Source organism: Labrus bergylta, chromosome 3 (assembly GCF_963930695.1).
Source record: "Labrus bergylta chromosome 3, fLabBer1.1, whole genome shotgun sequence".
Lineage (NCBI taxonomy): Eukaryota > Metazoa > Chordata > Actinopteri > Labriformes > Labridae > Labrus > Labrus bergylta.
Genome location: NC_089197.1, coordinates 32,036,321 through 32,161,375, shown reverse-complemented (window position 1 = coordinate 32,161,375; position 125,055 = coordinate 32,036,321). Strand labels below are relative to the sequence as shown.

The 125,055-nt window shown below is 39.9% G+C and overlaps 3 protein-coding genes across 4 annotated transcripts; 2 read left to right on the top strand and 1 right to left on the bottom strand.

Moving 5' to 3' along the window:
* The first annotated feature begins 3,883 nt into the window (after positions 1 to 3,883).
* LOC110000980 (leucine-rich repeat-containing protein 49) lies at positions 3,884 to 32,251 on the top strand. Its single transcript, XM_020656407.3, has 18 exons — positions 3,884 to 4,104; positions 4,235 to 4,300; positions 4,383 to 4,458; positions 4,577 to 4,816; positions 4,914 to 5,016; positions 5,485 to 5,688; positions 6,685 to 6,751; positions 10,491 to 10,634; positions 15,466 to 15,527; positions 17,639 to 17,786; positions 20,280 to 20,363; positions 21,479 to 21,654; positions 22,354 to 22,449; positions 26,638 to 26,872; positions 27,405 to 27,590; positions 28,392 to 28,501; positions 30,154 to 30,307; positions 31,359 to 32,251. The coding sequence occupies exons 1-18, from the start codon at positions 4,036 to 4,038 to the stop codon at positions 31,572 to 31,574; spliced, it is 2,436 nt and encodes an 811-aa protein (XP_020512063.2). The 5' UTR covers positions 3,884 to 4,035; the 3' UTR covers positions 31,575 to 32,251.
* Positions 32,252 to 38,013: 5,762 nt separating this feature from the next.
* LOC109999659 (thrombospondin type-1 domain-containing protein 4) lies at positions 38,014 to 88,795 on the top strand. 2 transcript variants are annotated; one of them, XM_065953151.1, is made up of 18 exons: positions 38,014 to 38,233; positions 38,921 to 38,976; positions 39,899 to 39,971; positions 41,188 to 41,504; positions 42,624 to 43,050; positions 44,701 to 44,803; positions 47,163 to 47,299; positions 77,441 to 77,645; positions 79,621 to 79,796; positions 80,304 to 80,400; positions 80,607 to 80,804; positions 81,369 to 81,498; positions 82,072 to 82,276; positions 83,614 to 83,787; positions 84,991 to 85,164; positions 85,322 to 85,501; positions 85,836 to 85,980; positions 87,272 to 88,795. In XM_065953151.1, the coding sequence occupies exons 1-18, from the start codon at positions 38,222 to 38,224 to the stop codon at positions 87,412 to 87,414; spliced, it is 2,952 nt and encodes a 983-aa protein (XP_065809223.1). In that variant the 5' UTR covers positions 38,014 to 38,221; the 3' UTR covers positions 87,415 to 88,795. The 2 variants fall into 2 exon arrangements, with proteins under 2 accessions (XP_065809223.1, XP_065809224.1); XM_065953152.1 differs by having other exon boundaries at positions 38,014 to 38,337.
* A 2,808-nt stretch (positions 88,796 to 91,603) lies between these two features.
* On the bottom strand, positions 91,604 to 108,130 carry pepd (peptidase D). The gene is made up of 15 exons (XM_020640144.3): positions 107,992 to 108,130; positions 105,936 to 106,119; positions 103,860 to 103,987; positions 103,069 to 103,132; positions 100,999 to 101,046; positions 100,672 to 100,733; positions 99,409 to 99,453; positions 98,409 to 98,484; positions 97,560 to 97,606; positions 96,143 to 96,211; positions 95,239 to 95,316; positions 94,123 to 94,271; positions 93,486 to 93,670; positions 92,523 to 92,714; positions 91,604 to 92,135 (listed from the first exon to the last, which is right to left on the bottom strand). Exons 1-15 carry the CDS (start codon positions 108,006 to 108,008, stop codon positions 92,001 to 92,003), a joined length of 1,479 nt encoding a protein of 492 aa, XP_020495800.1. The 5' UTR covers positions 108,009 to 108,130; the 3' UTR covers positions 91,604 to 92,000.
* Positions 108,131 to 125,055: the final 16,925 nt, after the last annotated feature.

The window sequence follows — 125,055 nt, the reverse complement described above, 5'->3', positions numbered from 1 at the left end:
AACACATACTGGTTCTCCCAGTTAAGTCACTATACTCAAAAGCATTCACTGATCATGAATTGAAGCATAATAAAAATGAACTCATGCTGTCATGCCTGCCCCTAAACATCTGCCAGAGTTTCTCATTCACACATGTCCCTCACACCGTGAAGTTTCCCTTTCACAGACCAACACTATGATGTCAGTTTTCCCCCCTTTACATCCTTCCTAAGTGTAATTGGATATATTTACAGTATTAACAATCGAGCAGAGAAGAACACACTGGCGAGCAAAAAAAGAGTAGGAAGCTTTATCATCTGTATAAAGATCCAGCTGAAATAAATGTCATCAACCCCGCCTGCTCGCTCGTAGTGGATTTTCCTCAATATTACCTGCTGCGTTCACACATCGGCCCAACCCAATTTCTTGCAGGAAATCTTACTAGGGAGCTGGCAGGATAAATTTGGGTGAAGCTGGGGTGTTTGCATTCACACATTTAGCTCACCCCAAAAAAGAATCAGTTTTCTTCACGTGTGAAAATACCATTACACATGCCCAGGCTCTCTGCCAGATAAATAAAGCAGTAGATCAAGTACATCAACATTGACCATAGCTTTTCTGTCATGTTATGTTTTAAACGAGAAAGCCATATCAAAAAATGTCCCTCTTTCAACATTCATATTTCTCCTATCATTCAAGTCAAGGGTCATACTGTTCTTGAATAAAAACCCTTAAATCACACTGAAATACACAACATAGATGTCTCCAAGAACACACACACAAATCAGATAAAAGGTAGCACATACATAAATGACACCTTTTAATGGTTCTGCGTCTGTGTTTCTTCAGGGAATCGCACAAGATGGATGTAGCCTTTGCAGATTGGATTGCAGATTTATAAATATTGCCTACTACTAGAATTCACGTTGTGCTTTTTCATCATATCTGTCATACAAATAGCTGAAGATCCCCTCCCATAATACAGTAAGTGTCAATCTGCTCTTCAAAAATAGACAGTCAATCTGTGGGATGTCCCTTTAATGAATCTGGACCTGTGTTCTGCGAGCAACCGCTTACTGCCAGAGTGAAAAGGCTCGAAGTACACGACAATATCTACTTGATCACATTAGAGTTCTTTTTTGTGAGTGACTGAGATTATAGGAGCAGTGTGCTAAGAGATACTGTTAATAGAGCCAGTGCCGGCTCTAGCCATTTGTCCATGTTGTGCTAGCCTATAGGCCAGAAAAGGTGGTAAATAATGAAAAAAAGGCAGGATCCTTGAAACAGCAATATTTGCTCTTTACCTTGGTTCCTTCTCTGCCTGAGTACAATCAGACGTTAATACCTGGTTACATGGCACAGACTGCTCTGTATATGAAAACATTTCAGAAGTAGTAAACAGGAGGTCAATGATAGGGCTAGGCCAGCATTAAATAGATCCAAGTTAGCTGAGAAAAGCATGTGACTCACTGGCATAGCTCGCCAACACACCTGTTTTTCTGCTGAACCATCATTAGTGTTATTTAATGCACCTGTGCCTCTTCCTGTAATGACAAATGTTTACTGGAGCAGAGGACAAGTCAGAATGTAATGGTTATGGGTGTTGGTACAAATAATAATTTGCTGCTTTGAATTGGATTCTCTTTTGGTAATGTTTAGAATTATACTTTAAAAAAAGTGGATTGAATCTTATTATTTGTCACTTTTCTGAATGTCAAATGAGAACTCTCCCCGAGTAATCTGACTGCACCAACATCTCAAAGGTCTGTGACCTTAGCATGGGCTTGTAGTGTTTGTTTAGGCCACTGTGTACATCTCTGACCATTTGTTTCCTTGTATTTACTCTGCAATAGGTGTACATTGAGAGGGCATGTGTGATTGGCTGATATTTCACCTTGACCATGTGAGTGAGAATGATCAGCACTGTGATGTTAAATGACTCAAGAGGCCTAACAAACATGGCCAGCTTAACGTGACTGTTGCCCTCGTTTAGGCCGACCCACAGCTGACCTCTGTTCTGCATACCCACTGTGGAGTATGTATTTACACTGTCAAGTGTCAAGACAGTTAGCAAGTCAAGTTTATTTATGAAGCTCATTTAAAACAACTTAGGTCAATGTTAAAAGACCTGTACAACCAAAAGAAACAATAAATTGAGATAAAATCCCAATAAAAGAGCATCCAATGAGATTATACAGAAAAATACTGCGTAAAATGAAACATGATAATAAAATGAAGAGAATAAAACTGGAGCAAAGATTTAAAAAAATAAACAAAATAATTAAAACCAATTTGCTTTACAATAAAAATAATAAATAAAAAAATTGGAGGAGTGAAGTTCAACTTGATTTGATAGCCATGAAGAAGAAATGCATCTATACAGCTGTGACTTAAAAATGTCTACTGAGCAGATCGAGGAAGACTTTTCCAAAGCTTATGGAGCCGCCACTGCAAAGGCTCGATCCCCTCTGTTTTTAAGTTTTGATCTCTGGACTTCGGAGCAGTTGGTTTGTTGATCTAAGTGGTGTAACTGGAGTATGATAGTGCAAGAGATCAACAAGATAGGAAGGTGCTTATCCATTTGAATTCTTAAAATCAACCCTATAAAACACACATGGAGCCAATAAAGCCAGGCTAAAATAGGTGTAGTGTTGTGTTATTTATTCCCCCAGTAAGCATTTAGCTTGTAGAATAAATGAAATGTATTATATCTGTAGAAAAAAAAAAACACATTCTCTCACGACAAGGCAAAGTCTGTGGTAACATAGTCAATGACAAATCTACCTAACACCTGCCACAGTTAAATGTTTGGAATGTGTGGAAATGCAATACTGTTTCTGGAAGTTTGTGTTTTTGTCTCTTTTGAATTTCATCATATAGTGATTATAAGGTTAGTATTTATGAATGAGTCGTAAGGACTCTTACTTTACCTTGTTAGTATGAGGAATCATCCAGACTTTCTTGCAGTTGATATAATTTAAAAAAGTATTCCAATATGACATTAGGCCTACATGTGGAATGGAGACAACAGAGCACATATATTTCTATTATTATTATTATTATGAGGTAGTAGTGAGAAACTGATTTTACCTACAGGTGAGTCAATTGGGTCAGACGAGGAGACTGAGATGGTAGGAATACCTCGTAAATTTCAATAGAGCAGTGGTTCCCAAACTTTTTTGGCTCGTGACCCCACTTAGACTTCAAAAAACTCTGGCAACCCAAGTAATTCAAAACAGGTTTTGACTAAAATAACTATGTTTTCAATCATGTTATATTTTTTTTCACTGTGTTGCAAGTAGGCCTAAATATTTATTTTAGACCATATTTAGGCTTTGATGACATTTGTGCACAATGGATGACAACTCTGCAAGTTATGTTTGGCATTGGCCATGGCCCACAGTTGTCTGAGTTCAATATATTTTAAAATACAATTTATTTTTTATTTATCAATAACTTAACATTGCTCCACATGGGGTTGAGACCATGGGACTCCAGGTTTGGAATCAATTCTATATAAACATAGACTGTAAATATTATATATAATATATAGCATATATATAAAGCATTAAAGTATGAAGGAATAGCGTAAAATACAATGACGAATTCTTTAGGGGTTACAGGAAAAATTATATGCAGACAAGAACTCCCTGTAAGAGAGTAAAAGTCACTCTTAATTTAACAGCTGGCTCACCAGAAGAATATGATTCTGGAAGTGAATACACATTTAAAAAAGTGATTTCCTCTTAATAGTTTTAAGACGAAGGACATTTTCCTCACGGAGAACATTTTTAGTGACACAGGAAGTGGGTGTAACCAAGTAACGCAGTTGTTGCCGTGGCAACAGTATTTGTCACAGACGGAAGATTTTATCGCCGGTTGTGAAGATTAATTCTGTTTGAATGAACTAAACTTGGCTCCAAAAAACAGCTTATATCAGCAAATGAGATTACGCATTACTTTAAAATATGCATGTTTACTCGTACCGCTGCTGAAACAGACTTCTTCTTCGGCGCTTAACTTGTTACTTGTTACTGAACTTGTTGGTTACCGCAGATGGAGCCGGAGCGATCTCAGAAACACAACAACGTCAGCAACGACAGATATGCGTTTCTTACTCCTATGGTAAATACCACTTCAACTTAACTTTTAACTTCCAGCTTAGGCCGCAGGTTCTGTTAAAATGACAAGTTATTGCCAATTTTAGAGTGTTGTTTGGATGTTTTAAAGTGAATCTGTTTCTCATTTTTTGCAGGTCAACAGCTGCAAACTGCACTTTACAACTGACAAACCAACAGTGCCAGAAAGAGCAAAGAGGAAGGTGTGTAGGCCTATAAAGGACAGGTTAATTTTTCAGACTCTACATTGTGTGCTTTCGAATAAATCATGTGTACCATTTGCAGACTGACTCTCAAGATCTTGTAAAAGAAATAAGCATGAAAACCACCCAAACAGTAAATCATTGTAACCCTGAGCAAGGTAAGCCTATAAGCCAGTTAACTTGTTCACACACTCACCCACCATTGTATTGTACATTCATGTATACCTAAAATATGTAAATAATCCAACGGTTTTACACTATTTCTTTCCTCTGTAGAAAACATGTTATATGCACATAGACAGAGAGGACTTGTCCAGACATCTTCTGTGCCCTCACTTGCCTGTGAGTCAATAGATTCCTCGGCAGATAACCCAGTTCCACTTGCGGGTTGTTCTAAAAGTGGTCTCGATGCAGACTCACATGCTGCACAAGAAACTAGGAACAAGGTTAAGAGACCAACCCACAGTGCAGGGGCCAGATCCTACTCTACTATTTTAAACCGTCATAAGCCAGCAGGTAAATATATCGACATCATCTGTCAATTAATATGCGCTTGGGAAACTATTTTTATTGTTTGTGATATTTTGTTAATTGTGTGTTATTTCTATTTCAGATGGCTCGGGGGGATGCAAGTACAGCACAGTCCCTGAATATCCTTTCACCCAGTTGCCATGTGAACATTATGAATCCACTTTTCAAAGGATTGACTTGGACAGGTACCCCTGATTTCTTTATGTTTTAATCAGATTGGGATTAGGATTTTGTGTTAATTAAATCTACATTTTATGTTGAAGCTGTACGTTCAGTGTATTTCATTTTACTTTGGCATTCCTTTGCTAGGACATTATGCTTGTTTTTTTAACCCAGTCCAGGCTGTAACAGTATCTGCAATACAATATTATAGTGCTTTCATGTGAAATTGCATGTGCTTCAGAATGCCACCAGGGAGCAGCAAAGTCCCTTGAAATATGCGCCCCTTTTACCCAAAGACTTATGCTGACATGAATACCTCACTAGTGACAGAGCGGAGTAAATAGATTTGTATAGTGAAATGATAAGCAGTTATTTTCACAACTAATTGCACAGCTTAAATTGGAATACAGTTGTTATGTCATGAAAATTCAGTGCTGAACAATGATTCAAATAAAGCCTAAATTGTTCTAAATGTGGTTTTATTTTTCCAGGCAATCTCTTGAAACATGTCCCCACCTGGGTAATACCGATGGTCTACAGTTTCTCAACCTTCAGCATAATCTAATCACAACTATCCAGCATCTTTCATATTTGCAAAAGCTAGTTTTCCTTAACTTGTATGACAATCACATCACTGAAATGACTGGCATCGAAGCTCTGAGCTCTCTGAGGATCCTGATGTTGGGGAAAAACAGGTAAATTGTAAAGATTAGATTACAAAACACAAGAATATGTTAGATTTGTCTGAAATGCCTTCGTTTCAAAGATGACATTGTCGAGTTCATATTTGTGCTAGTGGTTGTGGTTTCCATCTTCACATCCAGGTTTGAATTAATTTGCTACATCCTGATAGAAAAAACAGGAGGAAAAACAGAATCTCAGGAAAAACAGAATCTCAGGTGTTTAAACCAGATTTACTAATGCAAAGGTTTTAATAGATCATATGATGCAGACATCACAACAAGTATTAGTCGGGATGCTGAGGTTGTCTGCACACATGGAGCCAATAAAGCCTGTTTCTCACACTAAACACACTGGATTGGATTTACTCAAATTAAAGGTGTCAGAATATTCATTGCATTTCTATGCCAAGTGCTTTAAAACCTTATGCAAAACGGGAGGGTCTGACCTCCGGAAATATAGTTCTTGACTTCTAAACTTGATTTTTATTTAATTTTTTTAACTCTCCTATTTTGCACGATCATAAGCGCATCCTTCAGCCTACAATGTGCTACATCCTGATAATGCAGATTTCATAAACTAGCTGCTGTTGTACAGTAAGCTTCAGAGATGAGTGCTCTCAGCAGGTGTCCAGTGTCACTCTTAAACCATGTATCTCGATTTCATTTTGTTTTGAAATGTCAGCCAGAGGAAAGTTAATGTCATGAATCACTCACAGACAAACTCTGACATCTAGTCACTTACTCCAAGAGGAAATGTTACCGTAGATTTAGGTTTCTATCACCCTTTTTAAAGATGCTACCACCTTTTTGTCCTTAGGTGTGATCTAAATGGTGGTCCTGCACAATAAGCCATTGTACACTGTTTTTGTGAACAGTCTGTTCCCATTTTGTATATTCTTATTGGCCAGTGACAAATCCACTTTCCTCTAATTGATACCTTAACCCAGGTTAAATGTCCCATTTTATCTCACTTCTTCACTTATATATTTGTTTTTATTTATTTTTCAGAATTCTTAAGATATGCTACCTGGAAAGCCTGTCCAAGCTAAACATCCTGGATTTGCATGACAATCAGGTATTTTATCTTCACTATCCTCCCACTTAGTGCTAGAGTGTGTTTAGTCTGGTGCATTTAGTTGCCAATACTGCAACTGGAGATCACTGTCTTAAGCTGTAAAGTTCAGTAGAAGTGGATTGTCTCTTAAACCTCCCCCACATGAAGCTAACTGAGCCAGCAGTAGGCCACACGTGGAAATTCATTGCTTTAACTGTCATAATATTCCAATGACCTTTAAAATTATGTTTATGTATTATAACTAGAATGTATAGTTGTTGCTCTTTTATGCATTGAGTGTTTAAAACAGTGTTAGGAATAAATCGATAATGTCCATCATTCCTATATTGTTTGATTTTGCAGGCTTTTTGGTTGTCAGAAATAATGCTGGAGATATGATCATCCTTTCCCCTGCATACCTCAGTTTTTAGTTACTGAACTTCAGCATTTGTTTTAGTTCCCACCACTGTTAGAGTGTGAGGAATAGAAAACCATCAGAACCCACAAGCTTTTGTCAAGGGTCTACTCCCACATCAGTGTCCTCGGTGACCCCAGAATAATTTATTCAACAGGCACAACTGCTTCTATGTTTTCAGCACTAGACATTGTTTTGAGATGTAGCACATGATGCTGTTTTACGATTAATTTGGGTCAAAATCTATTATTCCCTCTGTTGGTTTAGTCTCCACATTAGAGCGCGGCTCTCTGATATTTAAAGCCTGAGAAAACAAATGATGTAAGAGTCACTGGTGAGGATTTTAACAGCTCCTGGAAAAGGAAGATAAAATAGAAAGGCTTCCCTTGGTCAAATTAGTGTTTTGCCAGCATGCCGCCCACATCTCTCCTTAGAGAGTGACTCCAGAGCCCAGCTTAGACTCCCTCTCTCTCTGATGTTGGCTGCAATTTCCATGAGAAGGCGTCCCAATTACTATTCAATGACTTCTACAGCATTATGTTATTTTTTTCCACCTAGAGTAGGCTCTGTTGCCTCAAACTCTGACTGTGTGTTGTGTTTGCTAGCAACACATGTAATGTTATAATGTTACAACTGAATGTTGAATGAATAAATTATGTGCCTTCCTTGTTTGTAGTGCAAGCACATTGCATTCAGATGAAGCTATTTGTTTGCAGGCAACCACAGTGGAGTGGATGATGAATGCATTACTCCAACCAAAAAAGATACTTTTCCTAAACTGGCTTCAAAGAGATTTGACCTAATGTGTATCTCCCAACCTATCTTTTTACCATTTTGTTTATCTAACAGGGACACAGTTTCCTTTACAGTGAGTTGGAGGAGACATTCTCTTTGGTAGAGTGCAATATAACTCACTTGTAGTCTCAGAGATTAAGTGTTGGAGTTACAATGTGACCTGACATCTGATGTAAATACTCCGAGAGGACAGTGGAGAATGCCCCACAGTGTCTGTAAAACAAAGCCAAAGTATTGGAGAGTAATACATGTTGGTTCATCTCTTGTCCATGATAGAAATAAATATTTTTATGAGGTGTGACCACATCTGTCATGTGTGATAAGCATACTGTATACAGTACAGTATACTGTGATAAAGTGAAGGTGGGACAGAGACATCCCACTAGGAGGAGGATTTAGGCTTTGCTGTCTTTATTTCATAATGACACAGTAACACAAGGTTATCTGTGTTTGTGCCCTTTTCTCTCACCACTTAAGGCCATTAAGATTAAGATGAAGATTGCCGCATTGTTTAAAAGGAACATGTTGGAACTTGATGTGACTATAGTATCTCCTCTACTTGGCATGTTCCTCTTAACCATTGCTCTCAACTCCCAAGACAAGAACAGGCCTCTGTCCTGCCTGCTAAGAAGTATTTCTTTGTCCATCTTTAAAGTTCATGTCTTCTACTTTTGTTGAACAAGAATCAGACAAAACACTGCAGAAATCTTCAATATATTCATTTCCATGTTCCGATTACAAATGTAACGTTTAGTTCCCCTTCCCCTGTGTGTACATGGAACACACATTATTTATGGTGTGTAACACAAGATGCTCAAATGTTTAAAAAATCCAAATCTGCCCCTGAGTGTGTTGAGATAATGAGCATGTATTGATGCCTAAGTCAGGGCCTGACATAATGTGACTCATTTGAGGTTGTTTCTTCCTGTTTTGCAATGAGGGGTTTTTGCCTCCTCTGGCTGCTTTTTGTTCATACATTTTCCTTTTTGACACAACTTCTAACCTCTTATGTGCCATTGGTCCTGTCAGTGATGATTGTGTGTTGACATGAGAGTATTCATGTCAGCTGAGAGCCCATAATATTGCTTTTGTGAAGGCCTTTAAATGCAGCAAGATGATCTAACTGTGAACTTATCAACCCTTGTACAGATGGTGTTCTGGGTGGATGCACTCAGTTTGTGATTTTCATTTAACAATGCCTCCACCTGTTAATGCACACTTCATGTGGTGCACTTGGAAAACCCAGAGTCAACACTCCATGACAACTTTATTGATATATCTGGTTACTGTTTTGTTTTTTACTAGCATCACACCCACAATCATGTAAATGCACTCCCTCCCTCTCTCGCCCATCTAGTCCCTAAGGCAGAGGTAAAAACAAACAAAAGAAGAATAAAGATGCATAAACCATTACATAGAATAAATGAAATACATGGAATAAACACATGAAATTCATGTTACAATTTGCCTTCTGTGTAGATTTGTGTAGAACATTAACCTCATTAGAAAATGCTCAAATTGATAGCAAGTCTGTTGCGTAGCAGATAAGACCTGAACCCTGGTAACCAGGAGGTACTTCACAAAGCAGGGTGCTTATGTTGGTGAGTTACACGACAGCACATGAACAAGCTGTCATGGAAGAATAAAGCATTCAAACTCATACAATGCACCAAAGTCCTTCCATTTTGATATCTCAGGGTTTGTGCATATGTGCACAACTTTTTGTCGAACTTTCTTTTAGCATTAGTTATCTTATCCTTTGAAAAGAGTTAAGGTCTGGTCAAGGGCCCTAAAAGGGTGTTCATTTGTTTTAAAAGTTTCTCTGTAAATCATTAAGGGAAATCTTTGATCCAACTCTTGTGAATGGGGGGAGTACAGTAGTCTTATCGCTTCAAATTTGAGCTGCAGTGATCATTAAGTTTTGTATTGTGACAGAATCTTTGAACCCCTGCTACCCCTTGAACCCTATCCTCCCTGTACAGTGTGCACTTTAGGGGTCAAACACATCACTGTCAGGGTAACAGCCATCAGGAATTCCGCTGAAGTATTTAAAGTGTAATAATGACAGGGGCCCCTAAGTATCCTATGCCAGAGTGAGGAGGGGAGAGGACTGGGTATCATTTCACCATTGACTGACCCTCTACTTTTTATTTGTTGTGATGATTTAGTGGTAAATCAGGGGTCACTGCTTTATGTGCCTGGGTGCATATTAGTCATTCAAGATGTTAAATGTGAAATGGTATAACAGAGAAGTTTGATTGTCATAGTATTATAATTATTTGACATTTAGCAGAAGGTGTAGCCTCTTTTTGCAACCCAAGAAACATTTAGCTGTGTGTAGCCTGATATAATCTTAAATACATATGAACCATGCAGTCATCTTTAAAAACATTGATTTGAATTTGAGGACTGAGAACTCAATGTGTATATGCTATATACTGCCTGTCCTGCTTCCCTCTGTGTATTCTGTTTACAATATGATTATCCAGAATGCTGTTTAATATAATTTGATGTTGTGCACTGACTTTGTCTTTCTGTGCTTTCATTCAGATCTCCAGAATAGAAAACCTATCTCATCTAAGCGAGCTGCAAGTCTTGAACCTGACAGGAAACAATATCTCCAGAGTTGAGAACCTGCAGGGCCTGAACAGATTGACTGAACTCAACCTGCGCCACAACTGCATCTCTGTCTTGGTGAGGGGCTTTCCTATTTAGTGTCTGTTTAAAGAAATGTCTTCGCAGCTTGTTCACTGTTCTGCTTCACATAAATGTGAGGAAACTAACTGTTCACAGTGAACACAACCTTTACCAGGACATAAGTTGTTTTCATTTGAGAGGCTTCTATTCTTCACATGTTTCTTTGAAAGGAAGAAAACAATTAATAGTAGTAAAAGCGAGTTAGAGTGCTTTGATTACATTTTTATTTGCACCTTTTGATCTGATGAAGTTCTCTGTCTGGTCCTAGACTGTAAACACTGCAGCTGTATCACAGAAGGTCTTCAGCTTAGGTGATACATTCCTTATTTTGATGAAAAAATAAACACACTCATTAAGTCTGGCAACTGTTCCCTCAGAAAATGTTTGTCATGGGATAAAGAACGTGGTTGCATGCTTTATCTTTCATCTTCGTGTCTATCCTCTGGACCAGATCCTGTGGATAGATACAGTTTCCTCTCTTATGGGATCACATTTAACAGGTTTGACCGTCACAAAATAACAAACAGAAAATGACATCATAAACTCTCTGTAAGACAGTATGTGGTGTTACCCAGGGAGAGGAAGCTCATTATTCACAACCTCCCAACAACTTTGTGTTGCAGTGAAAGAGAAATTTGATATTCTAAACACGCAAATTCACTCCTCTTGGTTTCTATACTTTAAATCTGATAAACAGAACAGTGCATGCCAAAACAGGCCCCTTCATTTGTATGCAAATCCCCAAAGCCCTTTCCTGCTTCTTGGGGTAGAAAATACGTAATCCAACATTGTTTTGTAAAAATAAAAAAAAACTCTTCCTGTCACTCATCGTGTCTTCTGCCTGCAAGTTCTGATCCTGAACCACTTCCAGTGGTAATTATCGGATGTTGTGTTTTATTTGAGAGGAGAGGAAAAATGCTACCCCTCAGCAGATTCTAGTCTCTGTCATTAGTGGTGTTTGCTGCCAAGTGCTTTTATCACACTCAAAGTAAATAAGCATCCTCAAGGTGTCCAGGTTTTCCCTTTTATTCAAGGAGACTGAAATTCTGGACTGGAAGAAAGGCTATAATAAGGATTTTTAAGACTTATATGTAAGAAGCAGTCATTTCAGACATCAAGTTAAATCCTTATATATTGTTACATGTGCGCGTATACGTTGTCTTAAGGTTGAATGTTTTGGGAAAAGGTAATGCTTAGTTTCAACATGGTGGACATGTAAAGACAGTAAGTATGTACATATTTAGGATGTAGATGGACTAAATGGTGAATGGACTTGAACATTTCTGGTCTTCTGACTACTCAAAGTGCTTTTAATGTGTAGGTCAGACCTACACATTCACACACTGATGGCAGAGGCTGCTATGTAAAGTGTCCATCAGAAGTAACTAATCCAATTCATACACATTCACTCTCTGCTGACGAGGCAGTGGGAGTAACTTGGGGTAAAGTGTCTTGCCCAAGGACACATCTAGCATGTGGCTGCAGGAGCTGGGGATCGAACCCCCCGACGAGAGAAGACCGACTCAGTACCAACTGAGTCAGAGCACTCAGAGCAAGTGTAATTTGTTTTCCAATTCTCAGTAAACTCTGGTGAAGTCTATTTGCACACTGAATATTGTAATCCACATTTTTCTTAGGTCAAGCAATAGATTAGACTCAAATCAATTATATTTTCTTTTAAGTTACAGCTCATGAACACCTGCAACAATAATAACTGATTATTATGACTATGTTGCTGTGTTCTGCTGTTTGGTGTTTACTCTTTCTATAAAATGGGTCTTTCCATTGGAAAGTCCTGGGGCAGTAAGTGATGCATTTTACATTTTGGCAGCAGGAACACTGATTTGTTTGGAAGAACTCTAAAGTCAGCATTTGCACTGATAAAACAAACAAAGCAAAAAGGAATCACCCAGAGGCATCCAGGCTGAATAGATTAGACAGATTATTTCCAATGCGCCTTTCTTCTTGTGGGGTCAGTAGTGAGCTGGTTCACTGCTAGATCTGCTATGGATTCGTTAGCTCTTGTCTTTGTGTGTGTTGGGGTCATAAATTCATCACATCTCTCATGAATTCATAATTTACCCTCTGCTTTTATTGTGTGGCGGCTTGTTCAACCTTTTAGAAGCTTTAAACACTTGCAACTGAGTGCAAAAACAACACGGCAGAGAGCATGTAACATCAGTTTGCAGTCACAATGTGTCCACCCACATAATGAACTGCATATGCAATTATGGCACACAATACCTGAGGCCAGATGCGTGCCAGCCAGGCTTACCCCTCAGATTTAGCTATTCAAAGAGTAACCGCAAAACACCAACTGCTTCTAATCCTTGACACCCCTCTCAGCATCCACATATACCTGTGTGTTTATTTGGGCAGCTTGTGTGCTCTTTTGTGGTGTGTTTGTGCATGAAACAGAGATCGGCTGTGATGAGAGGTAGTTCTGTTTCTGTGGAGAAATGTCTCTGTCAGAGGGTGTGAAAGAAGAAGACACGCAAACTGTCAGTAATAGAAGGGTGGAGCCATGACAGAGAGGTGAAGACGTGGGCACACAGAAACACACACACACACACACACACACACACACACACACACACACACACACACACACACACACACGTAGCCACAAAGCTATAACCGACCCCACAACAAACAACAACAAATCCTGTCAGCTCATTGGTTCTGATCAATCTGGTTTTAGAAAAAGATCTCACATTGGTTGCCGATTGTTATGCAGCACATCAGCTCAGTGATGACATCATTGTGTCTGAGAAAAAGCTGCTATATTTAGTCTCAGACAGCGTGCAATGGCTGCTGCTTCACCAGCATCCATAGACAGAGGCAGTGGAGATGTGTAGGAGGGTCAGATTAAGCTAGCACTGGTTAGCATGACTTGCACTTTTTAAAATAGTAAAAGAAAACAAATATCTGTATTGCTGAAGTGCACAGTAGTGAAGTAACAGAAATCCCTATACATTCCTCATAAAATGAAAGTAATATATGAATTGAATATGTACCAGATTTTGTTGTCATAAGATTCAGAATGATCTCCCCTTATAAGCAGAAATAAAAAGCTGTCCTACAACCAAGATACCTTTTTAGCAATATCACTTATTATGTGCAAATCACAACTCTCTTAGTCTAATTTTGGTGTCTGAAAATGTTGAGAAAGGAAAGCAGAGCAGATCTAGTCAACAAGCATAGATGTGGGTCTAGCATCACAGTTAATTCTGTGTGTTCTTTTTTCCCCCGTCAAATTATATTTCTTGCCTGCTGTCAGAATCACATTGTGAAGATGTTAAACAACCATTTAGGCTGGACTGTTAAAACCAAATATATGAGGTGTGAGTGAGTAGTACTATTGATGGTAGGATCTCACCATAAACGTTTGTTACGAGTCTGTTACCTGAGGCATATGCAGTCTATCTTTCCATTGTGATTGGCTATTTCTGAGAGTTTAGTTTTGTCCTTTAATATGGGCCTCACTTTATAATCTATATGCTTACAAAAGTATTAAAAGTCCAATGCTCCTAATCTACACTGGACAGTCACATATTAAACATGATCATAACAGTGTTGTGCTTACTGTTGTTAGTTGTGTTCTGAGCCTGGCCAAAAGACAGTGTGAAAAGTGGAGTATCTCTCATTGTCTGTTATACATTGTATGTATGAGTCCCACGACTCATTAGATGACAGTTGAATACTGTGGACTTCATTTCAATCAAGGTGCACATGTAAAATGATTTCAGTATATTACATTTGTAGATTCTGCATTCTACAAACAGAAAAAGGCTCTATGTAGCATTGCTGCTGATGTTTCATACTGTACTACAGTGAGCAGTTTGGCTGTGGGGATAGATGAAACAAGAATGAGTAAGTGTGTACTATATTTATCTGCTTGTGTGGACAGGGTGTGTGGGAATGTTCAGAGTCTGCGCTGCAGTGTTTGTACTTTTTCTCTGCAGAGCAGCTAGCATAGCCTCAGTGCTGGTCTGATCACTCCTTTGAATGGAAACTGGCAACAGTCTTGGAGGAGGTTGCGAGGCGGTGGCTGCAACAGGGGCGGACGCTGATGCAGCTCATTCAGACTGCTGCTGGGAGTGTCCTCTTTGCTGTCGGCATGTAAAGCCTTGACCATCTGCACGCACGCACGCGCACACGCACACGCACACACACAGCACATTTTTACACACAGTACAAACTGATTAGCTGAAGTCATGATTGGTTGTGATAGTGCATATACGTCCCTGTGTATCATCTTCACTTTGCCAGCAAGCCAGCTGCTGTTCCTCACCCCTCCTCACCCCTCCCTCTCACGAAACTCTGCATTGATCTTTCCGGATGAAGAATTCTTTCCCCCTCCAAGTCAGTTTTCATTGAATGAGTCGTAGCTATTATTCTTGCTTGAGGAGGTACAGTATCTAGTTGCTCAGAGTGTGCGCCTGGATGTATATCTGTTTGAGTTAGCTTCCTGCAGCAGGGGATCTCTGCATTAACGCAGCACACAGGCGTTCTCTCCCCTCCCCCTTTCCTCCTCTTGTCTCCCTCTCTCTCTCTGTCTCTCTCCAGCCCCTCCTCTCCATGTGCAGACGAGGCAGCATGCTAGTATATGTGTGTGCGCGTGTGTGTGTGTGTGTGTGTGTGTGTGCATGCGCAGGGTGGATGGGGATGCTGTATGCTGAGACTGAGAGCTGCAAGGTGACTGAGGGAATGGAGAGGGATACAGTGCTCTAACAGCAGTGACGATGCAGTGCCCTCTTCCTGAGCACCTTCTCTTCTTCTCATCCCTTCATCTCTCTCTCTTCCCTCTCCCTCTTTCTCTTTCTAGACTGAGGTGGACCGCCTGCCCTGCTTGCAGCGCTTCTTTCTCGGCTGCAACAACATCACCAGGTAAGAGCTAATACCGCTTAACTCCCTCCTCCCCAAATAGCAGGGACAAGGATAGCGGCAGGACATCTCCATGCCCACTCCCTTGGCTCTTGGCATGGGTCCGGCTCACAAGCTGCAGGCAGAATATACACACAGATATGCACAGCCACAGACAGACAAAAAACACACACAGGTTTGCTGTGGTGGGTAGGTTTTGTAACCTAGAAAAGAACAACCAGGATGTGTCTTTAGCATGTTGTCACCAGAGAGAGGGAGGGGGGGGGGATAAATTAAAGTTATTCACACAGCAGAGATAAAAATTGACTTCCGCATAAAGTAATACCAGATTTGTAGTTGGATTGAATTGGGAGCAGCATTCATAGGTGAAAGTGTGTAGGTGTATTTTGTTACTTAGTGCAAATGTCGGCCAGCTTAAAGCTCTGTTCTGTTTTTTATCTGTCAATTTGTTCCCTCTGCTTCTCCCTCTCTTAGTCAGCGATCAAGATTCCATAGAGTTAGCTAGTTGAAGCAGCACACTCTTCTCTCTGAATAAGGCTGCTTTACAAATGCTTTGTGCCTGCCTGGAGGAGGGGCCTGTGTGTAGGATACAGGGTGGGCCTGTATTCATTAGCCTGCTTTACAGTCACCTTGTGATGTGATAGATCTGACCTGACATCCCAAGTCAGCCCTGTTCTAGTGTCTGTGCGATTCTGTGTCTGTGTTCTTTCACATAGAATCCTTAAAAAGTCATTTGAACCAAATGATAAGTTTGAATTCTTAAACTTAGTATTAAATGATCAATAATTTTAAATGCATTGTGGTTATTCAACTATTTACTTCACATTGTTATGATTTACCTTTGCTTTTTGTTAGTAGTATTTTAAATTGTCTTTTGAATGGACACTATATTAGTGTTTAAACCTGATGTGTGTAACTTTTGTAACTGGTAATTGCTGATAGGAGAACCGTTGAGCTCTGTTGCTAGGTCGAGGGGCAGAACACACTTTCCATCATGGTGCAGTCCGTTGGCCCTGGGACAGGATGTTGGAGCAAAAAACACCTCATAATGTCTTAAATTGTGATTTCACTAATTGTTACCCTGAGTTTCTGTCTTAACCTGCTAGAATAATGAATCTGAAGCGAGGCAGATTCTAGCATTGGATTGATTTAGAAGTTATACAGTTTAAAACCACACAGCTCACTCCCAGCATACAACTACTTTTTAATCGGACCTTGGACAACACACAGGGACAGTTGTATGTCGTCTATTCACTGCTGACACTATTATGAACTGATTTCATCACAGTAACAATACCCAGGAAGGCTTTTTTCAAAAGGATTGTGAATGCACAGTTATGCAAAATGTATGAGATGTGGTCAAGCACCAGTGATGTACTCTCGAGTCACTTCTCATTATCACTGTGAAAATCACCCTTTTCATTATTGGTAGCATCTAACTGTCTCGATTACAAGTAATTATGTAAAAATGACACACAGTTTCATAAAGAAGTGGGAATTAAAAACACAGAAATGCCCAGTATACTAGTTACTGCATTGATAAGTGTCTCTGAATATTATTAACTCCATTTTATTTGACCATTTCCTTAACTGTGAAATTTTGTTATGCGCTAGCAGAACTTTCTTTAATAGTAAACCAGAGGTTTATCTTGTGACCTTAATCTGCATACAATAACCTCCGGCTGGGATCAGGCATAGTGCAGTGTGGGAGGTTCATAAGCAGTTCCAGGCAAATGATTCATCAAGGTTATTATTACAAATTAGTAATGATAGAACCCCCACTGCTTACATAACATGACTGTGCTTTTTCATGTCTCCCTTAGCCACAGGCTGATATCAACAGAGTAGCCAATTTTTCTCTCATAATTTTCCCCCAAGTCATCTCATGCTACCAGTTTTCCTGCTAATTCACCAGTTGGTCATGTTTTGTGTATCTTGTTTGAACATAAAACATTTTTTATGCTTGATTTACCTTGTGACTTAGGTTGCCCAATGAGTTTGGTCGTCCTTCCTCTATGATTGTAAAACTGTCGGAGTATATTGTATTGTATTGAAAATAATAATGTGTAGCTATAACGCTTGAGTTAACTCAATTTCTTCCTCCCTGTGTCTAGTTTTGATCAGCTAGCCTGTCTCGGAGAGTCACGCTCCCTTTCTGAACTCACCCTGGATGGGAATCCTGTAGCCCTGGAGACATGGTACAAGCAGGCCGTCCTGCGCTGTGTGCTTCACCTGAAACAGCTGGACATGAAGCGCATCACAGTAAGGCCAAACTCTTTAACTCTTTCTGTTTGTGTGATTACAAGAGGAAACTGGTCACTGGCCAAATCTTGCACATCACAACAGATTCTGAGTTTGTTTACTTTTAGTTCATTGTCCTTTCAGGTTTTCTTTCATTATTACTTTACATTAAAGACATTTACTCACATGACCACAATGGGAGACCTTCATATGGCAGTAAATACCAAGCTATACTGCTTATTGAACATTTTAAAAAGAACAGGGACGAACTCATGTGGAGTTTTGACAAACATATATCTTTAAACTGTTCTCTATTCTAAATTCATTAAAGCCTGAATAATTAAGCTTATTGCCCGAACCTGATGACACTGGACATGCTGATTCCTTTGTGCCGCTTAACACAAATGTATTATTTTAAGTGATTAAACTGTGAGCTAAAAATGTACAATACCAATAATATAAATCTGCTAACAAAACAATAATTATCCTCAAGCAATTTACATGAAGTCATCGAATTAATATAGCATGCCAGCAAAGTGCTACAGTGAAATATCAGCCTTTTAAAGGCTGTCAAGCAGGAGCACCCAGGTCTGAGCTTGTACTCTCAAGGAATCTGTGAGTACCACACACCTTGCCCTCAAAACATACTGCTACTTTGGAAAAAAGAAACTCGTAGCTCCATTTTCAACTTTTTTCATGTTTTCACTTGAATTTCAAAGCATACATGGTCTTGAACTGGTTTTGCAAGTTTCATGATCTGCTACTGTCAGTATCTGTCATATCTGAAAACAGAGATAATATCTCATTACCAAAAGGTTTAATTTTAGCAGTACATATTATAACAGGGTTAGGTTAGGACTGAAGTTTCAATTTATTTAAACAGTGTGGTGATGTTGCTGAGAGTAGACTTCATAATCTCTGAAGATAAAGATTTTCTTCTCCAAGTGATCTGGAAAACTTGACCCCAGTGCACGATGCTGTCAGTAGAAGGGAGATCAGATCTTGTGAGATACTATCTATGCCTGGCAGGTTGTTGGCAGATTGTCCATTATCTATGAATGAGATGAGTCTTAATACTGCAAATTAGATAAAATGCTACTGTTCTTTTATGATGGAACAGTTTTGACTATAAGGGTAAAAAAGGGAAAGTTCAGAAACATAGACACACAACAGGCTGGACACGTCTCTTACTAAAGGTATTAATCAATCAATCAGTCTTTATTTGTATAGTGCCAATTCCTTACAAATGTTATCTTAAGACTCTCTACAAAAAGAGCAGACTAGACCGTACTCTTGCTTATATTATTTGCAAAGACCCTACATTAATCCTTGATGAGCACAGCACTAAGCAACATTTAGCAAAGTTACAGTGGTGAGGAAAAACTGCCTTTAAACGGCAGATACCTCGAAGAGAACCAGCCGCATGTTGAACAGCCACCTGCTGTGAATGTGTTGGGGTTGCAGGATTACAATCTATGACTGCCAGTGCAGTGGGACATTAATACATGTATTTGATATAATGAGGTCCATGTACCAATTTTCAGCTATACTTTTTCTGTTTCATAAGCTGCTGTCAGACTGGAATCTCTGACTCAGAATCTCAGTAAAGGAAAAGAAGGGATTGGCGTAAATCGGGCACAAGTTTAAAGTAAATATAGAACTATTTTAAAAACAAATCCAAAGCCGCTTCAGGAGTTGATTAACAGTCCTTGACTAAAAAATATACATTTATAGTCTTTAATATTATAAAAAGAAAAAAGAAATATAAATAGATGTTCTACATCAAATACAACTGCAATGTTTTGGGGAATATACCATTTTATTCATTTCATTTCAATTTTTACAATGTTTTATTTTTTTGTATTCAACTTTAAATTTTATTGTTGGCTGAAACAACAGCCAACTAACCCGTCCTAGTATAGATTGTTTGAGGGCTGAACAAAGGCTTTGTTTATGCTGATAAATAACAGCCTTTGCAATCATTACAATATTGATCCCTTTCAGCAAACAGCAAACACACTTTGGTCATTTTTCCCATTGGATGTTCTTTTCCTCTCACAGAATTAGGTAATAATAGTGACATGCAGAACTGGCATTACATCTTAAAAGTGTCTCTACTGGCTGACATCACTGTCTCGACTCCAGTGAAATTAACATTTGCCTCTATTGATCAGACTGAAGCATCGACTCTGCTACTCCGTCACAGACAGCTACACTAAATATTCCCAGCTCCCAGCTGAGCTGCACCACTCAGATTGTGTTGGCAGCATTGCATTCTGGGAGTTTTGGCTTTCCCCAACAGCTGGGCATAGTTGATCCGGGACTGAAAATCAGACAGATAATCCTGTGATGCAGCCGGCTGGTGTGAGAATCTCTCCCATCCTCCACAGTGGTCCACTTCTGGTGTAGAGGACAGTCTCCCTGGCGGCATCTTTTGTGGTTCCCCCTCTCTCTTGAATAATTCAGAACTCATGAATGGAGCGACAACCTCATTGCACTAGCTCTCTCTTTCAGGACGAGGAGCGGCGCATGGCTGGTGTACAGGCTCGAAAAGAAGAGGAGAAGAAGAAGGAGAGTCACAAGCAGACAATTCATAAGGTACCACTTCGTCTGATTTGTTCGTTTGTTTTTGGCTTTGTGGATTTAGAGTTTAGAGCAAATACACTTGACAGGGTCTCAAAGAATAGATTAACAAGTGTCCTCTGAACCAATGATGCCTTTTTTTGTAAGAGTTATCTATAGCTAGATTTCCCCATTCACCACCATTTGATCCTTTATTTATCCTTTGTTATTCTTATCTACGTATGTGTTGTGATGGTTGAAGCTGGGTTTTAGTGGACCAGTAAATACACTTTTTTTGGATGCTACTTAACTTATCAAATGTTAACATACACAGCAGCATGATACAATACAGATACCCTTAGGAAACATATCCAATTTACGGGAGAGGTAATTTGTTTACAGTGGTATTGTATTTGTAAATTTGATATTTCTTTGAATTATCAAAGATGTTTTTCTTGCACATGAAACTGTTGTTCTGTGTCTGTATATATGAGTATGGTATTTGTGGATGTGCTAGAGTACTGCTGTGTCTACGCTGCAGTGGTTACTCATGTTGAAAGATGGTCTCTGTGTGGTACCATTGTATATCCGTAACCTGACTCTTGCTAATCCTTGGTGTTGTGTATTGAATTCACAGCCAAGTTAGAGCGAAGGATTCAATATGAATTGATACTGACTCAGCCATGAATCAGGGAGTGGCACATTCCTTGCCAAGCATATCGAAACTACAGCTCAGCCAGGACAGAACAAGTGAAAGAAAGCAGAGCAGCAGGAATCTTCTGTCTTGCAGGGGAGGGGCTTCACTTTTACTGCTATAGGAGCAGACTGCACTTAAACAAAATGCTGCAGTAAATAAGGCCAAAACATTGGACCAACACATTCATATACAATTTTCAATTTAAGCTTGGGGCTGGATGATTTTTGCTAGCAGCAAGTAAACCTCTTATAAAGTCTAATACAACATATCTCAGGGACAATCAAGGCAGGAGGTATTAGTTTGCCTGCAATTATGTCAGGATAGACAGAGAGGTTAAATTATCTGCATCCATGCCCTCTGAATGCTACTCAAGAGAACTGTCACTTGAAACCATCTCTGTCCTCTGTGTGTGTGTGTGTGTGTGTGCGTGCGTGTGTGTGTTCTGATCATCCAGGAGAAGCGGCGTCTGGCTATCCGTAATGCAGCACAGCAGTGGGAGGGGGTTAAGACCTGTCTGGAGCTGCCCCCAACAAATGGAGCTAAAGATGAAGTCAGTCCGGAAAACAGCCCTGCCCACTGCCCCGCCCAGACCAATGGCCTCGGACAGGAGCCTTCTCCAGAAGAACCCAGGTACACAAAAAAACAGTGGAAGACTAGGTCACTTATCAATGCTTAAAGAGTTTACTGGCTGGAAAAAAAAATCAGTGTTATGCCGGAATTGTGCTTCTGTTGGGTCTGAAGTGTATAGTGCTTCCAGTAATGTAACACTTGTTTGTTTTGTTTAATTCTGCTAAAAGTAACACATTTATGGTCATTTATAAAACACAAGGTACATTCACCTGCAGGACTCAAATTAACCACACTGATCTTTAGGCTTTATATGTTGTCAGCTGCACTGCATGTCTGGCTAACATACATGTATATCTCAACAACTATTAGATGGATGCATTTGGTTTTTTGAGACATTCATGGTGCCCAGATAATGAAGCCTCCTGGCTCTAGAGATCCACACGTTTTAACGGAAGTAGTATTAGTTGGTTGAGGTTATTGTTTTTTCGTGAAACGTTTCAAAAATCCTCCTTCTATAGGATGAATTGTAACATCTTCAGTTGTCCTAAGTACTTCATGTTTTGTGCTCACGAGTACATTTTAGCATGCTAAACTGAGGTAGTGTTGGCAAGGCAGTAAATTATGTTGCTCATATTGGAATTTATAATCACGATCTATCTTACACTTGGTGTAGATTGATAGGACTTGATATACAGGAGGTTTTCTCCCCTAACAGTTGAGGCAAAATCTGCAATTTTCCTTTTTTTCTTCTTAAATCAGACGGGTAAGCCCAGGTTCAGGACCAGAGCGACCATCAGGGGGAACGGAGAACAGACTCCGCACCAACAGTCGTCCAAACAGCCCACGAGATCCAAAGTAAGAGAAACATGCATGTTTGTGTACACCCACCCTGCCGGGCACCTTGAGCTCTGTTGGGCTCCATGATGATGTAAAGACTGACAGAGTAAAGGATCAGTTACCAAAAAGCACAATAAAACACATCTTCCCTTGAGGCATCTAGCTTTGCTGATAGTAATTGTTCTTTTTACAATTACTGTTCTGTGTTCTTTTTATTATAACTTCAGCCATGTGGTTTAACAGGTTCTGTCAATGAGCAGGACTCACGCGATTCAGTCTAATACACTCTGAGTTGAGTGTTGTATTACTTCTACTAGTATTAAATTACAGAATGACAAGGGCCTTTACAAACCTGGCACCACCAATTACTTACAAAAAGAAAGATTTTTACACAAAACAAAATGCAAGCCATTGAGAAATGTATGCAGCACAATAATCCATATTATCTCGGATTATCTTTCATAATCACTTGGAACCAAAATATCCATAAAAAATCATATCTGATCAGGAATGCTGATAGCCTAGTGGTTATGTCACGCTCCCCATGTACAGAGGCTATAGTCCTCGTCAGCGTTAGATATCATCCCCCACTCTCACCTCCCAACATTTCCTGTCTCTCTTCAACTGTCCTATCCAATAAAGGCAAAAAGCCCCCCCCCCCCCAAAAAAAAAACCAAAAAAAAAAAAAAACAATCTGATCACCCAATAATGCTTTTTTTTATCTTAAACTTTTGTTTAGTATTATTGCTGTAACCTTTGACTCTCCACCTCTGCTAGATGGGAATTGTATGTGAACATTTTGGAATTCTGAAAATTACAAATTTAAAGAATGGAAAATGACAGGAAAATGTAAAGATGTTAAAAAAACAACAATGAAAAAATGTACGCACTCAAAAATAAAAATATTTGTGATCAATCACTATGATTAAGAATAGTTATATGTGCATAACAAACATCAACATGCCCACAAAACATAATTATATGTGTAAAAAGAAGAGCATGATGTCATCGCTGGCTGTCGTCAGCAGCACCAGTTTGGAGACATGAATGTTGACAGCACACGAAGCATGATTGTGCCAAATAGTTGCTATGAAACGTTTGAGACAAAAGTCTGGTTCAATGCCAAAGTTTTACAGTGGCAAAGGCCCATCTTTATTCCTTTGCAAACAATGTAAGATTTATTTGACTTTATTTCCCGTAGGAGAGGGGAGCAGAGATGAATGGAGGCGTTATGTTAAAGAGTTATTACTCAAAACTAAGGCCTTTTACTATTCATACACTAGATTAATCAGAATGGTGCAGAGATCTTGATCAGGTGGTCTTTCAGGCACATAAATCAACGGTTTATTTTCACAACGATGCGAAAGAATTTCTGCAGACTTCTCCAATGGAACCTGAAATCTAAAACAAAACACTTTTGAATCACCCTGTCTGCTTCACTCAGCACCCAACAAGCCTATCATCTGCACCACTTAGTGCCACTTGAACCATATGTTTTCACTTTTTGACAGAGTGACATGATATATTGCTCTCTTGATATGGCAGCCTAGAGAGCAATGTTTCATACATGTCACTTCCACACAGTATTTTGGCAACTGGAGACGTGTGTGTGTGCAGTATGTATGTGTGTTACAAGCCATGTCTTTGGGGGGATTAAGTTCTTGAGAGATGACAGATGTCCTTTTTAAAACTCCTGTAGGATTAAGTGAGATAGCTCTAATTGAATTAGATTCAGAGTCTAATAAGCCAGAGCAGTACCCATGTAATTGTGACAGATTTTTTCTTCCCCGCCTTGTTCCATTCTTCACTCTGTGTTAGTCGCTGGGTTCATGTCAGAGGGGATTCAGGGCCACCTGGCTGCCTTTCGGGTATGATTGAAGGGGAACAATATGTGGCACAGTGTAGGCTGTGTTGATGGCACACTTCCAGAAGTTGAGGAGTACTAATTCTTACCAATACTTATCTACATGTTACGCTTCATCTCTTTCACCAGCCCCTCCAGATTTGCTGCCTTTGGCACTCTGACATCTCAGATGAATGGCATGTCCTGACAATTAAAATGCTGTAGAAAGGTCTGGCCCCTCCCCATCTATAGCTGAGAAGTCCAATGTATCTGTCAATACATTCATTACATCAGAACTCAGCAGGACTTTGTACGTTTAGTATTTTTACTACCAGATCTGTTATTTATACTTTAAACATTACAACTGCACTGTGTCAATGCTCTTTCTATTAAATACTTATTGAAATATCTGGAAGAGGAAGTCATGTGTTAATACCTATGTTTGTATACCTGCTTTTTGTAGCTGCAAACAATACAAGGGAGATTCTACTCTTCAGAGGCCTTGTCATAACTCTCAATGCCAGTGTCAAATTGAGAAGATAAGTGGACCTGTGTTCTCGAAGGTCTCCACTTTTACAGATGTGTATTTTGTTTTTACGGTCATTGGGTAATACATCTTTCTATGCCTTCAGTGGATTTTTAGTTGACGGCAATTATGACTCTGCCATAGCAACTCCAAACAATCTCCCTTTACCACCCCTTGATGTTTGACTGAGACTTGCTTTCATTAAGCGAGCCTTATTTGGGGTATCATGTTAAAGTATTGTGCCGGGATACAAGTATACAAGATTGTGTGGGTTAATCCCTGTCAGTTATTGGTTTATTGGTGTTTATCAAGCTGCAGAACACGATTAATCCTGTTGTTGTTTATGTTTGCTTTGTAATTTGTGCCTTTTTTTTTGTTCAACTGTAGTTCTCCCAAAAGGTATTAAACCTAACTGAACTTATTAAAACGGACTGAACTCAAAGGCTAACTATGGCCTCAAAGACAGTGTATTCTTTAATGAACACAAGCATGCAAAACATGAACTGCACTTTGCATTTCCTGAGGCACATAACCATTCACCTGTCTTTTTGCCAAAGTAGCATGAATCAGGACGTGAAGTCTATTTTGTGTCATGTTCCTCCTCCAACAGTTTACACATATTTAATGGATTTAAGGCAATGATTATTGTTTGTTGACCAAATACTAACAATCCACACTGCCCTCTCTCTTCCCTACAATATAAATCCCTTAATTGAGTTTGTTTCTAAATTAGAATGATTCCTCCTTTTCTTTCTTCTTTGATATGAGATAGACTATATTTGTTGTTAAAGACTTTAGAACAACAGTTAGCAACATTAGCTCTATAGGAATCTATTATAAACAGCAGTTTGCTCTGATCAACAGCATGTTACAATGATGCAATCAGTTTTCAATGGGGTTGCCTTCTCTAAAGTATGTGATGTGGGAATGAAAAGAAAAACATCTTATTTACAATTTTATTCTCACATTTTTACAAAGGCAGTTTTAGTTAATGCTGAGAAGTGTATCAATGCATCGCTCACTCCTCTCCTTTTCATGCAGTTTAATTATTAGTTAAATTCTACAAAATGACCCCCTCCCTCCGGTTCACTGAATAGTAAGTAGAGAAAATGTTCCCTTCTCCTTTGATCAGAGAGGAGTCAGCTCCTGGGGGATCAGTCTTACTGTGTCTCTAACAAAGGTGGCTAGAGCTTCTGTTACTGTTCAGCTTCAAGTTGCATGTACCTCTCTGTCTGCTGTATGATTGTTGTCCCTTTTCATCTCTCTTTCTTTTTCTGTCCCTCAACACTAACTTTCTAAAAATGGGTCTCAACAAGAATCTTGGATTTAAGTCCTGCAATCAAAAGGATTAGTCTTCAAACCATTTTGCCGCTCTGTTGCAGCAAGATTGGGAGGGTGTGAAATATGAATAGGGGTGATTAGCTGTTGGCGGGCGGAATCCAAATTGATCAGTGTTGAGTACCGGGCAGCCAGTAGCCATCTGATGCCCTGCTATGCTGACATTCCCCTGATTCTTGGCTGAAGCAGAGGGCTGAGGACGTGAACTCGAACAGGCAGAGAGATAAGGTCTCCTTGTGATTCCCCCAGATTCTCCACTCTCACGACTCTCTTATCCTGGAAGGGCACTTCTACTGCAAAGCAATTAGACAAGACAAACAGGACATTGACTAGACTTCTCATGTTCTGCTCTGATGTTGCATTTACCTTTTTTGTAGTACAATGACTGCTTTTTCACACAAATTGCACTTTGGCCCAAAGAGTGCCTTCAGGTTTCAAAAGGCAACAAATTCTGTGCATTCAGCATATAAAGACTGTTTTTGTCCGTCTGTTTATGCAGGCTTGTGGAGCCGGGCAGCGGCAGTGTTCAGAGCTTGTCCCTCTCTGACAGTCACCTGGCGGAGCTTGATGGAGACACTCTGCGGTTGTTCGGACTGGGAGCCCTGGAGGCCCTGGAGAGGGGCTGGGGAGTCCAGACTGCTGGTGCTGTCACTGTCATAACCTTTCGCTACATCAACTTTGACGCCATTGTACCAACACTGCCGAGAACAAGGGTCAAGTTCCCCAATCTGTCGGTAAGGTCACAAGCCGCATACCAAAATGAACCATGGGATGATGTCGACATAAGTTTCCTCAAGAAGAAGCAGACACAGATGAGGTTAAGGTTAAAGTTTAGCATAATCCACAACCAAACTGCAATGACACTAGACAAAGAGTAAAGATTTTGCTCAAGATACTCCAACATAATCTCACTTAAAGAGAGAAAGGTGCCCGATGTACAGTTGTGTTGGTACCCAACCAACAATAAAAACTTTAATTGCCACCATGTGGGAGGTTTTGTGGCAGAACTAGTGGAAAAAAATAAAAATTTAAAGGGAAAGAAAGTACTGCATTAGCAGTAAATGACAAAACTAAATCTAGGTCTAACAATAGATAGATTAATAGAAACAGTTTCTGCTCCTGGCATCAGAATGTCTTGATGATGATCAAGATGTATATTTTTTACTAATGAAACGCACAGTATGTAAAATCCACCGCCAGGGGGCTCTCAATCAAAACAACTGGTCTTGTTTCAAAGTTTATATGTTTTCATAACATTTTCTGCAGCATCTGATCTTCTTGGAAACCAACATTAGCCGGCTGCCACAGCTGGCGGCCCTGGCTCAGGTGAGGCGTCTGGACCAGCTGACAATCCACCCAGAGGGCAACCCAGTGGTCAGTCTGGCTCTGTGGCGCTCCTTCATCATCTACCGCCTCAACCACTTCAACCTTCAGAGGATCAATGGCCAGGAGGTGAGGACCAGCTCACTTTTAAAGCAGTCCTCCTTCTGTCTGAAGGTGGCATCTTCTGTCCCCTTTGCGAGACACAAATGTAGTTACCTAACCAATGACAATTTGAACTTCTTCTTATGAGGTATTAAGTCAAATTGTTACTATGTAAAACAAGATATCATTTGTTAAATGTTGTTTGGATGTTTTAGATCTGAAATATATCTGAAGAAATGTAAAGTAATAGTTGAAATCTTTTTGAGAAGAAACCTGGCTTTCTCGTGAAGAGCTGAGAAGATTAATACTTTACTACTTCTAAGAGAATCCATTAAATGTGAGGTTACTTTAAACTGCTGATTGGCTTCAATCAGCACAGTCACTGGAAGCGATGTGACCAGCTAGCCTGGGCCAGTACAGAACCTCTAAAGGACTTTAACTAACATGTAATACCGTGCTTAGTTGGATAAAATGGTAAAGTCTTCTTTTCAAACTGACCGTCAGAAAGAAAGAAAAAGTCAGATTATAACGCTCCTGTTCCCTGCTTTAAATTATTGTACTATGTTTTCTAGAATTATCTACCTCATGATTTAACCCAAATATAGCCCCCTTTAAGACTGTAAAGGATACATGATCTACAACTGCCACTTTTACTTGTTTTTAAGTTTTTTAAATTTTTAAATTTAGTTTTTGTTGCCTCAGCTGTTCATTTTATGTCCTATCATTAATCGCTTCTGTAAAAAGTACTCAGATAAAACATTACAGAGTTTTCTTTTTCCCAAGGCTATAACTTCCAGGTTCAAGTTTTTGTTCATTTGTCTCCCTTAGGTGACCATGAATGATGTGATCGCTGCAGAGCGTGTGTTTGGTACACTGGGTCATATAGCAGCCACCGAAACTCCACGCTGCCGTCTCCTCCTGCTGCTCGAGGAGTCCAGGTGATAACTTGATCCCAAACACAACCCAACATTAACAGTTTGATGACAGGTGTGTTTCTGTCCTGGGCAGTGTGTGCTGTTCCTTTAAATATGTCAAGAATGTTGGGATTCTTCGATGTGTATATGAGTTACAGCTTACAGCTTGTAAGTGTGTACTGTAGGCTACTGTACTTGTATGTGCATGCCTGTGTGTGGTGTTATTGCGTGTATATATTTTTAGGTCTGTGTATTCACATTTGTGTGAGACAGTGAGATGAAGCCTGGCACCAAGGAGCCAGGGGAATTAGACTATGAGTCTCAGGGTAAGGGTGGGTACTTGGCACTTTGACACAAACATTCCTCTCTCTCCTCAGCAGAAAGCTCTTGAGTTCTGTCACTCTTGGTTAATGAACAACATCCTTGCAAAAAGAAGCCAAATTCTGCCAACACAACACACAAGCGCGTGCGCACACACACACACACACACACACACACACACACACACACACACACACACACACACACACACACACACACACACACACACACACACACACCACAAACACACAAACACACAAACACACACACACACACACACACACACACACACACACACACACACACACACACACACACACACAACAATTGATCTTATTTTATATCATCTGTAGATTGAGGGCAGGCTCAGTTGTGAAAGTTCACAAGCAAAGCTGCACACAGTATTCCTGCTCATTTAAAGGTGGTAAATTTGCCCGGTGAATTCATCTGACTTGTTATTGTAGTACATGTAGGTCTAAATAGCCTCAATTTTTGTGGACAGAAGAGAAATTGATAAAAACATTATCGGTTATTCAGTTGTGCTGTAGATGCTGTGTTTTTTATTGGAGCATTTTTATCTGAAAAAAATATGCTTGCACTTTGCCGGTGATTTCTTTCCCATCCTGTCTGCATGGATAATCGTACATGTACAGTTTGACCGAGTTGGAATAAGTTCCAATATGATATCAACTGATTTTCTCTCAATGGATTTTTTGCTCTCAATTACACAAACAGAATTTATTTCAAACCTGATAGACACACACACACTTACCCACACACACACACACATTTCCTTAAACTTGTCTTACCTTGTTAGTCAGCGTGATGTGTGACTGATCTACACAGTAATTCACAAAGAACTTCTATTTGGCATACACCGACAAACTCAAACCCACTTTGCAAACTCTGTTATCCCATATGGAATGTTTGCCTGCAGCTTCATCTAGAAATAATGTTTCATCCTGGCACTGACCTGTGGGACATGTTGGTGCAGTGATGTTTGACATGAGATTTCATACTAATAGATAGCAACATTGGATGACGTTTACATCACTTTTAAAGTCTTCTACTTATTTTGTAAGTGTGCACATCATGCTGCTGCAAGATAGAAGTGAAATTGAAACCCTCCCACTGACAAAACTGGCTATGCTCTTTCTATTTAATTTTGATTGATTTGTGAAGAAAGTCAGTTTTTGTTTTTTTCTAAAACGTTTTTGGACAGTTCTATAGGATTGAGTGATATATGAAGGAACATGAACACACTTTTAATATGGTTGGTGTTCTGGCATTTGTTCACCCAAGGGTTCTGTGTGCTATCTTTACTCTGTATCTAATTCCCTCTCTTCTCCCTGAAGGAAACGCCAGCTGCAGTTCTTATTGGAGGGGCGTGGCCGGCGGGCAGGGCTCAGTCCGGAGGAGCTGCGAGACAATGGGAAGCTCCTGGGAGAAGGCCTGAGCAGAGCGCTGTTCAACTACCCGAGCAGAGACTGCAGTGCAGAGAGCCCTGAGGTCAGCTCGTTGTTGTTTTGTTTTTTTAAACATTGTAATGAGATTGACTGACAGCTCAGTCAACCCACTGAACCACTAAAGAGATGTTGCTTTTAAAAAGAAAATTCTACTTCATCAGATGGTAAACAAAACATTGAAAATGTAAAATGTTTCTTTCATGCAAGTGCATTAAAACTTATGTTTACATACATTATGTATCTAGTTCTCCATCAGAAAGGAATTGACACTCACCATCCACTTTGTAGTAGCGATGTGTTTGTGTTGAGTGTGCTAAAGTCACAAGAGTTACAATGTGGGCAGCTAGCTACCATCACAGATATTTCAACACTATCATCTGATAGTAGTACACCAATGTTGTGCTCAACAATACATTCTAAGTCATTAAATAAGTATATTACAGCAGTTTAACTACAATGGCCTCAATTATTTTCTGCTAAAAGGACAAACCTTTTTTCAGGAGGTCCTGCAATGAACTGTGTTTTTCAATATCAGAACTTTAGAGGCAATATGGGTCCATGTTTCAACATCAGTATGACATTCTTGCTTTTCACATCCTATTCAGATCCAACATTGTCAACAAGTTTCCATCTTGTTCCTCTTTTCATCAGTTGTAAGGACATTTCAAAGTAACTTTGATTTTTCCTTTTATGCATTCACTGGTTAAATCAACATCATTTTAGATTTTATCACTTATGGGAGGGATTTTAGCTTCTAATAATCACTGATGCCTCATATCATTTACACATAAAAGGACAAGATATATTCAATCATTGTCATGTAGATGGTAAGTCAGTTTATTATTTAATAGAAAAAAACTTGTACTGACCATGTACTTTGGGGATTATGGGGCTGGAAAATACATTATTTATCTTAAGTGATGTAGGTCATCACACATGGCCAGAAATAGACAAAATCTTATTTAAAAAGGATATTTTGGCTTAAGTTAAGAAATATATACTCTACATTCAAGATAATAGTTAAGCATTCATGTTAAATACCTGTTCTGTGATACCGTATCAGTGTGACTGACATTATCTTGTTTTACTCATAGGAGGGTAGTGTAGAGTTGTCGGAGCGTTCTGCCATGGTAGAGCAGTACCTCCAGGAGTTGGTCCAAAGGGCATCAGACACCTACCTGAAAGGTGAGGCTCTGCACAAGCTCTGGCCCTCCGTGTTTGCTGAGATGGTGAGGGACTGTGTGTCGGAGATGAAAGACCGAGCCGCCTTCCGCCAAGCCAGCCTTGCAAAGATCTCTGAGACCAAGTGAAGAGGACCACCCCCCCCCCCCCCCCCCACACACACACACACACACACACACACACACACACACACACACACACACACACACACACACACACACACACACACACACACACACTCACACACACACTCACACGCACAGCTCTCCTGATGCCATGTCAAACTCCATCTTCAACATCACTGAGAGACACTGTTACTGACTGTCAGTTAATACAATCTTTGGAAACTGAAGGATGTATTTCCCAAGTGTGTGGGAACCCTTTCTTAGCATGGATGTAGACTGTTTTAAAGTCTGAAGAAATAAACATGACGTTAATTGAATGTACATTTTCACTGATAACACACTGTTTGATTCTTCAGCGCTTGGAGCAGTAACATACTTGAAGAAGGTTAAAGGGACTAGTTGACTCATTGCATTGTGGTCCATACCGAGCATCCTCTGCACTTTAAAGCCTTCTGAATGAGCCCTCTCTACCATTACCATCATCAGCTGAAAATGACCTGTGTCTCTTTTGTTGAGACTAGAATGATTTTTCTGTGTCTTAAATCTTCTTTCATTGCACCACTCTCACACAATGTCTTCTTTTTGCATAAATAGGACACAAGTAAGGACATGGACCTTTGTTTGTTTACCACTGATTTTCTGTATGATTCTTAGTATTAAAGATTATGTATTAACACCCAGTTTGTGTACAAGGTTTGTGTTTATTGTTTTTTTCCTAGAAATCAGTGTCGAGGTCCGAAGAAACCACGTGAAGTCATATCAAGTGAACTTTAATTAACCAGGCAAATAACAGAAGTCACTCTGCAGCAAACAGTCACAATAGACATTTGTTTACTTTTAGATGCAAGTGCATGCAAGCCACCTCTTTACTATGTTAATACTCAAATTGATCTTCCCTGGTGCCTCTTACGAAGTTTAATATTAATCATCAACATGCATAATAAACAACTCGTAACCTGCGTTTATTTTTGTGTCTGTGTGTGTGTGTGTTTTCCTGTGTACGTGTGTGTGTGTGTGTGTGTGTGTGTGTGTGTGTGTGTGTGTGTGTGTGTGTGTGTGTGTGTTCCTGTGTGCGTGGGTGTGTGCCATAACGCCCAACAACCATTAAGTGTCCTCTAGGCAGTGGCAACTCAAGCTGGAATGTCCCTGAAGGCAGACAGACTTCATCAGTTTCTCACCACCTGCTTGTGCTCCCCTCACCTAAACTATCCTGTACAGACTTTTTAACCCTTATTAATGAGGCATGTAGGTGGAGAGCACACCAACGACCTGGAGGAGTAACTGCAGGGTCGATGGAGTGTCAAACATATCCACACACACACCAAGGACTTGACAGGTTGCTGTCCCAGCATCATCAGCTCGACAGGAGATGAATGCTTAGCTCACAGTATTTGACTTGAAGGTGAGAATCACTTCAGGATGTAATGCGTTAAAAACGGTTTGTCATTTCTCAGTGTCGGGTTGCTTTGTGCTGGTTTTCAGGGGTATTGGTGAGTATTGCTAGTTTTCAGGTTTTGTAATGTCTTTCTGTGAATGTTCCTCTCAACCTCCCAGGTTGTTCACTGTTTCTGGAAAAGTGGACTCTTATTAACATATAAAAGCTTGAGACTGTTGAGGTGGGGCACAGAAGTGCATTTAACCTGCATTCTTTCTAATAGCCAGCAGGGGTTTACTCAGTCTGATTGAATAATACAGAATCAGAAAATAACGTCCTTAGTTGATTTAAAAAAAACAAAACAGACTTGCACAATTATCCCATTGAGTGTACAGTCTTCTTCAATACACACAATGTTAATTTTATAAATAATAAAACATTTTGAGCAAAAATGACAGGATGCTGTGGTGGTACGTAAACACTGTTCACCTCTGGTGGAGTTTATGATCATAAAATGCCGACCTTTCTATCTATCGAGGGAATTTACAGTGGTTCAGTTGTTTGCTGTTTATATCCACCCCCCACATCCAACAGTACAGACCGAAATGATGAACGTGAAATGTATGGCCATTAGTGAGGACCAAACAGCACACCCAGAAGATTTCACACTAACTCCCATCCCCATGAAGTGCTTTGCAGTACTATCTCACTGAGCACAGCCCCCCCCCCCCCCCCCCCCCCCCCCGAGAATGTGTGCTCACTCAGTCCCCTGCTCTTCGCCTTGCTGACCCATAACTTCAAACCAACCTTCAGCACCAATCACATTGTAAAGTTTGCAGAGGATACAACTGTAGTGGGTCTTTATCTCCAACAACGATGAGACAAAACTACAGGAAGGAGTTCAGCCGTCTGACCACATGGTGCAGAAATAACAATGTCCTAGTAAATATAGGAAAGACCAAGGAGTTTGTTATCGACTTCCTGAGAGGCCACACTCAGAATCCCACACTCAACATCAATGGTTCTGCTGTGGAGAGAGTGAGCATCCCAACATTTCTAGGGGTGTACATCAGCGAGGACATCTACTGGACAAGAAACACTGCATCACTGGTCAAGAAAAGGACAGCATCGTCTCTACTTTCTCCCAAACTGAAGAAGGCAACAGGCATCCCCACACCATCATGTGCTCCTTCTACAGAGGCATCATTGAGATTGTCCTGACCAGCTGCATCACTATGTGGTAGAGCAGGAACCGCACGACCCTGCAACGCATAATGAATACGGCAGGAAAGATCATCGACCTCTCTATCTGCTCCCTTCTGGAACATCGATAACACCCGCCTCACCCCGCAAAGCATCCAGCATCGTGTGCGACCTGCAGCCACATGTCACACTGACTCTTCAGCCTCCTGCCATCTGGAGGAGACGGTACCGGAGCCTCCTAGCTCGCTCCACCAGACTCATGAACAGCTTCATCCACCAGGCTGTCTGGAAGCTGTTCTCTCTCCCATCTCCTCCACCTCTCCCCTCTTCATCCCACAACTCTGGACTTTAATGCTCCACTACTCAATGATGAGCAGCACTCTCTCTCTCTGCCCCCCCCCCCCAAACATGTCAAACCAATACTACAAAACAGTCATCTAGCAGCCAATGGGATGACTCCATTTTGGCTGTGTCCTCTTATACAATCTGTGATCACAAGCAGACTCCTACACAGTCATGTGTGAGGCCTCTTTATTTTAGTCAGTTCTTAGTCAGGACAAATACATTAAAACAAATGTTTTTATAGTGGCTTGATTAATATCAGAACTTCATTGATCCATCAGCCTAAGATGTTCCAGCCCTTTTTCTCATTTGACTTGTTTCCATACTTCCCTCTAATAGCAGAATAAAGAGTATAGCCTATCGTCCAATAGATCGGTCTGAATAAGAAGACAAATACATAAACATGTTTTATGGGAATTGTGATTGCATGTTTTGATTCTTTTTGGCAGCAGTCCCCCAAAGTTCTCATATGAACATGGGACATCAATTCTGTGTGTCTGCTTTGAAAGGAAACGCCTGATATCATAAAGCTGCAGTAAGCTTGTTTTGAACAGCTCTGATAAACAGCGTTGTTTTGTGCTGACACACATTTTGTCTTTTCATGGGACTATGGCTGTCAGCATCTTGAGAGATGAGAGGATTGACAGAACTCTGTGACTCATGGCAGTGTGCAGTACGCAGAGGGGAGACGATGTTTCTAACGAGACTTGTGCAGAGGTCCAGGAAGGGCAGTGTCTTCTTGAGCCTTAACACATTCACATTAAAGTCTATACTCTCTGTGAGTAATGGCCTACAATCAATCCTTAATTCAAATCAAATGCAGCTCTTTGATAGTTTCCAGAGCTGTAAGTTGGCATTCATCTTTTATATTTTTGGCAGAGAGTGAAGGCAGTAGTCCAGGCCTTGATGACTGTCAGAGTATGATAACAACTGTAAATTTAACAAATGTTTGTGCTGCATGAGGTGCAGCCTAAGGTTTATGATACTCATCCATTTATGCACTCAACTTCTTTTTACTGAAAAAGAAAACTGGATAAGGCTTCCCCTACTACTGTCCTTATAGATATAGATAGATCCTTTTTTAAAAGAAATACATTCCTGATTTAATGCCAAAACTAAGGAAAAGAAATGCCTGTTTTTCGTAGAACCAGAGAAATCATCAGTTAGTTTATAAAAATAATGTGCAATTAAGAGGTGGTGGTAAACATTTGATTTAATTATCTGCAAACTATTTTTGTCTGTTAATACGATATGATACATCTTATTGTCCTCTGGGGAAATTGAAAGGTGATGCAAACATTCACCTGATGTGAGTTTTTTTTAAGGCTCATTAAAATGGCTTTCATCTAAGTTGGTAACCTAACTCTTTGGCCACACAGAGGAGGTTAATAACAGAAAGAGAAAGTGAATAGACAGCACTGTTGTTCTATTATGGATGTAACAGAAGACTACATTCAGGCAATTTTATCCTCACAATTTGTGTTTGGGTGACTGACAAGCAATAAAGCTCGGCACGAGTTTGGAGGCTGCGTTGTTGAAGTGCTCAACCCTCTGATAGACTTTTGTCACGGTCTGGAGACATGGCTGCCAATTTGTTCCACCTCACAGGACCAACTATTAGATCTCCTGGGATGAACCGAGTGCATTGTTTATTCAGAGCATTGCACTGTAAAGAAAATGACCATCTGCATACGTTGTTTCAGTTCATTGAGAGGTCAAATACCAGATTTTTGCTGAGTGCAACTTAAAATCTGAAACCAACAAACAACTGTATGCACTTTGAAATTGAATCATCTTTAATCCTTTTAAAAAGAAATCAACTTATCTCATTTATTTTTGCACATTCTGTAGTTATGATATACAACATGTATTAATTCTAAAGAATTTACCCTCAGTGTGATGAGTGTCTATTGGCAGGTTCAATTCATATTTTCATCCAGTGTCAAACAACAAGGGCTCCTCTTTCCGGATTTTGTCTGGAAAGGCCTCTGTTGGGTCATCCGGAACAGTAGTTCATTAACGATGCTTTAATTGGAGCCTTGTTTTCCTGTGAGGCGTTTGGAAACATTGGGGTTAAAGGCAAATTCCTGAGCAGCATCAACATCCACGCACCAGTGCGGCCGGTCGGAGGGGCCAATCATAGAAGCAGCTCCCCTGCAGATACACACAAAGACATGTACACTTCTACATACTGTGCAGAGGTGCATGAAGGGAGTGTTCTCACTGTAGCTACACACTTTCACAGACACACTTATAGATGTCATAGTATTTACAGATCACAGTATGTTTGGCTACATAATGAAGGCATTGTGAAGCCAGTGTGTTTCAAGACAATGGCTGTAATGAGCTGCATGATGTATGTGGCATAGCGTGCTGTAAACCACTGAAGAGTAAAGCTCTTTTTTCTGCCATATTAAAGCTCCTGTGAGGAGTTTTAACTAGTTATAAAACAGACTGGAATGAATACTGATGCCCCCTCAAAGCTACCAAAGCAAAGGGTTCGATCCGCCGCTGGGCAACATGTCCGATGTGTCCTTGGGCAAGACACTAAACCCTGAATTGCTTCTGCTCCCAAGACGGCGGTGTATGAATGGGATTAGTTACTTCTGATGGATGATACTACATAGTGATCACTACCATCAGTGTGTGAATGTGTAGGTGTGACATGATGTGTAAAAACGCTTTGAGTAGTCGGGAGACTAGGAAAGCGCTATATAAACTCAAGTCCATTTACCATATTTATTTACAGTTTTTTTTAAATATCTGAAATCCTGCCACCGAGTAGGTGTTAGACAAAGTGATTAAATGATTAATTGCATGCATCCTTTTTAACATTTTCCATGGCAAAGTTTCTAACTTAGTGATACATTTCACTGTTAAAGAAGGCACAAGGAGATTTAAAAAGAAAAAAACGACTTACACATTTACAGGCAGAAGTCCTGTAAATGTGTAAGTCGTTTTTTTCACACAACACAGGCACAACATTTATAGCACATTTAAAAACAACTGGAGTTGAACCAAAGTGCTTTACAGCAGGTGTTGTACAAGACACAATAATAAAACAACATTGTATTACCTCCCTCCCCCCCAAAAAAGAATGAATTGTCAATGAAAAGTGCCAGACTGCCCCTGCACGTTAACTGAAGTGAACTGATGTCACCTTCAGGGATTGATGGGTCCTGCAAATGGTAAGAAGTCACTTTTACCCCTTTTGTGTCCACCATGGGAGTTTCCAGGTGCAGTTTTGGAGCGTTGGCTTCACAGCAGTCGCTAAATTAGATCATTTACGAGCCTGTGGCTCTACTGTGGACATGTCAGTGTGAGAGAGAGCTGAGTGTCAGAGGCACTGAGGCTGAGCAATTGAAAAAATAACTTCCTCTCCACACACTTCTGAGCGCGCCACTCAAACAGTGGGAAATGAGAAAGGAGGAGACACACACACACACACACACACCTGCATATTTATGACACACGCAGACAAAGATAGTGTGGTTTTCGCGGCAGGGGGCGCAGCAGAGGTTGTTTTCTGATCCACTGTGTCAGTTTCCACTTTTTGTCATTCCGTGTCTTCGTGCGTAAAGGCAGAACCGCGGGGACCATGATGACCCAGGTCTGGAGTTTCTACCGCGCCAGGACTTGATTCATAACCCTGGATACGGATATACTTTTGTTTCATGGCTAAGTCTCTGGAGGGAAAGCCTACATTTCTACCTGGATTAATGTCTCGACCATGAGGATACAGGTCTGCGCTTGGAAATGGATCTGTAAACGCTACAGTGTTGGATACTCTGTGAAACTACAGCGGGGTTGCTAAAACTTTACCATACCCGCATCAGTTACCTGCACGTACGTCTGATAATGGTTGTTAATGTGCTGTTAAAGTAACAATAGGTAAACGTTGAAGTAACTCAACATTTCTGTAGTATCCAGGACTTTGTGACCACCCTGTCTGCTTCAATGAACTGTATATCGACAAGGTGCAAAGCCGGGCTGAGTTATAAGGTCTGAGGGTGAGAGGTGAAAGTCTCTCCCTCACTGTGGACCTCAGACCTGCTGTCTAATGGGGGTAGCAGTTTTCAGCAGGGGGGCTCCCTCATTAGGAGCCACAGGTCAGAGAGGTCAACTCACATGGTCAAGTGGGGAGAAGTGGTTTTCTTTATCCCTGAGTCAGTCTGTTGAGGCACTGTCAGGCAGGGTGTTCACATTTGTGGTATAGCTATGGCGCAAAGGCACATCTGTCAGCATTGTAATCACTAATTGTAGTTCTGGGAAAGTGTTGTTTTTATTCTTCAGGTAGATTGTGGTTAGGCATTAGGGTTGCATTGGGGCTTGACCCTCCAGTGCCTGAATCCATACAGACAGCCTTTGTGTTTCAAATGTCAGCCCCACTCAGATGTACACTAATGTAAACTTCACTTGTTCCATTCAGGTCTCAACCTTAAGGAATCCAGGAGCTATGCAGGGAGCCTGTGTCTGGATGCTCAGGTATGTGTACCTGTCCAATGTGTTAATATGACTGAATGGTTTTAATTGTAATACTTTAAGTTTGCTGTGTCTAGACAGCTTTGTTGTTTCAGATCAGAACATGTGAGTCAGACTGTTTTTCCTTTATTTCTTCTTCCTCGGGCTGTGTACACCCTTCAGCCCTGCCTTCTTTTACTTTGCCTCCGTCACCTGACATGAAATAATCGTGTTTCTTCCACATATGTCAAAGTGATTGTTTTGAACATTAATATCAAATTTCTCAAAACCCTGTGTAATGATTTGTATTTAAATTAGAGATGCACCGATGTATCTGTTGAACATTGGTATGGGCTGATATCACTGATCTCAGTAGCTGTTTTTTTTCTGTTGTGTTGCATCAAATATTGCTGGCAAGCTTGTAGAGCGAACTGCTGGGTCTGGGAGGAGGCTTTTATTGGACACAAGAAGTCACCTGTTGGGACAAACTCTGCTTTCATGGTCAAGTGTCACAGAATCAGAACCATCTCTGGGAAAGATCAGAGACGTGCAGTTTGTAAGACGGGTTCCCGTGAAATTTTTAAGAGGAGGGACTACTAGAACAATTTAAATACATCAATCTGTAAGCTCGTTTGGAAACAGACGCCCAAGAAATATGCAATGAATTAAGTGAAAAAAAACAACAACAACCTTGGTATAGGATGCAGCAGTCGGCTCAACTGTTAATAAAAACATCTGTATTTTCACAATCAGTGCCCTCTTAACTAAAATGCAGATGCATGTATTTTGTCCATCCTTTAAAGTAAATGTAATTTTCTTTTTCTCCACGTTTTTCTGAATTTAGCATTATTATTATTATTTTTTAAATTCCATTGCCCATTCCCTTTATAGTTTTGGTCTGAGCCGATAAGGTATCACCAGAAACGACTTCTTTTTCTCTGTGTAGAGTTTCTCTTCTTCTGCTGTTACTCTGGCCGGACCCCCTGCACAGCCAGCACACCGCAGACCACAAGTTAGAGGTGAGTGCCAGTTGTGTAGCAGGTGGTGCTACTGGAAAAAGAATGTGTCCTAACATGAGTGATCTGTTTGAAACTAACATACACAGGACGGTAAGCCTCCCTTGAAAGGGATTTTATTTGTTTTATATAGCAGTTTAATTACATGTTTGGCACATGCTATTGGAGTGCTCTTCAAGTGGAGAGTAGCCTGCATGATCAAACGCCACTCTTAAGTTTTAGGCTTTTATTCTTGCCTCCTATGTCCCAGTGGGGGTAAATAGAGAGAGCTTCCTCAGGGGGAAACCTGACCTGAGTGCTAATCTGTTAACTTGAGAGCATGAGTGAATTGTCGTGAAACAGGGAGGGTTTATGTCAGCTGTCAGCCAATCACCCTTTGACCTGTGGAGCCACAAGACCTACATGGAAGAAAGAAACCTGTGGATGTACCTGATGAGACGACTGACACTCGCTTGTCAGGTTAGAGGAGGTTGATCCCGAGTCAGCTCCATGTGTTTCCACCAGGGGTTTAGCTCTGTGACCTACAGCTGACCCGGGAGATGACTGTAGTGTTGAGTTACAAAGGCTGAGGCAGGGGAGAAAATGGGGGCCAAGGGGGGGAGGGGGTTGAGATCTCTCTGAATAGCTGCATGGGCTGATTGACAAGAGAGGAACTTCCTGCCAACTCTCCCCGCTGCTTCTGTATTCTCTTTCCGTCCCCTAAAAGTCAAAGGCAGCTGAGCTTTTACTACAGCCATGTGTTTGCCCAGAGAGGTCGCCTGAATGGAGACAAAGTGCTCCTTAAAGGGCAGGGTTTCCACGGGGGCTCCGCAGATAAAGCCGACTTGGCACGGGGCTTCTCCTGGCGGGTTCCTCAAAAAGAAGAGTGCAGCGATCGTTGCTAATACGGCATAGCCAAAGTTGCACAGAGAGAAAGAGTCAACAAGGAGAAAAATGCAGGTAGCCAATAGAGGACAGGCCACTAACAGACACCCACTAATCAGGCAAATCAGCTCTTTATAGCGTCAAACAGAGTTCTGCTTCATGGACAGGAGGTGGGAGGCAGAGGGGATCGCGACAGTGATGAGGTCACTGGATTGAATCTTTAGAAAAATAAATAATCTGGGAAGATTCAGTTTTCCTTGAGGTAGGGTTCTTGGCATAACATTTACAATGCACTGTCCTGCATCTTTTCTGTTAGCAGTGTTGCTTATCATGTTTTTTTTTTATCACCATACAGGCACCTCAAAGCGCAGCGACCCAACAGGAGTTCAGGGCAGAGCATGGAGAGATCCAGGGCTCCTGGGGAACCTGGGGGTCCTGGTCGACATGCTCTCGGACCTGTGGAAGAGGAGTTCAGGAGCAGAAGAGACCCTGCCTGCCTGTTTACACTCCATCCAGAAGAGCCGGTGTTCCCCTGCAGCAGCCCGGTCGTATCATTTCAGCCCTGCGGCCAACAGTCCCTCTACAGCACCACCACCACACAGGCAGGGCATCTAACATCAGCAGGCACGGAGAGGTGAGGGAGCGGACACAGACCCGGCCTGGTGGACACAGGTACTGTATTTTCTTGGGGAGGGGGGATTAGATTAAGTTTAGTTAAATTGAGGTGTTGATACTTCTGTTAGAAAATGTTCAGGGCTGTTTGAGCCACATTCTTTAAAAAGGAGTGAAGGAAGAATTGTTAAAGGCAGTACTGTGACATATACCTTCACATAAAATACAGAAAGGTAGAAACTTCCAGACAGGTCACAGAGGATCAATACAATATGGAATGAGTACCAAACCAGGTGGCACCCTTTGGTGTTGAAAAATGAAACCACTTTATAATTAGCCCAAAAAAACTGTAGTTCCTCGAGAGCCCACTTGAGGCTGGCTGCAAAAAAACCTGATTAGGTGTCAATGGCTTATATATTTATTGGTAAACACTGTATGTGGGTCGTTTCTTTGGAACTCACCCGTCTTGATTATTTTAAAGCTAATAGTTATGCATAATTAGTGCTGTAACATGACAGGTGGGTGCTTTGTAGGTTTTCCAGGAGGCCTCCCCCAGCACCATCAACATCAAATGAGGGAAAATGTTTTGGTAGTAATTTGAGTGCCATGGTTGTCAATGGTTGAACTTTTTTCCATTTTCTTTGGCGAGATCCACAAGTTCCAAAGACCCCTCTGCTGCGTGCTGAGAAGCCCGGTCTAAAAGTGACCACCCTTCACTGGAAAGCTCGTCTTTTATGGATGGAGTCAAAAGCTTGGCTTGTGTTTGGCAGCCTTGTAACCTCCTTCCTGTCATGCCTAGCTTTGAACAAATAGCACAGACAGTGGAGTAATGGTGGAGGGGGGGGGGGGAGGATGGCGCTGTTTGAGTTGGAATCTACGGAGCCAAATAACAACAAAGGCTCCCAGAATTCTGCTGAGGGGATCTGGACGCTTCTCAAAAGTCTGAGCTGGATGAAGGGCCATGAAAAAAGAATTTAGCTCAATTATAGTTGATAGAGAAAGATGCCGATCCAAATATTCTGGATGACCTGTTTTGTACACTGTGGTTGCTTTTTAGAAGGTGGGTTGAACAAATTCTGAGCTAGTCTTTCTTTCAGGATGTGCAGTTGTAGACAGGGAGGTGACAGATGGTACTCAGTCATTTGTCGATTGTTCTTCTCTTAATATGTGTGTCTCCAGGAGGGTTTCTGACATTGTCCCAGGGAGGTACGGCTATGGGAGAGCTCCTTATGTTGCTCCAGTGGCGACAGATACAGGCCAGAGCTCCGGTTCACTTCATCCTCGCAGACAGAGACGCTCTGCTGCACCTGATGGCAACCACTACACCTCTAGAGGCCACGGTGGGCAAAGGTCAAACAACCTGGACCCCTCCAACAACCTCCGTCCCTACAGCAGACCTCACTCGCAGCCAAGGCCGGAGCAGCAAAATAGTAACCAAGTCTGGGCCCCTCTCTACCAGCCCGGTTCGGCCAACCAGGCTGAGACTCAGCAGGAGTCAGACGGCCAAACTTCTGGACCCCAGCAGCACCAGGAGAGACCCTACGATCCCCTGCCTGCTTCCTTCTGCACAGGGGAGCACACACACTACAGGATCTGCGACAATAATGTATGCAAATCTCAGTCTTCTTAATATAATATCATGTTAACAATGTTTTAACATAATTAATTTAGCAGCTTAATTAACAGCTCAAATTGGCGTCATTATTTTATTCTATGCAATGCACTCTCTACATTGCTCAAATGCATTTGCATCCTTCCACTACCAAAGTCTTGTGCAGGAGTTTGCTTGCAAATTTAGTAATTAAGAATAAGACTTTTTCAATTTTGGATGCAGAGGACTTTTATATTTGTTGCTGAGGTATCCAAACATCAATATTGTTTGATTTGTACTAATATCGTATTAAACTTTAGAACTCCGGAATGATAACCATACAGAGGTGTCAAAAGTATTCACATTCATTACTCAGGTAGAAGTATAGATACAGACAGGGTTTAAAAAGACTTCTGTAGAAGTATCAACTCAAGCTTTTTACTAAAGTTAAAGTGTAAAAGTACTGGTTTCAAAACTACTTAAAGTATAAAAGTAAAAGTAATGTAAGGGGAAAAAATGCCATTAAGGACAAAAACTTATGCCGCGCCACAGCGTGTCGGAATGGTACCCTATGTTTATACTTCTCATACTTCTCATCCAACCACAATCAAATTCACTCTATCCGGATGGTGCGTTTTATCTGGATAGGATTTTTTTTTTCTTTTTTGTGTTTTTTGTGTTTTTTGTGTTTTTTTGAATGATGACAAGCCGGAATGAAAACAAGCCAAAATGAAATAGGAGTAACGAGGCTATTTTTTAAAATGTAAGGAGTAGAAAGTACAAATAATTGCGTGAAAATGTAAGAAGTAGAAGTAAAAAGTCGGCTGAAAAATAATTACTCCAGTAAAGTATAGATACCCAAAATGTTCTACTTAAGTAAGATAATGAAGTATTTGTACTTAGTTACTTGACACCTCTGTAACCATAATGCATTCATTTTGAGTTTTATGTTATTATATACTAGGATCATTTATTGCTCTGTTGCATGGAGCCCTATTGTTTCTCTAAGAAACACATCGACGAGCCACAACGTTTCACAAATGTGACATGTTTCTTTAATATCAAACTCAACTGGATTCAAATAGTAACATGTTCTGCTTCATTTTTGGAGTGAACCATTTACTACACTTCCAGGCTTTTTAATACTAATACTAAATATTTTCCACTAACCCAAGTAGAAAAACACACACAAAAAACTGTATTGTCTTAGGAACGCCTTGGATTTGAATCTGAACTGAACAAAAGTGGACGGGTTTACTCATCTGAGCAAAGGTTTTGTATTCCGTCCTTTGCATTGAACTAAATTTAAACAGTGTCACTTTTTGTATATAGTCCCGAGTGTGTGCTGAGCAAAGTAAAGCAGACCAGGGTATTGTTTAGACACAGGAGATATGGAGATGTCAGGGAGGTTGAGTTAGTTGGGTGCCTCTATATAAATACCTGATTCTCACTGATTTTGGCAAGAAAGCCTCAAACACAAGCACATGTTTAGAACAGAGAGGGGAGGGTCGACTGTATCAGTCAATAACCTGCTATAGAGTGTGAAAATGAGGAAATGTATACTCTCTGCAGTCAAATGATGATTGACCTGTTGGACTCTGTATGTGGAACATAAATGAATGTGTGTGAATGTTAATGCGTTAATGTGTGTTGGTCCGTCTACAGGCCTGTCATCCATCCAGCAGACACATCCGAGCTGTTCAGTGTTCTTCATACAACAACCAGCCTTTCATGGGCAGACTGTACGAGTGGGAACCTTTCAACGAGGGTATGTTGTATTTATGCATCTATTTATGAACAGTCTGTTCATATATAAATGTTTAGAACATTATGTTGACTTTTGTTTGGACTAAATTACAGAACAGACAGTTGTAATTCCAGACAAAGAAGGGTGTTGTACTGGTGAAAGCTGAAGAGGGAAAAAGAAAATGAACAACCACAGAATTTATTTTGGAAATAAGAAATAAAATAAAAAAAACAACAAGGCTAATTTACAGCCATGCTTCACCTTTATGAGGCTGTAATTATAGACAGAAGGTCTTTGAACTAGCAACACATACTAATATAAGCGTGCTAACTATGAAAATAAACTTCTATCGAGACCTTCTGTCTGTCCGTCTGTCTGTTTAGTTTAGTTTTAGTTTAGTTGTACATGTTTTGACAGAAGAGTCAAACAGAAAATTAAAACAAATTAAAAATAAAACCCATGTGCAGGTGAGGTAGAAACCCATGAGGGCTTATCTCAAAACCTCACCTTGAGAGATTAAACAAAGTTAAAAGAAAATACAGTAAAAACAACAAAGTAAGAATATTTACTATCACAAATAAAATGTACCCAATTGAAAATGACATACAAACATTGAAAATATAAAAATAGAGCAGAACAGGACATACAGTATGAAGACAATATAACAGTCTGTCTCTCCTTCCATCTATCAGGAACATAAATGTCAATACAAAACGTCACGGAAACCCAAAAGATATTTCCCTCAACCACAAACATAAACCTTTTGGTAGCACTATAGTTCAGTTCAGGGATAGTATTGGATTGACATAATCTAATGGCATGCTTGTAAAAGTTTGACTAGTTGACCAACCCTCAGACAGACATTGACATCCCTACAGGACCGCCACTGACCAACCTTAAACATGAGTCTAAAGGAGGGTCAGAAGAAAATGGAAATAAATACATCTAACAACAAACTACCAAACTATACATGTCTTTAAAAATGTGTTGGAGTTTTGACACAAACTGTTTCATGTTGAGATGTCGGAGAAACTCTAAACCTTATAAGTACTTCACTCAAACTTAAGGTCTCCCATTTCAAATGTAAAGCTGTCACCTTCAGCTGCCTGACCTATATGTGCTAAGGCGTGTTGTGATGTAAGCGCTGCAGTATTTTACCTTTCTGTAGGATTACTGATGAATGTTCATTCACACAGACTCTGTGACTGCGCTCACCTGAAGTAACCAGGCAACAGTCAAAACACCTCCTGAAATGTCATTTCTCTACGAACACTAATGGAAGCAACAGCCTCCAGTTTAATATCCTGTCAAACAGATGTCGTCTCTGTGCCGCAGCCTTGACTGACGCGCTATGCAGACGCTCAGATTTAATAACCTCAGCTACATGACGGAGGTAAAATCAGGATTATACGACATGTATCTTGAACCGTGCTTAAACATACATTGGTTTAAGTAATACCTTTCTTTTAGCTTCATTGAGTATCTTATTTATAAAGAACCTGAAAAAAAAGTTTATAGCGGTCCTTTGTAATCTCTCTCTGCTGATTTTGAACCATCACATGAAAAAAAGATGATCTTATGTCAAAGTTACACATTTTCAAGGAAACGTTTGATTTTGCCATCCAACTTTTGTGACTGAATGTGATGCTCTTTAAAATGCGATATAATAATGGGTAGACCGCAACTGATGAGGGATTTATGAGACTTTAAATTGATAAATATTGCTCATATTATTGCTGACTTGATTGGTATTTTGAAGTCAATTAAAGAAAAAAAAGACCCTCCCTACGTGTATTGAGACCTGAATTTGCAACAACATTACTAATTCTTACTCATTCTACTCAAAAGACTGCTTTATCTGTAATTTATCAAAGATGAGGAAGACTGCTCAGCTGTTATGCAACTACTCAAAACAGGGCTGAGATTTTCGAAAACAGTGACATTTTTCAAACTTTGAAACTTTCCAATACCTGATGTCTTAAAAAAAAACACAATTTGAGTTATTTTGGTGATTGATTGTATTAAAAGGTACCAAAGTAGTACCAAAAGGATAAAAAACTTAAGCTTTTGTTTTGTTTTTTTAACCAAAAGCTGCCGCACACGGATGAAAGAGAGCTCTGTCTAAAGAAATAAAAACACATTTTCAATGTATTTGAGCAATGATGAAACCATTTCTGAAACACAATATCATTGTTTGCCTGCAGTATGTCATGTGTAAAAACAAGATCTTGTCTGCTGAAGACAAAAACAATGCTGATGTATCTGTGGCAAGCATATAGACTGTGGTTGAATATGATACACATTTGTAAGTAGTAGATGTTGTCCCTTGTAAGTCCCAAGTTTCTGGTTGTTTGTCAAAACGTCTTAAATCTCCTTTCAGTTTCTGAGGCTCAGCATTGTGAACTGAACTGCCGGGCCATAGGGTTCAGATTCTACGTGCAACTGTCAGACAGGGTGATCGATGGGACGCCATGCGGGAAGAATGACACCTCTCTCTGTGTGGCAGCAAGGTGTATGGTAGGTAGGCCACTCCTTTTGTATTCTAAAAGGAAATGATCCGGTCGAATATTTAGTCTTACAGTACTTAGTCATTCTGACATTTTTGCTCTCTGCCACGACAGGCTTCCTCAAGGCTGTTCATGTGTGAAAATGTATTAGTTTGACTGAGCAACCCTTTGATCACTTCCTGTGTAGGAACCACATCCATCACTAAACATGAGCAAAAAACAAGACATTCAAATACTTAAGTAGATTCCGAAAAAAAGATGCAACATTTACAAATGATAAATAAAAGACATACAAAAAGTTAGATAAATCAACCAAATAGTGGGAATCAGTCGTGGATAAATGATATGACTGTTGAGAAAAAACAAAACAACGTACAAATAGTTTGATCAAACTTCAATTGGATAGTCAACGTTACAGTCTTTGATTCATGTTTCAACTTGATAAACCATGACTGTTCCCTTCAATAACCTCAAACAGTGGTTCTGCTGTAGTAACAAGTTTGACCAGCAGAGGGCAGCAAAACATCAGTGTGACTGCCCTTTGAATATGATCTGAGGGAGTGAAAGGGAGGTCAGGGTGACCTCCCTTTCACTCACAGGAGATCTGGGATCTCAATAGAGGAAATATTTGCACTTCTGACCCCGTATTTAATACACATGATGAAAGCACACCTGTGAGCCCTGAGCAGGAGAGAGAGAGAGAGAGAGAGAGAGAGACAGAGAGAGAGTTGTGTGTGGGCCTGATTATGCCTGTGTATTCAATGGCAGGATTCACTGTAAAATGATTTTGTTTCGGGTTTAACTTGAAGGAATATGTTGGAGAAAGAGCTCATTTCCAGCTGGTCATGCTGACCTCACTTTTTTTTAACCCTGTGTGTTTCCCATGGACTCTTATCCAGAGGCTGTCTTTCCAATATCAAGATTTGATCAAGATATAAAGCTAGAGTAGTGAGGATTCAAAGTCATCATCAGCCTCTCAGGGAGAAGAGAATTTTTCTCTTCCCATTGAGATTTTCTCAGCTGGTTCAATCATTTGAAGAGGAGATCCCCTCCAGCTGCACGCCAAGAGATAATGTAAAAACATCTGGATTATTAAATTTAATTCAGAACCGCTCTTCTCACTGAAGTGAAGCATTATCGTGAGAACTGTTTTTGGAAAACCTTTGAAGTTGTTGCTGCAAAGTGGGTTAAGAGCACCAGCAGATACAAACACATGGTATAATCACACATAATGTTTTAACAAGATATTTCATTGTAAGGATTATTTATTTAAAAAAAAGAACTATAACAGGGGGATGTTGGCCTGGTAAAGGGAGTTAGCAGCACGGCTATTCATCAGCGGCAGTAACAGCAGCATGGAGCAGGAAGGAGCCGCAGGGAGGAACGGGGAGTTGGCAGCTCCAACAGGTTGTTTGAAGTGTCGGTCATCGTTGGTGCCTGTTTGGATCAGCAGACAGTCAGCTGGTTTGGTGAACTCTGCTCGACCCAACATGATACCTCATAACTAGCCAAAATACACTAAGGCGTGATGGATCAAAAAAAAAAATCAACATTTTTGAGTCTAACATGAATCAATAACATGAGATTCAACATTTATTTTCATTGTCTTTAGTTGTAAAGGGACCATGTTCAATATTAAAAACAAATTGTCATTTCATGCATTGTACCAGAGTTTAGCTGAGGGATCGTTTACATCTTAAGTCCATTGGCCTACCTTCATAAGGCTTGTACTCGTCTCTAGACATCCAAACATCTCTTTGGATAGTGTCGTTCAGCAGTCGTCCAGTACCATTACAACATCTAAATGTATAAATATATTCATCTGTAGAAAATGACACCTATTGATCTTGGTGTTTCATAGAGAAATATACTGCCACCTGTTGGACAGAACGTTGTGCATTCCCCAGATTATTCAAAGTTGATAAATTCTGAAAATTAGAGGATCCATTTAAAAAAAACTATTCTGATATTTCACCAGCAGGAAAAAGTACCCAATGTAAAAAAAACATGTGGTTTACAACCACCTCCAGAAAAAAAACCAAGTTACCCACCAGCTATACTTGTATACCAATAAGTGTATGCTCCACTTATTGGTAGATTTGAACATGCTGACGTGCTATACTGAGATAATGAACAAGTGTATATCACCTTCTAAACATCACCATGCTGAAGGCTACAGACTGTTAACTAAACTATACTATAAATCTGTAATGCTTTGCTAATACTGACTTCTGTAGTAATATTTAATCAAAAGAGTCAAAAGCAATGATACTAATGTAGATCTCTCATCAAAAACTTCAACCACTCATTTATGATTGGCAGTCTGAGAATGATTTACATTTGACAGCTTTGATTACATTTTAGTCCCATTCTAAATGATATTGCATCACACTCAGTAAACTTGTAACTGGCTGAAGTGTCGGCTGTGGTTTCTGTGGCTGCTTCATGTGAAATAAGGACACTTTTTTAATGTGGCCCTGGGAGCGTCCAGCTCTCTGACCAGCTGTTGGGCTTAGTGGTTTGGAGAAAAGCAAAGTCTATGTGTTAGTCATTTTCTGTTTGAGGATCTCAAGTATCAGAATTGCATCACATCCTTGTTTGTTTTTTTTTCTTAAATGGTGTGAAAACACTCTGCTGTGAGTGAACACTTTTGCCATATTTTCTGTGAAACTCAAGCTGCATCATTTAATAAATACCAGATTGTATTTCACAACATGTTTCACACATTCCTTACATAAGAGTGTGTGTGTGTTTTTTTTTTCAGATGTTCTCTATGATAGGCCTACATGTTATGGAAACCAGACTGTTTAATCCTTGTCTGCCCTTAAGAACAAGAATGACAGACATGGATGGATATTAAACGGTCATGTAAAAGTCATGAGGTTTACTCTCTTTGTGTGGTTGGAGGAAAAAAATCCCTTCAAAAGACAAATGTTGTCTGTGCTTGAACTGTTTTTATTGGCCATTTTCCAAACTAGGAGCAACAACAAGGTCTAAAGTGCAATAAACCAAATATTGCTCCTTTAAAGTCCGAACTAACAGCTCTACCATAAAGATCATATGATATAGGATATATGTCACACTAAGCGTTCTGCAAACTGATGAAGAGTCTATAAGGCACTAAGAAGTGATCTACTACAACATACAAGCTACTGTTATGGCTCTGTTTGAAATCAGAGCCAAAACATAACATCATTTATTTCTAATTATTCATACAGAGGAGATTCCTCAGGTCGGAGCGTGCCGTAACGTTGCACAAATTCCTGGAAACCCAAAAAACACATTAATGATGCTGTCAAGGAACACTACGTTTCCTAACCGTGTATATATTTCAAAAAGACAAAAATCATTACGGTGAAATTTTGTCATTCAGATCACTTTAGCTACACATTATCACATCATACACAAATCTAGATGTAATCTCCGACTTGTTCCCAGTGATTGAAAGCATCCATACAAAACACATATTGAGCCTTTTTAGAGGATATATTTCAACTTGGCTTGAATTTAATACTCCACTTGATATAGCAATACTCTTTTATAGTTGTGTACTGTAATTATAAAACATTTTCTACTTTATACGTGACTTTAAAAACTGAAAGAGCGAGAGAGAGAGAGGGATACACGAGTTAGAGAGAATAGGACAAATTCAATGAGCTAATCTACAGTTTAGCAGCCCACACTGTCCTTTTAGACTTCTTTGACTTTGCAGAAGTGTCTGGAGATCATTTTAGTTTTGGCTTTCATACCAGTTCCATTTCATATCCCTGGAGCAGTAAAACATTTTAAGATTCTTAATCATAATAATGAAACGATTACTCAGAACATTTGGACCGTTCAGTTATTGGTTTGAGAGGGAAATGTAGCCTGATTATGCTGTAGTTTTAGCTTACAGTTCAAACCAAACCGCAGAGTTGGTGTGCTTTGTGTGGTCCCCTGCCACCTCTCACACTGCATGAATAACAACCCACCTCTGCCCACTTCACCTTTGTCCCCAAGTGTCACTGCAGGAGTCCCTCTCATGTTTCTGTATCTGACGCAGTGACACCCTCAAATTGGCCCGCTAAAGAGACCCACGTCTCTATCAGGTTTTACAACCAAAATTAATGAGGCAAATCAAGTTCTTTCAAGGTTGTTCCCTGCAGTTCTGGACTCAAGTAGTTCTTCAGTCTTTGTCTGAAGGAGCACTGGTGTGATTCCATCCTTTTTTCTTACTGCCTGTCTGGATTGTGGCCCAGCCTTAATTGTCTGCTGTATTGGCAGCTCAATGCTTGTCTTTCACTGTGGTATGGAGCGAGGGTTCGATGATGAATGCAACCAGTTTGAGCAGCCCATAATGAAGGTTTCAGTGTTTTTTCTATTAAAAAGGTCTGGGACCGAACAAGAACATGGTTAACGTCAAGTTTTTAGTACAGAATGGAAGCATGTCAACGTTTTCTTTTTTCTTTTTTCTTCTTTTGCTAAATTCAGCCTACATCCTGAATTAAAGAGGCTGCAGGCAAGCTAGCCGCTCAGTGTTCTGGACACTCGGCTCTCTTTGTGTCTGCAGCTGGAGCTTCTCTTTATGATTTGTCCTGCCTGTGATGGCTGCGGGGAGCAGCTTCCAAATTACTGAGCTGTTTTCACACAAGCAGGAGTGCATGTGTGGGGGGCCAATAGTCCGACAGAGAGATATTTCTTCAGAGAGTTATTTGTCACAGGTTTTAAGACTCATTGGGGATATTCTAAACGTTGGACAGTTTAATTATAGTATCCTCATTGCCTTCATACCCTTAACCCTAGAAGTGACTTTCTGATCAGTGGTCTTAGTTTCATGATCATTGGTAAACTCATAAGGGGAAAAGAGGATTTTCTGGCACAAACTTCACCAACTAACAAAGTGCCTGAAGAGTGAAAGGCTTAGAAGAGGTCAAAATGCTCCAGCAACACTTGTAGTAAGAAGATCAACTTTATTAACAATTTAGACCGACACGTTTCAGCTCGTGGCCTTGATGACCCTGATGAAGACCACGAGCCGGTCTAAATTGTTAATAAAGTTGATCTTCTTACTACAAGTGTTGCTGGAGCATTTTAAACTCATAAGAGGAACAGTCTTCAGCCTTGCTACTTTGTGAAGCAACCCAGGTACCTAGGTTGTTGTGAGCACGTCTGTATCTTGTATACAGTCTATGGATGGAACACTTATCATGAAAATCTGCCTCAGGAATATATCCCTGTAAAGTAGTGACTGAGCTTTTTTGGTTCTTCCTCAAAAACCCACAGTGCCAGGGAAGGACCAACATGACATGATGTGTCTGAATCATACAGTATGTAATGGATATTCCCCAAACAATTTTATTTTTACTACATTACATCATTTCTTGTGTGTTAACTCAGCAGGAAAGTGCAATGTCATTTTAAAGATATTATTTGACCATGATTTTGGAGGTTTATGTTGATCTCCTGAGATGACCATCTGATGTTTTTTCAAGTGCTGAACATTTCTCATTTCACACGCTGAAAGCCGAGGCACTGAAAACCCCTTTGAATGTGGTCACTCATTTCAGACGAACAGCAAAAGAAAGATCCCTTTATGGTGGGACTTCCATTCAGCTGAGACTTCCCTCTCTTTAGACTGAGGAAGGGCATTTGAGAAGGGCGTGTGTGTATTTTTAAAGGGCGATCACTGACCACACACTTCTCTGCAGGCAGTGGTGGGCCCATCTGAGGGTAAAAAGCTACCTGGCCTGCACTATCATAGACCAAGCAGTGGATTTGCAGGATTTCCTACTTGTAGGTCTGATGTGCCAAAAACTCAAATGAACCTGAATGATTTAAACCAGAATCTGATTTACTCTTATTGATGAGCAGTGCAACATTAAAGTGACATATTTCTGCGTGTATTTGGACATATATACTTATCTTTAGGAGAGATGTCACATAAAATAAGAACGCATCAGACTCCGGTCTTCCTCCCTAACTGGCACATTTCCCAGCACCCTGAGCACAGCCGAGGCCTCCACTCATCAGACTCAACATCCCAGGCCCCCTCCTCACCTCTCGTCTCTTCTCTGACAGCTGCATCTGTTTAATGCATTCCCTGCTGTGGTGGACAGGCAGACTTGTTAAAAAGGGGATGAGTGCTCTGATATACTGCCTGCTTGGTGAAGACTGGTGGAGATACCTCAATCACATCCATGACAAGCCAAGCTCCAGCTGTATGCTCAGAGGGTGTTCCCCACCATTACCCACTGCAGATGGTTATGGATTCATGTCAGCGCAGCCTGTCTTCAGGGATTGGACAGATAGAACAACAGTTATGATAGGTTTATGGGTCTTTTTATATCAGCCAAGGCATCTTAAACGTATGCTGCGTGAATTTCTAGATGTATGTTTTTGTTGGCCATGCTTTCAACATTGCTCTGCAGATGACAGGTGTCTATTAATTTAGATTGAAACATCTCTACATCCATCACATTGATTTACATGAAAGTGTGTGTGTATGTGTGTGTGTGTGTGTGTGTGTGTGTGTATATATATATATATATATATATATATTCACAAGTCCCAAGTATTCAGAAGATGTATCTGGAAGTCTTTATCTCTTGATATTTGTTCTAGCTCCACTGTGATGTTAACATCTGTGGCATCTTGGAATGGATTACCACTTAATTTGATACAGACATTCATGTTTTACTCGGGATGGATTAGAAATACTTTTTTTGTCGCCTTTCTACTAGCAACAACATTTGAATGATATTTTTGAACTACTTGCAAGTGCCAGTGATTCTTTTTAGAGAGTAAGTGTTTAGCATTAGCGGCCCCATTGCTAGCATAGATTGGCTCAGTAATGGTGCATGTAAGGGCACATGAATGAGAATTCCAGTTGGAAGATGGTTGAGACAGACGGTGGCTGGGAAGTTAAGATGTGAAGGAGATGACAGGTTGATGGCTTAGTTTGGCCTAAATGTCCTGGATCTTGATGGGCCTTGCTGTCCCACCTTCTCGCTCTCATTGGCCCACATCAACTTTAACTAGCTCTGTGTGATCCGTGAACAAGTCAGACACTTTGCTCTGCAATGCCACATGTCTGCTGGGCTCTGTCACAGCTCATGAAGTCTTTCTCCTGAAGAGAGGTTTGAATGTTTAACACTCAGAGTGGAGCCGCCCTTCAAGCTGTTAAAAAGCTAAATGTCTTCATCCAATGAGATCTACATGTGTTTTCAACACTGCGGTGGTAATTTTTGCTCATATCATATGTTTTTCATTTCGTGTGATACCTTCAATATTTATCACATTTTCTTTTCTTTCTTCTTTCTTTCTTTCTTTTTGCCGTCCTTACGTTACCCTTGTTCCTGTTCTCTGAAGTAAAACAGTTTAAAGCTTTTTGTTCATTGACGGTGTGATATTTTTATTGAAGAATAAAAGTCAACTATCATCCTAATTGAACTTCCATTCCCTGTTCAGCAAACTGAAGGCTGGGCCAGCCCCCTTCAAATGTTTGAGTCAGCAGTTACAAAGACAATTTGAACATAATAAAAAGTCATACACCTTTCCTATTTATTCTTTCTCGTGATCAAGATCTACCTAACGTTTTAAGGCCGACTGGGGCAACATGAGATCATTGCAAAGCAGATTTTTTGAATGTACTTCAATCAACTATGTTGTTATGACCATGTTCTGTATAAAAAGATGGACAATACAACTGCTCCTTGAAAGTGAAGCCAATGCAGAGGGGTAGTTTAAGGGCACTTGGAGCCAAGCCTCAAGCGGACCCTTGACGAACCGCAGGATTTTGCACATTGGATTCATTTTTCAACACTGGAGGTTGTTGCTTGGTGTTGGGCTATGTATCATGTAGCCCCCCTACTCGCTGTATTCCCTCCCCTACTAGCTGTAATCATTATGTGTCTGCCTCAGAGCATGCTAACTCATGATATCATTCCAGACACATGTTCAACAGAAGTGATTGATATGTGTGGAGACTCATAAGCCTTTGAAACTGGATGGATAGACGGCTGTTTAGACATATATTGTAGACATGTAATATAGACATATTAAGATAGTTGACAGCTGATGTACTGTGAGTGATGTGTCTTATAGCACAACAGGTTGAGCTCTGAAGTGTATGTAGTTATAAGGGCAGAGAGCATTGATTTCGGTCACTGAGGCAGATTTACGAGGGTATACTATAAGGAAACGGGGTTGTATTTTTAGCCCTCAGTGGTCACACAGGTCTTCCTCGAACGGACGGCTGTTGACAGTGATTGGCTGCTATCTGGGTGGCTGTCAATTGAAGAGACAGTTGAGCACATTTTATGGCTCATCGGTTTGTTTGGAATGTCAGAGATCTGCAGCTCTCAATGTGTGGTCAGCACTCACCGGGAATTCACGGCCACTTGAGAATAAGATAAGAGTCGAGGTGTGAGTAGAGAATCATCCACACGTGTGTTTATAATTACAGGTGTTTTATACACAATACTATATAGCTGTTTATCTGCACAGTGTTCATTAATAAGCGGTTCCTATTTTTACATTTCTTAGATGGTGTGTGTGTGTGCGTATGTGTTATTCAGAGTGAGTGTGCCGTAGGTTCCAGGTGCTCAGGGTCAAACTTCTTTAACAGACTCTTATCTGATGTCATCTAACAGCTTAATTAGCAAAGGGCCTCCAGCAGGTGTATAAACACATTAAACACAGTAATAAAGAGATGACACTAAACTAATCTGCTCTGTTTGTTTATTATCTTGTCACTCAGTCACAATTTCATGCCTCATAAAAAGGCTTCTTGTTGTGGCCAAGGATTTAAATCTCCTATTTTACTCTGCTGAGAAATGACCCCATTTAAAGAGCATAGACACTGAAACAGACAAAAGACAAATACATTTTCCAAAATATCAATTTTTACTAGAGATGTACTAATTGCTATTTATTTGGCCAATTCAGATTTCTTTTTTTTTTCTTTTTTTTCTGAGTGACACTTGATGAGTATCTATAGATGGTCAACATGTGTGTCATTGGCCTTGAAGTGGGATTCAGTGTTAGCTGCACATTCATGCCTTTTCTGCTTCTAAAAAGCTGGAAACATGCAGGAAGAACAGTCTTTGACTACAGATTGGGACATCATAATACAGTTAAAGTGAAAGTGATATGGATAGACTGTTAAATGAAACATTGCTTAAACTGTATTTTCTGTTGCAGCATCCAAATGTACCTTTGGTGGAATAAAGTGATGTAAGAGAATTTGAGAAAAACATCTTCTGAAATTGAATGCTGCTTGATTTGGCATGACGAATCATAGTTTGTGCTGCAGGTTTTTAGACTAGTATGTTTGATTTATGTGCCACAAATAAACATCTGTGTGTTTTTATTGCATTCAACCAGCTCGGGTAGAGATGGAGAACTAATTACTGATATCAGCTGCTGTAGTATTTGGCTGAAATGAAACTCACTCTACAGATCCACTGTAGACTCAGGATGGCACATGGCATGAGACCTCTGATGTACAGCAGATATCATTACAACATGACGTGATCCACTGTCAGCTGTTTTTCTGATGGGAGGTATAAAGAAACAGCAGCCTCTGTCAGCCACACCTGTAGCCCCTCCCAGACCGAATCCCCTCTCGACCTGCTTTATTCATTAACCCTCCCTCCTACACTCCACTTTTTAGTCAAATACATTGCTCAAAGGAAACAATCATGGGACCTACATGCCTGGCCATGCTTACTAATATATACCCCAGATGCACAAAAAATGTGTGTTTTCTCTTCCTTCTTTCTAATTTTTACTGCTCCAGGTTACAGAAATACATGGTCGAGTCTTCAGAAGAGGTTGAATGAATGAATATCTTTGAATATAAAGAAAAGCAAAAGATACTTTAAAAGAATTTATGAATGCTGTAAATGTATGTTTACACAGCGTTTTCTTTCTTTCCGGATACCGAGCATTAAATATTGGCAGATACTGAGCATTTCTCCAATGCATTATCATAAAAAGATGAACAGAAAAATCCCTGATTGTTGACATTTTGCTAGCCTTGAGTTGTGGTACACTGTATGCCAGCACTACGCATCTTTTGTGACATTACGAATGGCCTTAAATCAGTTCCCCCCCCTAAATTTTTTTTTTTCAATATTCTGCTTCTTCCTGAAGTTGAAACTGTAAGATCTTTTCACTGTTGATGATTCAAGTCATTTTTAACAAATAAAGAAATGAGTTCTCTTGGGCACTTATAACATCTAATGCTCTTTTTTTGCTGCAACAGCATTTATCAATCTTGAGAATACATTTACATAATCTTAATGAGGCTTTTATTTATATATTTAATTATATATATTTAAAATGTTAATATTAAAAAATAAACATTGACTGGAACATTTCAGGAGGTATCAGAGGCATGTTCAATTTATCGATATTGGTTTTTGGAACAACTCTGTTTTACATCTCAGGGGTCTTGCATCATCCTGTTGTCTCCCCCTCAGTGTGAGCATGTATGAAGCATGATGTAACGCTGATAAATGACAAAGTTAAAACAGCTGCCAGGTAGCGTGTTTCCCACTGAGGCAACACCTGCTTAAAATGTTAGCAGCCATGGTTTCTGCTAATGAGCTACCGATATAAACATCCTCTAAAGTAGTCCCAGGACACACTGAAAGCCTAACAGAGAATTAGCACAGGAGCTGACTGCAGCTTTTGCCAGGAGCATGGGTCTGGCGCTACAGTGTGCAGTAATATCGAGCCCTCCTGCTGTAGATCGCAACTCTGACGTGTGCGGAGGAATCAGACGCCTGGAGTCAAGGTTGCTTCAGTGCTGACCTTCTTGCTGAAGGAAACACAGGGTCTGAGGTGTACTGCAGAGTCAGTCTGGCCCTGTCCGACCTCTCGGTGCTATGACTCCATAATGAGGTCTGTCCGGATCAGAGGCGGATCAGGGCAGCAGGATGATGACTGTAGGTTCATTGTGACAGATGAGCTGCTGAATGAAGCCTCCTACATGTCTGCAGCTGTGCTGGCTGCAGGGATTGTTATCACATACTACACATGCTGCTTCAAGGTGTGTGTGTGTGTGTGTGTGTGTGTGTGTGTGTGTGTGTGTGTGTGTGTGTGTGTGTGTGTGTGTGTGTGTGTGTGTGTGTGTGTGTGTGTGTGTGTGTGTGTGTGTGTGTGTGTGTGTGTGTGTGTGTGTGTAGCTGGTGAAGTGAGCCATTCACAATTTCAGTGTGCTACTATTTTCTTGCAAATATTCATGCTACTAGCAGGATGAAATGGGCCAGATTGGATTTGTGTGTGTGTGTGTGTGTGTGTGTGTGTGTGTGTGTGTGTGTGTGTGTGTGTGTGTGTGTGTGTGTGTGTGTGTGTGTGTGTGTGTGTGTGTGTGTGTGTGTGTGTGTGTGTGTTTGTGTGTGTAAACTGACACTGTTCCAACATAAGCAAGGCCAGTTGCAGGTGTGGAGATGTGTTTTTCTTGCTACTCTTGGGTGCACTCGTTGCCTCTGCTTGCGCTGTGAAACAGCTTCACAGGCTAAGGTGGCAGGGTGTGAGTGATTCAATATAGTGCCAACATCCACATCATTACCAAGCAAATATTTGGCAATCTGTTCAGTTCACTTACTTTATGTGTGAGTGCACACATAAATCGGAAGGCCTTCGGTTGTAAATTTGAATGGCATAGATTAGTTGGCTGGTGTTTAAACATGGCCAATCTAATCTATTGGATCCTCTCTTAAGGATTGTTCTGTAGCTAAACATTTTAACAGACTGCGCCTGTCTTTGATTGATTATGATTTAAGTTCATCATGTCTTATAATCTTTGTTTCTTTGAATTATGATAAAGGAACTACCACCTGCTAATATTTCCATCTGCAGCTCACAGTCAATTAAAGTTAAGTTGGCCAAACTTTTTTTCTTACTCATTTTAACTCATGATTTTATATGAATATAACTAAGTAATGTCAGCTATACTGTTGATGATATATCTGACCAAATGTGAGCTATTGTTGATAGGACAGAGCATAGTGTAAAAAACCAAGGAGAAAGAGAGCGGGGATAACATGGAGACCCAAGTCAAACTCCAACGGTTGGAGGACTATAGCTGCCATACATGATGGGTTAGCTGCTAGGCCATCTGTGCTGCATTTTGGTCAATTTTTTTTTTTTAAATGAAATCAAGTGTTCCTGTTTCCCTCTGATTGTAAAATGATCTATCAATCTAGAGATGCACCACTCAGGAGACAGGAGGCAAATATAAACTCTGTTAAATGGCCATCAAGGTCAGTACAATGAAATCCCAAAGAATCTGTGTTCGTCTCAGTACAACACAGAATGGGATGTACTTGAGACTTGAGAGGACCGAGTAGGCTGAAAAATCAATTCATTCTGTCACCAGCCGGTCGATCAGTTCTCCTCTTGTCCAATTTTCTTAAGTTTGCGTGTGAAACTGTCCTAAAGCAAGATGCTTAACCACAAACCCCCAGAGCTAAGCCATATTGGAGTTGACTTTGCAGAGATTTTTTATGGGTGAAAGCCCAACTCTGTTATTGGTTTTGTAAAAGTTTAAAGACATGTTTCATAGATTCTTTAGCTAGTTGGTGTTCATGTATAAATCATGGGAACCCAGTTGTGAGTAGTTCTACACATTGTTTCTCTTAGTCCACTGCACAGCTCCTACATTGTACCTTTTGTACATTTTGTGTTTTTTATCTTTATTTTTTACATGTTACATTTTTAAATACTATTTTATATATTGTAATATCTTCTTATACTGTTTTATTTAAGTTGTTGCTAGTTTTGCTTTATTTCCTTGTTAATTGTTTAGCACCAATACACCAAGTCAAATTCCTTGCATGTGTAAATGTACTTGGCAATAAACCCTAAATTCTGATTCTGATTCTGATTCTGATTCTGATTTGAGACACTGCTCATATCAGACATTAAATGATATCTCAGAAATATTTATATTGGGAGGTACTGCTGTAAGTTTGCAACCATACTTATATATAGTATACACTACTTCACAGTTTAACAGCTTCACAAAATAATGTGTGTGATGTTGATTCCAAATCTTGCAGTAAAAGTACTTTAGCAGTTTTTCTTCATCTGTCTCTGTTATGATCTTGAAGATTCATCCATTCGTCTCCTTGGTCTTATCTGTGGTGATTTGTCCCTCCATGTGTGCCCTGCTGCTCAAACATCTGAGACTCAGCCTCTCAGTGTGCACAGCAGACGGAGCAGCGTCCTGTTGTGGTCTCTGTGTGCCACTTCAAAACAGGTACGCTTTCAATTAACTTATGTTACTTCCAGGCCTGAGCTTGCAAAAGTCTCTTTGTGTTAAAAAAAAGTTCCGTCAAAACTTCCCCCAAAGAGTCGTCTGTCTACATCGTTTCCTTGAGAAAAAAAAAGACATGCTGATGAAGCATGTGTTTCCTCAGTGTGTCTTGCTGATTTTTGGGTTTAATTTTGTGGAAACAATGGTTGCAAGATAGGAAAACCATATGATGGTTTAGATCTCTTTGGCTGCAACAGATGCGCTTCGATTTTTGCGACTTGTGAATTTTAGTTAAATATTTTTTGGGGTGGGCTCAAATGGTCCTAGGTGATCCTCTTGTGTTTGAGCTGTTACTGTATCTTTTGAGTGACCAAAATAAACCATGAAAATGTGTTTTTAACTTTTGGTTTTTCGACCCAAAAATGGGTTGTACAAGCTTTTTGGGGTAAATGTTTTGTTGTTGTTGTGTCATTAAGAGCACAAGTATGTACATCTTAATTCCTATTTGCCGGCATACCTATAAGAAGAAATCCCCACCTGCCAATTACGACCGTACTCTTTTAAACCGGAGTGGTTTTGCTTCCATATTCATTTCAGCCCTGCAAGAGTTCCCTCCCTCTCTTACTTTTTTGTCTCATTGAAAATATTCCCCCAAAACTTCCTCTGTGGCTTCCAATTCACTGTCAGCAGTAGCTACAACACTCCTCTCTGCCTCGCTTTCCCCCCGCCTCTCTCTCTCTCTCCTATTCATTTTCTACCTCTAACTCTACCTCCTCTAAAAAAGCCCCTTACCTCCCCCAGCAGCACCTCCCCCAGCTCAGTTTACAAGAGGAGCTCGTAGAGATCAGCCCCGTAGCAAGAGGTTTTTTTTGGCATTCTCAGAGCGTCAGAGGCGAGGAAGAGGCTGACAAGGAGCAGCCACCGGACTTTGAGAGGAAGCCTGAGTGACTGGTCAGACATTTCTGTGGCCACATGAGAGAATGCTGTCAGGACTGGCTCTGCTGCTGCTCGTCTGCCTCCACATGCGTGTGCAGGGGAAGCCACGGTCACAGGTAGGACTGGCTGCATCTCTTTTGGGCCCTGGAGGAACCTGGGAGAGAGAGGGAATTCAGATTGATGCTTAAACTATAGCTGTCAGGGTTTCATCGCATGATGCACTGCTCAGGCTTAGTTTATTTTGGACTCTGTGTTTGCAGAGTGTTTGAATGCATGACATGAGAATTTCTGTGCATTAATTTGACCTGGTGATTAGATTGGCTCCTATTAAGACATCTACATTGATAGTTATAGATGCAAGTAAGCCTGGTACTCATTTCCATAAAGTTTAGAGGTCTTGCAGGCATCACAAAGAAGTGTCAAACCATAACATTGACCATCATAATCCTGCGGTCCATTTACTGAGTGGTAGTATTTACAGTATGGCTGTTTTTACTGGGGCTCTGCTTGGCCTCTGAGTGGTTTATTTTTCCACAGCACATTCACAGGGCACTTGTGGGATTAGATTTCCCTCCTAGTAGAAGCGTCGGAGAGTCAGGCCTGTCCTGGGACTATAAAGATGTACTTGGAACTCTATTAGGGATTGACTGCAGGCCTGAATTAGCCTGTCGCTGACTGTGGCTCTGCTCGGATAGTTTAAGCTCACCTGTGTTTGCTGATGATTAATGAGGCGGCTGCGAGGTGCCTCAGGTTGTAAATGCAAACCTTGTGGAGTGCCAAGCTCTTGATAGTGATGTCGGTGCCAATTTTATATAACTTTAAACTACATAGCAATTTTTTTCAAGCCACTAAATGTCGGTTGTGTTCATCTTTTGTTATATTGTGTGAGCACCTTGTAGGATGTTTGAAAATATAAAGCAGATTGAATACTCTTAGGAGAAGAAGTTGGCAGAGGCCTCATGAATGTTTTTAGACTTTGATTAAAGTTATTGCTACTTTCAGATATCCAGACAATGATAGACCTGCATCCTATACTCAACGACAAAACTCACCATCAGTCTCAACTATTACAGACGGAAGACATACCACCATGTATCAGAGTTACTTGTTATTAATGTGGACCTAAGGGTTATCTTTCTGTAGAGATCTTGCTGGTATTTTTGTCTTACTTTTTCAATATATTAGGTCTCTCAGGTCCTAAAAATGAAATATTTGCGACCCTTCAGTTTTCTCCTCTGAGTCTGCATATTTATTGAGGAAGACAAAAAAAGAAATGCAGAGTATGTCTTCATTAAGAAAGGGCTTCTTGTGTTTGGGATCAGTTAGACCTGATGATGAGACCTCCTGGGCAAGTTATGGTGAAACTTCGTAAACTGAAATTAAAATATATCCATGTCTTAAAAAAAGAAGAAGAGATTTTCCAGGTGTGAATTGAACTGCCCACCTTGCAGTATCACAGCACGGCAGAGTTATTCTCTTCCCAAATCTGTCAGTCCAAATCAGAGCAGTGATGTCAGGACAGGAGACACCCTATGCGTCTTTATGGCTGAAGATTCACCAGGCTCAATGCTATTTCTGAGTGTTTTACAAGCATGGGAGCCTTTTTAACGAAGACACCCCTGGCCCTCTCCCCAGGTTGTGGGGTGCGTGAGGCCCCTTTTTTTTACTGTTGGGATCAAAAGGTCTCCCCACTCATGCCTATGTCTCTTCTGCACCACACAGCTGCAAATGCTAATTCCTGCAGCTTGTAGGATTTCCTGTACATTTATTAGCCTGATAATTAACTTTGTGACTTAAAGCCTGTCAAAATTATACGCGACATATCAAAGAACTTTTGAAGCCGTACAACACCAGCTGGACTCAGAGGTCTTCTGATCAGGGTCCTCTGGTTGTTCCTCGCAGTAGACTTGAAAATAAAGGAGACTGTGCTTTTTGGGTTGTTGCTCCTAAACTTTGGAAATGTCTCCCTCCCTGAGAACTGTGAACTCTGTGGACACTTTTAAATGCAGTTGTAGATCCATTGGTTTAGACTTGCCTTTTTTTTTTAACTGTCTTACTGTTATCACATAATTATCTGTATTTAATGTCTTTTTTATTCATCTTATATTGTGAAGCACTTTGTTATGTCTGCTCTTGGAAGGTGCTCTGAAGAAAAAAATTAAAAATGTTTACTTACTTACTTACATGCATACAAGACATTAACCTGTTTTTTTGTTTACCAGTCTAAAAATGCTCAGACTTGAATATAATATAATTTTAAATTGGTTGGAACCATCACAACCCCCAATGGTTGAGTCCTCGTCCTTTCCTTTGTTACAGTAAATAACCACAGTTTGACTGTGTTCCCATTTTGGTTTGACACATGTTGCTATGATTTCATGAAACCCTCTGTTGTGGAGAGTGGAAAACTGAGTGATTACTATCCAAAACATGAGAACTTGTGTTTCTATTTGTGGTTATAAAAGCCCTTTATGTCTAGTTTTTTATTCCAATGATAACAGAGTCTGAACTGTAATTGAAGGAGAGTAACAAACTGAATAACCCTGCTAGTTTCTAACTGTTGGTCACATCTTACATCCACTAAAAAAAACTGAGTCCCCTTTGTGCCGTCTGCTTTATAGACACAGTCCAATGAACACTATTGTATGTTGTACTGGTACATTTTATTTAAGGATATGGCAAAAGCTATAAAAAAGCTATAAAAGCTAGTTAGTTCTGCTGAATCACATTTCTCAACGCCTTTTGATGAAAGAATTAAAACATAGAACATTTACATCAATGACACATCTCTCATATTTTACAAATTGATGTAAGTTATACTAATGACTATTTCCTACTCCCTGTTCTTTGTGTTAGTGCTTTTGGGTAGCTGTATTCAAAAGTAGATCTCTCAAAGTGTTGATCCCTGAAAAAAGCTCCAGACTTAAAGGTCAATTGACATGGTGAACAATCTGTGTTGATACGACTTCTGGGTCAATAACATGATGCACACTGGTCCAAAAGAGAGATTGTTTTCAAATCTGTACATTTTTTTTATTTTAACCAAATCCAGAGTTAGATAAAAAGCAGTAAGTGTAACAGTTTCAAAATAATCAAACAGCCAAACTATGGGACGAAAGGTGAAATGGAACACATATCATCTTTCTTTCTGGGTTTTGTGCACAATTCGGACGCAATTTTAGGGAATTTGGTGATTTTTTTTTTTTTTTAATGCTTTATTGTTAATGGGTGTTATCAGGCAGGTTAGCTTAGCCAAAGCTAGCTCCATTTCAAGCTTTCATACAGTATTGCTTGTTTTTTTTAAGACAAACTCTAGTTGGGTCCACAGTTTTAATTCAGCGTTCCTGTTTAAAATGCTCACTTATCTGCCAAATTTTTCAGTTAAGCATGATCACTCACTGAATTTTACATCAAATTAACTGATTATCTCTGCCTGTAAAGAGTATCAAATGTCCGATGAGTCATCCGGCATCCAGGGGAATTTACTGATTTTGAGCCAATTAAAAAGCTTTGTCAAAGATAATGATCCAATCAAATTCATCCCAACTTTATGTCCCGCCTTCCATTTTGAGATGACATCCTGTTTCGGTAGGAAATGTGTCACAACACAGCAGTTAGATACAGTAGATACTCTCCAAGTTCGATTTCATGGGGACTATAATGTGTACTTAATAATGCACATGATATTGTGATGAAAGACCCGGCCCACAATGCTGCATGTCCCGGGAAAAGAAAAGAATCATAGACATAGACATAAAGAAAAAAAAACGTTTTATCTAAGTGTAAAGTCCTTCTGGTATTACACTTAGATATAGATAATAAGATCCCTTTATTCTGAATGTGTTTATCTTACATCAGAGCTGCTAACAGTGCCTCAACTCTTACAGGATCCAGAAGCAGTATCAGCATTAATGGGATATACTAACCAGTGCACTTTAACTGTAGTATGAATAAGGCAAGGTGAGTTTATCTATAGCACATATCAGGGGAATCAAAGTGCTTTACACAAGACATTAAAGGCGTCATGACGAATTTATGACATTATTTTAATAACAGGCGGCTGTAAACAGGTAAGTCTTCAACTTTGAATTCAAAGAACGGACCGTCTAAGCCAACCTGTAGTTTTAGGAGTTTGTTTCAGATACTGTTCCAGCATTAAAACTGAATGAAGCTGGTTCTTGTTCTTGGAAGTAACACTGTGTAGCTACTATTAAGTTAGCTAATGGTTGTAATTTAACACAGAGAAGACATTCCTTTAATGTTTGCCCTTGGTGTTTGGTTTTTGAAAGAATAAAACAACATTTTCGCCCTACCTCTTCAAATTCAGATTATTTCTCTCACTGCAGGTCCATGCACATCACCTCAACATGTAGAGGAACCCGCAATGCTAAGTAACAAGTTTTATGATTGAACGATCAGTATTTAATGAAGGATTCACAAAGCTAAAACCTCAGTTGTGTTAGATATAAAAAGTCAACTTATTAAAGCCACAAAACATTCCTTTAATGTTTGCATTCAAGATTCTGAAAATCAATACCAGTAATAGTTGTGATCCCAGTCATATCCTGTGTAATCCAAGAGGAAATGGCTCTCATATTTTGAATTTAACAGGATGTATAGTCAGCGGTTGAGTCAGTTTATTAGTAAGAAAGTCCTACGTGAACTTGATGGCAGTGTGGCGTTCACAGATACAGATGTGTTTGAAGTGCTGACTGAAGTAAAAGCAGCTTCGTCTGCCCCCGCTCATTAAAACCAGTTCATGATCCTCGGCATCCCAGCATGTGGGAGGCAGATGCCGGTCCTGCCATAATCTCATTTCATCCTGGGCTAAACCTTATTAAGTCTGTAATTAATTCAAATCTTACTTTATTTTTTTGTCTTATGGATGTTTATAAGATTTCAGTTATGCCATTTCCAAACGCATCATGATATGAGGTCACTTCCACTATAAATTCTTTGTCATTGGGCAGAGGTTGCCTCGATATTCTTCACCTGGAAGCCAAACTATGGCTAATTATGTTTCCAGGTGAGCTGCTGTGTCACAGCTGACTAAGTCATAATAACTTTTTCAGGTTTTTGCCTAAGAACATTAAAAACCTTTTCACGTGTAAATAGCTGCAGAAATCCCTAATGTATTCAACAAACAGCCCCCCTCTAACCCCACACTCATAAATATGTTTTAAGATATGGTGCTACTTCTATCCTGGGATACATTTTTACAGTAGGAGTGTAGATCATCTAATACCTTTATTCCCACAGGTTTATCACGAGGTGTTGCTCTAATGACCCACACAGGGAAAAAAAACACCGTCTGGTGGCATGAGTGAGATGACAACCCACAGAATTTAAATGGAAATTATATACACTTTTTTTTTAAATACACAAGTCTTAATAGTAAAGTACCTTTCAAAAAAGTCCATGTCTCACAGTTTTTTTTATGTTTTCTATTCGCGGTCAGCATTAAACCTCTAGGACACAGGTTAGGTTTGGGTTGGATGAGAACCTCAGCCAACGTGGGGTTCATGTGGATTCAGTCTTAGAGGAGGGCTCAACCACTGCACAGTCTCCAGACTAAGAAAACATCCCTTCATCCATTTAAAAAAAAACCCTTTCTACTCTTAATCTCCTCCTGTATTTTATGGAGACTTTGCACAACAGCTTGTAGACGAAAAATTTTAATTTTTTACTCCTAACTACGATCAAAAGCTGCTTTTATACAGACGGAAATGCCCAAAGTTATGTTGATAATGTAAGTAACCGTCTGGAGTTTGGAGCAGCTTTGGTATCGACTTTGTTCCAACTTGAGGACAGAGTGAAGCCGGGCTTGTTGCTCTGTTTAATGGGAATTGACAGCCAGCATTTAGCTGCGTCTGTCAGGATACGTTGATCTTTGATGTGATGTTTGTTGTCTGAATGTTTTTGTCAGACATATTGAGCTGGCTGTTATGCCTGTTATGGTGAGTGAAAAGGGAAAAGAATGGGCATTGTCCAAAATGTTTTAAATTAGGGAAAACATGCAGCGAATTCAGAAGTGATGCACTAGATAATACATGCATAAATTCAAAACAAATGCAACTAGGGGAACACACTGCAAATAAAAAAAACGTGTGACGCAAAAGGCAAACATCTGCATTAACTGCAAGTGCAGTTCCATTACATTTATAGTGTGAAATTAAAAACACACATATTCAGGAAAAGACTAAAAAAGCTGCAAAGGAAACTTCAAGGGAAGTGCTACAGGCCTAAAGGGGCTCTCACTGAAACAGTTTAGAAAGTGCTAGGGATACAGGGAAGTGAATTTAATTATAAGATCACAGAATGATAAACGCCACCGGAGAAGAGTCTCTCCGGGCCATGCCTCACAGTCGACTGTGCAGAATACAAACATGTTCAAAACTCTACAAATCTTAAATGAAGAAATAGTTTCAAATGTATAGCTCTGCTAAAGTACCCACTGCTAGGTGTAGCTTAAGTCAGTTGCGCATATAGGACCACCTGCCTAACATTTCACAGCTCCTGTGCTAGTTGCGAGTTGTAATCAGTTATATCCCCTGTGTTTGAAGCCATACACCGGAGAGAGAGTAAGAAAGATGATGTTACTGGGATGTGTCAATTCTGTGAGCAACGGACAGTTAGCCAGACAGCTAGCGGTTTGATTGGCTGTACTACCCAGCTTCAGGCTCTGAGTATGGGGGCTAAGTTAGCAGCTAGCTAGCGCTGGCTCAAGGCATCCCGGGGCTGGTCTGAAAGAACGCCCACTCTGCTCCCTCATCCCTGTGTCAGAGTGACACTCGGCCGGCAAACTTTGCCACTTTCAAATCTAACCTCACTTACTTGTCTCCCTCACGCTCTCTTTCCAATAACATAAATGTTCCACTGACCAAGTTTTCAAATTAGCATCTTTCCTGAATTTGCTGCATGGTTTTACTAATGCAAATCGCTTTGGCCGTTGTGGATTGTTTGCCCTTGTTTGCAATCCAACAATCAGATAAAGTCTGATGACAATCAATGACAATTATCTTAATCTTTAAAAAGTAAGCTTCACACTGGCCAGGATAACAATCCAGAAGATGATGTCCTCTCTACTCTAACTTAGTTTCATTTCAGCTTCATGTTGCTACTCAGACTGTTAACAATAGCCAGTGCACGAGAGAAAATCTTGCCTCTTATTTAATGTTTTCAATGTTTCCATGTTTTAATTTTGTCATGTTGCCTCGCTGCTATGTTATCTGTGTAAAAAATGTTGCATCTACTTTGTCTCAGTTGTTTGAATGTTAGTTTATTACCAGCTGTTAAAAATATCTATTAGATCTCTAAAATGTCATTTTAAATGTGATGTATAACCAGACCAGTGAAGTTTAAGCCTAAAACTAAAGATACATCCAGCATACAGCTTGATACATAATTGCTTGTGTTCTGATGTATTTTGTGTAAATTGCCTAAAACAGCTGGTCACATTCAGATAGTGAGGCCTAATACTTCACCTGGTGGAGACACAAATAATCCCTGATAAAACCCAGGGTTGGGAAGTAACGGATTACATGTAACGGCGTTACGTATTTAAAATACGAAATAAGAGTAACTGTATTCCGTTATAGTTACAGTTTAAATTGGTGTATTCTGAATTCAGTTACTTTCTCAAAAAAAGGATTACTTGTAGGGATTACTTTACGGAACTACACGCAGGTTGCACTGTGCGGATGCAGAAGCAGGTGGCATTATGTGCGCAGGTACGCTGCAAGTCAATGCGCGAGAGCACTTTCCACACAACCGAGAATGAGAAAAACGACCAGGAGGAGGACAAAAATGCATTTTTGGCATGGAAATTCAGAGAACATTTTACCTACAAACCTGGTCAAGAAGGCCGCAACATCACAGTGTTTACATGTTTCAAATGTCAGTAAAATAAATGGCATGCCTTTATTTTTTTATTTGATTCAATATTCTAATTGTTAAGGAAGAGTAACACCATGATTAAACTACAGGCGATTGTTGCTATATAGCCAAAGAAAACTGAACATTCACAGCCTCTGCATTGTATAGAATTTCATTATGGACATTTATGTCTTACTATTTCCCTCTTTTCGCCAACATTACATTTTAAACTGGGGATTTCCTTTTTCTCAGGTTGCGCGTCTCTCCCCCAGCTCGTCCCCTCTGGTGCACTCCTCTCCATAATGCGCGCATCACCTCCCTCTAAAGCCCGCTGCTGCTACTCAGTAGGACGCTTGGATTGGGGTACCTCATCACTGTTTGTACCCCGTCTTCGATACCTCTTTCCAGGGCATTTATGTCCGATCAGACACAACGCTAGCCAGCTGTCTGGTGCACATCAACGGTGAGTGTAGAGCGCCCGTACCACATAGGACACAGCTCAGACCTCCTGCGCGATGTATGACTCTTTATTCTTAAGATTAAGGGAAGAAAAGAGAGGCCCTGTTTAATGCCAAGGTTTTCTTGTAACCAAAATTTTCTTGGTAATATTGGGATTTATCTCCTATAACTCGAAAATATTGTGCGTTTATTTGCCTCTCTCACTGATACCTATTTTGCGCTTGCAGTCATCCTGCTTTCTGTCCAAACTCTCCGTGATGTAAACCAGTAGAACACGCAAAAGCCTAACTTAAATATTACCGCCTACACAAGGTTTGCATCTGGTGTCATTCACACAAATGTTCTTAGTAGATCACCCGCAAAACACCCACCAACCAAACATACTAACTTTTGGAGTGAACACGCAATTTAGTACTCTTTACTTGGGAGCTTAGTAAATCTCGCCCTTAGAGTATAACAAGTGGCAAAATGAATAATGAAGGAAAGCACATTTGGCAGAATTAAAAACAATCCACTAGTGGTGGAACTCTTCTGTTGTACATGCCAGCAGCCTACCATTTAGTCCATAAATGTATTGGCACCACTAGGTTGCAGGACAAAATTTACCACATTTGTGTTTTGTGTACTTGCATAACTTTTTCTCTGAAGACAGTAATTAGATCGTTCTCTAAAGCATGTGGTAACTAAATTCACTGTTCCAGATAAACACACTCAGCTAGACGATTTTGAAGTAAGCTAAAAGTAATCCACAAGTATTTATAATAACATTACTTTACTTGAGTAATCCAAGGGAATACATTACAGATTATATTTTAGGACATGTAATCAGTAATCTGTAGGGGAATACATTTTAAAATTAACCCTCCCAACACTGATAAAACCTCACACAACATTTGAACCTCTGGCTTAATATGTGACTTAAATGTAATATAAATCAAGTATATTGTATAGTATAAGTTATACAGAAAATAACTCTGAGTCATGACTGTCTACAATGGGTGTAACACCCGAGTCCCACTGTCTGTGATGTTTTCTGAGCTTTCCTAGCCGTAGCTTCACTTTGTTTACATCGCCAGGACAGCCGGCCACGTATAAAAGTTGTTTAATTGAGGGACTAGAGAAAAGAAGAATAACATACTGTACTCAGCGCTTAACTGTGTTTCTAGATCACGCTCATTTCAGGTAAATTTACTTGCAGTGTGAAGATACGAGCATAATAAAGATCGCTAGCATTAGCATGCTAACACAACAATGCACCACGAGTTGTTTTGGTTTCATGCTGGTGCTCAAGGGCGACATCTGCTGGATCAAAAAATCACATATTAAGCCTTTAAACCAACAGAGTTCATGTACAGTACACAAACACAGTTATACTCTCTTCTGCTCTGAGACATTCCAGCTTCATGTTGAGCCTTGTTTTCCACCACATTTCAAACTTAATTTACCAGAGAAGAGTGAAAGCCTGCATGTTGTGTTTACCACTGCTGTGAATTTTAACCATGATATCATTCTGAGCATTAGCTTTAATTCAGAGTAGCATCAGAGGAAAGAGTCTGAAGCCATGAACCTCCTACATGGATGAAAGCACTTCTATTGCAAAGCAATTGTAACATAATGCCAGAGTTGTCTGGAAGGGATGTGGTGCCTGTGCAACTGTAGATCGTAACAACAAGAAATGATACAAATGTCTGATATTAGCCAAGGCTTCCCACAACTCTCTGATATAAATTTAGATTATTAGTTACTGTCTTCCTCTTCATCTTCTGTTGAAGAGAGACGTCTGTGTACACATGCCAGTGGAACAACAGTATAGGAAAAATGTGTACTAATACTCTTGACAGAGAGATCAAGATCTGGCCTGAAGTATGAAATTCCATATTTAGTTTGTGGCCTTTTTCAGAATCTGGTTGCTCTAAATGGTGACAGTTGTCTCAATGTGTTTTATGTGCATTATGGGATTTTGTAAAGACATGCATGCTTTTGTTGTATGTTGTCTGTTAACATAACCAACCGTTTTGATTGGCTTATCAGTTTATCCCCTTAGAAGTTGCATAAATCCATGAAATAATAAATCATTTTGTTAGATATGGTGCTCATAGTGGAAAACACACAAAGATTTGAACTTTGGAGTTCACCACAGCACTATAGAGAATTTTAGTCAACCAATCAGTCTATCAATCAGTTTTTATTTGGGTAGCACTAACGTTTTACTGTCCCATAGCTCATTGTTTCCGTTTTACATTCTGCAGCGTTAACATTATGGCTGATACAAACCAGGTTTTCAGTAACAGGCAGTCAATTTCAGCAAAAAATAGTTGCACAGTAAGGGACCAGCTGGTCAAACCCATTGGCTATTGTCTGACGAGGTCATGATGATACAGCTCCTGGGAGCTAGTTTTTTTGGGTTTCAGTTTTAGCAACTGGTAATGCTGGGCAAAGACTTCTTGGCCATTCACTGTTCATTTTTAGCAGTTTGAGACGGCTATGGCTGCACTGGAAGTCTGTTTATCAAGATCAATAAAAGATGACTGCTGTTGGGTTTTATGATTGCATTATAACCAATGTGCCAGCCTCCTCTGCTCTCCACATGGACGGTATTTCCTGCATATAACCAATGCTCACTTAAACACCAGTCAACAGTACTTCTCGGACTACAAAATGGAAACCAGACCTTTTCCAATACCAAACATTTTGTCCCTCTCCGACATATTCGGCTTCCAAAAGCATAAATCTAGGAATAGAGACTACTATCAGGTGAACAAAGTTCAGCGGCAGAGGAGTCAGGTATTTGTGGATGTGGAGATGACAACATGAGAGTTTAATGTCTTCAAGATGTGTTTATAGCTTGTTCACTGTAACCAGGGGGCCCGAACCAAGTGGTCTCAAATGTTGCTTCATAATCATAAATAATGCTTCATAATCTAACTGTTATTTTTAAAGATCGTGAAGGATTGTTTCTGCAGTGAACTCTAAAGGAAAAACAAGTGAACATCTTCTACTCAGTAATAAATATATCCCCACAGTAACATGAATATGAGATGACGGTCGATAACTCATTTTATCTCTCATTTTCTAACTTATTATCTTCATCTCATTATTGTGACATTTGATCACATCATTCTGACTTTCTTTGACTTTGTGTTTTTCAGTTGAATTATATTTAAATTTTGTACTGAAATAACATATTTTTATCTCATCATAATCACCTATTTTGGTCACAGTTAAGACTAATCATCTGATATCACTGAAAGAGTCATTCATCTTTTTTAGTACCACACTTTTGCACATTTTCGTACGACCTCCCCTGAAAATAACTCTTTCTTAAACTTACAGTGGCCGTGCCAAAAGCCTTGTGACAGAGGAAGTGGAAGACTTAGGAGGTTAAGTAAAATAGTTTGACGCTAAATCCTTCTATTTTTACGGTCCCTGAATTCACATGACCCCAGATATTAGTTAAAATGACTTGCTTTTTTTCCCCTGTAAGATCAAGCATGCTCGTTTTCTGTGTCAACATTTGGTTTATGGCTAAAAATCAAAACTCTGACTTCTGTGAATCGTCATTTCTGAAGAGTCTTTGCCCTAATTTAATGTCAGTATTTAAGAATTAAAACTGCCATGGTGACCTTAGGTGTTGACATGACTGAACTATGGCCTGGGGAACACTAAAACTCACCTCTCAGGGTGTATTATTCTAATTATCTTGTTGTTTCTGTGGGAGAAGAATAGATCCCTGGTGACTTTGTCTCTGTGTTGAGTTCAGTTTGTAAGAAAAACTTTGCATGACTTTAACCCAGCTGCTCTGACTAACTTTAGATGACGTTGTTTTTCAGTGTTCGCAGGTTGACTGGAAATCGATTCCAACGTCCTGACACTAGTAACCATTTCCAGATGAAGCCACTTTTTCAAAATCCTGCCATAATTCCACTGAAAACAGGGTGATTTCCCGCACCAGATGGCACAAACCACCCACAGAGAGAAGTGGGAGAAACTCTCAGTAATAAGTCTTACATTTCAGGACCGACCCCTCTTTTATCAACCACAATCAGATTTGTGTTTTATCCCCTATGGTGACGATATAGGGAGTCTTTTTGTGTCATCATGCCAACAACACCTCAGTTTGAAGAGTTCACAGTTAAGGTCACATTTGTCAGAGTGAGCCTGGAGGGCAGATGTGACACTTTGTGGGATTTTTCAGAGGCACATTATGATGTTAGTTTATGTGCAGCATGCTACTGCAAGGCAGAAAGTTACTCTTGACAGTTTTTGTGATTTAAATTGTACAACTGTCCAAATCACTTTACATCAAATCATCTCTTAACCCTCTAATGCTGCCAGCATGCTTCAGAATCTGGGTGGACTGTTTGTCTGTTTGGTTATTGCTGTGGAGAAATCGCAAACTAAAAATTTGAAATGTCTAAATATTTTTTTTAATCATTTTTTCTGTTTTTTTTTGTGTGTGCATATGATCTTGCATCTAATGACCACATCTGGAAGATTTGCAGTGGTATGTATGCTTCTGTGTCCTTGATGCAGTTTAGGAAAAAAAAGCTGCGAGTGTTGTAGGTTAAAGAATCTCTTAGCGTTCACCTGTCTGTGAAGAATGAAGAACCTTTTGTGTTTTTACATCCACGGTCAGATGTTATTAGTTTGAAAATTCAGATAAGGGACGATACATTTCTTGCTTACTCTCCACTTCTACATTGAAATGTGTTCATTCAGACATTTCCCCATGCCAAATGGACACAGATAACCTCTCATCATGTCAGCATCTGTTTTACGAGAGGAACATTTTTCCCTTTTTCAGGCAAAGGCTATCAAGCTGTATAATGGTGTTGTTTTAGTTTGAAGGGGTTTATGGTGAAAATGGAGACGTGGAGGAGATATTCATTGGTAGTCATGTCATTAATTCTTCCCGTCGACTGAATTTTGGTTTGTTTTCCACGGTGGACTTTATTCGGCATGTCAAAACATCCTTAAATGTGTTTTAGAATGCATTAATGTAGTGTTCACAGTTGGATTCACTATTTGCTGGTCTGTAAAGTGAGTTATTAAAACTCAGCCTTGAATGTTATTGTGTTACATTTGGTGATTTTTACCCTGACTTAATCCAGCCCAATGCTGCCCTGCAACACTCCCTGACTGCACAAGCAGTTTTTTTTTTTCAGCTCTCTTATAGCTTGCTGCTCTTCACGCTCATCACTTATTTCCTGTGTGGAAGCAGCCACTTCATGTTTGTTTTGGCTCTGAATTGAACGAGCTGCTACGGGTGGGAGAGAGCCAGACTCTACTCTTGAGTTTTCCCCAAGTGCTTTTTTCCCCCTCCTTCCCTTTCAGCACTACCTCCATCTATTCCACTTTTCATCCCTTCGAAACTGTAAGTCTGCTGCAGGTACAGGCAACCCATAGAGATGACCATTTTACCTTCCTGTGACTGTGTTTATGTCATTTATCTTTAGAGAAAGGTTTGGCACCTCTGGGCCATGTGTAGAGCTAAAAGCCAGTCCATGTGTTATCTCTGTGGGAAATATGTTTGCATCACAAGAGGAATATGTCAGATTCAGTCCGGGAATCCACATGCAACCAAGCAGGAGGCGAGGCATACTGGCATACATAATCCCCCCCTATGATGTTGGTTTACTCGTTGGCAGCTGTGGTCTGTTCGGGACATACTCTGGCACTCCAGTCATCACAGCCCAGTATGTATGAGTATGTGGTACCTCAGTGGGACCAGTTTTGGCTTCTCAACCACCTGTTTGCACAGTGAGTTGCTTTTACTGCTGGTTTGAGTGTCTTTATGGACTGCTGATTTGAACTGTTCTATTTTTACTGTGCCCGGGTTTCCTGTTATTCATTGCCACCAGTGTGGTATAGAAAACTCACAGCCTAGAGTGTTAGGAAGGAAATTACGTTCAGTTTAAAGTCACCCCAAAAGAATGCCTCTGGAATGAAACATGTTACGCATATAAGCTATTCTATTATTGTAGTTCATGGTTTGTGTTTATGAAGTTCTTTTTACACATACAACTTGGCTTAGCTGAGTAAATATAATCTTTTAAGCCTAATTAGCCCAGTCTATAAACCTGCACACATCAAGTCAACCGTGTGAATACTTCCTTCTTCAGCTACAATGTGCACTCTGACAAAACACCACACTTCTTAATTTATTTTTAAGTTATATTTTTTGGGACATTTTGCCTTTATTTGATAGGATAACTGATGGGTTATAGTGCTACTGCGACTAGCACAATAACCCATGACACGGGAGGCACAACATACTGTAACCGCGAGACTATACAGTGCCTCAACACTTCTTTTACTCTTTGAAACCTCTGTAGCAACATTGTATGATTTAACAGCTTCTTGTTTACCTCACCTGGTTTCTGTGAAAACACTTAGTTCAGGCTCTCTTTGACTCAGGTGATTAGAATCTCTTTAAGGCCCCCTCCTTAGAAACCCACTTTCATCTGATTAGCCAGCTGTCCTGAACCATGGGAACTTAGTTTTTCTGACTTCAGTGTGTTCATGTGATTACAGTTCGGAAAGTCAGAATGTTGTAACAACAGCAAAACACAGTGATGATGCTACAAAGAAGATCTGTGGAATGCAACTGTTACAAGTTATACTTTGGAAAAAAAGTTGATGTGCAATACGTGAATTAAAGGGATACTTCACCCATTTGCGTTAAGCATTGCATCATTAGAAACCTGGTAGTAGTTTTGAATGGTCGTGCATCCAGCCCTAATTTCCCCGAGACAGGAAATCTTTGTATTTCTGAGTCTGAAAAGGAGCTTCCAGTGGAAGCTGTTGCGGTTAGTGGGGTGAAACTACAATGCTAGTTCCTCATATTTTCGACCACTGAAGCTACAGACCAATCACAGATCAGTGGGTGGGAACTCACTCCCAGAATCGAAACTTAACGTCCGCCATATTGCTTGTAACGGTCGAATTTCCCTCTGGTATTAATAAAGTATTTCTGATTCTGATTCTGAAATCGAGGACCTTAGTGGGAGTGGCCTGCGGTACTGTGCATTCTGGGATTTGGTGTCTTTCATCCACATGAGCCAAAAAGATACTTTCTGCCTTTTCTCAGCCAAGAAGGCACCAACTTCAAAATGTATTTCACATTTCTACATATATGACCCAATGTCAACACAGATTCATGTTTCAGAGGGTGAAGTATCCCTTTAATAAAAAGTATGTTTACATTGACAAAACATATTTTGCCCCCCATTTGATGATGATTCTGACGTCAAGGCGGGAAGTCAGACGCCTAATTATTTTCCGATTTTCCCAGTTGTTGTTCCGACTTGAGCATGTGTTCATTTTACAACTCGGAAACTAGTTTTTCCGATGTGTCCGACACCACATGAATGCATCATTATTTTGCCTGGCATATGACCATATTAGGAATTCTGTGACTCTGTGATGACACAAAATCACCATGGTAGAAAAAACCTGCCTCCAACCAGAGCAACCTGCAGACTGAGCTCTGAAGACAGACACATTTACCTGCTGATTTAAAACTTTGCCCACATTTTAGTTTGAATATCCAACATTCTAACAATAATTAACTCCTGAAAATCAACACATTATAACACCCACCCTTTAATGTTGTGTTTTCTCTTCTGTTTCCAGAGTCTAGGCTGCGATGAGTATCTCGGTTCAGGAAAGGTGATGGACAAGTGTGGCGTGTGTGGAGGCGACAACTCAACCTGCAGGCTGGTCTCTGGAGTGTTCAAACACAGTTTAACCAAGATCGGCTACCACAAGATAGTAGAGATCCCAGAGGGAGCCACCAAGATCAACGTCACAGAAATGGTGAAGAGCAGGAACTACTTAGGTGGGGGAAAAAACACTTTTATGTTTAATCTGTGCTCAACAGTACCAGTTCTGTTTTCAGATAGACTTGTAGATTCACAAAGATTCACAAAGAGAAAGTGAGGCTGGTTCGAGCTGTGGTCGTCTGTTTTCTTGCCAAGGATTGGTTTTATGGTTTCTGTCTTTGTTTCTGTTTCAAATCTGGGTGAACGATTCAAGACACAATTACCAAAAGAACAAAACTAAATGTGACCATGATTGAAAGTTTTTATTTTGTTAGTGAACTCAAGATTGTGAAACTCTGCTCATCCAACAAAAAGTGATGTGAAGTGCAGCATCTGTATGAAATCATCAAACACTAATACTTATTTGGCATCGATTAGTTTGAGAGGACAGGCCTTTTTTTTAAATACGTCAGTTGTTAAATGGTTTGAACAGACAGCAGTGCTTCAAAATGGAAAACATCTCCTTTTGTTTTTCTGCTGAAAATATCGTTTCATTTGAGGCTTTGCAGCGTTTGCTGGATAATGTGTGTCCTGTTACAGCTAATTTAGCTTTCTCTTGGCAAACTGAGAGTTCCTGTTTTCATCCAACTCTTCAGTGTCATCAATTGCAGTCCACTGCAGATCTCTGCTTCATACTGCTCATAACACATATAGAAGAAACAATCATCTCTGTGCACTTCCTGTATTATTACATTACAAATCTAAAGTCTTGACATCAGTGAAAAGAAGGGTCATGGAAGATAAGGATCAAAATGATAAGATGATAAATAGGATTGTCGTTTGGTACATGGACATATGACAGGTCTTCTACTTCTAGCTGTGTTGCAGCAGCTGCTTTGTCTAAAAAGGCAGATGGACCAGCGGGTGGTGTCACTTTTTCAGGGTCTCTCCAGTGGGTAGCATATATTACCACCCAGCAGTGAGCAGCAGCCTTTCACCGGAGCTTCTGAGTGTAACGCATCAGCCAGATAATTGCCAACTTAATAGAGTTGCGACAGTGGGACACGGTGGTGGATTATTTTCAGAAGCGGCTGCTGGAATGTCACACATTGTTTAATGAGAGCCATGCGGTAGGTTTAGAAGACCAGGGTATTGGCCCTGATTTCCCCCCACTGTCTCTCCCCTCAAGGGAAAGTGCATAAACACACTTTCATTAGAGGATCTTACCCCTAAAGCCTTGCCAGCCTTTTTAATTAAGGTGAGGAATTTCAGCACTGTGTGGAAAATTAACAACACCAAGGATGGATTCAGAACCTTTCAAATACAAGGTACTTGGTTTTCAAGTATGTCCCGCTTTCTTTCATGAGCCCACCATTTATATACAGACAAGTACACTGAGCTGTGTAAAGACGTCCTCTCTTTCAGTAAACATTTATATACTTGTACTATAGACATCATTTTGACAGTGGAAGTAAATCACGCATAAACAATTACTCCCCTCATGCAAGAGAACGTCAAACAGCCTTGATAGTAAAATAAACAGTCATCTTAAAACTATTTTTTCAATTCATTGGAAAGGTACAAAATTCCAAGCATAGTTTAAAAGTATTTTTAAATGTGAACAAAAATATGAAACAAAAAATGTGAATCCAGCAGGAGCCACCTTCTGTATCCTCACCACATCTTGGATTTTCTCTCAATAGCCCTCTGTTCTACGCTGTGCATGACTAATGTGCTTTAGTAGTCCAAACGCTCTTTTACAACCCCATCTAATGTTACACTTCTAATGCTTTTCTAATGGCCTCTTGTACTTAATCCATGAAATCAGTGGAAAACATCTTTGGAGGATGTGTTACAGCATTTGCATGAAAGATTTGTCAGCACAATCAGATCCTGTGCTTTGTGATTTACCTTTTAGGGTAAGCAGCTGTCATTATGCCTAATTGATATCACATTAAGCAATAAATGGAAGAGGTTTGGTAGTTATGTTTCTTTTTGTCTGAGCCCAAACTTTGGAGATGTTTGTATGGTTATTCGCTCTGTATCCTCCAGCTCTCCGGAGTCGATCAGGCAGATCCATCATTAATGGAAACTGGGCGATAGACCGACCAGGGATGTACGAGGGAGTGGGGACCATGTTCACCTACCGACGGCCTAATGAAATCCGGAGCACAGCTGGGGAGTCCTTTCTAGCTGAGGGTCCCACCAATGAGATCCTGGATGTTTATGTAAGTAGAAGAATGGACTCGGACCACCAGATACTAACAGCAGTCACTCTCCTTCTTGTTTAGTCATGCTTTGTAGAGTTTGTTCAAGTCAGGTCGAGTCATAGACAGTACATAGGAAGTAGATGTAGCCACTGTGACTGACCTCCTCCATTGGTTTGGTTATCCAAATTCCAACACTTGATTTTGACTTCAGGGTTGTTGCCATCTGCTTTCTGAACTAGAAGTGGCCGTATTAGAATGACAGGGTGTTAAAGCCTTATATTTGTTTAAAGGACGCCATATACAACAATTTTGTACTTACAGGCAGTCATGTTCTAAGGAATATCTTACTGTGTTGTTGATTTGACACTAAAAAGGCCATGAATTAATAAACATCATAAGATGGTAGTGAAGACTCAAACAAGTCATTGAGTCCTAAACTCATTCAAAAAATGTTTACGACGATTGTCGTTTCAGAATTTAAAACTTTTAAGAAAGTATTATTTTAATATTTTTACTCTACCTCAGATGATCTTCCAGCAGCCAAACCCGGGTATTCACTATGAATACGTTCTACCCTCTGAGACACCAGTCGACCCTCAGCAGCCAAATCACAGACATGAAGGTAACAAGGCCCACTGTACTTCCCCTTTAAATAATTTCTTACATCAGATTAACCTTATTATTAATCATTCATAGATGTAAGATTGATGAAGAAAATAACTAGCAGATATACAGTTATCCAACCAACCTGGTATCTTTTCATCCCTACTGATCTAGTATTATAGCTATGTTTCTTAGTGTGTCTAATCTCACATCTCCATGGTTTAGGGAATGCTGTAAAAGTACAAGCTGAATACGACCATCACCCCAACCCTCGCCAGGAAAATTTAACTCCTGCAGGTGGGGGGAGGGTTCCTCCTAGTCTTCCTGACAACCACGTTCCCGTCGTACAGCCTCCCAGACGTGTGCGAGAGTACAACTGGAAACAGGCTGGAACCACAGAGTGCAGCGCCTCATGTGGGAAAGGTAAGTCGTTCAGTTTGTGAACTACTAGTTGCAGATTATCTACAGTAAAGTAAGCATACATTTTTACCCCATACACATTGAAAGCAAACCATAAGGCCTGTTGGTTAAAATCCTATAATGTCACTAAATGTGTTGATTAATCCTACATTCATAAAACACATTTGTTTTTATACAAATACATTTTTTGTGTTTCAGTTTTAGGACTTTGTGCTTGAATTTGAAGCTGTTCATTAAACAGACTGAAGGGAATACTAATGTCTCTATGTGACCTACAAAGGCAAACAAGATAATCATGACAATAATCAAGACAGACTATTTTTATTTTGTTATATAAATACCTGTAACAACTGTCATATTGTACATTGTACAACAAATATACACAATGATTGATACATTTGACTGATAAAAGAAAGAAAAATCAGACATTTGTCAGAAATACTATCAGTATATACAGGACGAGATCAGTGAAGAGATAAGGTACTGCTTTGTCCACAGGGGGTGCCAAATAGACACCAATTTAAAGTTCATTACAGTAGCTTAAAATCTACTTTGTATGCTTCTCAGGGTTCAGATACTCCATCTTTCAATGTGTCTCCCGGGTAAACCACGTCCAGGTATCAGAGACTCTGTGTGACAGCAGCAGCAGACCGACTCCTCAGGAAGAGGCCTGCAACCTGCAGCCCTGCCCTGCCTTGTGAGAAACATCACTCTTCTGATCTCACACAAGAGCACACTTCTGAATGCTGCTACATTAAGTATACACATCATTATCGTTAAAGCATTAACATATCGTCCTATAAGATCAGGATATGTATTATATGTGCTGTAAATGCAGCTTCGTCTTAGCTTAGGGTCAGACATGGGAGTTGCTACTTAGAGCTCAGATGGTGGATACTTTTCACATTAGAGACTGTCATAATGTCATCTGCCCTCACAGGTTTAAAAAGCAACAGCAGAGCTGGGAGGTCAGGGCCCCTAAGTGATTGGCCTGGAGGGCCAATTTGAATCCAAAATGTTGATGTACCTTAGACTGACTAACTTTGAGATTCTGCAGCGTATGTAACATTTGCCTTGTGTTCATGGGTTAGGAAAGCAAGATATGTGAACACAACATTTGCAATTTAATGTTGACATATGATGGAAAACACATTTATACAAACAAATGACTATTAAAACAAAACATATACTACCTATTTAAATACATAAATCAATAAATGTGCACTGCCAAAGATACCTTTCTAACATCAAGCCTTTTCCCCCTGAGCAGCTGGGACATTGGAGAGTGGTCAGAGTGCAGTAAAACCTGCGGCCTGGGGATGCAGCACCGCCAGGTCCTTTGTCGGCAGATTTATGCCAACCGCACTCTCAACGTCCACACGAGCCACTGTCGACACTTAGAGCGTCCCGAAATCACCAGTACATGCCAGCTGAAGATCTGCAGTGAGTGGCAGATCCGCTCCGATTGGACCGCTGTGAGTGACAGCTGTTAGTCACAATGTGACTGCATTGATCTCTCTGCCCTTTAGTTAATATAGTTTAAGGTCACATATTATCCTCCTTTTCAACAAGTTTAAATAAGTCTCAGAGCTCCCAAAAACCTGTCTATGAAGTTTCTTGTTCTAAATCCACTCTGATCCTGTAATTGATCATGCCTATAAACCCCTCTATTTCAGCCCTGCTCAGAACAGGCTGTTTCTGTGTCTGCTCACACACCTCTGGAATTGTTTACGTGAGAAGGCAGACTCAGAGGGCAGAACAAACACCTAGCCAGAGTGTCACCCACCTGGGGGAGGGGCTACTGCCCTTTGTGATGTCATGAAGGAAACATTTTCCAAACGGCCTGTTTGAGCACACATTTTCTGAAAAGTGGAGCAGGCAAAATATGGAGAGGATGAACGTTTCTCATTATTGGGGGTTTGTAGAAAGACTAAGGACACTTATTAGTTTTAGAGAAACATGGTTAAGTGTATTTTTGCATAATATGTGACCTTAAATAGATGAGATGTATCAGATAGTTCTGTACATGCATGAAATGTTATCCCAGATGTCAGTATCATATTTTTTCTTTTATTCTTGTATCAACCTCTTTAAAGGAATCGTTCTTGAATAACACACCTACTGTGATACTGGATCTGTTGTAAAAAAAAATCATGCCAGAGACAATAAGCTTTGTTTACAGTGGAAAATGTAAGTCAGTGTTTTTGTGTCTATATTACATCTTTGTGTTGTGTTAATTAAAATGAGCTTTATATTTAAAAAATAATAATGTAGGAAAAGGCAATGTGAAAGAGGTCACTTGAAGTGAGGATCCTTGAGAATCTGCTTATTCTGCAGCTCCCCTTGGCCTTACAAAGCTCTACAGTCACTTTCAGCACATCTTTCATCCGTCTGGGTGCAGCCTTACTTTTCTGGTTCGGTCTAACTATTCTCATTGTGCAGCTCTGGAGAGTCATGACGGATTTATCAAAAATATTCTTGATATATGTTTTTGAAATATGAAATATCTGGTGACAGAGTAAGCAGTCAGACTCTGAGTAGATGCATAGGCACAGCAGGAGTGCACATTATATGTCCTCTATGAGCTCAGCAGGATGCAAAGAAAACATACAGAAATTCAAAACTTGACACCTGGAATAAGAAGCTTACCTTGGAAAACCATAGACAGAATCCACTTTTTTTTTAACAGATACATTAATGTACTTGATAAATAAAGCTTAAAACCAATGTAATGAAAAACATAATCAATCATTCTGGCTCCCCTGCAGTGTGTACTTCTACTGTGCTAACCATATGGCCTGTGTCTCTGTAGTGCTCGGTGCCATGTGGGCTGGGTCAGAGATCACGGGAGGTTCGCTGTGTCAGCAACGTGGGCGACTTTGTTCCAGACGATGAGTGCAACATGAATCTGCGGCCCAATGACGTGGAGAACTGTGACATGGGAGCTTGTGCCAAGAGCTGGTTCTACACAGAGTGGGGCAACAGGGTAGGTGTTACAGTTAAATGGAGGCATAGAGATTTCCATTCATTTCTAATAACAGTGGTAGTCATTGTATAGGTCTATCTTTAAGCATTCAGATAATGTTAAGATCTTTAAAATAGAATGTGACATTTGGAAACATAGCTTGGATACAATGTTAGGTCTAATGTTAAGGTCAGATCTATATTTAATCATCTGTGGCTCACATGATCATAAATGAACAACGTCTGACTAGATTCTGTGATAAGGCTGATTGATCTACTCAATGTCCTTCAATGCCAATTACCACAACCAGAGTGTTGAGTGTCTTTTTTGGATCCACCAATCACAGCTTTTTGAAAGAATGTGTCATACCTAGCCTCCTCTCCAGTACGATAAACGTTTGTGTCCCCTCCCTATATACTCTGATAACGTTCCCGACTAATCAATAAGCTAGATCTTTTAAAGCTTTCGTGAGGAGCTCTTACGGAGTATTGTCAGAATGTTTGTGAATATTGGCTCAGATTATTTTTTACGTTTTTTATGTAGCCTGAAAATGCAGCGGTAGAGTGTCATTATAACAGTTAAAAAGATTTTCTCTTAGCTTAGATTTAGTGGCTGTAGACAGGAATAATTCAGACTGGGAGACAAAACCACCAGTAAATTACACTAACAGGAGCAGGGACATCTTATTTGACAAGCTCCTGTTTAACTTAAGTAAGGGACAATGCCTGAGGAGATGTAGGCCTATATTTTCAAGGATTCATGGACAAGTGGAGGCCAGAACAGAACTCCATATCTTCCTGCATGGGCACATCAGGGAATTATCCTGCTTGTGAAGTGGTCACTTGAAACATAATCCTTAATTTAGAATATAAAGTTTCACTATAAAGCAAACTTCTTCCTCCTGTGGATTTGTCCAAGAGCTGGAAAATCATCAGTTTATAAAGTTCTTATGCAATAACAATGTTGTTGTATTAGATATACAATGTATCTTTGATAGGATTTGACAACTGGGCATATTTCTTGGCTGTTAAAACTTACAGTATAGAACCTTTTGACTAAGCTATCAGCAAGAGAGCTAAGGATATGCGAGCAAGATTCAAAAGTTAGTGCACAGTCATTCAGTTTTTTTATCAAATAAAATCCGTCACTAGCGTATGTAAAGAGAAGAGAAATATGTTTTTTTGCAGGTTCATGAATTTCATTACCAGTGTTTCTACTCCACAGTGTTCTGCTGAATGTGGGATGGGAGTACGATCCAGAGGAATCCTCTGCCTGACCAACCACATCAGTAGTCTTCCTCTGGCGGGTTGCGGCAGTGAGCGGCCCGCCGACTCTCAGGTCTGCAACAACGGCCCGTGTGAGAACCGCATCGAGTGGTTCACAGGCCCGTGGAGCCAGGTATGAGGATTGACTGAAGGTCAGGCAGGGCTTATGAGGAGGTTGTCTGGAGTAGCTAATTATATGGGATTTAAGTTGATTTTACAGTGACATGCATTTCTTCTGTCTCAGTTTGTATGTAATTGAATCCATATGTTGTCCTGTTACATGTGAGCAGTGCTCTGCAGAGTGTGGTGCAGGCAGTCAGCAGAGGTCAGTGGTGTGCCTAGTAAAATCAGATGAAGGATTCACCGTCATGCCACCGTACGAGTGCTCATCTTTGGATCGGCCCCTCGGCCAGCAAAGCTGCCACCTGAAGGCATGTGGAGCAAAGTGGTACCACACCGACTGGAGCTCCGTGAGTAGGATAAAAAAACTGTTTCCATTTGGCTGTTTAGATGCCCTTAAGCAACATGTCTACTCCCTATTACGCCTACTAGCTGGGTAATGGCCAACAGGGCCATTTTGGAGTCACAACACAGCACAGATGTTTCATTTAGACCACAGGGGACTGTTTTAAAAGGTGGAAAAGGTGGAAAAGGGGTATAATATGTCCTCTTTAAAGTAGGTTGATCCTCTAGACATTGAAAGTGAATGTTAGCGAAGTCACTGAAGTGCCACCAGTAGACACACTGTTGGTGGAGTTTGATTCATCTACTTCTGGCTGATCTCACTGACTCCTGTCCTTCCAGTGTTCAAAAACATGTGAGAGAGGTTTCCGTGTTCGGGAGGTGCGCTGCCTGTCTGATGACATGCTCTCCAGCGAGGGCTGTGACGAGAAGCTGAAACCAGCAGACAAGGAGGACTGCAACCCAGAGCCCTGCATACCTCAAATAGGTCAGTCATATCATTATATTACAACATTATTATTAGATTAGGTATTATGGTATTATTAGGCTAGATGTACCATTAGCTAACATGCCTCTTTGGTGCTTATGGCCAAGCAAAATCCCTTTTGTCGTCTTTTGTATATTTGAGTATCATCTGTATAACAATGACTACTTATGGAGTGCTTCCTGATGGTATTACTCAAAGGCAGCACATATTAAGTGAAAAGAATCAGTCAAAAAAAAAGATCTTATGAAGCAGCAGACATGGAAACAACAAGATGGAGCCGTCGCCCTGTAAGGCAAGGCAAGTTTATTTATATAGCACCTTTCAGACACCAGGCGATTCAAAGTGCTTTACACAGGCACAAAAAGCATTTCAAACATTTCACAAGATAATAATAAAACAATAAACACAGAAGAAGGCAATATAAGTTGAGGTAAAAATAAGATTTAGATACAAATAAGTTTAATAAAAAGTAATTGATCAAAAGAAAACAGTAAAAACGTATTGTCAATACACACATACACATATCTGTGAGTAAAACAAAGCAAAGTAGGTAAATGTCTCTAATAACTGACATGGTGGTTTACTCAAATGCCACATTGAACAGAAATGTTTTGAGCCCTGATTTAAATGTGTCAACTGTTTTAGCACACCTCAGACTCTCTGGCCATTTGTTCCAGAGGTGGGGGGCATACAAACCAAAAGCCCCCTCAGTCTGCTTTGTTCTTATTCTGGGCACAGTGAGGAGGCCTGCCCCAGAAGATCTGAGCGGTCTGGGTGCCTCACACGGTGTAAGTAGGTCTGAGAGGTATTCAGGGCAGAGACCACCAGCAGGGAGAGGCATGGGGGTTTGGTGCATGCCAAGCCAGGGTGGCAGGCATAGGTGGATTGCCTTAGCATGCTAATCCCTGGCAGCGCAGGAACGTCACCTTTCTGGTGGGGGAAGTAGCTGGTGCTGGAGGTGGAGCGCTACCAGCTAGATATAGTTGGGCTCACCTCAACAGACAGCACCGGTTCTGCAACCAAACTCCTGGAGAGGGGCTGGACTCTCTCCTTTTCTTGCGTTGCCCAGGGTGAGAGGCGCCGGGCAGGTGTGGGGGATACTCATATGCCCCCTGCTCAATGCCGCTGTGTTGGGAGTTTTCCCCGGGGCTATGTGGGGAAAAAGCAAGGCATTGGATTTGAAACTTCAACAGAAGTAGTTTCAGCAGCATTTAGGGGCTATAAATGTTTAAAACTCTGTAGGATTTACTCAATCTTCATAATAAGAAAAAACTTTTTTTTTCCCTTTCAGATGAGAATTGCAGAGACAAATACTTTAACTGCAACGTGGTGGTTCAGGCTCGCCTCTGTGTGTATGATTACTACAAGATGACATGCTGTGCCTCATGTTCTCGGGTGGCCCACAGACAGTCCATCAAGCGGGTTCGCAGCTAGCACTCTCTACCGAAAGCCCAACATTGGGAAGAACTCAAAAACCGTTGCAGGCACTCTTCCTCCCTTGGCCTGCCCAGGGAGAGGATTGACAGGACCTTGGCGTAAATGGGCGCCAAGGACTGAAGCTGAAGAAGGAACACTTCAGTTGAGTCGTTTGGAAACAGCTAAAGGGAAAAAGGAATATCTAAGAATTGTTGAGGCAAGGAATCCACTCACTGCATAAACAGAGCGCTGGTTTGGTGAGAGATATCAGAAGCAAACCACAAACATACAAAAAATGGATTTTACACAGCATTTCAAATTAAGGATCCACCTTGTTTTCAAACAGAGCAGTTTTCAGCCTCCTACTGCAAATAACAGCTCTTGATGTATTACAGGAGATTGAAGAGAAGAGTTCCTGAAAATGTTTTAGGAAGACTTTATATAAGAAAGTATATGAACTCTTTTGTTTTTTTACACTATGATGCTCAGATTTTTGCTCAGATTTCATTTGGTGTTTCACTTATTATCAACTATTTAACATCCACTTTGTTGACCAAAGATATGTAACGTTTTCAAGCTGAAGACAATGACATTTTTTTTTATTTTTTTTTAACAAATATTGTGTATCTAAGCCTAGATGGTGCTAAAGGTACATCCATAACACAGCATAGAATCACAAGCAGAATCTCTGAATGTCAACTCTTTGTGCCACAGATGAGGTTTTTCTGATCATCTTAACCAGTAAAACCAGTTTTATTTTCAATCATGGATAACCATGAGGTTTAAATGCAGCCTATGTAACATGGATGTACATATGTATGTATGACAGAGTGAATGATAAAGATCTTTTTTAAGGGTTCTCAAACGGTCCTTCCAGTAACTGGAGAGAAAATAGCCCTCTTTATTTATTTATGTGGCTCCCCAGGGGAGGACGCTGGTTTTATCGGCCACCAGTGGCCCCTGTCTGTCTGGCTGTGGGGATAAAAAGCCCCTGCCATGTCTCCACCAATCACAGCCTCTGAACTGACTGTAGGCATTCCACACCTGGATGGTAGAAGCAGATGGTGAAAAAACTCACATATTTGGTAGAAATTAAATAAAAATTGCGTGTGTATTGTCTTTGGGAGACGATCATTCCACGATTCTTGTTAAATCACCAATAATAAATACATTGAATTATTCATATTGTTAATATCTGATTGTATAGATGAATCATGACAGTATTTTTGATTATTTATCTGGTACAGTTTATATGTGGTTTACATTTATAGTACACCATATACCCCTTCTTTCATTTTCATACAAAACCTACACACTGTACCTCTTGATTGTTCAATTGTTTTTGTATAACATGTTATCAGTACCCTCCACGCACAATAAACATACCTCTGATCTGTAAGTACTGCAGTGCATCAGTTTTTAAGTTCACCATGACTCGTGTGCATTTTTAACCTTTAAAAAAAAACTTTGTAACAAAATAATCCAGACTTATTGCTTTAGAATACCCAAATTCTTCATAATTTAACAATTGACACATAGGAAAATTAATTTATTGTTTTTTTTAAATATTTGACAGTCATGGAGTCTTCTTGAGAATTCTTCAAAACAAACTGAAATAAACAAATTACAAATAACTGTTACAATGAAAAGCAAACTTTACACTAAATGATTCTGCTTGAAGTATGTTATTCAAGTCGTCCATCTAGAGGACAAACGTGGTATTACAACAACAGATCAGGAGAATCGTTACACCTAGTAAATGGACGCTACTTTATTTTCAAGATGAAACTTGTCTCATTTTATCAAAGATTTTCTCAAGGGATTTAAAAACAGTGGATCTTTACTGCTCTATTTCACATATAGATATTTTGTCCAAGTTTGTCCTTTACACTACGGATATATCTAAAAAAAAAAAAAAAAAAAGTTTTTTGTGAATTACTTTTTGCCAAGGACAATAATATATATTTTTTTTATATTAAAATTCACGTTTGATAATGCTTTTTTTTATCTGTCTCTTGGAAGCATCTTAATGGGAAAAAATAATATAATAATAATAATAATAGATTCAAATGTCTTACTTCTTTTAACAGACTGCCATACCATGATTTAAGAGGCCTTGGAAGACCAGTTATTCCTATTTCATGGGTTGTTGTTTATCATTTCATAACTTTTCCCATAAAATGAAATGTTTAATCACTAGATGTAGCCTGTTTATTAAAACTAAATTGTTCACAGTGGCCTGTACCATTCTCAAAGCAGCTGACATCCTGTGTTGTGGTGAGTGTGACTCAAATGTGGAGGGGAAACATCAATCTGTTTTCTCTTCTTTAATATCAAGAAGCTACTGATACTTTGATATCGGGCATCAGATGACCTGACATTAACAGCCCGGATCTCCTCGATGTGTTTTCTGAGCAGAGTTTATTTTTTCAGTGGAAGACTGATGAGCGTTGCCTCCACCTCTGACAACATCCACTAGGTCTGGAAACCCTGAACAGTCTTTCCCTACGGCTGACTTATGGACGTATTCTGCCTTTTTTAGATTGAACATGGCTGCAGCGCTGAATTCTTTAACAGCATGTCATAGTTGATCACTGTGTAACTCTAGTTTACACTGTAAACTGTCTCTGTAGGAGGCAGACGTACGCATAGATTTTTTTCTATTGAATGACAGCGGCCTCTGGTGGCTAATTCTTGCTAGTGTTCTTATGCGTCTAGACAATACTCCCTCCTTTAAAAAGTGTTATTGATGTGTTACGTCCTCACAGCTTTTACAAAAATGTATATGTATCACAAACATAAGGCATTCAGTCAACCATGGATGCTAACAGAGCAGCTGCTTTAGTGAAAAAAGGGAAATAATACCTTAAAAGGCGATGGTAGCACAGACTGTGAGGACTCGCTATGTTGGTATGGACCAACTATGAAATTGGGACTGGTTGCTGTGGAGGCACTGTTCACTTCCTGGGCACTGTCGATGTGCCCTTGAGCAAAGCACCATCATTTTAACTGCTCATGGGTGTGCAGCCCCCTCACTCTGACATCTCTCAATAAATAACATTGTGTACAGTCATACACCGATTTTTAAACAAATATTTATTGCAATCCCATTTAAACCAAACTGGCAAGGTTCTCCATAACAGTTGACTTCTTTACGTGAATCCAACAGGTATTTGACATAACAATGCCCTGTAGGCTTTCATCATATTTGACCCAATGAAAAAGTTACCACTAACGCAGGTTTATGAACCTGTTTTTTAAATTCTTTTTTATTTCCCGATTCAGACCTTAACGACACAAGTTTAGCTGTTTTAGATGAATGTTTTAACCCCCTTTAAAGCAGTATACACACACTTCTGATCCATGCATTTTTCTGATGTTATCTTGTTTAAGTTCAAGATGACAAACATATACAACGATTCAACCTATAAGGGAAATAACTGTTCTGGGTATGCCAACCTAAAGGCCTGAGTGCTGCATTCCCAACAGGATGTTCAAGAGAAGCAAAAACTACAGTATGTAGAATACAGAAATGACCTCTAATGAAAGTTTCTTATTGAAGTCATCCATCTAGAGAACAGTGGCTGTCTTATAGAAAACACTTATTATAATTCAATTTTAAATAATTCTGCTCCATCTTGTTATGGACGGGTTTCTCTGCTCATCAAGAGCGACTGACTGCACCTGTGATGCTCTCCCTCACCTGATGGCTGATGACAATCATCTGGGCTGGGAGGTGGAAGTTTCTTTTCTCAGATGGCTGTGTGCATCCAGAGAGTTAACACCATCAGTTGGCGTTCTGTGCTTTTGTTTTTGAATGGAGATCTTAGTTGTGTTTGTGTTTTGAAAATCTATTTGTGACTCCTTCCATTACCCCCCCTGTTCTTTGACTCCCACTTATCTTTTGATTTGGACTCGAATTGTATTTTTGTCAGTTTTGATGGAATCAGTGGGTGGTTTTGAAGGTGCTATGTTTTCCTTCCACCTTCAAGAAACCCAAGGCCCACTTATGTGGTACCTTTTTGTAAAACGTAGTGTGTTGTTTGTTTCCAAACTCGCGACCTCTGTCAGTCAGATTTTGTTTACTGGGGGGAACGTTACAATCTTTAAATGGAAGAGTGAGAAAATCTTTCTGTCCAATAACATGAAGAGTGACTACTCATTGACATTTGACTGATAAATAAAAAGAGAAAAAAAACTGCTATCAAAAGGTTGAAATGTTGAGACTTTAATTGAAATCAAAAGCATTTTGTGAATCAATGTTTACAAAGAGGAACACAGAAGAATACAAATTTCATAATAAAATAAAAAATAATTTGTGTTTCTCTAAGAGGCACATACATGAACACTTGACATGTGTTCAGGTGGAGTTTTTCCCTTTAAGTGACCGCTGCACAATTTTCAAAACATTGTGACAGCTTCGTAAAGTTTTGAAAAACATGTTTTTGATTCTATGACTCAATAATCATCTTGATTGTGTATTCTGTTGTACAGGTGAGATATAAGAGTAAGAACTTCCATTTTTTACCAAAGAATAATCTTTGTTCTTCATTTAAAGTAAGGAATGAAATCACAATGTTTTCATCTTAACTGTGAGACGTCAATCAGACGCTGACGAGAGGGCTGAAAGGTTTCGCAGTTTCAGCCATGAAAGCCTCGATCTCCTCCACGGTGCGGGGGACGCAGGTCAGCAGCTCGATGCCGTCATGTGTGACTGCAATGTCATCTTCAATGCGGACCTGCACACAGGAGAGACACAGCAGTCAGTCAAACACAGCAGAGAAGGTAAAAGGCAAACTCAGCACAAAGAAGGAGAATACGAGTTACCAGAAATAACGTAAAAATCCATATTCATTCGGCCGAAGTTCTAAACAAAGGTCCTATACAAGTTTTAATTTGATACATTTTTAAACATTCCCATAGTATTAAAAATGCCATTAAGCCATCTGCAGATAAAGATCAATGAAATGTTTTCATCCTGAGGATTAAGTATAATGTTCTCAGTGCTTTGTCTGTGTGGTGAGTACATTTCAGTAGAAGTGGAAAATGTAACTTTAACATGTGATTGCTCTTTTGTTTAATAAGGTCAATGAAACAACTAAATAACCCTGCGTAGGCAGACTGACCCCTCCGAAGCCTCTGAAGCGAGCCAGCACTTGGTTATTGATGAAGCAGCTCTGTGCGGGGTTGGCCAAGGCCTCGTCCAGCAGGTGGTTGATGAAGTAAATGCCCGGCTCCACCGTGAGCACCATCCTCTCCTGAACCAGACGGCCCATCCGGAGACTCTTCAGTCCAGGCTCGTTGATACGCTCAAGCCCCTGGACAACAACACAGATTATTAACATCAATATCAACATACTTCAGCTAGTAGGAGTTAAGGTAAACTGCAGCAGAGCATTAAGGCTACTACTTGAGGTGATGCTTTTGATACTTGAGGCCGGCATCATTTAGTTAAAAAAATGATTATCTATGATGAATAGATTGTTTTAAACTAACAAAATAAACTAAATTTGATAGGAAAAAAATTAGATGCCCTCTGTTTAACCTTGCTGGACTGATTATGCGAACTCGAGCACGCCTCTCTGACATTGTCTGAATTTGGGTTTAGCTTCACTTCATGAAGTCATTTCACTGTATGCAATCTGTCTAACTATATCTAACAAACACATCAGTTCGTCATGCATCCACAGAGGACTGAGCACTGTATTCATATTATAAAACATGCTTCCCACGCTGACACCGTCTGTGTGAAGAGTCAGCTCTTCCTCTGGGGTTTCTGTGGGTTAACTGTCAACTGTGTTCATTTGTCTTTTTCAGCTGAACTGTCAAAATCCTCCACCACAACCTGAGAGCATCTGTGTTCAGAGTTTAAGCTGTCATGTCGCCTTCCTCTCCCTGACCTCAGCCTGAACTTGTTCCTCCAGTGTGTCCACTTGTTATTTTCCTGCGCATTCTTTTCACAAACTGTCTCTCTATTATTGATGACACATCAATATTGGAAGAACAGAGGAGTGTGTTCTTCTTCTTTTACCGTCTGGTGACTTTGTTACAACTGGAACTACTGGTTGTTTTGTGTCTCCTGCTCTCACCTCAGGGTATCCCCCCACATCGTGCACATCAATGCCCAGCAGGTGTCCAAGGCCGTGGGGCATGAAGACGGAGCCCAGGTGGACCTTCAACATGTCCTCCACGCTGCCGGTCACGATGCCGATCTTTACCAGCTCCTCCAGGTGAACCCTGTCAGCCAGGCGGTGCATGTCAGTCCACTTAACACCTTAAACAAAACAGTATTGTTATTGAATAAAACAGGATTGGTTTAATGAAGCCTCTCAAAACAAAGGTTAAGTCCAAGACCAGGTTAAAATTGTGTCAAAAGTGAAAACTGAGTCAATCAGTACAATAACTGCTACACAAAAAAAGATGCCTGAAAAAGACAACAATAAGCATTTAGCCCTGTTAGCATCATGGCTTATCATCGCTCTTTAAGGTAAGGGTTTACAAAAGGTAGAGTCGCAGGTTATACCATGGGGAAAAAATCAAAGTCTAAAAGATCCAAAGTAATAACAGCACATAGAAAAATTAACTTTCAGGAACTAAATTAAGAGCATTATTTATTTTGAACACACTATTGTATCATAGCTAGAACTTGTGTTAGGGCACAAGGTTAGACTGTGAATTAATCTATATTGGTTAGTATGTTTACTTGATAGGCAGAATGATAATAACCTGGTTTGATTGCAGCCATGACATCTCGGGAGGATTTGAGGACAGCCTCATAGATGGCCCTCTGGTCTGCAGTGAACTTTCCGTTGGCCGGGAAGGAGCAGGTGATGTCTGAGGAGTAACAATAGTACTCTCCACCCATGTCGAACAGACTGCAGGAGATAAATCATCACATGATCACGTCATTATTGTCTCTACACGTCTTTTAGTGTATTAAGTCAAAAGCTAAATGCTGTCTTCTCTATGACATTCTTTTTCATGTGTATAATGGTAGTGGGAGTTCTTTAACTTATTTTTTACATAAAGATTAGGGATGTTCATCATGAGTCACTTAAATATTAAATGTTGTCAGCCTCTCTAGTTGGCATCATAACTCCTAGTCTGTTATAAAAGTAGGCCCACATCTACGGTTAACAGTTGTGTCTAAGCTGTAATGCAGCCACACACAACTAGGTGGGGCTGTAGCTCCAGTTAATGAGCAAAGTGGACTAATGGCATCTCGTAGGAGCACAAAGGTAAACCGGCATACAATCACTTAACTGTCATCAAAATCACCCAATATATAACCAGATTCAGGACAGGCAGGTGGACATTAACCTGCAAGTATCTTGAAAGCTGGTGGTGCTACCACTGCTAAAGCTAGCCGCACACGGCACACTAGTTGAACATTGGTTACCCGCAGAGTAATGCACGTTCAAAATGACACACATTTCAATTAAATAGCCATCAATTTCCTTATTGAAGAATATGACAAACTTTTTAAAATGTTTCAAATTTCTGTTAAATCAACCGAGAAATACGTCCCTAAAACATCCCTACTAAGGTTATATAGCACAAAGAAGTTCTGCAGGTGAGTATGATGGGCGGGGAGGGCTAGCATGCAGCAGGTGGCTCTGAGAAATCAGAGCTAACTGGAGAGCATTCCCGAGGTGTCCTGGGCCTAACTTTACATAACACCGGTGAAGGGAGGTGATGGGTTGGCTCTCGCTGCACATCTGGTTTCAGGGTTGGGTTGTGGGAGCTTTTAGGGGTCATGAGTATCGATGTTGTCACTATCTGGATGAATGACGCCTGGGTTCTTGTCATGAGTGCAGAAGGATCTTCAAATCAAAAACGTACCACATGTCTCCATCTGCAATCGTCTTGTCATTTGGAGCCCCAACATGGCCGTAATGAAGGATGGAGGAGTTGTGTCCCCTGTTAAAAAGGAATAAAAATACACAAATCTAATTCAATTATAGTGTTCTGATGCGTCATCTAATATATTTTTCCTTGTGACTATTAAAGCCAGACACAGTGCGTCTCTGTAGGAACACTGTGGAGATCATTTACTCATTTCTGAAGTCTAATTTTAACCAGGACGGTCACTTGCATCCACTGGCCACTAATCCTCAGGAAGAACTCATTACACGTGACCTTTAATACAAAAGGCTAAAGGGTTATAAAATGTTTGAAAATCCTTCAGACATAATTGAGGCTGCTACCTTACAGTAACCGAGCAACCAGGAACCCTTGGATGTTGTATTTTCTAGCTGCCTGGTTTGGAGCAGATAAAAAATATTTACTGTAGCATCAATTCATGGTCTAAAGATTGAAACTGACAACTGTTTTTTGTTTTTTTTACCTCCAAGCTAACCTTTTTACTATTCAAGACGATATCCTTATTTTTTATTTTTTTATCAGGAATGGAACTAGTCAAAAAACGGAGTCATTTTTAACCTTGGGAAGTGAGTTAGAGAGTAAGTACACTCCTTCAGGAGACATCGCATAAAGACATTATATGTCTGTATGTGATTAAGTTGTTTTTTTTCTACATCAGCTCTTCAGATCTTAACAATCAACCAATCAGCTTGTCTTGACATGCAGGTCTGCTCAACACACTTTCATGGATGTTTGGGTGGTGTGTGCATCTCTTCTTCTCAAAGCCTCTCTCACACAACACATCCATATGTTGTGAGCATAAATCTCTGAAGAAGCATCAGCCCCGATCACAAACAGTTAGACACTTTCTGTGAAGCCTTACGTTCCACAGATACAGGTGTAGGATGTGTGACGCATCCCTCCTTTGTTGTAGCAGTAGTGCTGGAAGAGGCTGCAGAGGAAAATAAAGGCAGTAAGAAAAACAAACTCAAACATTTGAAACAACAGACACCACAGAAGGCACTCATTAACTGACAGACTTTCTCTGCCCTCGTCATGACTCCGTGCTTTTTTTATAATTCATTCAGTGACTCTTTAATCATCACACAGTCCAACACATCAAACGCTGTGAAAGATGACGAGCTCATGTTTCCTGGATCTTTTAAGACACCGAAAGGCTCATCAGAACGAGTGACAGCTGCTCTGACATAAAATTATGTTTTAAATATAATGGTTCTGCTGTGAAACATTTTTAAACACGAGGAATACTAAATTGGGATTTTGTGGGCTTATCTTCAATTGAATAATAACCCTGTGCTGGTAATGACCCGCACATTATTTCAACTAATGTAAAGAACATTTGAATTTTGTTTTTAAAAACCAAAACAATCAGCAAAGGGCTACACATCTGAGCTGAATATAAGAAACTTAATCTTACATCTCAACACCTCTATTCATAATGGATTAACTTTACTGTTTCATATTTCACATTTTAATGACTTCATAAATGTTCTTCCTGTACGTCTGTACGGTGGTGCTGTGGTTAGCGCTGTTGCCTCACAGAGAGAAGGTCTTGGTTTTGAATCCTTGTAGGACAGGAGCTTCTCTGTGTGGGCTTAACATGTTCTCCCTGTGCATGGTGTGTTCTCTCCAGGTACTCCGGCCTTCTCCCACAGTCCAAAGACATGCTCGTTAGGTTAAATGGTGACTCTGAATTGCCTGTAGGTGTGATTGTGAGTGTGGCTGGTTGTCTGTCTCTACATGTCAGCCCTGTGATTGACTAGCGATCGGTCCTGGGTGTAACCTGCCTCTCGCCCAATCACAGCTGGGATTGGCTCCAGCGCCCCAACGACCCCAAACAGGAAAAAGCGATATAGATAAGGGATGGATGGATGGATGGGTTTATTATTATTTTTTAAATATATATTTTTAATGCTTTTATGCTGCAGCCTGGGATTCAAAACCCAGGCTGCAGGCTTGGAGGACTATAGCCTCTGTACACTAACCACTAGGCCACTGGCACCCCCAGGTTTTGGGTCTTTTCACTTTAATCACTTATTTATCCCCTCCATTAGAAAAAAAATAGGATTCTAAAGAATTAAGCCTTTTTATTTCTTTGTATTGTATTTCCTCTTTGCATTTCATGCTATGTGTCAATGTCAAAGAGGGCAGCCCTAAATGATCTCTGGAGTCTATAAAACGGGGTTAAAAAAGTGATTGTGTTAGCATGATTTCTCTTACAAACTGTAACACATTCATAAATATACATCATACATCAATGAGAAACATGCAATGTTTACCTCTCCATTTCATATTCTTTCTGGCCAGGTCTGACATGCTTCATGATCTTCAGAGAAAGAAGAGAAATAATATGCAGTTAGGACACTTTCAAACCTCAAGTTAATATTCACTAAATGCACAAAAACCAAACCTTCATAACTGTTGTCAGTGGGTACTTGACGGTAGAGTCCAATGAAATGTTGATACATTATGCCTTTTTTCTCCTTTGTATGTGATGCTTATACTGTCTCATTTTATCACAGTAAAAATATTTTGTGGATTAACCCTTAGAAAGAATAGACTGAAGGAAAAAAGCAGGAAAAAAAGAGTTTAAAAAAGTCTGAGTGCCCTCTGGCCCCTGCTGATTTGTGGGAGCATCTCCTGTTTTTACCACACAACTATTGGAAAAGTTGGATCTTTACTTTGGGGACACATCATGAGTATAAGCATTCCTCTTGAAGGTCTTTTCACTGCACTTGTAAAAGAAACGATATTGACCACTCATGGTCAGGGATTTTAGAGGAGAGATCAATGTGAGAGGTTAACAGCAGCTCAACCCCTAAAGATGTTATTCATAGTGATAAAGTGAAATCCTGTGCAGAAGTTAAATATTGCTTTAATGGTACAGCTTATTGGTCAGAGGCTATCTCACTGCCAGCCTCCGAGCTACTGGCTGAAGTTTAAGTCGATAGTGTTTAAACAGTTTATAGCCCTAGAGGATGCTGACATCTTGATTCCTTTGGGCGAGTCTTAAACTCAATAAGCGGCTTGATACGTTGGGTGTTTTATTTCATTCTGTGACCTTCTCTTTTTATTCCTTTTTTTTATTGTTTGAAATTGTGAGATATACCCTTGCACACTGATCTTACCATTTTATGAGCCTCGCTGGAAATCCTGTTGGTGTAGCGCAGGACCTCCAGCTCCATGTCGGTCTTAGTCAGACGGCTGCACACACAGAAATAAACCAGGAGTTAGAGATTGTCAATGCCTATGATGAAGCCACAAATAATATAAAATAATGGCTGCCAAAGAAGCATTTTTGTTGTAAATCATTTTTCTGTATTAACCTGATGTTTCAGTATCTAATGTGGAGAACATGTCTCTCAGATAGTGCGCCATCATTTCCAGGATCTCCATAGACAGATTGAACCTGTCATGTTTTGATATTCCAGTGGAAAACTCTTGTAATCTTCTGCTATAGATCTGCTAAAAATGATTTCAAACTACATTAAAATGTATTACAGTCTTTGATTAAAATCTGAGCTGGTTCTGACGGTAACAGAACTGAAAGTTTTCTGCCCGCTCATCTTACATTTCTCATTCTGCACCGGACGTGGCTAGATACTGGAGAGTGTTAATGATTCCTACAATAATAGAAGCAGATAAATAATCCAAGCAGTGGTAACCAATAGTAACGGGAATGAAAAAAAAAAAGAAACAGCCCATTAAAAGAGAGCAGTGCGAGCTTTGCAGAGAAGAGGGGGCAGAGGGGTTCAATCAGGTCCGTCTCCCCAGGAGGTGTGCCTGAGAAGCATTCCTCCTTATTTGAGAAAATGTCAATTCATCTAGAGGGTGCAAACTCTAATGCCACGGACAACCAGGCGAGCACGAAGTCCATTACACCCGTGCGGACGAGCTACTGAGTCTAAGAGGGGAAAAACAAGCCGGAGAAAAAAGCTGCTGTTTCTGATTGCACACACACAATTACCTGACCGGAGGTTTTAATTGTTAAGGTCTGTGAGTGTAAAAAAGAAGCAGGATCGGACTAAAGAAACTTTCAGGTAATTAAGAGAGAGAGTAAAGTTCTTATTCTCTCGTCTACAGTATGCTCACTGAATTCTATATACTAAAGATATGTGAGGTACTCACCACTCCACAATGACAGGGTGTAAGAAAGTGTTGTTGACTGTGAAGCTGTAACAAAGAAATAAGAATCGTTAACAACAATTGACATAAATTTAAAGTTTGTTTGAGAGTTCAATAAGATCTCCTGTCTCGTATCTTTGATTTTCAATTCCTGTCTAGAAAATTGAATGCGAGTCACTGTACTGCTGTGTACCGAGCAATGGAGGTATTGAATGCTTTGCCATTAGACAAAAGTAAAAGTTTGAATATCAGAATATCAGTCCCTCTCTAATCCGACATTTTGGCTTTATAATATGTGACTCATTATAGAACGACTGACAAACTAATTATTTGTCTTTTTTTTTTGTAGTTGACACGATATTTGTGTTTTGATGTCACAAATGACGTACTACATTTTAATCTTTCTTTTCAGTTGCCTTGGCTCTTTAACAATATAACTGTTGTACATTTTCACGTTTATATGTGTGAACATGTCTGATAGAATCCTGACTTTCACCACTCGAATGCAGAAGCAGAACAATACTTTGCACATCTATTTCACAGGACAGGAGAGGAAAGAGACCATCTGGAATTGCATATAGTTTTTCACCTTCATCAGTTCCCACCCCCGGAAAACCCCCCCAAACATCCATAAATGTATTTTTTTGCAAGATAGACGGTGTGAAGGAGTTTGCTTGCAACAACTCTGCTTCAACAAATTTAACCCACCCCACCACCAACCCCCCCATCCTTCAGCATGTCCACCACCTGCATCTAGACTCTGGGGGATCCTGCAAACATTTTCTATCTTCATGTATTTCAACCGTTAATTAACATGCTAATCAAGAACAACAACAAAAATCTTTAAATTCCCTGCATACATTTTTTTTATAATAGGCTTCCAATTAAACTCCCCTTATTGAAATACAATTGAATGCAAATGTATTTCTAAGCCTTGAAATACGTGTATAAGACTTTTTTCAAAGCAGTAAGGTTCAGAGTAAAGAAAAGCTCAAAAGTTAAGTATGCATCTGAAGAAAGAACAAAGCCCAGCGCTAAGGCCAACAGAAACATTCCCATTAGTTGATAACTAACAAGCAAAAGCACTGTTGTTTTCTCAATTCAATTGTATTCAGAATGAGGTTAATCAGCTATAATCAGTATGCATGAGAGTCTGTTGTATCCTTGGTTAAAAAGAAATAAAGAAAGATAAAAAAAAAAACAATAACCTCCCAAACACACAAACAAATAATTATGTAAATGCAAAGTGATGCCAATTGAACATACCGGCTAATTCCTTCAAAGGAGGCTTCACGGCAGATGCTCCCGCTATCTGTATTCTGTCCTCGCTGCATAGAAAACACAAACACATGCAAAACAAGTGAAATGACATCACTAACAAGTCCTTTCAAATGTCAAAACTATTCATTGAATTGGTTTATACCCCAGCACACACTGTGTGGACTAATGAAACATGAAAGTCTTCTAAGTCAGACTTTAGATGATCAAAATTGACTTTCATAGAAATAAGAATTTAATTAGCCCCAATCAGAGGGACCTACAGTGCAGTGCAGGGCAACAGTGGTTTTTAATTCAGGGAGGGAAATAGCGTACCAGTGTGAGGAGAACTTCAGGGCTCATGTGGGACAGAACATCAGCAATCTGTAGGAGGCAGACAGGGAGTAATTAGAAGACAACACGCACAGGTTGTTTTTCTTCTTCTGCTCTCGGGCTGCAGGATAAAAGGTCACTCTGGCAGACACTGGTGTTGTGGCTACGCAGCCTGTCTGCTGCTCAGCGGCACACTGAACGACACACCTCAAGCGACTTTATTACTCCTCTGCCAACAGCCTAAATGTCAGACAGCGGATACACCACTTAGTGTTCACAGAGAGGTGAGCTCTTCTTGTATTAATAAAAACACATCCTGAAGCATTCATTGAATGTCACAAAATAAACTTTCCCAAAACCTAAAATCTTCATTGCAATTTCATTTAGATACATAGAAATATTTGCTTTCATGCTGATTATTTTTGGGACTACAGACTTATTCAAAAAGTGATGTAAATAAGTAGCTGCAACGATAACTTCAACCTGCCTATAGAGGGAAAAAACTGGCCTTCACCATTTGATCAGTTAAAAAACTGGCTCCATTTAATTGTTAGAAAAAAGACTGAATATGTTGAATGAATGAGATACTGCATGTTCATGTGTGCAGGAGTTTTTAAAACACTGCAGCAAACATACGTGTCAGTCAAGTAAAGTACGACTGAACAACGTTTGAATTTCCAGAGTGTTGAGGGTTTTTCTGCAACATAATCCATCCATCCATAATCTATACCTCTTATTTCCCGTTAAGGGCCGTGGGGGGGCTGGAGCAGATCCCAGCTGTGATTGGGCGAGAGGCGGGGTAAACCCTGGACTGGTCGCCAGTCAATCACAGAGACATATAGAGACAGACAACCAGCCACACTCAATCACACCTACGAGCAATTAAGAGTCACCATTTAACCTAACGAGCATGTCTTTGGACTGTGGGAGGATGCAGGAGTACTTGGAGGTATCCCACACATGCACAGGGAGAACATGCAAACTCCACACAGAGAGGCTCCTGTCAGGCGGGGATTCTAAAAAGGGACCTTCTCGCTGTGAGGCAACAGCGCTAACCACTCACCACTGTGCAGCCTTGCAACATAATCAAGCTTGGAAAATCAGTGGCAATGTGAACACACCTGGGCTTCTCAATTTAAAGAGCAAAAGTTTGGTAAGAGAAGTGTGACTCAGATACATACTTTCTTTAAATATCATCCCAGACTCAAAGGGCGTGAGTAATGAAAACTCTGCCAACTGTTAATAATGAAGGTAAACACCAGCTGGATACTTGAAACAAAAATCAAAAATACATGAACAAAGTCCTGATTTTACGTGTTCGCATGTAAGCAGGGCTCTGCCAAGGAAAGAGTGTGTGTGTGTGTGTGCGTTAGAAAAATAGAAAAGTGCTCAAACATTCATGACCTAGTTTAGATAAAAAGGAAATATTGTTCTCTTTTAGATCCTCCTGCAGGCAGCATCGCCGGCTGAATGCTGACTTCTTTGTCTAATAACACTATAAATTAAACAAATTCAGAGGCAGTTGTTACAGGATTATATACTTTGTTTGACACTGCAGTGTGGGGCTGAGATTACTTTATTGAAGAAGTGCCTGTTGACAGAAGTGATAATTTGAATCTCAACCTGTGACTAATTAGGAAATCTAACACCTCAGGCAGGTGTGCAGATGTGGAAAAAATACCAGAAATAACATCAGCAAGATGAGTCATCAGGAGGTCATGGTGTAAAAAAATAAATAAATAAAGAACTGTGTGAGATCATTACAAATGCAAACTTCTGCAGTGAGTGTTTGCATTTAAAATGATCACACACAGTTGTATGTCCACTTCTGGATGGTCAAAGCTATTACATTTTCATGTTGAGAACTGATGGGACTGATTTCTTATCTAGCGGTTTCCAAAATAGGATGATGACTTCACCTTTAAAACAATCTATAGAGGTAGTAGTGTCCTTTATTGTAACTTGATAGCTCAGTGATTCAAACATCAAGGTTCACTTGCTGCACAGAAAAAAGGTCACACTCGCGCACACACACACAAACGCACAAAAAACAGCACAAACATACAAACTTACATCGCAGGCGTAGTGCACCTCATCCACAGCATACTTTGTCTTAAAGTGTTCTTTAGAATGGATCCTGTGAACACAAAGAAAAGTGCAATTAATAAAAACAACACACACACTCATTGACAATTTGAAGAAATGAAACAGAAAGCTTGAAGAGCCTGATGGCTTTGTAAACACTTATTTCTTGCAGCCATAATTGTATTTTTGGAACATGAAGATAGCATATTTGAAAAAAATGGACTGACACATATTTTTTTGTGTCTCCACTGGTTGATATAACACACTGAATTAAAACACAATCTGACTGCTTTTTGCAAACAGTGGAGTCAGGACAAAAAGTTAAGAGGAAGAGCAAAACTTAAGATGAGCCCAACACAAATGCTGATGAAGTAACTTCTCAGTTTTGTACATGACAGATGATTAAAAAGATACTCTGTGGTTTATAGATAAGGAAATAGCAAACGTGTGACATGGTCATGGACCTGCATGTTATTTCCAGTTGATTACGTGCAGTGGTTTGTTTCACTGAACATCTTACACAGAAACACTATGGAGTGTGTAGAAGCTGTCCAAATAAAAATAAAATGTTTTGCCTATCTTTGCCTGTTTTGCCTTCCTTTTGAAGTTATACTCAAACATCCCGGTGTCACTAACAATAAATACACATAATAAAACAGTCAACTGTAACTGTATATGATGTCGTCAACCCTTCGTTCAGGTTGCAGCCCTCAGCAAAACACCAGCTGGTTCTGATTGTCGGACGTGTACAGCGCTCTTTGAAGATTAGTGTAACTCACTCTCCCATCCAAGTAGCATAGCTCTCAGGCAGCTTGGGAACAAAAAGGATGGATTTTCCTGACTCCACGTCAATGGCTCCATAACAATCAGCCTCGGTTACTCCGAAAGCCCAGTGGAAGAAAGACTCCTGTAGAATGGTGAGAATCAGCAGGAGCATTAGCGAGGAGATTATAACAGGCAACTAATTACACGAGAAGTTATGTCTGATTAGGAGGGAAGAGAAAACACATGTGGATCCAGAGCTCAGGATATAACACTTATAAAATACGTTCAGTTTCCTCATTAAAACATTGAGATCATAGACAAAAGTGATGTTTCTTCTGAGTGGCTGACCTATATTTGTTGACAGAGTGAAGTGTGAACAGTACAAAAAAAGACTCTGAACTTTGCCGCAGGAGAAGCCTGATTAGGTATTTTAGTACCCAGACTGAATACACTATGGGGTGCTTTTGGGAACAACCAATTTAAATTTGTTCAGACTTCAGGCAAATCAGATTTGCACTGTCAGTTTCAAGTGATCAGATGTGCTATTCGTTTCCAGGTACCAACAACATATCTACATAGGTTGCAGAGGTAATCACACAGGCTTCAGTGACTTTAACAAATTGGGGATTTGAAGTAGACAAATGAAAAATTGACATCTGTCACCTCGGTTTTCAAACTTTCCAACTGACTGTTGTCTGTGTCGTCCTTCACACAGCTCTGCTAGCAGCAGCATAGATTCTGCTCAGCTACTCTGATTCACTTCTGTCTCTCTGGATTACATGCTATGTTTTTGTAACGCATTGCAAGTGATGCAAAATACACTTTAAATCTAATTTGAGAGTCTGCAGCTTGCAGGATGGGACACATTTAAAGAAATCTGATTAGAATGGAATTTTAAACCACCTCCAATCAACCAGCATTAAAATCAACCAGGCCACTGGGAGTCTTTGGCTTGCTGCTGTTGTCTGTGGCTGTTTTTTGAAACTGAATCTCTGAGTCCCTGATTCTTTGGCTCTGGTCAGAATCCATCACCTGACAAAGACTGTTATCTTTTCTGTTTAGTAGATACAGGGAACTGGTTTATTGTAAATAAAACCTTTAAAACTACCAGCTCATCTCGTGTCCCTACTTTGTCACAATCTATGAGTCGGGTTGTGACAATATGCCAAAAAATAATTCTGCAGGCAGTCTGAACAAGTTCAGAGGGGACATTGAATCAGACTGACACTGACTTAAATGAACAGCTACAGTGCCTTGAATTTTTCATTTTACACAGTTTTCAAACAGGTACAACATGTTTATTTTTACCATTGTTTAACAAAAAGTGCCGTCCAGAGGCCAATCATCTGTTAGATATACAAGAAAACCTAAATGGAAGTGGTTGCCCCTGATCTTAGTGAGGGGCATTTCATTTCAATTATTTATTTAAAGGACAGTGCACATTAATCAACATTTCTGTAAATGTGCCAAACAGATAACAACAGTATAACATGATGCCAATATACTCGCTCCATTAAAACATATGACCATACAGCCATTCATACAAACCACCATGGGTTAGACAGCACAGCTACAACAATACATAGCAACAGACAAACATGCACTCAGATTAAATACTATAAAAGGTGTTCACACTTTTGATTGCTTAAAAGCCAGTCCTTAAAACAGTGGGTGAATGTACGGTGGGAGGTGCAATTTCTAATCACCACTGGCAATTGGTTCCATAATTTAGAGGCTCTCACAGAGAAACACATCACAGCAAATCACTGAAAGCCTTCATCATTTTATTTCTAAAAAAAAAAGGGCTGAACAGTGTGCCAGCCTTTGCAGTTAGTACATTTTTTTGTCCTGCACCTGTATGCACTTTGCCTGGATGTGCGCACATTATTTTTCTCCTTTTGAAAGTTTTTGAACACCATTTAATCCACCCTTTAAAATCAGAATTAAATATTACTTGTTATATCCAACCCCAATAAATCTATTTCCTTTGCAATTGTGATATGAAATCAACGCAAAAGTTTAAGGAATGACCTTGTCCCCACCTCAGACACCAGATTTGTACAAGTCCTAGAATCATAGGGACCACCTACCTGTCTGAAGAGCAGGTCTGTGTCCGTGCAGTACCTCTGCGTCTGCTCTCCACCTTGCAGCACCACCATCGACTGCGGCACCAACCCATCTTTGGCCTTCAGCCCACTGCACAGACGTTGGCGATTCTCTGCAAACAGGGCAGCAGACACCCTCAGGGTTTCGTTCCCCAGCCAGTAGACAGGTCTGGGAAAACAGAAATATACAAAATAGTTTGGCCGATTGTGGAGTTCGGGTTTAAGAGACTAGCCCTCAATTAAATATCTCTTAGACTGGGTTAAGATTGGTGAACAAATTTGAGGACAGAAAGTAATATGGCCACACTGTCCATAATTCTAATAATCCTCTTGTATTGTGGTTGTTATTAACAACGTGTACAAATAGTAAGATAAACTCCATCCCCCACAGCCCAGCCTGCCTTGACTAAGGGTTAAGACAATGATTTAGACAGAATTTCATCTTTTTTTCTGATAAGTCTAGTGATAAATCTTGATCACTGGCCATAGCTTTCTTGATAAGATAACAAAAGGCACATTTCAGGTTCCCCCTGGTCTTTACTAAAGGTTAATCCATAATAACTTCACAGTATGTCTGGATCAAGGATTTCTGTATCATTCACTGGTGGATGAGTTGCAGAGGTTTAACTTTATGTGAGGACAGATAAGATCCAGTGAGGTGTGAAACCATGTTCTTATAGCAGACGGTCCACACAATCAACAAAGCTAGCAAAAGGCAGGAATAGAAGAAAAAAAAACTTCAACATGTATAAGGTCCAGTTTTCTAAAGAATATATTACCGATACTTCATGAAAACAAGATAAATGCCTTTTTTTTTTTTTCAAGCAGACTAAATGGTCTCAAACTGTATAACATAATCTAAAGGGTGTGCCTGGTGTTTGTTCCGACCTCTGGCACAAGTCCCCTCATGTCTGCTGATTGCTGACAACTTTATGATTACCACAGCAGATTCTTCTGGTTTTATCAGATGATCGCAAGAAAGCGGCCTGGGTTGTGATTTGATAACAGAAAAATATTGCTCTATGTAGATCATTAGATTTTTATTTCATGAAACACATTATGAAGAACCAAGTTCCATTGACACAAAGAAAAGTGTATTTTATGTTCACCCCACAATGTCTTATCAATTTAGATTCAGTTGCAATTCACAACTTTTAAAATACATTTAGCAGAAACACACTCAAAATGTTAGATTACAATACAATTTCTTAAAATGCAATTCTGATTTTTTTTCTCCAGGTAACTTCACTTTAGCTAAATCGTGTATACATCAATGAACCTCTGGATAATTTAGATAAGAGCACACTACACTTTTCAAACAAAACAAATGTCCTCATCACTTTTTAAAACACTAACAGGAAGTAACTACTATGAACATGCACTGTGTGGAATAAGTAATAATGGTGGAAACTGTAGTCTTAATACGAGTGGCGCAGTTTTTTTTCTCATGTACATACATTTAAGATGTTCATGTAATAAACCTCGGAGGTCCCTTTTTCGTAGTTATGATAGGCCTGCTTCAGTTTTAATCTTAACAGATCAAAAGTAGCGAAAGTAAGATTTAACAGTGTAATTACGCTTACGTTTAAAATGACGTAATTGCATTTCTGTCAAATTGTTATTATAATAACTAAATGTATGCTATATTTTCACTAAATGACTTATGTCATTTTAGTTATTTTTGATTAAATGAGATTGAAAGTGCTTTCTCTTTTGCCTTCAGTGAAACCGTGTTTTTATTAATTTTATAAAATAGTTCGTGATATGAAATATATCTCTCCAAATATAATTACGTGCATTATAGAACATCTCAACGAACCTGAACTTCTTTTTCTTTTTCTTGTTATTAGTTTAAAAATTGAGAAAGCTTCACTCTGCAGCTTTAAACGAGCTCTTGAGCTTTGTGAAGTAACATTTTATTTTACTGCGCTGATTAAAAACAAACAAGACTTTGTTAACAGCCTGCATTCTGTATATAAATATACATATATATATATATATATATATATTTTATAGTCACTTTAGAGAAAAATCCACTCACTGTTGTGCTGCAGCCATGTTGACGTGCTGGTCCAGACTGTCACATGAGTTCAGTCAGCTGACGTGGCACTGTGCTACGTTCATGTCTGTAGGAAAAACTAACTTTACGGAGGTTCCTTAATGACGTTATCCTCTCATCATCGCTTGTGTCCAGTGTTGCAATCACTGGGAGGAAATACCATCGAATAAATGTATTAAGCATCGTGAAAAACATCTTTTAGAAGAAAGAGAGTCGAAATCGCGCAGCCCTGTGAGCTTCTTTGAATATGTTCATGCAATTTCCTATTTCAATAAATGTCACATAATGTCATTTTATGAAGCTGAAGCCAACAATCAATACGAACAGTATCCTTTTTAGCTCAATAACTAAATCATTTGAAAATAGTAAAGTAAATGCAGAAAAGCAAATAACCGTACAATGGACAAGGCCTAAAAGAGCTATAAAAATAAACAATGTGGAGTATGCACTAATTAGGCTAATATGTTTGGTTAATTAGCTATTAGGCCTAGGCTGCATAGCCTACTGATGAACATGAGACTGTTAAAATCTTCACATATGATTTTTTCAATGTTAATACTAATGATCAAAGACATGTTACTATTTAAGAAGAAAAAATTGTTTTGTTTTAATATGTTTCCTGTACAATCTTAGACAATGCACACATGAAATAAACACACCTCTAACTGTCCAACATAATAGTCATGTCATTCATTGCTCTTCTGAACACAGAACACAAGTGTTCAAGTTTAAGAGTTATTATTTTCAGTGATGTTTTCTGTCTCTGTCAGCACAGTAAAATATCTTGAATTTTAGATATGATACTTGTTAAGGAAGGAAGCATTGGTAAAGAAAATGATCACTTTATGGACATTAAGTCAGATAAACAAGAGCCATCACACTTTTATGAACGTACATTTCTGGTGGAATAAAAGCCTCCTGTTACAGGATTATTTGACACATGCATATGTAGTCTATGGTGGTAGTCTAGCATGTTTTTAAATGCACCTCATTATATGAAATATTTCAAGTTTAGAGGTCTTAAAGAGCTGAGGGTCTTAATGTCTCCAATAACTACACTGTAAAAAAACAAAACCCTAGTTGTTATAACTTAAAAAAGTTAGTGTCCGGGTGCCTTAAAATTGTAAATTAACTGAACTTAAAAATTTGAGATAATTATTCCAAAGAAATACAATTTTCTAGTCAAATAAACTTCAAATCAGAGATAAACATCAATCAGAAAGTCAAAATATTGAGTTAAATGAATTCATTAATTTCAGTTGAATATATAAACTCCTCAAAAAAAGTTTGGAAACATTCTTTTGGTCAATTATTGGGTCCCTTTAATAATACTAATTGGTGTTGTATTTTATATCGTTGGGAAGCCTGAATAGTCACCTTTACAACGAGGTATAATTTGTAAGTATCGTGCATTCGTGGAATGTACAACACAGCTAACATGTGGGTAGCGCCCCCAAAAAATGTGCCAAAATCCCTTGCAATGTTCTTCTGTTGGTTTTCACTCCTGTTTTGAGTTGCTAGGTGGAATGGATGATTGCACTCTCCCACAGTGATAAGGAAAAAAACAACACATATTGGCCATTTTTACATTATTAATTTTATACTGTCAGGGACCTTAGTGGCGTGTGGAAGATCCATACACAGCCACAACAGCTTGGCACCTCCTCCTCCTGCTGGTCACCAGCCTGGTCCCATTTCTGAATGGGATTGCATCCCATTCCTTAACCAGGAGTTGTTGAAGGTCAACCAGCGTGGTTGTGTTGGTCACTCTGGCATGAACAGCATGCCCAAGATGATCCCACAAGTTCCAAATCCTTAAGAAACTTGGGCCAACATACCAGGTATCAACACCAGGGCACTCACGCTCCAGTAGGGTACTACACATAAATATCTTAAAAGAGGTGCTGCAGCGACCTGAAAGAAAAACAAAAGTGATGCTAATAAGTAGTGTGCAAGATGAAGAAGTGGATGAACAATACTTACCTCTCTAGTGACCTGGTAGACTATGATCTCAGTAACCTCTCAGACGGCCAAAGGCTTCAGGTGAGATCTATCTGTAATTCAGAAGTTTTCCAGGAGAATCCTGGGAGAATGAATATTGTTGAACATGATATTGTTGTTAGAGAAGGTGCTTCTGTGAGAAGATTAAGTTCCAGGTCTGTTGGCCTCACTGAGGAGGGAGGTTGACCTGATGCTGTCACTGGGGATCATCGAGTGGTGTAAGCCAGTGATGCTCGTACCAAAGAAGGATGAAAGCATAAGGATCTGCATTGATTTCAGGTACCTGAATTTGATTTCTTATTATTGAGAAGAAGTAGGCCAGCAGCTCCAGGTGGGAGGAGACAAACTGCGATGGTAAGCGTCTTCCTGCAGGTCACACCAACTGAAAACATCAGGCAGCAGCTCTTGTTCTATTTTCAGAGATGTTATCTTCATCTCTGTGATCATTAGCTCGGCTGGAGAGCGAGGAGGCAGAGGAGAACAAAAGAGATCAAACTCACCGGCTCAAACTGCCTCTTGATGGCCAGCGCTCCATCTGGAGGTCGGGACCCGGCTGAGTGTTTGGTGTATGGCCCTTCATCTGAAACACAAACAAACAACAAACACATCAGTGTGACTTCCTTTAAGCCCGGCATGCTTTTTGTACGATTGCAGAAAAGCTGTGATGGAACGACTGAATCACTTACAACGCACAACCAAATTCACAAAATATCAGCTCATAATGACTTGACCGTCGAGGTCACGCCGAACGACTAGACCGTCGAGGTCACGCCGAACGACTCGACCGTCGAGGTCACTCGAGGTCATACCTGTTCCTCTTCTGTTACTGGTCTAAAAACTCCACCGGCTGCTTTTACTGGTTTAGAAAGTCAACCAGTGTCTCTCTGTCGCCTCCAACCTCAATCAGTTCCTTTAACTGGTTCTCAAGCTTTTCAACAAATCCTCAGTTTTGAGTTTTTGAAACCAAACATCTACTCTTTCACTCACTGACAGTCTCCCATAATGCATCAGTACTCACCGTGGATGGACCAATCACGTACACTAACCTATGGACCAATCACATACACTAACCTATGGACCAATCACAGTACACTAACCTATGGACCAATCACCATACACTGACCTATGGACCAATCACATACACTAACCTATGGACCAATCACAGTACACTAACCTATGGACCAATTACAGTACACTGACCTATGGACCAATCACCGTACACTAACCTATGGACCAATCACCGTACACTGACCTATGGACCAATCACCGTACACTGACCTATGGACCAATCACAGTACACTAACCTATGGACCAATCACCATACACTAACCTATGGACCAATAACAGTACACTAACCTATGGACCAATCACAGTACACTAACCTATGGATCAATCACAGTACACTAACCTATGGACCAATCACCATACACCAACCTATGGACCAATCACCATACACTAACCTATGGACCAATCACCATACACTAACCTATGGACCAATCACAGTACACTAACCTATGGACCAATCACCATACACTAACCTATGGACCAATCACCATACACTAACCTATGGACCAATCACCATAAACTAACCTATGGACCAATCACCGTACACTGACCTATGGACCAATCACCGTACACTGACCTATGGACCAATCACCATACACTAACCTATGGACCAATCACAGTACACTAACCTATGGACCAATCACAGTACACTAACCTATGGACCAATCACAGTACACTAACCTATGGACCAATCACCGTACACTGACCTATGGACCAATCACAGTACACTGACCTATGGACCAATCACCGTACACTGACCTATGGACCAATCACAGTACACTGACCTATGGACCAATCACAGTACACTAACCTATGGACCAATCACAGTACACTGACCTATGGACCAATCACAGTACACTGACCTATGGACCAATCACCGTACACTAACCTATGGACCAATCACAGTACACTGACCTATGGACCAATCACGTACACTAACCTATGGACCAATCACAGTACACTAACCTATGGACCAATGACCGTACACTGACCTATGGACCAATCACAGTACACTGACCTATGGACCAATCACCGTACACTGACCTATGGACCAATCACAGTACACTGACCTATGGACCAATCACAGTACACTAACCTATGGACCAATCACAGTACACTGACCTATGGACCAATCACAGTACACTGACCTATGGACCAATCACCGTACACTAACCTATGGACCAATCACCGTACACTGACCTATGGACCAATCACGTACACTAACCTATGGACCAATCACAGTACACTAACCTATGGACCAATCACAGTACACTGACCTATGGACCAATCACCATACACTAACCTATGGACCAATCACCATAAACTAACCTATGGACCAATCACCATAAACTAACCTATGGACCAATCACCGTACACTAACCTATGGACCAATCACAGTACACTAACCTATGGACCAATCACCGTACACTGACCTATGGACCAATCACCATACACTGACCTATGGACCAATCACCATACACTAACCTATGGACCAATCACAGTACACTAACCTATGGACCAATCACAGTACACTGACCTATGGACCAATCACCATACACTGACCTATGGACCAATCACCATACACTAACCTATGAACCAATAACAGTACACTGACCTGTGGACCAATCACCATACACTAACCTATGGACCAATCACCATACACTAACCTATGGACCAATAACAGTACACTAACCTATGAACCAATCACAGTACACTAACCTATGGACCTTCAGACTCTTAATGTGAAGGACAGCAAGTGGTGATGTGTCATTTCTCTCTTTGTTATATTATAGATATATAGATATAGATATAGATATATGGATATATAGCCATAGATATTATAGATACATAGATATAGATATTCCTGAAGGCTTGATAGAGAAGTGTACAGAGTGTGGCGTTCTTCATGCTGGACAAAAAAAATGGATTCAGAGCTGAGTATCCTGACTCGTGACAAGCTCCTTCTACAGCATATCAAGGTAAAACAACACCACTGCTGGAACTTAACCCTTGTGCCCTTCTAAAATGTATTTATATTTTTCTGCTGCATTAGTTAAAGTTAAACAACTTTCGACTTGCTCAAAACATTCAATTATTTTCAGGATTGTAACCATTTAAATGCAAGGTTATTAGTTAAATGGTGATTAGAGTCTTTGGTATGTCAAAGACGAACAACAAAATGTATTTGATTGCATTATTCTTTTTCATGGACACCTTGGCCAACATGTACACTCAAAATGTGCAATGAAATCATACATTTTTTATTTTGTATAATTTGCTGTTTTCCTGCTTTCTTTTCTGCTCTTTTTACGGCTTTTGACTGTAGGAAAGAGGGACCTGGTAGACTATGATCTGAGTAACCTCTCAGACGGCCAAAGGCTTCTGGTGAGATCAATCTGTAATTCAGAAGTTTTCCAGGAGAATCCTGGGAGAACAAATATTGTTGAACATGACATTGTTGATAGAGAAGGTCCTTCTGTGAGAAGATTAAGTTACAGGATCCCTGAGGGCCTGTTGGCCTCACTGAGGAGGCAGGTTGGCCTGATGCTGCCCCTGGGGATCATCGAGTGGTGTAACCCAGGGATGCTCGTACCAAAGAAGGATGAAAGCACAAGGAGCTGCATTGATTTCAGGTACCTGAATTTGATTTCTTAATTTGATTCCTATCCAACACCAAGAGTTGATGAACTGCTTGAAAGCCTTCAGGACACCATGGGGCCCTTTCCAGTTCACAGTAATGCCATTGGGGTTGCATAGCGCTCCAGCAACTTTCCAGAGACCGGGTACTTTGTGATTTCTCTGGTTTTGCTGCATCATATCTGGAATAAATTGCATCTTTGCTGCTGCAGAGACAGAGTACCTGGGCGACGTCATTGGCAATGGGGTTGTACGGCCTCAGGTCAACAAAACACAGGCCATAGAGTCCTGTCCCCTGCCACAAACAAGGAAGCAGCTCCGATCCTTTTTGGGCTATCCAGCTTCTATCACTGCTTCATACCCCATTTCTCCAACAGGGCAGCTCTTCTCATAAACTTGACTAGATCCCGGAGTCCCAATCAGATCCAGTGGACAGAGGAAGCAGTGCCAGCTTACGGTGATATCCAGCAATCACTAAGTAAGCAACCTCTTCTGTACAGCCCAAACTTTGACGAACATCTTCTTCTGCAAACTGATGCTTCTGACAGGAGTTTGGGAGCTGTGTTACTCCAGGGACCTCAGGATGATCGACATCCAGTCGCCTATATCAGCTGGAAACTGTTCCCCAGAGAGGTTCGGTACTCAACGGTGGAGAAGGAGGCACTGGCTATCAAGTGGGCTCTTGATTCCTTCTGACACTACCTTCTTGGTCGAGAGTTCACTTTGGAGACGGATCACATTCCCCGTTTGGTTTGTAAACTTGGTTTTCTATTTTTGGGTAAAATAAAAACTCAACTTTTCTTTAAACTTACTCCTGTGTCTCATGCCTTACTGCATGGTCCCTAACAATCCCCCACAAGAGAATCCTTCTCACCAGGGTAAGAGTGTTTATAAGGCACACTACAAGTGAAGACTGTGTCTGGCCATGAAATGTTTATCTGATTTTACCTATGGCTTTCATGATGTCACCAGTTGTAATAATTCCATGGATATCATTACCTACATTAAGATGTGAGTTCTTCTTTTTTAGGCTTTGGTAGAGAAACCATCCAGTGGTGACAAGAAAACAAACCACTATCTCCTCACACAGAAATACGAGGGTTCTGAAGGTCAACTTTTTACATGATTTTGAGAAAACTCTGTACCAATAAAAAACCATGCAATGTAACGGGGGAATTAAGAATCTCATCCGTCTGTGTTTCTGGATTATTCTCTGAATCGTTGCTCTGCATGGTTTTGTCGGTGTGACGTAATGGTAATACTGTATTTGTTATATTTTTATCAACAGGGATAAACAATGCGTTTCTACTCATAAAGGACAGGTTTTTCCACATTTTAAATCCTTGCATTGGCAAAGGTCGAGACAGGTATCAAAGAGATTTTTGATTTTTGTCGCAGCCTCATTGTTGACCAAATTAAACATTAATTCCTCTTTTTGTCTTGTCTAATCCATCTGGATTCTGTTTAACAATCCACCCAGAACATCTTCCCAAGGATTTAGGCTTACAGTTTGCTCCGTCTGTGTGGCGTCACAGCTCACAGGCTGGCCCAGAAGTCTGAACATTTTTCAATCTGCATTATAATAAGTGTACCAAAGTTAATTTGATTAGAATTTAGGAATGAGGAATCATTCTTCTATTGGCTTTTTCAGATAAGTGGCTGATGTGAATAAGGTTTTGCCTTTAACAGCATCGAGATTCAACACTCAGTTCAGTCCAGAGAGTGCAAACAAACCCTGTTAATACAAAAGAAGGCTTCTCCGTATTTAAACCTTGAAATCTTTTTGACTTGAGACACTCAGAAGGAAAAGTTAATAACACATCTGTTAATAACACATCTGTTCTGTCTGCTATGATTAGATACTGCAGTGTTGCTTTACAGTAAAACAGTAGGGGGAGATGCAACTCTCTCGCAGGGAGGGTTTGAGAAATAATTTTATTATTATCAGTGAGTGCAGATACATGGCGCAGGTAGCTCTAAATAATGTGTCATAAACGACAGCATCCAGGAAGAGGTGACAAACTGTCAACAGAGTTGACACGCAATGGCAAAGAAACAGGAACAGATTTCACTTCACTGACAGGTCGATGTATACGCTAACAAGACATGTTGACACCTGTCTGTTTTTCTGCAAAAATAAATTGTCTAATGGTGTGTTCAACTACTGGAATATGGTTGGATAGAAGTTCAAAAAAGTTTATATCAAACCACTCTGTTAACCACTAACTATCAAAACTTCTGGACATAAAGCACAAGTGTATAATGTTATTGCATAAGTCATTAGTCCTGTCTATGCTCTTTAAAAGTGTGCACTCATTATTTGGACCATATATTTAGTGGGAAATTGAACAGTGAAAACTTGTTAGAATGTCCAGAGATTATTAATAAGTCTTCTAACATTTCCACCAACCTTTCTGCAAGTGACAGTCTCATTTAAATGAGGCCAATGCTCTCTTTACGGCAGCCTTAATTTAAACTAGAGCCAGTTTTACCTAGAGCTCATTATTTTCATCTACATTTTTTTGGGCCATTTTTGAAAAGGCCAAAGTAGAATACATTTATAATCATGCTTGATATTTTTTGCAAAATGCAACAAAACTTACAGGAAATTCAAATGAGTTCAAATTCATTGCTTGTTTCAGACTTCTTCCAGACTCACCACAACTCTATATTCAAACATTACACACTTTTAATGTAGTTGTTCCCCCTCAGTGGCCCCTTGGCATGGAGAAAGTGTCCCTGCTGGAAGAACAAAGAGAGACTCTGGGACACCAGGCGTCAAGCCACCACTGTCACTGTAGACCGGCTGCCAATTCCCCCGCATCCTAAGTTTTATCTCTGCTGCCAGCTTTAAGTTGTTCTGATACAGTTGAGCTGCTCAGCTTTGAACCCCTGACTTTATTCCTCCGGGGGGGTTGGACATTTCAAATGGAAGGAGGAGCATCTTCAAAGACACAGAGGCTTTCAGGACGGAAAGAAGGGGATAAAAAAATTACATGTGTATGTAAGCAAAAGAGGAGGGTGGCAGGGAACACACATTGGCACAACACTCTTGTGAAGATGTTTCAAAGAGTGGAAGAGCAGAAAAAGGTTTACGGAGGAGTTTTGTGACTAAAAAGTTGATTATGTCTGACAATTTGTTGATTACCCTGCATGAGCAAGGCACTTAACCCTTTACAAAGAAGACAATTGTAACAGTCAGCCCCCTTATGAAAAACACTTGCACATACTATCGCTTTAAGGTGAAACTGTTTCTATCTAAAAATGAATGTTGGATCACAGTGGTGGTAGGAAGGAAGTACTTCTATGAAGTACGAGAAAACATTGAAATGTAACTTTTAACATATGGGTGGAGTTGAAAGTAGTGATGATTATAATGCATGGGTAATTTGAGTAAGTTCTGTCATTTTAATCCACAGATTGTATCCACTTCAAGGTCCTTGTAACGTCACAACTCCATTTTTGTCAATTACAAATCCATGTTTTGTTTATAAGCCAACAGGAAGATGAATACACTCAAAAAGATATGATCACTTTAGGTTTCCATCAAAAAGTAACCCAACCCCTGTCCTACCAAAATGCTCCGCAGTCCATTAGGCAGATAGTGGAGAGTGGTGAGAAGCTCAATTGACTCAGGTTATTTACTCTTCTCAGATGACCAGATGAGGCTTTAATTAAAACACAAAAAGCTGCCCCAGGCAGGTGCTCTATGCTGAGTGGGTTTCTAATTGATAAATTCAGGCAAGCATGAGACACCAGTCTGTGACAGAAGTGGGTTAAACATGGCATCACACCAACATAAAACCTTAACTATTATTCATTTATATTTCATAGAGCATTTGTTGTCACGGTTAAGTCATTTTACTGCAGATAGCTTAACAATTTCAAAATAAAAGCATGCACACAGGGACTCAGAAAAACTGAACTGCTGTTTTTTGTAATTGCCTTATCATTTTAATGTAGCTCTATTTTAAACTGTACCGCTATATAGTTCACCTAAACATAGACTAATTATGTTCCTCTCAGAGACAGAGAGGGAAATAAGTTCATGTGCTTAACTCAGCAGCTCCTTTTAACTTTGACTTCCATCAAATGTATTACAAGCAGAAGAGTAAAGTGAATGTTGAAAGTAAATGATGTTTCAAAACATAGAACCAAAAATGAATAAAATCCTTTCAAAAAGTCTCTGTCACTCTTTACGGAGATATTGTGATTCTGAGAAGTAATCTTTAAGCTTTTGAATATAAAAATGGTGCTTCTGATTTAACTTTCTGGCTGAACCTTGTTTATATTATTAAAATCGCTTTTTAAATGTTTTCATGATTTTCATAATAAAGCTTTATGTTGTGAACATGATCACTTGTTAGCTTATTGCTAATTCGCCACCACTCGTGTTCTGTAAGCATCTGATTTGCTTGGCAAAGGTGGTGGTGGCTGGTTTGACTGAAATCACTCCTCGATTATAAAAGGTACAACAAGTGACCAACGAGCCTGGGTGGGTGAAAGTAAGCCACGGTAAGCCTGTAAGTCTCAGTGGCTTGCATTTGTGGATCTTACACAGCAAAAGTGTTGCAGAAGTCATATGTAAACAGACAGCCAATTGACTGGCCCAGCTCAGCTGTAACTGGGGACTTGAATATTTTTAGCTCTTAGATTAAAACCAGTGAGATTTAAGTCATTAGCAAGATTTACACATTTACAAATTCATATTTGTAGATCTCTGTACACATTTGTACATCTATTTAATCATTTGTGCCTATCTGTGTAAACATTTATTTATGAATTTGTAAATAGTTTTGCATCAATAATAGCTCCATAGATTTGCGCGGTACCTTTGCATTGCATGTCTGGTTCTGTATCAAATTCTTCTACCAATTTCTGGCAAAAGCTGTGTCTATCAATTTGTCTTTATCAAGTTTTTTTCCGATACTTATCAAGTCATACAACCCAGGAATATAAATATGGTTTCACATCATTAGGGATAGCATATTGTAGGTCAAGACTAATTATTAAGATTAATTGATAAAGCTGTCCATAGAGTGTTATTTTTTTCACTGATCTAAGAATAAGAGTTGGTACACAGTAGGAACAAGAAGTCTGAATAGTTTGCTTTATAATGCCTAGATCCTACCTGCGTGGAAACCCTAATCACTGAGAAACCTAACAAGAGTTTGCAGAAGAATGGAAATTGTTGCTAAGGCTCCCTCAGCAGGGGGCCTGTTTGAGGTAGAGTTAAGCTGATTAGTAGCTCTTGAGTGAATGAGCAGTAGGCTAATTACTACAATACTCTCCACTGCAGTGAGAAATAAAACCTAATTTAGCTAAAAAACAACAAGTTATACGAAAAAGGCACAGAGACAATCACACTTTTACTGAGCGTGAAGGGGGTGTAGTGTTTATGTTAAAATGGTACAGATTTCATGTTCTCTGATCTTAGTAGTATTAGGGGACCACTTTTGTTTTATTTGAACACACATGTAAATGTGATAGAAGTAAAATTCAAAATAATAATTATTTTTATCTTTTTTGGGATACTTTATTGAAATGTATTTGGTTAAACCATGAAGCAACTAGTCAAAATTGCTCTATGGCTCTTCAGGCTTTCTTTCTTGATTAATTTAAAGTTTCTGAAGGATGGGAAACAATATTTGTGGCCACATGTGGGACACAAATAACTCTTGGCTGGTAGAATCCAGCCACTACACTGCTTCAAGGTCTTTCATTTTAGGGAAACTGTTCATGCAGACCATTGGCTCATGTCCTGTCCAGATAACATGACACAATCCTTTAGGATATCATCTTATTGATTTCCTTACATTTTTTTATTATCAAAATAAAAATGGATATAAATGACTTTATAAGCCACGGGGACACATTTTTTATTGGCACACAAAAGCCAATTTCTTTCGACATTTATAGTACAGTAATTTATTACTATTCATGAGGTAACCTTGACGATTGGCAGAAAAAAACAACACCACAAACACTAACTCATTAGAGTTTACTGACATAAAAATTCAATACATTTTGTCTTGTATAAGGGTGAAAACAATTCAGTGTTGTCTCCACTTTAATATGACATCTATCCTTCAAAGTTTGACAGTCACAACGTTTGCATCCCCAGTGGTGCAATGCTGGTGGCACAAGTATGATGTGCCAATTCCTTTCCATCTGCCGAGGTGCCAGAGCCAAAGATGGATGGTCCAGGAGAGTCAGCTCTGTTTGTTTCCATCTTGTTAATATGCCTCTGAGAGGCCCGCTGTAGTCAGGAGGCTCACTAGAGACCGATCTCCTGAGAGCTGCACAAGATAAACATGGCAATGGTAGTCAGTGGAGACCTTCAGTGCTACATAAATAACCTTGTATCGTTAAGAGGACAAGTTGTTCTGTTGTGCTCTTTCTGCACAGAAGGAGCTAGAGCTGCAATAAAAGCTCAAAGTCATGAAGGAGTCTAAAGTGAGCCAATCAAGTTTTATAGCCATTGTGTTAGAGTACAATTGGCAAGTTAAGAATTCATCAGTTAAAGAGCAAGACTGTATGAGCAGTCCTGAGTTAAAAAGTAGAATTTCATGGCTCTTTAAGTTCCTTGTTCATTTTATATCATATATGTTGTAAAGAAATGGGTTTGTGTAAAGTTTTGGATGAGAAAAGCTGTCCACAATTTTCTTTGAACCAGGATGTGTGTTTGACTTAACCTGATGATAAGCTACAAGTGATTTTAAATGCATGGAGGAGCCTCCTGTTCTTGTACTTCTCAGATGGATCAGGAGCCAGAAAATCTTTTGGGCCAACCAACAGTCATTTTCCATAGCCTCCCCGAACTCCTCCCACACCTGGGTTTTTGCTTCTGCAACTACCAAAGCCACAGCCCTCCAAGTCACCCGATACCTGTCAGCTGCTTCCAGAGACCCCTGGGCAAGCCAAGCCTGAAACCTAAAGTGATCGAATTCGTCGGCAGGTTGCCCGCACCACACGTTTCGGTTTATCAGGTATGTCCTCCAGTCTCTGCCATCAAGGTGACATTCCTCGTGCCAAGCACCAGTCTCAATGCTGGGGATCAGCACACCAATGCGTTCTGCCTGGTCTACACTGCACCCAACCCACATGCCCATCCTTCCAGGTGTTTGGCCCACAGGGTGGTGGCTCCATGATGTCTCAGCCTACCTGGGACAATTTTATTCCAGGGTGCTGGAAAAGAGGCTCCAGCTGATTGTCCAACCTTGCATAAAAAAGGAACAATGTGGATTCTGTCTTGGCTTTGGGATAGTGGACCAGCGCGTTACGCTAGCAGGGCATTGGAGTTTGGTTATCCAGTCCACATGTGTATTGTAGACCCAGAGAAGGCTTATTATCCTTTCCATCGGGTGTTCATGTTGGGAGTACTGCGGGAATATGGGGTTGCGGGCCAGGGCTGTCCCTTGTCTTCAATTCTATTTGTGATTTTCATGGACAGGATCTCAAGTCGCAGCTGGAGGGAGGATGGTTTCCAGTTTAGGGACCTCAGAATCTCTGCTCTTTGCAGATGATGTTGTTCTGTTGGCTTCTGGGACTTACAGAAGGCATTGGTGTGGTTTGCAGCCAATTGCGAAGGCGTCGGGATGAGGGTCAGCTGTTCCAATGATTCTCTGCCAGAAAACTGTGGATTGGTCCCTCTGGGTGGGGAGTGAGTCCCTGCCTCGAGCGAAGGAGTACAAATATCTCAGGGTCTTGTTCACAAGCCCGGGTAAAATGGATTGCGGGATTGACAGACTTTGATACGACATTTTGCAGTTGAAGTGCTTCTGGCATCTTGTTAGGATGCCTCCTGGTTGCCCTCCTCTGGAGGTCTTCATGGCACGTACAACTTACAAGAGACCCAGGGGTATACCCAGAGCTCACTGGATAGATTATAAAGCCATTCTGACCTGGGAACGCTTTAGGATCCCCCAGGAGGAGCTGGAAAACTTTGCTGGGGAGAGGGAAGTCTTGGTTGACTTCACTGCCCTTGCTGCCACAGCGACCCGAGCTTGAATAAGCGAAAGAAAATGGATGGATGGAAGGACAATAATGAAATACTACTTTAATTTTGTACTAAGATCAATTACTGTTCATGTTACTTATCTTTTACAAATTCCATCCACTAGTTAATAAATCAGAAAATGAAAACTGTCTGTACCTGATGTCAGCATCTTATATTCATGAGTTCTGTCAAAAAGTCATAGAGACGATGTGGGAACACAAAAGGTAATCCTTTGGGAGAGATGCAGAGTTCAAGCTGGAAGCTTTTACTTTAATGGCAGAATTATTTGAGCTGAATATAAAAAAGAGGAAAGTTAAAATAAGAATGCATTAGAAGACATTTGTAGCAGTTTAGATGGGAATATAAACAGCAGAATACTGCTCATATTCTTAATTTGGTCTGCGTGTTAATTCAAACCACAGGGTCTTCAGGGTAAAAACCTTGACCTTGACATTTTGTGAACAATGTGCTATACCAACACAATTAGCTCAAACAACACAACTCTGTCCCCTGCATATTGTACAAACTGGCATCCATTACACCAGCCTGTAACTCACTAAAGAAAGGTGAAGTCTGCGGTTGCACTCAGCAGCACCAAGCCAACATGGGAAAGTGAGAATACACCCCATGTGTGCATGCTCAGTGAAGTGAGCCTTAAGCAAAGCTTACAGAACAAATAAAGGCTCATCAAGGAATAGAACCTCTTTCAGATGCTGTTTAGTTTCCCAAAACAAGAGCAAAAAAAGTATGACAGATGGCGGGGAAACGGGATCAGGTTATGGCAGGCAGAGCCAAATCCAGACGAAAGGCTGCTCTCTCTGCAGGTTAAGCAACAGTCACATCCATAACCCGGGACAGCTGTTTATGATTGGAGAGGATTAGGGACAGCACACATATTTCATCAGGATTTATCCACATCAAATTCTAAAACTGGATTGCTCTAAAGCCCCTCACTTTAGCTAGTAAATAATTTTAATTATTATGCAACTTCTCTTCCAGTGGAGGTCAGCTGTGTCTGTGTGGCAGGCATCCGGCAGATCAGTCTTTATTACCCTCAAACGCCCTTCAGGTGTAACAGTGGAAAGAAAAGGTACCATCTGTTTTCATTTAGAATGACACAAATGCTCCTCTCAGACAGACAGTCAATCAAAATCAAAATACAAGGACTTAGAGGAGTTCTCTTGGAAAGCTGTGACCCAGAGTCTGTTTTGGACTCAAAAACATGCAGTTTTTTTTGTGCATAGTTTTCTGTGAAAGACATTTCATTAGGCTGAGAGAGCCGATTAGGGCCAACAGGTTGAGGTTATTTAAATGCAGCTTTTATCAACCAATAAAATCATGTACTCTGAATAATAGAGCATTATTTAAATCAAAATGAACACTCCTGTTATTGTGTTATTAAAGTACAAATGAAGAAATACAAAATAATGTTCTGTATTAAATGAAACACACAATCTTTAAATGACATTTCCAAAATGCGAGGTAAAATTGCAAAAAGTACAGAATGAGAAAGCTTTAAATGATTAGAAAATAATCAATCTTTTTTCAAATGTCCTTACCACTCTCCAAAATCTTGTCATCCTGTTTTTCATTTTTAAGTTCCTTGTTCATGCAGAGAAGTGACCATGAACCAACATTTACAAAAGTAGACTGAATTGGCCGGAGACAGTGCAGAGCAGAAACAGTTTGTCTTGGCATGGCGTAATGTTATATGAACACAGTTTCTCTGCAAACCTGCTTTACTTCTTTTTCTCTTTGGCGTGCTACATTCCTCCTCCATATTTCAAACTCTTCCTCTGACATGATGCAGAATGTAACAGAATATACAAATGTATTTAGATCAACTTTCAGAGAATGATCTATTAGCTCTTGTTGATGGAACACAAATGTGTGACATATACCTGAAGCTGTCAAACTATAAAAACTACTGTTGCATTGTTCCTGAAATACCCATGACCTTTATTTTATTTATAGTTTTTAGTCTTTATCCAGACTGTAGCCTGTAAATAATACCTTTTATATATAATATAAAATATTTTTACACTCTATGATCCTGACAACCTTCAGCACAGTTCTTTTAGTCAAGACTTTTATCTCTCTTATCACTTAAATCTCTCTTATCACTTAAACAACATTGGTCATTAGATCCTGGCATGGAATGACCTGACGTACATGGACGAACAGCTCCATGTTTCCTGGTGCAACAAAACAACAGTAAGTCTTTTCCCGTCTTTTGTCTTCATTTGGTCTCTGACCCATTTTTCTCCTCCCTCCCCAAGCTTTAAAATGAACAAACTAGAGGCCATACAGGACTTTAATCTGCACCTCTCCTTGCCCTATATATAAATTATATGAATATGAAGCTGTCCTCAAGGCTAGTTGTGTCTTTATAGACCAAAAAAAAGGACAAATATAACATTAAATGAGCAGTATTGTTAATGTTCTACTTGGTTTAGTTTAGTGGTTGAAAAGCTGTGTTTGATGTGGTATGCTGGAGAGAAAATTATAGTAATTTAGATCAATTAACTGTACGTAGTGAACACAGTGTCAAAACAAATTAAAGATGTTTGGAGGGGAAGAAGACTACGAATGAGTTGCGATCGGCTTTTATATCATCCTTTTTGGACACCCATTGTGTGATAAGTTTCAGAGTAATAACAAAATCCTATGAAGTTTTTGAAATACACATTATAATCTGTGTGTCCCTTTAGTCTGCAAATGTGTGTTTTACATACATTTTCTATACTGTTTTAAACTTTGGCATCAGTAAAATTGCCCTTAATATAGAATGTATTGTATATGTAGTTTCTGATATCACAGCACATATAGTAGGTCATAAATATTGAAGAAAATGAGAGTTGGGAAAGTGGTAGATTAATGAGAATAAAGCAGCCTGTGTCTGTGTGTCATTGTAATGAGCTGATAATATGTGCACCCTGCAGAACAAGCTCACACCATGCAACATAAATGTTATGTAGGCTTTGCAGCGGAATGAAGGGGAGAAGTTAATTGTGAGTATTTGGGGGCTTTATATTCACACAGCGATGCCCCCTGTCCTCAGTGCTGTGCTGTGTCAACTGCTTATTCATTTAGCTGTGACACGCCATAACCACAAAAATAATTGCCTTTCCTGCCAGAGATGGTATAAGATTAAAATATTAATATAATTTAGCCTGATAATAAATGCAAACTTTTTTTTTACCATGATAAAGTGTCAAGGGAAGATATTTTTAGCTGTGCCATCTGCAGCCAAACCAAGAGTTCCTCCCTCCCTCTTCCTCCTCCTCCTCCTCCTCAAACATTGAAAATGAATTGAAAACATTTTTAACCTGGTTTGGGTTCAA

What these genes read in the sequence shown, in the direction of transcription:
- LOC110000980 (XM_020656407.3), top strand. Translation starts at nt 4,036, where the DNA reads ATGGAGCCGGAGCGATCTCAGAAACACAACAACGTCAGCAACGACAGA. An exon ending in ACAACTGCATCTCTGTCTTG is followed by an intron (nt 10,635 to 15,465) that starts GTGAGGGGCTTT and finishes TTCTCTTTCTAG; the next exon opens with ACTGAGGTGGACCGCCTGCC. An exon ending in AACAGCCCACGAGATCCAAA is followed by an intron (nt 22,450 to 26,637) that starts GTAAGAGAAACA and finishes CTGTTTATGCAG; the next exon opens with GCTTGTGGAGCCGGGCAGCG.
- LOC109999659 (XM_065953151.1), top strand. An exon ending in GTGGGAACCTTTCAACGAGG is followed by an intron (nt 44,804 to 47,162) that starts GTATGTTGTATT and finishes ATCTCCTTTCAG; the next exon opens with TTTCTGAGGCTCAGCATTGT. An exon ending in ACCACACCGACTGGAGCTCC is followed by an intron (nt 85,502 to 85,835) that starts GTGAGTAGGATA and finishes CTGTCCTTCCAG; the next exon opens with TGTTCAAAAACATGTGAGAG.
- pepd (XM_020640144.3), bottom strand. An exon ending in TATGCTACTTGGATGGGAGA is followed by an intron (nt 103,133 to 103,859) that starts GTGAGTTACACT and finishes TTGTGTTCACAG; the next exon opens with GATCCATTCTAAAGAACACT. An exon ending in CCAGCGAGGCTCATAAAATG is followed by an intron (nt 97,607 to 98,408) that starts GTAAGATCAGTG and finishes CTTTCTCTGAAG; the next exon opens with ATCATGAAGCATGTCAGACC.